The sequence below is a fragment of the Dama dama genome, chromosome 11 (assembly GCF_033118175.1).
Source record: "Dama dama isolate Ldn47 chromosome 11, ASM3311817v1, whole genome shotgun sequence".
Taxonomy (NCBI): Eukaryota; Metazoa; Chordata; class Mammalia; order Artiodactyla; family Cervidae; genus Dama; species Dama dama.
In genome coordinates, this window is record NC_083691.1 from 65806320 (window position 1) to 65950498 (window position 144179).

A 144179-nucleotide genomic window follows, 5' to 3' on the forward strand; every position below is an offset into this window, starting at 1 on the left:
CAACAGAATATTATGGAAAGATTCCAAACTCACAAAAGTGAGAGAGTGATGACCCATTTCAGTAAATTACATATTGAAATAAAATTACTGATTTTCAGAGGACGTTATTTCTAATTTCATGCTCCACAGTACAGCCATCTCAAAATCCCATCAGCTTTGATTAGTTAAATGAAGTTTCCGGAAAAGCTAATTTTGAAAACAGAGAGGGAGGAACTTGTTGCCGAAAACAAAATAAAGCTTCACATCTGTGTCCACATCTGAAGTTGCTTTGTAAGATCTGATAACTTGTTAGAAAGCAACTTTGGTTTTTTTGTTTTTTGTTTTTTTTTTGCCAGGCCATGGATTTACATCATACATTTTTTCTCTCCAAGGAAATTCTAATTACTGGTTCCAATCATTTCTGATTGATTTGCTTTTTATTCATCCAAGGTATTCTCTGCTCTATGATGAAATCAAGCCTTCAATAAAATTCCAAAAATTTCAGAACAATTTACAAGCTCCAGATGACTGAAAGTTTTCTCATGTCCGTTTGGCATTTAGAAGAAGAATTTCACCAAGTATATTCTGAAGAAGAATACATCTGGCATTCACTAAAACAAAGAACTCACCAATGACATAATTGAGGCAAATTAATATCACATAAAAGCAAATTTGCCAATATTCTTTGAGGCCAAAGCTGCAATCCAACTTCCATGTATTTCAACAAGTCTTCTTCTAAAGCACAGGCCACCAATCACATAGGTTAACGTTTGGTGGTGTTTCAGCAATCAATTTCATAAACACACATTATCTTCTGTGGAGTGTGTGTGTGTGTGTGTGTTTGTGTGTGTGTGTGTATGTATTTGAAAAGACTCAGGTGTGTGCTGAAAACCCTCTTAAAATTCATATTTTCTCTTGGCCTGATGCTGACTTCAATTCAGTGACAAAAGATTAAAATAAAAGAAACTTAGCACTAAAAAGACTATTAAAGATTATTTAATAAAGGGAAGTATATCAGAAATTCATACGTGTATTGACCACAAGAAAATTTTCTTGGATAATAATGGTAAACTTAGTTATTAAAAAAATGCTGATTTTTTAAGCATCAATATGAAAGCAGTCCAAGAAAATAAATAAGTGAATCAACATTATTCTTGCAAGATGATGTTACAGGGGCTATCAGTAGCCAGTAATCAAATTTTATCATGATACTAAGAAATCTAGTGTTTAACAAAAAAGCTCTTTTTATGGAAGACAAAGACTTGTACAGGCAAATCTGATCCCAACATTGGCTTCTCTTTCAACAGATTCATAAGGGTATATACTTTCACAAACCAACTGGACCCAAATACAGTCTGATTTGGTTATATGGCCAAAAGTTATAACTATAACTTTTAAAGTTATAACACATTTCTGCTATTCATGTGTTGGTCTCTAGAATACCAGGGGTACCCAAAGCAGGACACAGCGTGCACCTTAATCAGCCACTCCTAGAACTGAGCTACACTCACAGGGCATCTTTGTTTGAGATGTAAATGGAGACTTAAAGCACATTGTGTAGTCATCAACATCTGTGAATTCCTTCTTAACTGTGATTGCTACCCCCGCCAGCCCCAACCAAACAGATCTTCAAATCTTTAACATTTCAGACTCCTAAGGGCTCAGAGCAATTTAACAAGGTGAATTTATTGCAATCTCCAATTACAGTCTGCTCAATCTACATATCGGTTTGAATCTCTGTAGTGGTACCACAATGCTTCTGTTCTATCCCTGAAATCCTAAATTCTGTTGATGGTGGGGAAGGAGTAACAGAGATGAGAATTCAGAACAAGGGTCCTGGCACCAGACAGCCTGCTTTTTTTTTTTTTTTTTTCATCTCTCCCTCCATCCTAGTTTTTTTTCATTTATTTTTATTAGTTAGAGGCTAATTACTTTGCAGTATTGTAGTGGTTTTTGCCGTACATTGACATGAATCAGCCATGGATTTATATATGTTCCCCATCCTGAACCCCCCTCCCACCTCCCTCCCCATCCCATCCCTCTGGGTCATCCCAGTGCACCAGCCCTGAGCACTTGTCTCATGTATCCAACTTGGACTGGCAATCTGTTTCACACTTGATAATATATATGTTTCGATGCTGTTCTCTCAGGTCATCCCACCCTCGCCTTCTCCCATAGAGTCCAAAAGTCTGTTCTATAGATCTGTGTCTCTTTTTCTGTCTTGCCTGCTTTTGAATCCCCACTTTGCTGCTCACTACTGTTTGAGGAGAGCAAGTTACTAAACTGCTTGGTGACTCAATTTCTTTTTTAGTAAAACAGCCACAATAATAGTTCTGTTACACATGGTGTAATGACTATGAAAATGGTAATTACTGCTATTTACTACCAGTAAAAAAGTATAATTTCATAAGCCACTTGAAATCCAAGGAATTAGATATCTCAGAACCATTTATTCAAAAAATACTATTGTCTGAGGACATTGTTCAGAGTGGGGCCACAGATTTCCATGATCCAGTCATCAAACTGCAGCAAACTAAGTGTCCAGACCCTGATTCTTCTAAATATTCCATAAATTAGAGAGAGTTACACACAAAATTATGAAAAGATTTTTCAACCTTAATGACCTTTTTTTCACTCTATCATTCAGTTAATCTGATTACCTGACTTAAGTCACCATGATCAGTAATAACAACTACAGCAATAGCTATGTGCAAAGAACTGTATTAAAGCCTTTATGTGCATTTTCTTATTTAATACTCATAAAAACTCTATGAGCTAGGAATTATAATTATTCCCATCTCACATATGAGGAAACTGAGGTCCCAAAAGAGTTAAGTAACTTTCCCAAGTTCACACAATGAGTGAGTGGCACAGCAGGACTTGAACCCAGGCTCTTTGGACCCAAGCCCTACACTACACTAACTCCTCATTGGGGGTTATCTTAGGGTATGTCCATTATTTCTGAACCAACTACTGTATCTATAGATTTGATATTGATTGACACAGTCTGAGCCACATGATCACCCAAAAAGTCAGAGGAAAAATAAGTTCTCTACAAACTATTTGAAGTGGAAATTCTCAAGACCAGATGGTGGTGTCTGGATTGAAGAACCACAAGAATAAGCAGGCAAAGGATACAGCAGTTCCCAGTTATCCATGGTTTTCCTTCCCATAGTTTCAGTCACCCAAGATCAACTATGGTCTGAAAATATTATATTGAAAATTCCATAAATAAACAACTCAAGTTTTAAATTGCACCATTCTGAGTGTCGTGATGAAATCTGGAGCTGTCCTGCTCCATCTTTCCTGAGATCCTAACCATCAACATCATCTGCCTACATCCAGTCGAAGACATCATCATGGTCCAATGACCCAGGATCACCAGAAGCAGATGATACTCCTTCTGGCTTATTGTCAGAACATCAATAGCAGCCTAAAGTTAAGTTACAATTTCTGTTGTCATTCACCTCATTCATCTCATCACGTGAATATTTTATCACCTCACATCATCACAAGAAGTGTGAGTAGAGTATAATAAGATATTTTGAGAGAGAGACTATATAACTTTTATCACAGTATATTATTATAATTGTTCCATTTTATTATTAGTTATTGTTGTTATCTCTTGTGAAAGTGAAAGTGTTAGTCACTCAGTCATGTCTGACTCTTTGTGACCCTCATGGACTATAGCCTACCAGACTCCTCTGTCCATGGAATTCTCCAGGTAAGAATATTGAAGTGGGTTGCCATTTCCTTCTCCAGGGGATCTTCCTGATCCAGGGATTGAACCCAGGTCTCCTGCATTGCAGGCAGACTCTTTACTGACTGAACCACCAGGGAAGAGCTGTTATCTCTTCCTGTGCCTAATTTATAAATTAAACTTCATAAGTATGTATGCCTAAGAAGAATATAGTATATATAAACTTCAGTACTTTCCATAGTTTCAGCATCCACTGGAGGCCTTGGAATGCACACTCTCTGAATAGAAGGGGATGACAGTGTAAATGAAAATAAAAGTTCAAGGTGAATGCCCCAGGTCCTGGCCTGCCTTGTAGCTCAGAGTTCAGTTCAGTTCAGTCACTCAGTTGTGTCTGACTCTTTGCAACCCCATGGACTGCAGCACACCAGGCTTTCTTGTCCATCACCAACTCCTGAAGCTTGCTCAAACTCAAGTCCATCAAGTCGGTGATACCATCAAACCATCTCATCCTCTGTCATCCCCTTCTCCTCCCGCCTTCAATTTTTTTTCAGCATCAGGGTCTTTTCCAATGAGTCAGTTCTTCACATCAGGTGGCCAAAGGATTGCAGTTTCAGATTCAGTATCAGTCCTTCCAATGAATATTTTTCAGGGCTGATTTCCTTTAGGATTGACTGGTTGGATCTCCTTGCAGTCCAAGAGGCTCTCAAGAGTCTTCTCCAACACCACAGTTCAAAAGGATCAATTCTTCGATGCTCATCTTTCTTTATAGTCCAACTCTCACATCCATACATGACCACTGGAAAAACCATAGCTTTAACTAGATGGACCTTTGTTGGAAAACTGATGTTTCCGCTTTTTAATATGTTGTCTAAGTTGGTCATAGCTTTTCTTTCAAGGAGCAAGCGTCTTTTAATTTCATGGCTGCAGTCACCAACTGCAGTGATTTTGGAGCCCCAAATAATAGTCTCTCACTGTTTCCGTTGTTTCCCCATCTATTTGCCATGAAGTAATAGGACCGGATGCCATGAACTTAGTTTTCTGAATGTTGAGTTTTAAGCCAATTTTTTCACTCTCCTCTTTCACTTTCATCAAGAGGCTCTTTAGTTATTCTTCACTTTCTGCCATAAGCATGGTGCCACCTGCGTATCTGAGGTTATTGATATTTCTCCCGGCAGTCTTCATTCCAGCTTGTGCTTCATCCAGCCCGGTGTTTCTCATGATGTACTCTGTATATAAGTTAAATAAGCAGGGTGACAATATACAGCCTTGACATACTCCTTTCCCAATTTGGAACTAGTCTGTTGTTCCATGTCCAGTTTTAACTGTTGCTTCTTGACCTGCATACAGATTTCTCAGGAGGCAGGTAAGGTGGTCTGGCATTCCCATCTCTTGAAGAATTTTCCACAGTTGGTTGTGATCCACACAGTCAAAGGCTTTGACATAGTCAATAAAGCAGAAGTAGATGTTCTTCTGGAATGATCTTGCTTTTTCAATGATCTAATGATGCTGGCAATTTGATATTTGGTCCTTCTGCCTTTTCTAAAACCAGCTTGAACATCTGGAAGTTCACAGTTCACATACTGTTGAAGCCTGCCTTGGAGAATTTTAACATTGCTTTGCTAGCATGTGAGATGAGTGCAATTGTGTGGTAGTTTGAGCATTCTTTGGCATTGCCTTTCCTTGGGATTGAAATGAAAACTGACTGTTTCCAGTCCTGTGGCCACTGCTTAGTTTTCCAAATTTGCTGACATATTGACTGCAGCACTTTCACAGCATCATCTTTTAGGATTTGAAATAGCTCAGCTGGAATTCTATCCCCTCCACTAGCTTTGTTCGTAGTGAGGCTTCCTAAGGCCCACTTGACTTCACATTCCAGAATGTCTGGCTCTAGGTGAGTGATCACACTATTGTGGTTATCTGAGTCATGAAGATCTTTTTTATATAGTTCTTCTGTGTATTCTTGCCACCTCTTCTTAATATCTTCTGCTTCTGTTAGGTCCATACCATTTCTGTCCTTTATTGTGCCCATCTTTGCATGGAATACTCCCTTGGTACCTCTAATTTTTTTTAAGAGATTTCTAGTCTTTCCTATTCTGTTGTTTTCCTCTATTTCTTTGCATTGATCACTGAGGAAGGCTTTCTTATCTCTCCTTGCTATTCTTTGGAACTCTGCACTCCATGGGTATATCTTTTCTTTTCTCCTTTGCTTTTAGCTTCTCTTCTTTTCTCAGTTATTTGCAAGGCCTCCTCAGATAACCATTTTGCCTTTTCACATTTCTTTTTCTTGGGGATTATCTCGATCACTGCCTCGTGTACAATGTCATGAAGCTCCATCCATAGTTCTTCAGGCACTCTGCCTATCAGATCTAGTCCCTTGAATCTATTTGTCATTTCTACTGTATAATCACAAGGGATTTGATTTAGATCATACCTGCTTGGTCTAGTAGCTTTCCCCGCTTTCTTCAATTTAAGTCTGAATTTGGCAACAAGGAGTTCATGATCTGAGCCACAGTTAGCTTCCAGTCTCGTTTTTGCTGACTGTATAGAGCTTCTCCATCTTTGGCTGCAAAGAATATAATTAATATGATTTTGGTATTGACCATCTGGTGATGTCCATGTGTGGAGTCTTCTCTTGTGTTGTCGGAAGAGAGCATCTGCTATGACTAGTGCATTCTCTTGGCAAAACTCTGTCAGCCTTTGCCCTGCTTCATTTTTTAGTCCAAGGCCAACTTTGCCTGTTACTCAAAGTATCTGTTGACTTCCCACTTTTGCATTCCAGTCCCCTATAATGAAAAGACATCTTTTTTTGGTGTTAGTTCTAGAAGGTCTTGTAGGTCTTCATAGAACCGTTGAAATTCAGCTTCTTCAGCATTACTTGTTGGGGCATAGACTTGGATTGCTGTGATCCTGAATGTGGCTTGCAGAGGCAAACCTAAATCTGGAAGTCCTGACAGCTCATGTAGCGTGAGTTGCCTTCCAGTCAGAGAAACCTGGAGTCATGGGCCCAGTGTTCTTTGTGTCCTAGGCTCACCAGCACACAGAGACAACTTAAACCACTAGAGGAGACAGTACTTCCGCCATCTCACCAGACCTAACAGCCAGGTTCTGGACTTTGACATTCTTTTTTACTGGCACTAGAGAAGACAATACTTCTGCCACAACTTACCAGACCTAACAGCCAGGTTTTAGACTTTGACGTTCTTCTCTTACTGGCACTGAGTCACTTCTCCTTATGTTTTGGACCTAGGAATTTTTCCTTTGTGTACTTAGGGGGCATTCTATGGGCAAGACTGCTCATGGCCTACCACTGTAAAGAAAGAAATGAGGAACAGGCAAAAGCAATGTGAGAAATACAGGTAAGTAGAATGTGACAACAACAGGTAGGTTCAATATAATAATTACAAATAAATGTTGTTACCCAGGTCAGTGTTTGTGTAAAACTGACACAAAGAAATTGAGCAACTGCTATGATTACCCAGCTAAAGTACAGCAAAAGTCCAGGCAAGAACTCCTGGGTCCTTTGATATTTTCTTTCTACCACACCTTTTCTCTACACTTTTTTTTGTTTTGGCCACACCACACAGTTTTTAGGATCTTAGTTCCCATACCAGGGATCAAACCCAGATCTCAGCAGTGAAAGTTCAGAGTCCTAACCACTGGCTGGCCAAGGAATCCCTTTTCTATACCTTTAAGTTTGCTTGGGATTGAAGGCTTTCCAAAGATATAGAACTTCCAGTGCAAAAACTGGAAAAGTCCTAGGAAAACTGGGATGAGTCAATCACCCTGCCATTAATCCCTACATAATTGTTCCATATTCACTGCCTTCTTAACTGAATTCATTTTTTTCACAGATTTCACTTTCCAGTTACCCACACACTAGTGAAAATTATTAATCAGGTTTTAACCACAAGATTTGTGGCTCCATGCCTCAATTAAAGCTTGTGGGTCCTTGAGACTTCTAATTATTTTCAGGGAATTTTTTTTTTTTAAGGGAAAAAAAAAGTGAAGTCAGTCATGTCCAACTCTTTGTGACCCCATGGACTGGGCTCCTCTGGGCTCCTACCAGGCTCCTCTGTCCATGGGATTTTCCAGGAAAGAGTACTGGAGTGGGATGCCATTTCCTTCTCCATTTAAAAACGGAGAAATAGTAAAATTTTCTTTGTGATCCATATAGTATAATAGTCGGCAAACTGGAAAAGAGAGGGCTCCCTTATCACTGGTCATTTTTCAAATCCTATGAAGAGAAGCCAGAATTGTCTTCCAGAGGCAGTGACTATTAAAGGAAGATCTCAATTCTTAAATCTTTGAAAATCACAAACACACACACAAAGGTAAGAGGATGGAGGGGGACCCAGAAGCTGATCCATGCAGAAGTGGTCGGAACACTCAACTTGTCCCAGGACAGAAAGCCTGGGAAGCTCTCCCAATAGACTCTCCTAAGAAACAGCCAAGGCCTGGCATTCTGGAGTGCAGGACACAGGTACAACACTTCACAGGAACCAGAGCTCCCAGAGTGGGATTCTTCCTCATGTTAACAGCAAAACGTTTTTTGTTTCAAGTAACTGAACACCTGACTCAAACTGGCTTGAGCCTTAAGGAAATATATTACCTCACAAAACAGGGGTGCAGAGTCAGGGCAGGGTTCAAGTTTGGCTAATTTGGAAGCTCAACAATCAGGGCCACATTATGACTTTCTGGTCCCTGGGCAGTTTTACCTTCTTGGGCCCCTTTCTCCATAAAAATTATATTTTACAACTGCAATAGTATAGGGACAAATATAATCCAGACTGGATGATATTTATTTATTCCTTCTGACTTTAAAAATTAAAATATTGTGGAGAGGACTTCCCTAGTGATTCAGTGGTTAAGAATCCACCTGCCAGTACAGGACACATGAATTCGATCCCTTCTCTGGGAAGATTCCACATGCCATGGGGCAACTAAGCCCAGGCATCAGAACTACTGAAGCTCACCTAAAGCCTGTGCTGCACAACAAGAGAGGTCACCACAATGAGAAGCCCATGCACCACAACTAGAGAGTAGCCCCTTGCTCACCAACTAGAGACAGCCCTCAAGGAGTAACGAAGACCCACCACAGCCAAACATTAATTAATTAATTAATTTTAAAAAACACTGTGGAGGGCCCCTAAAAGTATCATGAGTTCTAGGGTCAGTTGGCCCTCTGAACAATCCATCAAGATCCAGGTTCTCTCCGTGAGGTTGGCCACACACAGCATGTATGACCTTTTTACGCTCAGGCTGGCTTACCTCTGGGCTGTGTTATGGCTGCCAGTGGCAATGGAGGCAAAGGGCTCCACTGTTCTCCAGTGTGGGCTTAGGACACCTTTCACCTAGGAAAGAAATCGTTCCCCTCAGGTCTGATTGGTTGAGGTGGGACAATGGGCTATCCTGAAACAACAGCCAGAGAATGCCATTGCTGATTTCATTACCTTAAACCCGTCAGGAGATGCCCTATTGTAAGGAATACCTAAAGAATCCTGGGTTAAGTTAAGATGGAGGAACAGTCTACTATAGCCTATCACACTATATATTCTAATATCTCAGAACAATCATTCACATGTATTTGATAGTTACCATGAGTTTCTTACCTAGTCCCCACAACCTTAAGAAAGAAAGTGTGTTATCCTCCCCATTTTATAGAAGCAGGAACTGAGGCTTATAGCGCTTACAAGATTTCCCAAAGGTAAGATTTTGTAAATAGTAAATAAAGAGGTCAAAACATAAAAGAAAAAATTGTTAGACTTCATCAAAACTAAAAATGTTTGCTCTGAAAAAAACAGCATTAAGAGAATGAAAAGGCAAAACAAAGACTGGGAGAACAGATTCAAAAACCTGACAAAGAACTTTCAGGGAGACTATATTTTTTAAAAAGCTCTTACTACTAATAAGACAAAAAAACAAAAATAAATAAATTAAAGATTTGAATGGACACAAAAGAAGACACAATGGTGGATAATGAGCATATAAAAAAGTTCAGTATCATTAGATATCAGAGAAACATAATATACAACCACAATGAGCTACCACTTACACACCTGCCATAAAATGGCTAGCATTATAAATTGCTGACAATATCATAAAGAGTTTCACATACTGCTGGTAGGAATGTAAAGTGGTATGGCTACTTTGGGAAACATTTTGGCACTTTCTTATAAAGTTAAACATACCTATACCATATGACCCAGAAATTTCACTCCTAAGTATTTATCTAAATGAAGGGAAAATATATGTTCACACAAAGATTTCTACATTAAACGTCCATGATGGCTTTATTCACAAACAATCCAAATACCCACCAATACCCATGAACAGATAAACAAACTAGGGTATATCCACACAGTGGAACGATACTCATTAATTTAAAAGGAGTGAACTTCTGATATACCTAACAGCAAGGATGCATCTCAAAAGTATGCTGAGTGAAGGAAGCCAGATGCAAAAATGTACATGTTCTAGGATTCCATTAAATGAACTTCTGTTGAAAAATGACAGCGGGGAGCGAGGGTGTAACTAAGGAGAAAGATGAGGAAGCTAAAATAATTTGTGTGGAAGATGGTGGTGGCAGAGGCGAGCATGGTCATGAAAGAAGTGATGAGAAGTTGTTCAGTTCTGGATACATTTTAAAGATGGAGCCAACAGAGTTTTCTGAAGAACTGAATGCAGGGTGTGTGAGAAAAAAGAGAAACCAAGGATGACTCGGTGATCTTGGATCTAAACAAATGGAAAGATGAAATTGCTGTTCATTAAGATGGTGAAGCAGGTGGGCAGAGAAGGTTGGGAAGGAGGGTGAAAGTCAGCAGACCGTTCAGTTTGAAATGTCCACTAGGTGCACAAATGAAGATGGCAGATCAGGAGTTGAATGTACAGGAACAATTCCTGGCTGGAGATAGAAATTTGGGGGTTTTAACCCTTTTTTTCTGGGGAAAGGGCTAAAGATAGGTAAAAAGAACTCAAAAAGTAGAAGAAAATGTCTAGACAGATCTTCTTACTGTACAAAAGCAAAGATACAATTTACTAAACTTTGGAGGTCACTAATGACTGGGGAAACAAACATTGGAATTCTGGCACCAAAATCTTCAATACTATTACCAAAACCCCATACACTAAAATAACTGTGGTGAGGCATCAGGGTGGTGAAGCTCCTCTGATCGTGTCCACTGTTGTGTGGCTTGCAACCAAACTGGCAAGGCTGGCAACCTACTACATACCCCAGAGATAAGGACAGAGGCTTCCCCCTGGCAGCCTCTCTCTCTCTTGCATTCCCTATCATTTGATGCCCTTTGGTCCTCAGGGAAGGAGAAGGAGCTGTTGGGCAGAGCCTCTGCCCCTGCTGAGGGTGCAAAACTTCAGCTTGCACATTGTCTCATTCACGAAACTGTATTTTCTTCAGAAGTCATAACTGCCTTGGAGGCAAACTATTAATCTGACTTTAGAGTTGGAGCTTTCAAAGATAACCACAATCTGTGTGGTATGACTTGAAGAAGCCAGAAAAAAAATTTTTTTTCTCCCCAAATTCCTGAAATTCCACCATTAGTATGAAAGGTGCGAAATATCCAACTTGGAATGACCGATATTGGGGACCCCCATAAATGAACCAGTGAAGAGAAGAAAAGCAGTAGATGATAAAAGGAATGGGGGGAGTGTGTTTGAGAGACCAAAACCAACGCAACCTCACAATTTTGTGTGAGTTCTACTTGGCCTAGTCCCAACACCTCGCACACAGTAAGTCACAAATATATGTTGAATGAATGCTCTTGTTTCTATATTTGAGGAAGTAGACACTCCCCCATCCCCCCCGCCCCAAAGTATCTTAAAGTAAAGGCGAAAGAACTAGTCCTATAAATGGGGTTAATTCACTCTCCTGGGATTCACTTATTGTTTAAAAAAAAAAAAGTAATTTCTCAGGACGCTCGCAAGCTCTCTGGGAGAGCAGTTTTCCACTCCGCGGGGCAAGAGAAATTTCCCGGGAGGCTGGAGCATCACCAAGGCCTATTCAAATCCCAAACATCACATGCCAAACGTGCCATCTTCTGCCTAGAGCTCCGGCGCGTCTGGGAACTAAGGTTGAGGGGCCGGGAGGGGCGGGCAGGCGGGCGCTCGGAGGAAGGGGCGCAGACCCAGCTGCGCGCCTCGCCCTCCCTCCGGGTTTGCAGCGCTCGGCTCAGCCCTTGCGCCTCCCTCAGCTCTCTCCTCCGCCCCCCTTCGCCCTCCCCTTTCCCTCCTTTTCTCCTCCTCCTCCTGCCGCCGCAGCCGCTGCCAGACCTCGCCAGTTCAGACCCACGGGGCTGCCCTCCCCTGCGCTCTCCCCTCGCTGCCCGGGCCCGGAGCGCAGCGCGGCCGCGCAGGTAGGAGCCCCGGAGCGGGGGTCACACCAGCGCACCCAGTGCCCGCGGGGCCGCGCGCCGAGGAGTAAGTGGGGTGACCTGAGGGGTGCAGTGAACCTGAGAACTGCCCCCATACAGTGCAGGATCTCTCTGGCAGAGCGGGAGGTGGAGGTGTGAGGTCTCGGAATGCGATCTGTCAGGATGTGCGAGCACTAGGTGACATCTGTTTGGATGGGCATGTGTGTGCGTGCCGACAATCAGCCGACAGGGCTTTGCCCGCAAATGAGGTTTTGAAAGTTTCAGGGGGGCCAATGTGTGAGGTTCAAGCCGCACCTGGATTCCACCGGAACTGGTTAGAAGCTGGAGCACTGAGCAGCTCCCTAGAGACAGCCGCCTGTTAACATACTGTTAAGAAAGGAGACCTCGCCTCCCTGGGGACGCCTGGCCGGCCGCCCTGAAACTGGTACTTCGGGCTGCGGCGTGGCTCCCCAGTTCTGGCCCTAGGCAGACCCGATCTGAAGGTAGCATTTCGGGGACCGAGACACCCGTAAGGCGAGAAGGAACTAGACGCTTGGGCTGCTCCTCTACACCACCTGGGGCTTTTAAACAAAGCTGTTCGCAGAGAACGCGTGGAAATGCCACTTTGGGAGAGTTTGCGCTGGGGAATGTGAGAAGTTCTGAAGGGCAGGTATTTTACTATGGGAGGAGATTGCTCCGGAGTTTCGCTGTGGTATTTTGTTTTGTCTTTTTTTTTTTTTTTTTTTTTTTTAAGTTTGAAGCCAAGGTAATTCATATTGGTTCACAAGTTTTTCTGCTGAACTTTGCAAGGAACTTAACTAGCTGGAGGTGAGCTTATAGGGAAAGCCTTAACGTTCAAAGGAATATGAGATTTGCTGCCCCACTTCCACGATCGAAAAAAAAAATGCACCGTCACCTTTGAAATTAATTACCCTGTATTCTTTCTCTTTCACCCCCTTTCTCGAGCCTATTGTAGGTGCAGTGTAAAATGCGTACCTTACAGCTTTTGTGTATATTCATCGTAGCCGGACAGTGTAAACCGAAATGTAATTCTGCAGCCGTCTACAGCCTTTGGTGTCCCGTTTGGCCAAGGGAAAGTTGAGGAGGGGGTGGGGAGATGAGAAGTAGATTAGAAGTTGTGTATAACGGAGCCTCAGCCTTCTCCACCTTCTCTACCTTGCTCGTTACTTTACAGCTGAAGTTTTATTTTCCTCCGCTGCAGATGCTAAGCATCGGTTTGTACTGTGTTTTATTTGAGATTCACGATGTTGAAAGCCCTTTTCCTAACTATGCTGACTCTGGCGTTGGTCAAGTCCCAGGACACTGAGGAAACCATCACGTACACGGTAAGGGGGGATGGAATTTGAGATAAGTGCGGTTCAGTGGGATTCTGTGGCACAAGGGAGACTTTATCCAGTCCTGCCAGTCTATGTGGGCTATTCTCTGCGGAGGGTAATAAATTAAACCAGCGTTAGCAAAGCGTTAACCACGTTTAAGATACGTTGTAAATAGCCAGTCATTTCAAAAGTTCACTTAGATCGCCATTTGAGATAGGGAGCAAAATGTAAGGATTTATGCAAGGCCAAAAAGGGAAACTCCTTTAAAACAAAAATCAAAGTAAGCTACATGTTTGTGAAACATTCAGCATATTAATAAGTAACTGGAAATTATGAATTACTATATACATGCAGATAAAACCAGAACTCAAGGAGTAAGATTCAAATAGGAATGTTAAATATCACAAAAGCCCATCACCTCATGTGTGCATGTGACTTATGTTCTCATGTAAGTGGATTTTCTCGACTTTATAAAGGCTATTATTCACTTACAATCTAACTGATAGCTCATATAAATGCCACTCAGATAGACATGTGTTACCAGGATGCAGTATTTGGTAAAATGCATTGTGTGAAATTTGATTTTGTATTTTCTGATTAGCATATCTGATATTTCCAAGTAATTTTTATTAATTAGCTAATTGCATGAGTACAACCAACATTGAATAAAGTATTGAAAATATCATCATCTATCCCCCCCTCCCCACCACTGCCCAGAATGGATACGGTGAGAACAGAGGGCAGTGCTTACCTCACTTCTGGTGAGTTAGTTTGCCCTCTGTTTTGTGTTTTCTAGTCTTTAATCAGTGTTGTGAGGCAAATGACATTTGTCCTGGATCAGAATATGAAAAACATATTTTTCTACTTGCTCCCAACATAAAATTAAGTAATCTTACTCAAAAGAATGTGGAAAATTTTTGAAAATAAAACTCTTAAAAGTGAGCTAATGTTAATTACTGATAATAAACATTATCTCACTTTTTTGATACCATATTATCCCTAGAATGTTAGTATTCATCTGGCAAATGTTCCTTGTTGTCCAGATCAACTATAAATCAAATGGGGTTTAGTATAAATATTTTGTTAACTTAATGGTAAGTGTAGTTGCTTCCTCTGCTGAAGATAAATAAAGCAAGAGAAATGAATACATGTGTTGTTTATCTTCAGATGAAATTGTTTTGTTCTTCAGGCTAAACTTACTACCTTCCTAGGGAGTTAAAATTAAATTAGCTCGCCCCTTTTATATTCATGTAATAATAGATTTTATTGCTTTTACAACTGCTTATCTTGTACTCCCTTCCCTTTGCTAATCACCTAAACCTTGCTCATCTTTAGCAGAGAAAGTTCCCTGTGGTTTAGACACTGTAGTTTTAAGACCACTAACTAGGGTTCGCCATTAGTATAACAGGTTTCCCAGATATGACACCCTTTCTGTGCCAAGATTAAATCTATTCTCTTTTAAACTGGATATGGCTATTAGTTCATGGTTAAAGGACAAGATGTAACTATTTTTTTAGTAACTCCCTATGGAGACACTATCTCTTTTCATCCTCATAGCAAAGTATGAGCTAAATGGCATGCTCTTACTTCTACTAATAGTAGAACTGAAGATCAGAGAGGTATCTAAATTAAGACTACACAGCCAATAAGTGGTGAAACTAAATTCAATCTAGGCTTGTTTAATAGTGATCCATACTGAATGTCCTAGAACTGAAAACCTAAAACAAACTTCAAGTCTCCTCTATTTAGCATACAAATTTATCAAGTGAACTGCCATTCTGCCTGGCTTGAATGATACTTCTCAGAAGGATGAGATCATATCCACAAGACAGCCTCATATTCTCCTTTCATATTAAAGATAGGATCCAGTCAGTTATGTATTCATCATGTACCTGCCCTGTGCATAAGCAATTCTCATCGCTATCAAAAGAATTCAAGTTTATTTGTTTACTAAAAAATTTCAGACCTTAACCTTGGGGAATTTACCTTGAGAAAAGTACTGTTGAAAAGTATGAAGTATTATGCAGCTTAAAGTTGGTAAAGAAATACAAAAGCAGAGAGGTAATTAATGTTCATACTGGCAACCCACTCCATTATTCTTGCCTGGAGAATCCCATGGACAGAGGAGCCTGGTGGGCTACTGTCCACAGGGTTGCAAAGGTTTGGATACAACTGAAGCGACTTAGCACATGCTGCCTTCAATGAGCGACTGGCTTATTGAAGAAGTTAGAACTTGCTGCTACTTCTTGAAGGAAGTGAGGACTTTGGATTATTCTAGAAAGGCTGAAGAGGCACCTGAATCAGAAAAGGTGGCATAATCAAAGGCTAGAAGGGAACATAGCCAAGTCAAGATCAGGAGGTGACAAGAAGTTGGGTGGTGTGAGGGAAAACCTACAAGATGGTAATAGTGGAAGATGAGGGGTCCATAGGTCCCTGTGAGCTCTTAGATGGAGGAGCAGTGTAACCAAGAGAGCAAAGAAAGGTTATCATAGAGGCCTGTGTGCAGAATGCAGTGATATGGAGACCAGCTAAGGAGATTTGCCTTCTCATGAGGTCGGGAAGGCTTACACCAACATGGGAGATATGAAAATGGACGCAAAGACAGCAGAGCTTGAAGGAAAATAATGGAAAATTTGATGTTAAAATTGTTATCCTGGTTCCTGAGAAATGTGGTAGTGCCTTGGACAGTGTTGGTAAAACTAGAAGCATTAGTTTGGGAGAGAAAATGAGTTTAGTTTTCACCTTATTAAGTCTTGGAAGTCAGTAAAATATCTAAACTCATCTCTGTCTCCATTCAGCTATTTATTTGCCAAGCATCTGTTGTTTGCCAAGCAACTCTTGGCTCTTATGAAAGAATTTAAGTTTATTTGTTTGTTTACTCTGCTTTTGCTTAATCCTTCCTGAAACCTCTTCCTCAAATCTGCATGTGATCAGATGTTTTCTTGAGCTTAAGAATTCTTCAGAGGCCTCATCACTTAGACCAGCATGTCTCAAGAAGTAGCCCATAGATAACTTGTATCAGAATCACCTGAGATGCTTGTTAGGAATTCAGATTCCATGCCCTCTACCTGACCTACAGAGTCAGAGCCTTTGGTTAGTCCCAAGAATCTCATTTTAACAAGCTGATTTAACTGATTCTTAAGCATAATAAAGCTTGAGATTCACTGACCTTCAAGGTCGAATTCAGTTCCCGTTTGGCCTGTCCAGAGAAAGGCTTCCCAGGTTTGGCTCTGCCTACCTCTCTTACCTCACTCCATCTACCCAGGACTACTGGTAGCTCCTTCCAGCTTTGCACCTTTGCTTATGTGGTCCCTCATCCTAGCCTTACCACATCTTCCTGGAAAAAAAGTCCAACTCACTTACAGCTTCACCCGTAAAGCCCTCCCTTCCACCCTGTCTTGCCTACCCACAGTCCTGAGGAGAGTCCATCACTCCTTCCACAGGTGAACTTGTGTCACGACACCTGACATCTTGGTCCAACTAATCTACCTGTCTCCTCTTCAGGCCTGCAAGCTGCCTGAGAATGGGAACAAGGTCTTAATCATCTTTGCTTTCCCAGGGACTAGGATGGTGCCTGGTGTGAAAGGGTACTTGATAGATGGTTCTGTGAGTGAACTAGAGAGGACCTTTAGAAACTGAAGCTGGGAGGCAGGCCATGGTATGAGAGGACGGATCAGGACTTGACTGAATAGGAATGATAAGGAAAGTCAGGTGCTGGAATGTTCTAAGAGGATTTAGAGAGGAAAGGAAATAGTCAAGGGCTGAATAAAAGAACTCAGTTGGATTTCTTTTTTTTTGTAAGATTTATAATGTGGAAGCAGGGTCAAGTAAAGCGATAAAAGCAGTTAGAGAGATTACAGAATCTTAGTATCAAGACTGAATGGAATTCCAAGATGGTTATGGGCAACTGGATCCAATAGAAATGCAACAAAAGAGTTGAGACAGGTGGTGATTGAGAAGAGATCCCTGAAGCAGTCCAGTGCACTGATGTGTCTTTTTTAAAAAGCTACAGAATGTTAAACTACCCATCTCATCATCTATGTGGGACTCTAGTACCAAGACTGTTGCCATAAATATGAAGCTTTTAGAGTGACTTCTTAGAGAGTGGATACTCAATTAACTGTCTCCTGGCCCCTCTTCACAGCAATGCACAGATGGATACGAGTGGGATCCTGTAAGACAGCAGTGCAAAGGTGAGCCAGCTTCAAAGACTTCCCATCTGATCACAGTTCTCTGTCTCCATCTAGTATGTCCTTCATGCCCCACCTGTATTACACCCAAAAGGTATAAGCATGTGATTACATGTTCGGTTCCCCCTGTAAGAAGATTCCTGACTTATTCTATTACTCACCACAGATATTGATGAATGTGACATTGTCCCAGACGCTTGCAAAGGTGGAATGAAATGTGTCAACCACTATGGAGGATACCTCTGCCTTCCTAAAACAGCCCAGATTATTGTCAACAATGAGCAACCTCAGCAAGAAACACCAGCAGCCGAAGGCGTGGGTGCAGCTGCAAATGCAGCCGCGACCTCTAGTACAGGCACTGGGGGTGTAGCAGCCAGTGGCATGGCTGCCAGTGGAGTGGTGCCTGGGGGTGGTTTTGTCGCCAGTGCTGCTGCTGAAGTGCAGACTGGCCGAAATAACTTTGTCATCCGGCGGAACCCAGCTGACCCTCAGCGCATTCCTGCCAACCCTTCTCACCGGATCCAGTGTGCAACAGGCTATGAGCAGAGTGAGCATAACGTGTGCCAAGGTAAGCATGACTTTCTATGCTAATGAGAAAGTTCTTGCCCAAGTGCATCTTGTGGTGGGGAAGACAACAGCTCTCATTACTGGGAGCTTCCCCCTCACCATCCTTTGTGCTGAGTGCTTTGCCACATTATCATATTCAGTCATCACAAAAATCATAAAAGGTAGTTGCTGCCCGTGTCGTCATCATTTTACACTTGAGGAAACTGTGCCTCAGAGAGGTCACCAGTGGTTCTCAACCTTAGCTGCACATATTTAGAGTCACTTGGGAGCCTTTAAAACTTCTCCATGTCCAAACCACACACTAGCCCAATTAAATAACACTCTCTGGGGGTGGGTTCCAGGAATCAGTATTTTTTTAAGCTCCCCAAGTGGTTCCAGTGTGCAGCCAAGTTTAAGAACCAGGGGTCACACAGGTGGTGAGTGCAGAGCCAGCCTTCAAACCCAGACAGATGGGACTAGAGTCAGAGCTGTCAAAAGGAGCAGTCAAATTATTCATTTGGAATTTGAAATTGTGCTGTCAAGCTACTCCACAAATGCCCCCCTTTAAGGTCTCAAGCTTTTTCTTTTTTTTTTTTAATTGAACTTGCCAGTGACTTGTTTTCCTCACTGAGGAATAAAGAAATGGGACTTCTGCTTCTCATTACCTTTGAAGGAGTCTTCCCCCACTCACACTTACATCTATTTTTAAGCTCTCATTTGAGCACATTTCGCTTATATCACTTACACCGTGGCACCATCTGCCTGGGTTTTTCTGTTTATCCTCACAAAGAATACACATCCGGTAGACTCATGCTAGCAAACTGATAAGAATCTTGGGCTTTGAAGACGTGTAGCATATGAACTAACTGGACTGTGCTAAGGGATTTTGTTCCTCTTTGCCTACTTAGCAAACCCTTTTAGATCTGCCTGATGTGGCCATAGAAGCTTCAGACTACTTTTTCACTGCCAGGCACTGGCTGGGTACACCCCATATACACCATAAGTGCCTCATAAACACTGGCCAATAGGAAGGGCCCAGGAGCTCTTACCTTCTACTTACATAAGTGAAGAAGAGAGCACCTTCCTCCCTCAACACAGAAGGGTTCAACTGGGATCACCTAGCTGCTGTATTATGTGAAAGAAGCATCTTTTGGTCTTCTAGGATGCTGCCCCTTATTCATGGGTGTTGAGTTTTATCTTCTGTATAAAAATATAGTAGATTTTAAATGGTTTGTAGATGAAGTAAGGAAACCTATCAGGCTCTGACTTTTATTATTTTATATTTTGCATTCAAATTTTCAGTATCCCACATCAAGAGCTAACCCATGCTGTGATGGTGTCACTTTTCAGAGTGCCTATCTTTTTAACATCTGTTTTGTGTTACTGTCATGAGTCAGAATTCCAATATTGATGATGAATTCTTCAGCATCTGCTTGATATTCAGATATTTAATTTAAGGATTATGTCAAAGAGATAACCTCATGAGGTTATTTATATATATATATATATATATATATATATATTTACAAATAAATATATATTTATATATGTATGGTGTGTGTAGTTAAGTGAATATTGGTTTAAAAATACCTTGAATTTATTTAAGATACCAACTTTTAATTGTGTTATTTAAATATATAGTTATATTGGAAGGTTTGGTGGTATTTTTCCTGAAACTGAAAAGTTTTGGTGAATTTTAAAGTATTGACTTTTACATATTGAATTATTTTTTATACTTTGGACATATGTTTGAGTGGTACTTAGGAGGGAAAAAAAACAGGTAAATGAAAGGATCATTTATCAGAAACTACAAAGTAGTTTATGGTCCATCATTGACAGTTGTCGTGGAAAGCAAGAAGAATGCCTAGAATCGAATGAAGTTCTAGAATAAAACATATTCTGGATTTACAATATGCACTGGTTACAGTAAAAGCTGTACAATAAAAAGTGAACAATAAAAATGAAATCCTATTTAATCTTTCTTAAACAAGATTTAGACTACTTTACAAAGTAAGGTCTTTTCTTCTTTGGGAATTTTTCAGTTATAAGCTAAAACTCTTAAATGCTTATGATAGATGCTAAATACATATTCATTGATTGTGTGCACATGGGGCATTTCCAACCCAAACTGTTTTGCATAATTCAACCAATTTCTACAATTTGAGATTGGGGGTCTGTATCATTAAAAGCAGGGTTAAAAGTTTTTTTGGATGACTTAAGGCTTAAGTTGGATTTCTTCCCATCACACACTTTTTCAAAGTGCCCATAAATGTGGATTTACTTAATTGTTGATAAAAGGGGGTTATTTCATATGATAACAACAGGATAATCTGTCTAGGGAATCTGACTAACATAAGTCGAGTCACACTTGTGCCCGTTTATTATTGAGCTGATCAAACATGCAGTCCAGCTTCTTCTAATTGCCTACAGATGTATGACATTCTCATTCCAGGCCAGCAGCACAAAATAATGTTTTATAACCAATGTGAAAGTATAGGGACTTCTGCTTAAAACAATTATGTGCTCCAAGGACCTATATTACTGACATCATTGTAGAGTTTGAGGAACTTTCTATTTTAATAAAGATCTCCATTCTCCTTTTAAATGTTGCATACTTATGACCAGTAATCCAAACACATTTACCATGATTGCTGGATCAGAATAAATGAATGCCTTAGATGAGTCACATTTTTGTCATAAAATTATTTCTTTTTTCCACATATATTTTTCAGCAGGTACAGTTTGTCATTATATAACTTAAAACTGAGGACATTTTTAATGTAATGACTGAAATCTGAACTGTATTTCAGTGTTAGTCAATTGTGCCTTTGCATGCACTATTATCAATCACAGTTGGCACTTGGTCATTTAAATACCACTAGATATTTTTAAATATTTTCTATTTTAGGGGCTTCCCTGGTGGTCCAGTTAAGACTCTGCATTTCCAATGCAGAGGGACAAGAGTTCAATCCCTGGTCAAGGAACTAAGATACCTCATGCCACGTGTAGTGTGGCCAAAAATAAAAAGTAAATGAATAAATGTATTCTATTTTATAAATATATTTTTAACCAGCTTTCCATGTTTTAACATTTAGTGAAAACATGATTCTTTAACTTTTATTCATCTATTTGTCCAGGTTTTTTTAATTTTATGCAAAACCAAGGGGTTTAAAACATAACATCCAAATATCAATTCACAGTAAGCATTTTTTTCCAGGTAATTTTTACCAAATGAGTGTGATACTGGGGAAGTCATTCACATTGAGAATTTCGAATGACAGGTGGCATCTTTGGCAGCTATCAAATTTCCTGAAGATCATTTCGGTGTCACATACCTGGAGTCATGTAAAAATTAAACTTTAGAAATTAATTATTTTTCCATGAAATATCATCCACCTCAAAGACAATGGATACTCATCTTGTTCCAAAAGGAAGTTGGATCTTTAGTGCATAGTCACTATGTAATCTTCAAGGGATGTGGAGTTAGAAAACACTAGTTCAAGTTGAGAAAGAATTGTTTTTTACCATATATAACGTTCTAAGAGCCCCATTCTTGTAGGGGAAAAAATAAGAGAAATAAGAAAATCAATTGCCCAATTGAAAGGAATTTGTCCACTTAATTGAACTTACAAAAATTAAATGTAGAATATTTTGAATGGCTGGTAATTAAATCATTACTAAACTCAGCCAGGGTTTGCAAGTATCATTACTTACTTGCTAAAGAAACCATGCCATTAGAAAATGAACTTGATACAAATGTCTAATAAAGCTGATTGTGGAGTCACATCCAGAGTGCAATTCCTGGCTTGTATTATATAAGGTATAACTGAAAGATGTGAAAACATATCCTAGATTTTCCAACCATTTCTGTCTACCCAAGACTATCTTGATATGAAAACTAAATGTCCCACTTCCCTGGAAATGCCTCAGTCCTGGAGAAATGGCATTGTTGAGCACCTCAGCAAACCCCCAATAACCAAATGTCCTGCACACCACAGCCAACAGTGTTAACAGGCTTCAGTGTTAAAGCCACTTTTCCAGGTTAAGGCATTGTTTGTCTGGTAAGACTGTTTTTTCACTTTGTTTAAAACTTTGAAAAACTATATTTCATTGATATTTATGTACCTAGACAGAGCCTTTTTTTGCGGTTGTCAGGATTCTGCCCGTTTGTCAATTCCACATTGTTCTAGATTGCATGTGTAGGATACCTAGATATTAGCACCTACATACTTGGATACATGTCATACCATAGTTAGTACATCTTTCCTCATTTCCACTGGGAAAAATTTTACCACTCAGCTAAATTAAAAACCATACTTCAACTACAAACTTTTGTTTGCCAAATTTCTTTTTTCAGTTTTAGCTATATTTTCAATGATTTTATTTGGTTTCTGTTATTATTACCTATGATGCAGGAGCAACTAAAAAGCTGAAAAGAGAAATATACTGCCTTTTTTAAAGCCTAAAGGAATTAAAAAATTATACTTAGGGTTAAAAAGCTCTACACTCTTGGAGACCATATATTATCCTCTGCACATTTCTTTATAAACATAACTAAAGTACTATTTTGAAAAGGAAAAAAGTTATTATCTTTACAACTACTTTAGAAAAGAGAAATTTTGAACTAACACATAGAGATTCTTAGATGTTAGGGACATCTCTTGTTGGCTTCTTTCATTTGAAACTTAAATGATATCATATCCAAAAGAGGATTTATAAATTACAGTGTGATCAAGTAGCTTAGCATACTTGGCATCGTCATTACCAAGCAACTTTCAAATACTAGCCTTTCGTTGATCCTCTCTACTGTCATTAGGGTCTCTGGTTGTTCCGGTTAGTTTTGTGAAGAAGTGCCTAATTTTTGTTATATATAATTATGCAGCCCAGCAAAGAGCTTTGATCTCAGAAAATAGATATCTTGCAAAAAGAAGACTATAATTGAGTAAATTATTATATTAACAGAAAAGAAATATTTCAAGCAGAATGTAAAATGGGTATTTCACCTGCTAATAGTTTATTGTATTTAGCTATTAATTATCTTTGAGTATCTTAAAATTCTCTAAGGCCATGTAAATGCATAGGAGTTGAGTTTATAGGGAAAACTTAATTCCTTTTTAAATAAGCTGATGCCATATAATTGCATTGATTTCCCCCTGAAAAATCTAGCATTGTTTCATGATTTACATCTCCAAACGCTATAGTCATCAAATTTCAGTTAAGATCCATTTTAATACACATTTGTAAATAATATGTAAATCTATGTGATTCTTGCACAGTCAGAAAATTCCTTCATAAAAATTGAATGATAGTTACTTGAGGTAGAAGGAGGGAAGATATTGATATGATCACACTTCTGCCACAAAAGACTAAGTTATATAACTATTTAACTCAATGATTTTCTAAATGTGGTTTCCAGACCAGAAACATTAGCATCATCCAGTAACTTATTAGAAATGAAAAATCATGGGCCCCATCAGATACTGAATTGGAAACTCTAAGGATGGGGCTCAGCAATCTATGTCTTAATAATCCTATGATTTTGATCCCTACTCAAGTATGAGAACCAATGGCTTAACATAAATTTAACCTCAGGAAGTTGTATTCAGATGTAAAAATCAAAGGGCGGGGTCAGAATACTTTATGTGGGATGTGGGAAGTAAGGAAGAGAAAATATCAAAAATACTTTCTGCTTATGGGACAGAATAATATGTCTACTTCTCTCACCATTCTTATTGTCATCACCAGTGCCCTCATCCCCGAATATGATTGGCCATGAGTCCTGGTTAGGACTGTATTCCTGAACCAAGAACATAAGTGTGCAATCTAGAGGAAAAGGGGCCATCTTAACAAGAAAACAAGAGGTCTTTTACCTCTCTATGAAGCCTGCAAGTGTGAAATACCATGCTGTTGTCCTGTGCTCGGTCGCTCAGTTGTGTCTGACTCTTTGTGACCCCATGGATTGTAGCCCACCAGGCTCCTCTGTCCATGGAATTTTCCAGGCAAGAATACTGGAGTGGGTTGCCATGTCCTACTCCAGGGGATCTTCCCAACCTGGGATCAAATCTGCATCTCTTGTGTCTACTTCATTGGCAGGTGGATTCTTTACCACTGCATCTGGGAAGCCCTGTGAAATACTATAAATGCCTTTAAATTGTCAGTAGGTAAAACTCACAGTTATGTTTTGGCTGTGATAATGATTGGTGCTAAGTGATACCCGTACCTTCTAAAGGCATCCCCCTTACACTCAAATCACAAACGTGTGGAGGTTCAGTTCATGTAGAGTTGCAAAAGAGGAAGAGGTTGATTCTGATTTTGGCCTTAAAAATATGCTTTATTTACCAAACTGATGGGAGATCCTTTCAATACCAGATACATGGCTGAATTGACATCCCCTTTAGATTCTGTGAATATCATCAAATATTAGAATACTATTCATATAAGTATCTTCTGTTCAATTAAAACTTTATCAAAGATTTACTTCCCATCAAAGACAAGATTCTTAAAGCTAGTTAACACTTAATCTGCAGAATGAATTTTCCTTGCCCCATAGAAGCAAAAAGAAGCAGATTAGAGTAGAATTGCAAGCCTGGGTAACTTCAGGAATGTGCACTGGGTACTCATTATCTCTTTCTCCAGAAGAAAATTTCAAACTAGAGTCTCTGAAATCAACAAATTGCCCCATTGGTAAAGATTGCCTTTGCACTTGTTGAATTATTGGCACAATTCTGTTCTTTGAAACCAAAGAGTAAACAAAATTTGTCCCAAATGTGTTTGATTTTGCACGAATGTACAAATAAGTAATCCGTGTCACATCTGAAATTCATTAGCATGCTTCTTTTTCCAGGAGGTAACTGCAAATTGCACACTCAAAAATAAAACTGATCAAGAAAACTGCATTCAAATATTGGCAGAAGAAAACAGCTCTCATTGTAAGCGTTTAGCCACAATTGCAGACTTGTAGCTTGAACCTAAATGATTTGTAAACATTTAATAAAGATGAAGTGAAGGAATGACATGAAAGGAAGGCTGAGTGCCAGGATACTGGCAGCAGCATGGATAGCTTATTGCTGTCAATTTTGTATAACCACAGATTAAAAGGAGGGACAGAGTGTGAATTAATGTTATATAAATATATGCTAAATAGACCTAAAAACTTAAGATATTTGGCTAACTCAATTCTAAAACTTTAACTACCTTTAAAATAATTGTATGTTTATACTAGTCAAGGGTAACCAAGCAATATCACGAGTGAAATTGATCAAACAGAATGCAAAACCATTTAGTTAATGTTCAGCATTTCCATCAAATTTTAAGAATCACTTTTTGTTGTTAAGGCACTTTGGTAGAATCAAAGTAGGACATTGTCCTTTGGGAATTTGCCATCATTAACTCATGAATTATCAAATAACAATAAAAGAAACAAAATACAACTCTGGAAAATAACTCATGGGACATCACGAGAAGTACATAATGAATTGTCAGAAGTAGTAGCAAAATCAATATGTGATACAGGTATCCTTACAATTTACTAAAATCCACATTTGGACAGAAAAAAAGAACATGTCCCCAGATACATGGTGAATAACAAAAGCCTGGTTCCTTCCTGGAATGGAACATTTAGAAGAGAATAATGAGGGGAAGTTGAGAGTTCTGAAGCAGAAATTAAGGTCCAAACAGCGAGGGAAGTAAGCATCATGTAGACAAGTCAGAACAAGGGAAAAACAGCTTTGTGTCCATGTCCCTCCTACTCAAGAGTGGTTTCCCAGGAGACTCCCCCAGAAGCAGGGTGCTGCTGATAGGAATGCTAACAAGGTTAGGGGTGGGGGTATTTGGAGGAATACAAAATTAGGCAGTACCCATGATGCTGAAGCACTGCAGAGCAAACATTTATGACTGGCTCCATCCTCAGTAATTCTCCCCAACAAAATACTAATGTGGTCCTCCAGTTCTGTCTCAGTATCTTCCCAAGTTATGTCCCATTTTACTTATTATTGAAATGGCACTAAGCAAATGTTTTGTGTTTGTGTATGTGTGCGTGCATTGTTTGAATAAACGGATGGTTTTTAATCATTAGAGAATTCATGCTTAAAGTTTACTTGAGTTCTAAAACCATCCTTGAAAATGAGGTATTATGTATACTGTATATGTATAAATTATGTTTCCCAACTCTGTATGCATCAAACTTTTTATTAACAATGGAGGTCTTAAGACATCTAGTACCTATCTTAAGCTTAAGACATTTGAAAGAAGAAACTATGAAATCTATTCTTTATATTATGGATTGTTAGGTTTTTAATAAACATTGGCAAATAAATAAGTTGCTGTTATTCCTAAAGCAAGACTAATAATAAGAAACACTATAATTCTTTTAACTTTCTGACAAGCCATTTAACAAGTGATTGCATCTCTGTATCAGATATATCCTTCATCAGAAATATAATGGTGAATAATGAAAATACACTTGGCTCGGGGAAATGTTAATATTTATGATATTTGAAGTGAAATAATCACAAGGCTGGAAAAATGTTTATGTAAGCTATCCAATATTGTGGAGGAAATCAGGGCACTGGGTAAAACTCTGTGAAAATAAGAGCAAAAAAGGAAGAAGGGATCAGAGCAATCTATCTTGGTCCTTTCCCTTGACTGCAAACCACAAACTATCTGTAGTTTTTTGGTTGTTGTTTTTTGGTTATGTAATTTTTTTAAAAAATTGAAATATAATTCACTTACAATATTGTGTTAATTTTAAGAGTACAGCAAACTGATTCAGCTATATTTTTCAGATTTCCATTATCAGTTATCATAAAATATTGAATATAGTTCCCTGTGCATGTATGCCCAGTAGTTTAGTCACGTCCAACCCTTTACAACCCCAAGAACAGCCCGCCAGGCTCCTCTGCCCATGGAACTTTCCAGGCAAGAATACTGGAGTGGCTTGCCATTTCCTTCTCCAGGGAATCTTCCCAACCCAAGAACTGAACCCATGTCTCTTGTGTCTTCTGCATTGACAGTCGGATTCTTTACCACTGAGCCACCTGGGAAGCACATAGTTCCCTATGCTATACAGTAAATCCTTGTTGCTTATCTATTTTATGTATAGTAGTTTGTATATGTTAATCCCATACTCCTAATTTATCCCTTCTCCCCCTCCATAAGTTTGTTTTCTATGTCTGTGAATCTTTTTCTGTTTTGTATATAGATTCATTTGTATTATCTTTTAGATTCCACATGTAAGTGATACCATAAAACATTTGTCTTTTATTGCTTCACTTAGTATGATAATCTCTAGGTCCATCTATGTTGCTGCAAATGACATATTTTATTCTTTTTTATGACATATTCCATTGTATATATGTATATATGTGTGCGTGTGTATGTTTGTTGTTGTTGTTCATTGCTAAGTTGTGTCCAACTCTTAGTGACCTCATGGACGTCAGCGTACTGGCTCCTCTGTCCTTCACTATCACCCGGAGTTTGCTCAAACTCATGTCCATTGGGTTGGTGATGCTATCTAACCATCTCATCCTCTGCCACCCGCTTCTCCTGTTGCCTTCAATCTTTCCCAGCATCGGGATTTTTTCCAATGAGTCAGCTCTTCACATCAGGTACCCAAAGTATTGTAGCTTCAGCTTCAGCAGCAGTCCTTCTAATGGATATTCAGGACTGATTTCCTTTAGGATTGACTGGTTTGATATTCTTGCTGTCCAAGGGACTCTCAAGAATCTTCTCCAGCACCATAGTTCAAAAGCATCAATTCTTTGGCACTCAGCCTTCTTTATGGTCCAACTCTCACATCTGTACCTGACTATTGGAAAAACCATAGCTTTGACTATACAGACTTTTGTTAGCAAAGTGATGTGTCTGCTTTTTAATATGCTGTCTAGGTTTGTCATAGCTTTTCTTCCAAGGACCAAGCATCTTTTAATTTCATGGCTGCAGCCACTGTCTGCAGGGATTTTGGAGCCCAAGAAAATAAAATCTGTTACTGCTTCCACTTTTTCATCTTCTATTTGCCATGAAGTGATGGGACCAGATGCCATGATCTTAGTTTTTTGAATGTCAACTTTCAAGCCAGCTTTTTCACTCTTGTCTTTCACCCTCATCAAGAGGCTCTTTAGTTCCTCTTCACTTTCTGCCATTAGAGTGGTATTATCTGCATATCTGAGGTTGTTGATATTTCCTCTGGCAATCTTAAGTCCAGCTTGTGATTCATCCAGCCCGGCATTTCGCGTGATGTACTTCTGCATAGAAGTTAAATAAGCAGGGTGACAATATATAGCCTTGACATACTCCTTTCCCAATTTGGAACCAGTCCATTGTTTCATGTCTGATTCTAACTTTTGCTTCTTGCCCTGTTTCTCAGGAGACAGGTACAGTGGTCTCATATTCTCATTTCTTTAAGAATTTTCCATAGTGTGTTGTGATTCCATAGTTTGTTGTGATTTCCATTGTGTAGTCAATGAAGCAGAAGTGGATGTTTTTCTGGAATTCCCTTGCTTTCTCTCTGATCCAGTGAATGTTGGCAATTTGATCTCTAGTTCCTCTGCCTTTTCTAAACCCAACTTGTACATCTGGAAGTTCTTGGTTCACATACTCCTGAAGCCTAGCTTGAAGAATTTTGAGCATAATCTTACTAGCATGTGAAATGAGCACAACTGTATGGTAGTTTGAACTTTCTTTGGCATACTACATCTTCTTAAACCAATTGTCTGTTGACATGCACTTCGACTGTTTCCATGTATTGGCTATAGTAAATTGTGCTGCTATAAACATTGGAGTGCATATATCTTTTCAAATTAGTTTTCTTCTTTTCTGGATATATGCCCAGGAGTGGGATTGCTGGATCATGTGGTAGCTCTATTTTTAGTTTTTTAAAGGAACTTCCATGTTGTTTTCCATTGTGACTGTACCAGTTTACATTCCTACCAATAGTGTAAGAGAGTTCACTTTTCTTCACACTCTCTCCAGCATTTTATGATCTGTAAACTTTTTGATGATAGCCATTCTGACTGATATAAGGTGATAACTCATTGTGATTTTGATTTGCATTTCACTAATAATTAGTTGTGTTGAGCATTTTTTCATGTGTTTGTTGGCCATCTGTATGTCTTCTTTGGAGAACTGTCTGTTTAGGTCTTCTACCCACTTTTTGATATATTTTTTTTTTAAATATTGAGCTATATGAGCTGTTTGTATATTTCGGATACTAACCCCTTGTCTGTTGCATCATTTGCAAAAATTTTCTCCCATTCTGTAGGTTATCTTTTCATTTGATAATGGTTTCCTTTGATGTGCAAAAGGTTTTAAGTTTGCTTGGCCCTGTTTGTTTATTTTTTAATTTCTATTGCTTTGGGAACATGATCTAAGAAAATATTGCTGCAATTTATGTCAGAGAATATTTTGCCTATGTTCTAAGAGTTTTATGGTGTAATGTCTTGTGTTTAGGTCTTTAAACCATTTTGAATTTATTTTTGTATATATTGTGAGAGAGTGTTCTAATGTCATTGATTTACATGTAGCTGTACAGCTTTCCCAACACTACTTGTTGAACCATTGTATATTCTTGCCTCCTTTGTCATAGATTAATTGACTGTAGGTATGTGGGTTATTTCTGGGCTCTCTATTCTGTTCCATTGATCCATGTGTCTGTTTTTGTACCAATACCATGCTATTTTGATTATTATAACTTTGCAGTATCACCTGAAGTGTGGAAGGGTTATGCCTCCAGCTTTGTTATTTTTCCCCAGAATTGCTTTGGCAATTATGGATCTTTTGTGGTTCCATATAAATTTTAGGGTTATTTGTTCTAGTTCTGTGAAAACTGTCATGAGTATTTTGATAGGGATCATATTAAATCTGTAGATTGTTTTGGGTAGTATGGCCACTTTAACAATGTTAATTCTTCCAATCCAAGAGCATGGGATATTGTTCCATTTCCTTGAACCACCACCAATTTCCTTTATCAGTATTTTATATAATTTTCAGTGTATAGGTCTTTTACCTCCTTGGTTAAGTTTATTCCTAAGTATTTTTATGTGATTTTAAATGGGATTTTTTTTTTTTAATTTCACTTTCTGGTATTTCATTGTTAGTATAAAGAAATGCAGCAGATTTATGTATATTAATCTTTTGTCCTGCCTGTCTTGCTGAATTCATTAATTTAGTTCTAAAAGTGTTTGCTGGAGTCTTTAAGGTTCTCTGTATAGAGTATCAAGTTATCTGCAAATAGTTTTACCTCTTCCATTCCAATTTAGATACCTTTTATTTATTTTTCTTGTCTGATTGCTGTGGCTAGGAATGAAACCATTCTTTTTTTTTTTTTTTGACATTGATTGAACTGTTTTTATTAGTCTCATTTTTCCACCACTAGCAAGGGATAGCAGTCAAAGGATCAATGATTTCTGAGATGAAGACCCAATACAAAACTTTGTTACATGAAACAGACATAATGAGACTTCATATATGAGTTAACCAAAGCAGATAGCCCAATTTCATAAACAAGGAATTGGAACTGAGGCTCAAAGGGCCTCACCCAAAGTTAGACAGCAGAAGTTCTTTCTACAATAGATTTCTTCCTCAACAACAGAGAAGCCATCTTCCATTTCCTTAGAGGACCTACAAACCAGAAAATAGCAGATAGACCAAAGTACATTTCCACTAACAACTACATAACATTTGAACTTAGAATTAAATCTGCACTAACCAACTACGCTGCTCTAGGAAAATATATATATATTGCCTGTTTCATTAGAAATAAATTATAAATCATGTCCAAAAAAACCTGTTTTTCAACTTTTTTAAGGAAATAATTCTATATATTCAGTAACATAGTATCCAAAATAAACACCAACTTCTAGGTAACTTACATACTGACTTAAATCCTCACCTAGCAAGAATGACAGGACTCCAGGAGGATGAGAGTGGCCTGACTGCCTGCCATCCAGTCTGTGTCCTCCCTCTCCTAAAGGTATTCCAAGTCTGTTTGGCTAGCTCTGGGGAAAGTTTCCTCCACGTTGGCTCAAATGATGAAACGTTTGGTTTAATCTCAACTCTGTACAACCCCAAAACTGTGGCTATTCTACCGTGTGATTTTTCAGGCCGGAATACTGGAGTGGGTTGCCATTTCCTTCTCCAGGGGCTACCATACTGACACTAGCCTAATGACAAAGCCCAGAGGGGCAGGCCCACACGTGGGAGGAGAGCACTGCAGGAGGAAGGCCTGAGCCACCGGGTCCAGTCAGACATCCCACCCTCAGGCTTCAAGCTAGATAGCAGCCAATCTGTGTCCAGCCTGACTTTTATCTTCTGGTCTCTGCAGCCAAAACCTTCTTTTACAGAGAAGTTACACATAAGAAACCAACTTGTCTTCTGTAAAACTTCACAGATAAACAGTAATAGTAATGACTGAGGCTGCTACTTAACGAGACTCTGGGTATTCAATCTTAATCCATACTAAGATGTTTTGAACACTGTCAAAGTAAAAATGAAGTCCCTCAGTCCTGTCAGATTCTTTGCAATCCCATGGACTGTAACCTGGCAGGCTCCTCCATCAATGGGATTTTCCAGGCCAAAATACTGGAGTGGGTTGCCATTTCCTTCTCCAGAAACCATTCTTTTAAAATCTATCCTGTTAAAATGCTAAAGGGTAGAATCCAGGCAAGTTACTTAGTTGGTTGTAGGTAACTTAAAGAAGCACAGCTATGATCTGGTCCCAAGGTAGGAAGAACTGAATTTCTAGAGAAGTAAGAAAGAAATCCATAGATCTGAGAGTCCCAGGAAGAAAGAATGTAGAATACTGAGGGGACCCTGGGAGCTAATAGCTAGCTTGTACTTAACTGTATGTGAATTAGGGGTGTGGAGGAGACAACAGAACTAGAGACAACCATGAAAGCTGTGTGTTTTGCTTTAAGTGTGCCCAGCTAAAGTGAGAATCATGATGGAAACCACAACTTCCTTTGTGCACATAAAATCTCAAAAAGCTCTAGGGACTGTAGTGAAATAAGTTTTGCACTCTAAACAGCTGTGTGTGCTGCAGAGAATCTAATCCTACTCCCTTGAGTGGACAGTGGAACACAATCTAAAATAGGAAAGAATTCAGGGGTTCCCGCTCATTGTCCAACCTGGAGACCAGATCTGTCACAATGTGGGTCAGAGAATTTTTGTTTGGTGGTGATTAATTAGATCTCACTATTTTGCCATAAGGCCCTCCTCTTATACATACATTCACAAAATGTCATTAAATTGTTGTTGTCATATTCACAAAATGTCATTAAATTGTCATTAAATTGTTACTGTTCACTAAAAAAATTAAGTATCTCAATATTTTTAATATGCCAGAATTATGCAGAGCAGTATAAGTCTGCTTTCCAGAGTGTGTTATTCAGTCCTTTGAATTTGTTTATTTGAAGAAGCTTCTTAAAGAATTAGTTCAAAATAAATCATTCTCCTAAAATATGTGAGCAATTTATGTATCTGGCATCATTCAAAACCCACCAGTAAGCTTTTTTCCTAATCACTGTTTTTCATCATTTGAGGCCTAAAGAGATAATGTTGTATAAAATGGTTTTCTCTGCTTATCCTTGTTCTGTCCTGAGAAATTTGTGATATCAGAATGTATCTCATCTAAAAAAGGAAAGAATATCCAAAAGAAGTTGTTAAAAGACACCTTAGAGACCTGCCTACACAGCCTAAATGCCCCTCTTCCTTGCCTGGATTTAGTTTGTTCCAGCTATTTACATTCACACATGTGCACAAACATGTAACACATCATTCTTTTTTACAGGAAAGTAACATGTATGAAAATTAAACTGTTAAAGTGCTTATACTGCAGGTAGAAAAAAAAGAAAATTAAACTGATCAAAGCTGATAATGCTTCTAAAATGATTCTCTCATTATTCTTGTAAAATCAACTCTAGAAACTGCTTTGTAAATTCATATTTTTACCTATCACAAGACAACAGGGCACCTTGGACAGCTACTACATGATTCAAGCAACAAAAAAATGTGTTGGATAGAGTATAGAAAGAGTCAACAAAATAGAAATAAAAATGTTAAGACATAACCTCTAAGATTGTGTTCTCTTATACTTCTGCAGCATCCTGGCCATGTCTTGACTAATCTTTCTTAGAGCTTTAACTGGATTCCATCTTGACCTATCTTTGTGTTAGAAAATAAGAAAATGAGCAACTGAATTTTTAACAAAATAAACTTTTTAGATAGGCCATCATAGAATGAATTAGAAAATAACGTATCTGGGACTATTATTGAATTGCCATGCTCTTTTATTCTTCAGTTCAGTTCAGTCACTCAGTCATGTCCAACTCTTTGCAACCCTATGGTTGCAACCCTATGGTTGCATGCCAGGATTCCCTGTCCATCACAAACTCCCGCAGCCTGCTCAAACTCACATCCATCGAGTTGGTGATGCCATCCAACCATCTCACCCTCTGCTGTACCCTTCTCCTCTTGCCTTCAGGGTCTTTTCCAAGGAGTCAGTTCTTCGCATCAGGTGGCCAAAGTATTGGAGCTTCAGCTTCAGCATCAGTCCTTCCAATGAATATTCAGGACTGATCTCCTTTAGGATGGACTGGTTGGATCTCCTTGCAGTCCAAGGGACTCTCAAGAGTCTTTTCCAACACCACAGTTCAAAAGTATCAATTCTTTGGCACTCAGCTTTCTTTATAGTCCAGCTCTCACATCCATACATGACTACTGGAAAAACCATAGCTTTGACTAGACAGACTCTGGTGAATTGTAGTCAGGATGTAGCCCAGAATAAAAGTTCACTCAACAGGCAAGGCAGAAAATTCCAGTCATTCTCTATTAATTAAACTTCCCAATAAACGCTATGGGCCCTGTTTATTCATGACCTGGCATATAAGAAGAACCCTAATCCAAGGAGGAAGGTAGCCAGAGAAAAAAGTTCTCCCACACAAGCTGGTAAAAATGCTGGACTTTGTTCTAAACTTCAATTGCAAGACCTCCCTTCTTTAGTGATGGGGGTGTAGGGGTGCTAATGATAAAAAAGAACCTAAATGAAAGAAGGAAATTTAATTGTGGTGTAATTTATACAGCTAATGATAATTCTGAAAAGCCAGGAAAAATTATTTGGTGACTAGTTCATTTTGAAGCGAAGTGAAGTGAAAGTTGCTCCGTCGTGTCCAACTCTTTGCAACCCCATGGACTATACAGTCCATGAAATTCTGTAGGCCAGAACACTGAAGTAGGTAGCCTTTTCCTTCTCCTGGGGATCTTCCCAACCCAGGGATCATACCCAAGTTTCCCACATTGCAGGCAGATTCTATACCAGTTGAGCCACAAGGGAAACACAAGAATACTGGGGTAGGTAGCCTATCCCTTCTCCAGCAGATCCTCCCGACCCAGGAATCCAACCAGGGTCTCCTGCATTGCAGCCTGATTGTTTACCAACTAAGCTATCAGGGAAGCCCCTAGTTCATTTAAAAAAAAAAATGTTAAATAGAAAAACCATTGTAAATTGGAGTTCAACTCTAAGTAAACTAAAAAAATCTTTTCATTGATTTTTCAATTTAAGCAGAAAAATAGATTGTGTAAGCATGCCAGAACAAGTTTTCAATAAACAACGCTATCACTAATGGTTAATACCCAAATAGAATATCACTCTTAGAAAAAGAGCTTGGGCTATTTAGTTGTCATTGAAAAACCCAGCCCCAAACAGTATTAGAATTCTAATAGGGTTTTTAAAGAATTATTGGAAAAACTGACTATAATGTCAAAGTCAGGAGTAGACAGAATTACACATTCCCCAAAGCATTATCAATCCATAACAAAATTGTTATAACTGTTTTTCTTGGTAAAATACACTGTTTCTGGTCTCATATTAAAAAGAATAATATATAGGGATAGAGACTAGAGAAGACATCAGTAAGGAAAATTGAATGAGTTATTTGATTAAATATGAAAGATGTTTTGTATTTTCTCAAGAACTTAAAACATCAAGTAGAAGTCCTGAGAAGTGGGTAAAACCAACTGCAAGCAACTGCCTATTCCTCAGTATAAATCTCACATTAGGAAAAGAAGAATCAGTGCAGAGTCAAGTCAGCCTTTGCAGACTTGGAAACATTTTAAAATCAGTTTAATAGATGACACACTCTATGTTATGTCAACTCTATTACTCAGCAAAAAAGAAAACACCACTTTCCCTTAAAGGAGAAGAGATACTTTCTCTTCTCTGTTACTGTTAGGTGAATCTCTTAACGACAAAGATCATAATTGGGTAATTACTGATACTGAAAATTCATGACTTAAGTGTTGCTTGTGCATTGATCGATTTTAAATACAAAAGTCCCCACTTATCTGCAAATACATTTCAAGACCTCCAGTGGATGCCTGAAACCATGGAGAGTACTGAACTCTATATATACTGTTTTTTCCTATATATACATATATATACCTATGATAAAGTTTAATTTATAAATTAGGCACAGTGAGAGATAAGCAACAATAACTAATAATGGTATAAAATAATTATAACAATATACTGTAATTAAAGGTTATGTGAGTGTGATCTCATTCTCAAAATATCTTTTTGTATAAATATAATGCCTTTTCCATTAGAACTCTTAGCACTTATTGCACACTGACCATGGCTTTTACAGTTTGAGTTTTGATAGCGAAACTAGCACAATTTTTTTTCCTACCTCACAATTTCATATTTAGAAGATTCCTTCTTAATGTAGATCTTAGTAGCCTCAGGGTACAAATTTTATTTTCTTTCCTTATTAAGTCAAGAACTTCCACCTTTTCACTTAAAGGAAGCGCTTTATAATTTCTCTGCGGCATACCCTAATTGCCGGGATCACAATTCTTGAATTTTGGGACCAGTATTATGTGAAATATGGGTCACCTGAACACAAGCACTGCAATACCCAAAAGAGTGGATCTGAAAGCAAGATGTTACCGGTTGCTGGGCAGGATATGCTAGATGAAGGGATGATTCATGTCCCGGACAGCATGGAGTGGGATGGCAAGGTATTTCATCATGCTGTTTAGAATGGTGGGCAGTCTAAAACTTATGAATTATTTATGGAATTTTTCATATAATATTTTTAGACCATAGTTGACCATGTGGGTAGCTGAAACTTCCAGAAAGTGAAACCAGAGATAAGAGGGGCAACAATATAAACCACAAATTAAGATGAAACAGTGATGCCAGTTATGAAAATTTCCCTGGCTCCTCTGCTGTGTGACTCAAGGTAACAGTAACGCTGTCCCCCCAACACCCACCTACCATCACCACACACCACTTAGTATGAAAATTAGTCATCTAAGGAAAAAGCAAAAATGCAGTGAACACCAGTGAGGGTAGAGGCCAGTATAATATTCACACTTTCGTGGAGGAAAAAAGCAAAATAAACGGTTGAACCGTATCCTTCTCTTTCAGGAACCTCCCCTTACCCTGGGAGACAAGCAGCGGTAAGAGGAATGAGAGGCAGAAAAGGAGATGTTGAATGAAACTGTGAGAGAGAGAAAAATAAAGCAAGGTAGAAGAGTAGAGGACAATGAGCAAGTGTAAGACTGTTCTCATCAAAAATGTGTTGCACTGAAGTGTCTTATAAAATAGTATTATAAGGACCACTTTTTACCTATGTATATAGTAGGTATAAATGTTTATTCTCCTCAACAGACTGATGAAGGTAAAAAAGAAAAGGTAACAACTAAGTAAGTCAGTTTTGCTGTTTTTATGAAATTGGCTAAGGGATTCTTTAAATTTGGGATTCAATTTTCTAATATGTTTCTGAGAAACTTCTATATGCTATGTGTGATAGGCCAGCACTTCTCAAATTTTAATGTACATATGAATTCCCTGGGATCCTATTAAAATGAAGGTTCTGATTTATTATGTGTGGGATGAGACCCAAGATTCACACTTCTAACAAGCTCCCAGATTTTGTTGATATAGACAGAGCCTATTTTCCAGTAGCTGGCAATTTGTGCTTCCCTCCAAGAAACTGATATGTCTAGTGATTCTTCATTTTCTATTTTCTGCAGTTATCAAAATGGGTATATTTTGGATAAAATTAGATCTGCATGTGGTGGGGTTTTTTTTTTCCCAAAAAGGTATTCTTCTTCCCTGATTAGATACTCAATGTCTCCAATATAAATTTCATTGTAACAGTTACAGCTATAATACATAGATATTTCCTTTGCCTACTAATTAATAGAATTTTCTCCTATAGTGGAATGTTTTTATGCTTGAATGCTCAGGAGGATACAGAAAGTAGTTTGGCAGGAAAAGAGTGGCAGAAATTCCACGAAACTTAGTAAAAGAAAAAGATTGCCATCTGAATCTTCCTCAAGTGCCTCTGACTATATTAAACCAGTTAACCTCTCTGAGACTCAACTTTCTCAACTGTCAAAATTAAGAGTTGTCTCTTCCAGCTCTCATTCAAAATAATTTTAACAGGACAAGAAAGAGAGGTAGAGAAAGTGTACTTTGTCTAGCTACAAGCCTTGGAGGTGTGGTCACTAATATGGTTCTTGAACTATTTCTATTGATAGGAACTCTTTGCCTTTCAGTTCGCATTTTTTTATAAGGAAAAGCATACTAGAGCAAGTTAAAATCTGCCCTGAGAAGAATGCAGGTGTATTCTGTGATTATAATAAAATTAATGACTCAGAAGCAAAAAACCAGACATTTCTAATGATTTGAAGCTTTACTGACAAAACAGTTCACACCTACTACTTGTTGCTTGCTAAAAGTCTGGACCAAATCACTGAAGCTCTAAAAGCTAGATCACTGCAGTCTTCCCCCCAGGCACTGACATGGGTAATTATTGTAGTTCATGCCACAGCCAAGGATTCCATTTCAATCCTAGCTTGGAAAGGAGTTGGGTTGGTTGATATGTGTGTGTGTGTGTGTGTGTGTGTGTGTGTGTATGCGCGTGCGCGCATGCAGGGTAAATATACTTTTTTGCATGTATTATATCAGTTCAGTTCAGTTCAGTCACTCAGTCGTGTCCAACTCTTTGCAACCCCATGGACTGCAGCACGCCAGGCCTCCCTGTCCATCACCAACTCTCGAAATTTACCCAAACTCATGTCCATCGAGTCGGTGATGCCATCCAACCATCTCATCCTCTGTCGTACCCTTCTCCTCCTGCCTTCAATCTTTCCCAGCATCAGGTTCTTTTCCAAGGAGTCAGTTCTTTGCATCAGGTAGCCAAAGTACTGGAGCTTCAGCTTCAGCACCAGTTCTTCCAATGAATATTCAAGACTGATTTCCTTTAGGATTGACTGGTTGGATCTCCTTGCAATCCAAGGGCCTCTCAAGAGTCTTCTCCAATACCACAGTTCAAAAGCATCAATTCTTCAATGCTCAGCCTTCTTTATGGTCCAACTCTCACATCAATACCTGACTACTGGGAAAACCATAGCTTTGACCAGATGGGTCTTTGTCAGCAAAGTAATGTCTCTGCTTTTTAATATGCTGTCTAGGTTGGTCATAGCTTTTCTTCCAAGGAGCAAGCATCCTTTAATTTCATGACTGTAGTCACCATCTGCAGTGAGTTTGGAACCCAAGAGAATAAAGTCTGTCACTGTTTCCATTGTTTCCCCTTCTATTTGCCATGAAGTGATGGGACCAGATGCCATCATCTTAGTTTTGTGAATGTTAAGTTTTAAGTCAACTTTTTCACTGTCCTCTTTCACTTTCATCAAAAGGCTCTTTAGTTCCTCTTCACTTTCTGCCATAAGGGTGGTATTATCTGCATATCTGAGGTTATTGCTGTTTCTCCTCATAGCCTTGATTCCAGCTTGTGCTTCATCCAGTCCAGCATTTCGCTTGATATATTCTGCATATAAGTTAAATAAGCATGGTGACAATATACAGCCTTGATGTACTCCTTTCCCAATTTGAAACCTGTCAGTTGTTCAATGTCTGGTTCTAACTGTTGCTTCTTGACCTGAAGAGATATCCCAAGAGGCAGTATTACTAAATTACTATAGTAATATTAGTATATACTATATAGTATAATATAGTACACTGTATAGTATATAGTGTATATACTATATACACTATATATATACTATATATACATACATATATATACTATATATACACTATATATAGTGTATATATACTATAGTATATAGTACACTATATAGTACTAGTGTACTATATTATACTATATAGTATATATATATGTTTATGTATTTTATGTATTTAAGTAGCTTAGGTATTACTATAAACTCATTTAAAATGTAAACGTGCCAACATTAAATGTTACAGGTTCTTTATTATTTTCTTTTTCTCTTTCTTTTTTCTTGATTTTGAATTAAGATTTTCTGTCTTCACTATGGGACATGAATAGCTTTCAGCAATGAACAACCTGTTAAAAGTCTACAGGTTTGTTCATTTCACATTTCAAGACTTTCTCAGCCTCAGACTCAAACTAGGTTTACAACCAAAGGTCTTTCCTGACTGTGTGCATTATTACCTGTTACACAGGGACCATAATGAAGTCTATGAGTTATCTCTTGCCACATGACAAATTGACCTAAACATAGCAGCTTGAAACAACAAAAATTCATTATCTCACAGTTTCTCCAGGTCAGGAATCAAAGAATGGCTTAGCTGGGTCTTTAGGCTCTGGGTCTTTTACAACCTGCAGTTGTCTCAAGGCCTGACTGGAAAGAATCCCCTTCCCAGCTCACTCAGCTAGAGTTTGCTGGTAGGATTCACTTCCTGCCTCCATTCCTCATGAGTTCTTCTTCCTTCAACTCCTAACCACATATACCTATGTCTCTATGGAGACATAGAGCATCTCACAGCACAGCAGCCTTCTTCATCAGAGTAAGCAAGAGAAAAGGCAAGAGGTGTCAGCAAAAGAAAGAGCACTAATAAGACTAAAGTCACAGCCTTTTATAAGTCAATCGCTGAAGTGATAGTCCAGAACTTTTACCACATTTTGTTCGTTAGAAACAAGCCACTAGATCAGCCCACAGTCAAGGGTGTGAATGCCAGGAGTCTAGGATCATTGAGAGCCATGTCAGAAGCCTACCACAATCTGTAATTAAAATTCCCCCTGAAATGATTCCATCTAAACCTTTAAAGTTAAATCTAGAATTTTAAATGGTTTCAAAAGGCAAAATATGGGTCAAAAAGCAAAATGCACCCACCTCCCCAGGAGTTCAGGAGAGTGGATGACTCATTCAGATACACATCCTGATGGGTGCGGTCCAAAAAGGCGAAGTACTGTTCAAAAGAAGAACCTCATAGCTTCTAACAGCTCCTTTTGAATGAATGTACCCTTCTCTTCTTCATGGACATGGAACTTCTAGAATGCTATCAATTCTCTCCAAAACCACTCCTAAATAATTATGAATATATTCTCTGATTTTCAAGTGTTTTAGTTAAAATCCTGCTTTACTCCACTCTACAAATAAACAATATCCACGAAACAAGAACTTTATGAGCAAACACAAAAACTCCCTTTATTTTTGCAGATCAGCATGTATCCACATGCTTGTTATATAAAAGAAATTTAATAAACACAGTTCTTACTTCAACTTGAACTTTTGTCCTAGACATCTGTGATATTTTTGTGTTTGTTAGAGGATCAGGGAAAATGTTCTCCATCTCTCTAATAGAAATCGCTGTTCTGTTTTTGTCACATTTTTCTTCCTACAACCTATTCAAAAGCCTGCTCCTAGAGTTGTCATTTTTGTGTTTAAATATGTTTACATCTTTTCTTTTGCCTCAAATTTCTACTAGGAGACATGTGATGAATATAACCTAAGGTTACAATAAATAAGTTGTGTAAGACTTAAAAATTCAGCAGCCATAAAATCCAACATGAACTTTCTTAGGATTTAAGGAGCAAGTGTCTTGATAGGAGACAGAATAATGGTTTGTTTTTCAACAAGAAGGCAATAATGAGGTAGAATAGCACTCTAAGGGAAGAGAAAAAGAGAAAGAGTATATGAGCAAAAATAGAAAATCACCATGATGGGAGATACTAAGAATTGAACAACTTATAAAATCAGATGGTGACATGTAGGAAAGGCCATCAGCCACATCCAGTCTCCCTAACAGAATATTCTGGTAGCCAGATTGTAACTTAACCAGAGTGAAAGAACCTAAGAAAGGCTAATGCAGCTATTAAAAGGAGTAACCACAATCCAAAGGAAAGGGTTTTTTTTCCCCTAAAAGAAAATGGAAATGAACCAAATGTTCTTAAATTGCTTTTTAAAGTACATAATACAGCTCTGTATGGAGAGCAGTACATTTTCTCCTTGGTTCACTCTTCCCCAGAATTAGTTTCCAGGTTTTCTCAGGTGTTTCTGATGCCAATAATAAAAGGCTCTATAGACCTGTTGACTGGGTAGTAGGATAATAGGTGCCTCAGCATCCAGGTAGCAGCCAGCCTCTGGCCTTGTGCCTGGAGCATTCCCAGGAAGCTGGACTGGTTCAAGAAGCAGGGCTGAGGCAGCTCTCATAGGGCTCTCAGATCTGGTTCCCTTTACCATGAAATACAGGGCGGGGTGGGGGGGACGCATTATGCTCATAATATCTCTTCATATTCAGCCATCCATTTGCTAATACATTCCCTTGACATAAGTAGCCTCACTGAATTCCTCTTTCCTCATCACTAACTCTAAAATGACAGTGTAAGGATTTTCTGCCACTTAACCGTGAAACAGCTCCAGACCAGTTTGTTGCAGGCTCTTCTGAGCTTAACCACATAGCTCACAACTGAGTGGATAATCAATCATTCTATGACTAAATCCATCTGGAACAAATTTGAAGAAGTGGCCATGTAGGTTTCTTTTGAAAAAAAAAAAAAAATTAAACTGAAACCAGAGTTGATCTTTTCAAAGGTTCAGGAAAAAAATACATATATAACTTAGCAATGACTTTTCCCTCCAGAACTTGTGCATGCTCTCTTAATAAGATCGGTTTTGTCCTGGACCCATTTTGCATTTCATTTAATCTTTGAGAGAAGTGGTCCTCAAATGCTTTTGGAGGAGAGTCCACTTTCCAGAGAATGAGGTCATGATCCCTCCATGGAGAGAAGGAAAAGGGGACATTGTGTGGCCAGGTGGTCACCATAACTTCATGCTGATCTTAAATTTCTAAACACACAGGACTCAACAGAGAGATTATGGAACTAAAAGAGCCCATTTCTGGCTATTCTTTCTGAACTCACTACTTTTTTGCCCTGCAGACATCGAAGGATAATTTAAATATCAAGAGTCTTGGCTTTTAAGAACTCTCCCTTTCTTTTCCTCAGTAGACTCCACATTGTTAGTGTAAATTTAGGGTGTATTTTTTCCATGTGTACTCTGAAATTCATACCATTCATACATTCATTTGTTCAATTTTTAGTCACTTATTCATCAGTTTTTGCATCAGTGCATTCAGTTAATATGTGTTCAAACTATACTAGATGTTTAGACACACCACCTTTCCTGCAAGCACTTTTCAGTCTATCTGAAGAGGTTTGTTGTTGTTCTTCAGTCACTCAGTTGTATCTGACTCATTGTGACCCCATGAACTGCAACACGCCAGGCTTCCCTGTCCTTCACAGTTTCCTGGAATTTGTTCAAACTCTGTATAGTCCATGGGGTGCAAAGAGTCAGACATGACTGAGCAATTTTCACACTTTCCTATGTCCATTGAAATAGGTGATGTCGTCCAACCATCTCATTCTCTGTCTCCCCTTTTCCTCCTGCCCTCAATCTTTCCCAGCATCTTGGTTTTTTCCAATGAGTCAGCTCTTTTCACCAGGTGGTCAAAGTATTGGAGCTTCAGCATCAGTCCTTTCAATGAATATTCAGGGTTGATTTCCCTTGGGATTGACTGGTTGGATCTCCTTGCTGTCCAAGGGACTCTCGAGTCTTCTCCAACACTACAGTTCAAAAGCATCAATTCTTCAGCGCTCAGCCTTCTTTATGGCCCAACTCTCACATTCATACATATCAGATTTTTAAAAATGAAATGAAAGATAGATAGAACACGTTGGTGGTTGCCAGAGGTGGGTGGTGGAGGGTGGGTGAAATGAGTGAAAGGAATCAAAAGGTACAAACTTTCAGCTATAAAATAAATAAGTCATGGGGATATAACATAGAAAGCATGGCAACTATAGTTAATAACACTGTATTGTATATTTGAAAGTTGCTAAGAGAGTACATCTTAAAAGTTCTCATCACAAGAAAAAGGATGTTAACCAGATTTATTGTGGTGATCACAATATACACAAATATCAAATTGTTATATCCCTGAAGCTAATATAATGTTGTATATCAATTATACATAAATAAAAAAGAAAATTAACCAAATAATTCAGCTCAACAATTCAAGTCAACAAAACCCTAGTTAAAGGCCATAGTCCCTATGTAGTAAATGGTAAATGATGGTTACCAAGAAGCATTGGAGGGGGATGAACCTAGAGTCTGTCACACAGAGTGAAGTAAGTCAGGAAAAGGAAAACAAATACTGTATATTAATACATATATATGGAATCTATAAAGAATGATACTGATGAACCTATCTGCAGGCAAGAATAGAGACACAGATGTAGAGAATGGACTTATGGACACAGCAGGGTAAAGAGAGGGTGGGATAAATTGAGAGAGTAGCATTGACATATATAGACTACCATGTGCAAAATAGATAGCTAATGGAAAGCTGCTATATAACACAGGGAGCTCAGCTTGGTGCTCTGGGATGACCTAGAGGGGTGGGGTGGGGAAAGTGGAAGGAAGGGTCAAGATGGAGATAGCGGATTCATGATGTTGTACAACAGAAAGTAACACATTGTAAAGCAATTATTCTCCAATTAAAAATTAATTAACTAATTGATTAATTTAACAAAAAGAACTGGAAGGGTCCAAAGGAGGGATTGGTTGCTGCAACCAAGGGCCAGTTAAGAGTTTTGTGTAGGGAGCAGATGTTTTACAGATGTTAATAAACCTGAGAAGAAAAAGAGCAGGCTCTGCTAGATAGACCTGAGTAATGGTAACAGTACTGTGTTACTGTTCAGGGTGATGGAAAGAGGGCCTACTATAGCGGAAGCAAGAAACACAATACGGAAGTCATTGGAGGAAATTTATATAGAACCTTGAATTCTTGTTAAGCTATTTAGATTTAGTACTGTCAAAACTAGTAAAATGTTTTGAGCAAGGAGTGATCTAATAAAAATGCTTCCTTCAGATAGTTGTAAGGTGAGGGGGAGAAATAAGCATATACATATGGTTAAATGTGTTAAATCACCCCAATAGGACTTGGGTGGGGAACTGAAACCAGAGGACATATTTTAGTCTGATTTGCTTAAAATTGAGTTTTTCAAGAAAGAATTGTACATAAGTTTCAAGTTAGTACATACAGTAATGATGCTAATAACAGGCATAAAAAAGTTTGCTCCATAAGGACTATTTTCAGAATCATAATAATAATTTAATACTTTGTTAAAAATTATTTCCAATAGACACATTCATTATTTTTGCATGCAAGTGCTTCTCCTGAGTCAAATGATGATTCTAAACAAGTTCTAATTCAAGTAGGGTAAATGTTTATAATATTGTTTAGCAATACATTTATTCATAGGTTTTACAAAAGTAAACATGAAATTTGAAATTAATTACATTCTGGTGTAATTCAGCTCCTGTACCTAATGAAATAGGCAATTAGGAGCTAAGTAAGCCCTTAACTGATCTTCTGAACAATCAGCCTTTGGGCTTCGTGCCCACATCCATTAAACTGTAGAATGTTCATTAGTTATACTGTATGACTGAAGGAATATGGAGCAAGTCTCTAACCATAAACTGTCTAAACATAGACTGTTAACAACAGTTTCTCTTATTTAACATATTTAAGTCTGTGACACTGAAATATGCAGTGAATACAACTGAAGTAGAGTCATACCCTAATTAAGTAAGGGTTTTGCAGTTATAGAAAATTATGGCAGGAGGCAATTATCAATAGGCCCAGTCTCCCCTGTGAATCTCCTATCATCCATTTTGTAAATAAGCATAAACTAAAGGAGTAATCTGACTATAAACAGAGGAGAGCAACAAGTTCTCATGATATGTCATGAGAATATGCATGGGAAATGCATTTTCCAGCTAAAAATTATCTTCGCTTAAAAATACAAAACGGGGAACAGAAATTTTAGCATGGGAGTGAGGCTAGATTGCTAAACTAATACAGCAAGAACTTAAAACCATAAGACTATATAGTTTAGCCTATAGAGTAATCCAGAGGAATTTTAACTAGATTTAGAGATCACTAAGTCTTGATACTATTTGGTTGGGGGTGGTTGTTTTGTTTTGGTTTTGGTTTTTTTGAAGATCTACTCACAGCTAGAATTTTGCAAAGACAAAACACCTGGCTTGTCTATTTATTGATCTAAGTGTCCATTCTGGAACACTTCATAAACAACAGTCATGCTTATGCTTTTCAAGAGTGGGTCTCCTAGAGATGAAATGTTAGTTGTCTATATTTGCTTTTTAATTATATTGGATTTTGGAATAATAAGATGGGATGTACAAATAGTTTAACATTTGCTTTGTTACTTACAGTGTGGGAGATGGCACAAGACCACAGAGTTATCCTATAGCTAGATCCCTAAGCATAATTTCAAAGTGTGAGGTTATTCAACAAGCCTGAGTTGAGTAACTACTGTGTGCAAAGTATAGTAGGTGTTGAGAATACAAGGATGAAAGCTTATGGTGCCTGGCCACAAAGAGCTCACAGTCTGAGCAAGAAGACAGTAATAGCAATGTGACATTTTGAGTCCCATTTCAGAAACTTCCCAGAGAATGTACCACCAGACCTCAGTCTTAGGAAGTTGTGGGGATTAGCCTTTAATGAACTAGGGGAAGGGATGGAGGGAAAGAGGAAAAATGTTCTATGCAGAAGGAACAGCAGTTGCTAGTCATTAAGTAGAATACAGAAGAGATAAGTGCTCTGTATAGTTCAATGAGCATTTAAGATGATAAGTAAGTCAAATCAGGAAGGGGCATGGACATCCTGTTAAAAAGTTTGGATTTCATCCTGAAGATAGGTGGGAGGTGACATAATCAGGTTTGTTTACAGAAAAGGCAAACACATCATTTGCTTTTAAAACTTATTTCTAAATTATAAATTTGTTAACCTGGTGAGATAATTTTATTGTAGCTAATTAGAACTGGTTTAATTCTTCATTTCATACCAGTGCTACAAAGGCAAATTAAGTATGAAGTTCATTATAAAAATGGCACAGTCCTGTTTATAAGTTTCAGTCTTTATCAAACATAACACAGTGGGAAAAATACCTTAGCTCAAGGAAAAGCTTATAAAGTCAAATCCAGCCTTAAAATTCCACTCAGCATTTAGTCATTGTTCCAGGCCATTATGATTTTATCCACACAGAATATAACAGTAAACTCTTAAAGGATTTTTACTACTTGAGATCTGTTCCATCTTAAAATTTGTACTAAAACTTACTGGAAAACTAGTTTGAAAATAAAATTGTAACTCAACCTCTCTGTAACTTTGCAGAAGCTACAAGAGTTTCCACACATTCACCTTATTTGGCATAGCATCCCTAGCCTTATAAAAAAAATTGTTGTAGTGACAATATAATTGTATAAATGCCATGGAAGTATCGAGTGTAATTTATCTTAAGTGTTTTGCCACTTTATAATATAATAGTGCTAGAATCTACACATCAAATCTAATGGAGAGCTCAATTGGTACCTTCAATAAATTGAGGCTATAAAATTATATAGGCCACTGATGTGTGCCTACGGTTATTCAGCTGCCAGTTTTTCCTAATGGAGTGTGCCAGAATTCAGTAGTCAGAGAAAAACTTATTTAGGACCCTAAGCCAGACATAGTGCCAGAGGCACTCCTTCATCCTTAAGGTGAGTCTAGTTAAGCAAGAGGGGATAGGGGCAGCTGTCACCAAGAACTCTCCAAGACAGTTGATTTTACAGAGGTAGCAAGTATACTGCTATTCCTGTTTCTTAACAAGGATAATTTGTGGATATAGCAGTCCCAGAGCTCAACTGGACAGGTTACTTTCTGCAATCATCTTACATTGGGCAAAGGAACCTGGGAAAAGAAGCTTCAGGAAGGTGGATATGTACTGGATAGAAGGACAATCTATCCTGTTAAGGTAGAAGGGTTGGGGAGAAGCTCGTGGGCAAAGACAGACAAGTGGTAACATGTGTTTGCACCATGGAAATATGTAGCGTGGCTGATACTGAGGGTCATACAAGATGATATTGATGAAAAGACTAGTTTTTATATGAAATTACCTGTTATATTATATTATACAGTTATACAGACCTTCTGCATTTTATTGACATCTGTGTGCATTTGCATTAGTCACAGGATTGTTGCTGGTGATGGGGTTCTGGGGACCTGAGTAGCAGCAGATCACCTCACTGAAGTGATGGAGATGTCAGGGACAGACTGCTGAGCCCCTGAGGGGTGCACTGGAGAGTCACAGCCCTGGGTCAGGGAAACAGCACTCACAAACCATTGCTAAAGCAACAGTGCCCAAGGCCTGCACTAGTAGGAGATCCTCACGCTACCCTTGGATGTGGCATCAATCAGAATTCTCAAGGTAAAAGAATGGTCTGCCCGACTGAGGTGAAATTAAGAAAGGGCAAATACAAGATCAACTACAAATGCAAGCTGGAATCAAGATCACCGGGGGAAATATCAATAACCTCAGATATGCAGATTATACCACCCTTATGACAGAAAGCAAAGAGGAAAAGAGCCTCTTGATGAAAGTGAAAGAGGAGAATGAAAAAGTGGGCCTAAAACTCAACATCAAAAAATGAAGATCATGGCATCTGGTCCCATCACTTCATAGAAAATAGATGAGGAAATAATAGAAACAGTGAGAGACTTTCTTTTCTTGGGCTCTAAAATCACTGCAGATGGTGACCGCAGTCATGAAATTAAACGATGCTTGCTCCTTGGAAGAAAAGCTATGACAAACCTAGACGGAATATTAAAAAGGAGAAACATTACTTTGCCGGCAAAGGTCTATGTAGTCAAAGCTATGGTTTTTCCATATGACAGTTGGGCCATAAAGAAAGCTGAGTGCCGAAAAATTGATGTTTTTGAACTGTGGTATTGGAGAAGACTCTTGAGAGTCCCTTGGACTGCAAGGAGTTCCAACCAGTCAATCCTAAAGGAAATCAGTCCTGAATATTCATTGGAAGGACTGATGCTGAAGCTGAAGTTCCAATACTTTGGCCACCTGATGGGAAGAACTGACTCATTGGAAAAGACCTTGATGCTGGGAAAGATTGAAGGCAGGAGGAGAAGGGTACAACAGAGGATGAGAGGGTTGTATGGCATCACCGACTCAATGGCCATGAGTTTGAGCAGGCTCTGGGAGTTGGTGATGAACCAGGAAGCCTGGTGTGCTGCAGTACGTGGGTTCGCAAAGAGTCGGACACGACAGAGCAGCTGAACTGAACTGAAATGCAAGATTGAACACTGAAATAGGAAGAGTCAGAAATGCAGGATGGGAAAAGGTGGGATAATAAGACAACAGAGAAGGAAGTCAGCCTTGTCACTTGCTGATTTGTCACACTGTCACCATAAGCATAGTGTTTTCCCTCAGGCTTTAAATTCTTTAATTTTTCCTGTTAATTTTCTATGTTTTACTTTTAATTGAGAACAAGAATTTATCATATGCACCTATATAATTTATATATGGATATAGTGAAAGCATTTGGAGGTCATTTGGTATCCAAAGGAACCAAAATTAATTTTCCCAAGTTTATTTTTCTCATATACCATGTATTTTTGCTTTATTAATAGCATAACTTTTAACCAATAAAAATTGGCTCCAGATCAAACATTCCTGTATGATATGATTGAATAGATGTTTCACTAACTACAAATGATATAGATCACCATTACATCTTGTGGAGATTCCTCAAATCTCCTTATTTGAGAAGTTAAGCACCTGATGCTTTCATCTTAGAATGTAATGCTGAGCCTTGTCCCTAATGAACAAACACCCAGAAATATTTGTCATGACTTTACATGTAGCTTTTCCCACATGTTTGAAAAAATTCCCCATCTGTTCTCTAGTTCTGATTTATAATTTCATCAGCACCTTGAGAAATGATGACCATATCCTTGACATGTGCTGTGCTTAGTCATTCAGTTATGCCTGAATCTTTGCGACCCATGGACTGTAGCCCTCCAGGCTCCTCTATCCATGGGGATTCTCCAGGCAAGGACACTGGAGTAGGTTGCCATGCCCTCCTCCAGGGAATCTTCCTAACCCAGGGATCAAACCCAGGTCTCCCACAAATATAATAAAAATTGCTTCTAAAATTTGTATTTTTCACAGTTTTTTCAAATCTCTCATAATTACACATAGGTTCTAATTAGAGTGCCAATTAAAGCTATGTTTGCTAAACATTAATAGACATTAATACTTCATAAACATTAATACTCCATTTCTGTGGATGGGTCCTATTGCCACCAACTGTCCTTTCATATCTCAAAATATGAAATGCAAATGATGTAGACTCTTTCTGTTTTGCCAGATCACATTTGTGTGAATGTTTTCAATTTCCCTAATGAGAAATAACTTTGAGAAAGAAAGGGTGATTTTGCCTATTCTTGCATCCATGTATCTGGAATATGCCAAAGGAAGGGAAGTCATGCGATGCTATGGTTGTTCCTCCTAACTGAATTTCAGTCATGACCACCACATTCAAAATATGACACTGAGCAAGGAAACCAAGATAGGATGTATAATTATATACCAGGACATCTGCAGTTTTCTTGCTTCCTTCCACTTGTCTATAACAGAAGTACCACCCTGATGTACAACAACATATAAAAACCTCACAGTGTTAAATACAATTTATTGAGCCCTTAGTGTCAATGAGGTGCCATTTGAGATGTGTATTACTTCAGTGCATCCTCACAAGAACCTAATGAAATGCATATTATCCTTACTTGACAGGCATGGCAGTGAGACTTGGAAAAGTTAAATGACTCTCCCCTGACACATACCAAAAACATGGTGTTGCTTGGATTTGAATTGAGACTTGTTTGACTCCAAATCCCATGATCTTACCCACTCTTCTATCTCAATCATATTTCATATCTTTCTGTCAGGGAGGTGCACAGGGAAAAAATGTATTTTGTGGTTCTCAGACTTTCTAAAAAGATTGAGTCCTCCCAGAAACTCTTAATTCTTGGTATAATAAGGCTAGGAAAAAATCTAGCACAAGCAACTAAAGAAAGAAACAATCTCAAGTAAAACAATTTAAAACTTAAAAATACTATGTAGTGAGAAAATAGTATGGCTATTCAAATTCAAAAAGCCATGGAAAGAGATCAGTAGTTGAAGGTCACTGATAGGGGACCATCCTTACAGCTATCTGGCAGCTTCACAGTCATCCACATTGACCACATATGTGCCTGAAGTCGAAGGTTTTCATTTAAAGGTTTCCACAAACAAATTGTTATAGTTCTAGGGAGAAATAATTCTAGGCTAATTTTAAAATTAACAATATGAATTACTCAATTTTTCCATTTTTCTTCTAAAATGAAAACTTGGAATATGATAGACTCTATGGATGTGCTCCATGCGGTAACTATTTTAAGTGTATATAACAGATCTAAGAACATAGACTTTTTTTTTTATCTGTGTTTATTCATGCCAAGAAATTCTCTTAAAGACTAAGTTTGGCACCTACCTTTAACACATAACTGGCACAGGTTCACCTTCCTTTGTAGTCTACAGACAGAAACTGTGTACAGGGCATGTTTCCCCACAAGATATTTTTTCAGAGTTTTAAGCTGGCAATCAAGCATTAAGCTTCTCTAAATTCTGGGCAGGTATGTAACTTTACAGGTATACAGTACTGCCTAAACATTGAAGAGAACTTTCTATGCATCCCCCTCTGTTAACAGAGCCATTTAATCCTATTCAGAAAGATGAGTCCATTTTAATCCTCCTTTGATTCTACAGATTAGGAGGAGGGGAAAATGAAAAATAAGGGATGAAGAAACAGGCATGGCTCTCAAGAAGCAAGACCATGTTTTTCAGGTTTTCCAGGATCAAATATTGTGTGTTAGAAAGGGTAGAAGCGATAAGAGCTGGAAAATGAATCCGTTTTACAACAGCATTCAGGAATTCAGCAAAGTGAGCTTTAATTTCAGATTTTTAAAACTGAGAGAGATTTCAGAGAATATATAGTATTTTTGCTTCTAATGGAAATGGAGGGCAAAATGCCCCAAACTCATTTAAAAAGTCCAAAGACTATTTATATGCTAGCTTGAGAAATCTTTAGCATCAAAACTCACCAGGTCATAGCTTTAGGGAACAGTATTCCAATCCCTAAGAAAGGCAATACCAAAGAATGCTCAAACTACCGCACAATTGCACTCATCTCACACACTAGTAAAGTAATGCTCAACATTCTCCAAGCCAGGCTTCAGCAATATGTGAACCGAGAACTTCCAGATGTTCAAGCTGGTTTTAGAAAACGCAGAGGAACCAGAGATCAAATTGCCAACATCTGCTGGATCATCGACAAAGCAAGAGAATTCCAGAAAAACATTTATTTCTGGTTTATTGATGATGCCAAAGCCTTTGACTGTGTGGATCACAATAAACTGTGGAAAATTCTGAAAGAGATAGGAATGTCAGACCACCTGACCTGCCTCTTGAGAAACCTATATGCAGGTCAGGAAGCAACAGTTAAAACTGGACATGGAACAACAGACTGGTTCCAAATAGGAAAAGGAGTACGTCAAGGCTGTATATTGTCACCCTGCTTATTTAACTTATATGCAGAGTGCATCATGAGAAACACTGGGCTGGATGAAGCACAAGCTGGAATCAAGATTGCCGGAAGAAATATCACTAACCTCAGATATGCAGATGACACCACCCTTATGGCAGGAGGTGAAGAGGAATTAAAAAGCCTCTTGATGAAAGTGAAAGAGGAGAGCAAAAATGTTCGCTTAAAGCTCAACATTCAGAAAACTAAGATCATGGCATCTGGTCCCATCGCCTCATGGCAAATAGATGGGGAGACAGTGGAAACAGTGTCAGACTTTATATTTTGGGGCTCCAAAATCACTGCAGATGGTGACTGCAGCCATGAAATTAAAAGACGCTTATTCCTTGGAAGGAAAGTTATGAGCAACCTAGATAGCATATTAAAAAACAGAGACATTACTTTGCCAACAAAGGTCCGTCTAGTCAAGGCTATGGTTGTTCCAGTGGTCATGTATGGATGTGAGAGTTGTACTGTGAAGAAAGCTGAGCACCAAAAAATTGATGCTTTTGAACTGTGGTGTTGGAGAAGACTCTTGGGAGTCCCTTGGACTGCAAGGAGATCCAACCAGTCCATCCTGAAGGAGATCAGTCCTGGGTGTTCATTGGAAGGACTGATGCTGAAGCTGAAACTCCAATACTTTGGCCATCTCATGAGAAGAGTTGACTCATTGGAAAAGACCCTGATGCTGGGAGGGGTTGGGGGCAGGAGGAGAAGGGGACGACAGAGGATGAGATGGCTGGATGGCATCACCGACTCGATGGGCATGAGTTTGAGTAAACTCCGGGAGTTTGTGATGGACAGGGAGGCCTGGCGTGCTGTGATTCATGGGGTCGCAAAGAGTCTGACACCACTGAGCGACTGAACTGAACTGAACTGATCTTCTTTTGTCCCCTATTGCCTTTAGGTACTCTTTGAACTAATAATCAGGAGTTATTTGAATGCTATTGCTTCACATCACTAAAAGTGTTTTAACACTGCGTAAGGGGATATCCCATAGTTTATGTACGTCAAACACAATTTATCAGCAAATTAAATTCAAGTATGCATGATAATTCATGAATAATTTGGAAGAAATGGTAACTACAGTATCAGTTTGGAACAAAACAAAAAAGTCAAATCTTACTTGGTATGATGGCACATGAAACACTTGGGCGCAAGCTGATAGTTGCTTGCATTTAACATTTTGAACACTGAATAATCTTCTGCCTTAATATGATAAAGCCTGCAGAGTCTTCCTTCCTGAAAAATTCTTAAAACTAACAAGGAATTTGTTAGTATACTGTATATATTTTGTTAGTATTTGTTAGTAAACTACATATACTATATATATAGTATATTATATAATATAGTACAGTATAGCATATAGTATATATTAGTATAATAACAAGTCTAGGATTTCTTTTTTTTTTTTTTATTTAGTCTAGGATTTCTTAACTACTTCTTTGCTCAAGGAAGAAAGAATGAAAAATAAAACACTTAAGATGAGATCTTTACTTGTTATATTTTGTCATAGAGCAAGTTTTTCAGATGGTAGAAGAAAAATTATAAAAGTATAAAAGTAAACATCACAATATATATTGTGTATATACAAAGATATATGTATGTACACCGTATGTCAAAGAGAGAAAGTATAGATATTCAATCTTATTGAATTCCTCACAACTTTCTACACTGGGGTATGCAGCACCTATTTTTCAGTGTTTTTTATCAAAATTTTCAAATTTAAAGTTGAATGTATGATACAATGAACATTGATCACCCACCATCCAGATTCAGAAACTGTTACTATTTGCATGCAGTACCTTAACACCATCTTTAAACATGGATAACTGGTCAAATCCCACCCCTGCCCCTGCCACACATATACACACACACTACTGGGATTAAAGTTACACCAGTTCCATATTTCCAGTGATAGGAACCTCGTTATCTCTTAATACCTTAAAATGTTCAATGACCACAATATTTTTTTCTTTCACTGAACTAAAATCTGCCTTCCTCAGATTTCTGCCTGTTTATTCTAGTTCTGTTCTTTGGAAAGACATGATCAAGATCTTTTCCTTCTTCTTTAAGCAGCCCTTCAAAATCCTCAAGTCACTCTCACAGCAGACTAACTCAGATACAAATCTGATCTTATAAACTGGGTACAGTGTGGGGGGAAGATAAGGATGATGTAAGGAGAGGAGGGGCTATAGTCCTTTTTAAAGGCTGGCATTTCCCCCCCCTCAGGCTTTGATAAGTAACATTTTCATTTTCACTTAGTTTGAAACAGTCTTAAATTTCAATTTTGTTATTGTCTTTAAATCATGAGCTCTTTTGAAGTGTATGTCTTCTTTTCCAAAAGAGAGTGATTTTTCTGGTGTTGTCATTATTATTGCTGCTGTTTCTATCTTACTTGCCTTGCAGTTAGAGAATATATTGCAATTTTTGTAGTTTATTTAGACGTAAGACCAGCATATAGTTATTTTCCATTAATGCTTTCTCAATATTTGAAAAGGCTATATATTCTGTACAGTGTTCTATATATGTCAGTTCAAAGTTTTTATCCATGTTATTCATATTTTCTATTCATTTTTGCAAATGTGTGTTTATTCTTTTAGTTACTGGGAAAGATTGTTAAAATCTTTTACTGTATATAGACATTTGCCCTTTAGTTTGATTCATGTTTGCTTTATCTATATTGAGGCTATGTGATTAAATGCAGTTACATTTAGAATTTCTACATTTTTCTGGTGAACTAAACTTTTATCATGCAGTTCAGTTCAGTTCAGTCGCTCAGTGGTGTCAGACTCTTTGCGACCCCATGAATCACAGCACGCCAGGCCTCCCTGTCCATCACAAACTCCCGGAGTTTACTCAAACTCATGCCCATCGAGTCGGTGATGCCATCCAGCCATCTCATCCTCTGTCGTCCCCTTCTCCTCCTGCCCCCAACCCCTCCCAGCATCAGGGTCTTTTCCAATGAGTCAACTCTTCTCATGAGATGGCCAAAGTATTGGAGTTTCAGCTTCAGCATCAGTCCTTCCAATGAACACCCAGGACTGATCTCCTTCAGGATGGACTGGTTGGATCTCCTTGCAGTCCAAGGGACTCCCAAGAGTCTTCTCCAACACCACAGTTCAAAAGCATCAATTTTTTGGTGCTCAGCTTTCTTCACAGTACAACTCTCACATCCATACATGACCACTGGAACAACCATAGCCTTGACTAGACGGACCTTTGTTGGCAAAGTAATGTCTCTGTTTTTTAATATGCTATCTAGGTTGCTCATAACTTTCCTTCCAAGGAATAAGCGTCTTTTAATTTCATGGCTGCAGTCACCATCTGCAGTGATTTTGGAGCCCCAAAAAATAAAGTCTGACACTGTTTCCACTGTCTCCCCATCTATTTGCCATGAGGCGATGGGACCAGATGCCATGATCTTAGTTTTCTGAATGTTGAGCTTTAAGCGAACATTTTTGCTCTCCTCTTTCACTTTCATCAAGAGGTTTTTTAGTTCCTCTTCACCTCCTGCCATAAGGGTGGTGTCATCTGCATATCTGAGGTTAGTGATATTTCTTCCGGCAATCTTGATTCCAGCTTGTGCTTCATCCAGCCCAGTGTTTCTCATGATGCACTCTGCATATAAGTTAAATAAGCAGGGTGACAATATACAGCCTTGACGTACTCCTTTTCCTATTTGGAACCAGTCTGTTGTTCCATGTCCAGTTTTAACTGTTGCTTCCTGACCTGCATATAGGTTTCTCAAGAGGCAGGTCAGGTGGTCTGACATTCCTATCTCTTTCAGAATTTTCCACAGTTTATTGTGATCCACACAGTCAAAGGCTTTGGCATCATCAATAAACCAGAAATAAATGTTTTTCTGGAATTCTCTTGCTTTGTCGATGATCCAGCAGATGTTGGCAATTTGATCTCTGGTTCCTCTGCGTTTTCTAAAACCAGCTTGAACATCTGGAAGTTCTCGGTTCACATATTGCTGAAGCCTGGCTTGGAGAATGTTGAGCATTACTTTACTAGTGTGTGAGATGAGTGCAATATTTTTTTTTATCCTTTCTAATCTTTTTTTCCTTAAAGTCAACTTTGTCTGATATTAATATTGCAAAGCCAACTTTTTTTGGTTAGTGTTTACATAGTATATTTTCCATCTTTTTCTTTAATCTACCTGTGTCCTTATATTTAAATCACTTCTCTTGAAATAGCATATTTGGGTTTTGTTTTAAGAACTTTTTGTTTTCATAAGAGCATTTAATTCACTTACCTCTAATGTAATTATTGATAAATTTAGGTTTAAGCTACCATTTTACTATTTGCCCTTTTTTTCATTCTGCATATTATTGTTTGTTTCTCTTTCCTTTCTTTTTTGCTTTCTAACTACAATGATGGACTATTTTGTATTATTCCATTCTCCCCTGTATTAGATTTGAGTTTTATACTCTTTTACTATTCCTTTAGTGCTTTCCCTAAGGAATACTTTAACATATACCCTTGACTTATCAAAGTCCAGAACAAATTGGTTTTATTTATTGGTTTTACCTCTTCCCAGACTATAGCAGGACTTTAAAATACTTAAACTCCATTTATATTCCTGCCAGCATATGCCCTTTATTCCCATGTATTTTAATTCTAATTTTTTATAAATCATGAAAGACTTTACTATTTTTATTTTATAAAGTCAGTATTCATTAAGATTTACACACATATTTATCCTTTCATTGCTTTTCATTGTGCTGAAATTTTGAATGAAAAACAAAAGGAAATTTAGTACAAATTTGGTGTCACACCCCTCATTCACTTCATCCTACCTATCCATTTGGAATTCAGAAAACTGTAAGGGCATTCAGGCATATGGGGAAACATTGTGCAGAAGCATCATAAGTACAGTGTAATGAAATGGGTAGGAAAGTACACACAAGAACGGAACATGCTCTGAAGGCAAGAGGCACAAAGATATACTTTATTTTCAAAGTCTTAGGCAGTTAATGATTTGGAGAAGTATTGCCAAGTTACATTCAGCAAATTTAGTAGTATGCCTCAATTTAGTGGGCCCAAAAGCTGTTTATTGTTAAATGAACAACAAGTATAATGTAATTGGCCTCATACAACTAGGAGGTCTTCAAGCCATGCTTGTTATAATTGGCATTGCCATAGCCAGCGGCTTATGTGACCTCAAGTGATGACTGGGCTGAAGGAGTAAGCCAGGAATGTGTGTGCCTTGGGTAGAGAGGCTGACTAATCTGGCCGTTAAGGCCTCAAGGACTGGGGCCAGGAGTCAAATCACAGTGGTCAGGGAAGGCATGGTGGACTCCTTTGAATGTACTCAGTCTCCAATCAGTTCATCACTCTCCAGTGGTGTGATCTGGAGCTGGAAATAGGAGGGAGGTGGGAGGGGCGAGATGAAGTAGTGGTGCACCAGAAAACACAATTGAAATATTAGTGCAAGTGTGGGAAAATCTTTCAGTCATGTCCAACTCTTTGTGACCCCATGGACATTGCCCACCAAACTCCTCTGTCCATGGAATTCTCCAGGCAAGAATACTGAAGTGGGTTGCCATTCCCTTCTCAGTCAAGGCAAAGGCATCCCCTAATAAGATGGGATCACAACTCCTCTGAAGGCCATTCAGTGTGAAGTAGGTCCTTGACATGTATGGGACGGGCTTGAACTTTCACACAGAATCCTTTATTCCTGGTACTGAGCCACCCTAGAACAAAGACTGACGGTGCTGCTTGTTTCAAAATAGTTTTACCTCCACTGTATTAATGACTGATTATAGATTAATGATTGATTGTAATACCATTCAAATACCAGGGTCATCTTTTCTCAAATATTTTTAATGGATTATTAAGTTTAAGAAGAAAAAAGAGAGTTTACCTGGATGTGACATATTCACAGAGATTCCAGAGAACACTCCTGACAATTAACAACCATTTATCAGTAGAAAATATATTTCCCTTAAGATTCTAAAAGCAATAAGCTTCACTTTGAAAGTGTGCAAAAAGAGCTAAAGAATGAGGATTAAGGTCTTTGAGTCCTTGCTTGCTGCCTTGTTTTGGCCTGATTGGTTCATTTAGTTTGTTTGTAGCAGAGATGAGTCACAAGTTGATCATTTATGTTTACCAGTTGATTTTCTCCCCCGCATATCATGAATGTTAGATATGAATTCATGAGGTTAGGCATGAACCTCATGTCTAATCTCATCCAACATCTTGCAAATGAACACCTCTAGACAGAGGAAGCTAGGTGAGAGAAGGTCATCTGTAGTGCAAATCCGCTATCGGGGCTGACAAGGCAACTCCAAGTACACGTACCATGACTTTTCCACATGGTAATAGCACATTTCAAGGTTCTGTTAGAACACAGTGCAGTACCAAGGACTTCCAGTACAGTTGATTCACTACTCTTCTAAAACGAACAAATGAACTATCTGGGAAGCTGATAATTCTTGATTTTGGTGATATTTTTGTTTATCATTTAAAGCACACCAAACTATTAACAATCTGTCTTGCCAGAACAGATAAGAATCTAGAACTATAAATCTACTGCTGGCCATCAACAAAGACAGTCCTCTTTTGTTACTCAATGTCAGTATTTATTTTCCCCACTAGAACTGCTTAGCTTGGGTGAATTCTAGCTGATAATTTCAGAAGGGTGAAAAGCTAACTAGAACTGGGCATCTGTCCCAGATAAATCTGATTCCAGTACTATTAAAGAAGCAGCAAGGGAAATAGAAAGTCTTTGACAAAAATTGTTGATAATTGGCTAAGAACTGGGGAGGGAAACGGAAGACTTGGAGAGCTATGAATGTTACTCCGATGGAGCAGAAAAATGCAAAGGAGGAATCAATGCCCTAATGATTAACAACCCTCTCTTTAATTCTAAGAAAAATTATATATTTATATTATATATAAGAAATATATATATATTTTTATATATGTATATATATACAATAGAACTTCTACTATCCAGAACTCTTAAGAAATAAGTTTTTCTAGAGACCTAAATTACAGAAGCAAAAGAGAAATCTTTCTTGACTCTGAGACTTCTCTGTTCTGTGTTACCTTGAGCAGGTCACTTACCAACCTACATTTCAGTGGCATCCTCCTGCCTCATCCAAAAATTGTGGATAATGAGACCATTATTCCACAGGATTGTTATTAGGATGAAATCAGAGGCTTGTAGGTCTGTTTCCTAAACAAATAATAGATGTTTAAATACTATTAAATATTTACCTATTTTTACACCAGTTAATTTTAGAATTTTAACAAATTTGTATATGAAGTCATATAAAATATTACACATCTTATCTTTAATCAGATTTCAGGCAACATAATATAATGCCTTTATTACTCAGGCTATCACTATCAATAGCCATTAATGGATAAAACAGCAATAAAATAGCAATGCCTCAGCACTTGCTGAAATAGATGCTACCTTCCAGGATTGTATTGAAAATAAGATTAATATCCAAAATAACTATAAGATCTTCACCCAATGAATCTCTTTTCTTCAAACAGTTTCATAGATTAAGTAGAAAGAGTACTTTGCTGGGAACTAATTTATTATCCTGTCACTATAGAAAAAAAAGAAAGAAAAAAGTAGAAAAGAAAGAAAGGGGGAGGGAGGGAGGGAGGGACAAAAGCAGCCAGGAGTAAAGTAACTCCTCCTTACAGCAAATATGAATCTTGACCTTTTTCTCCTACTTCACTCCATTTATGAGGTTAATTAGTATTGTCAGGGAAGACATAATAAGGTTTTAGATCCACAAAGATCATGAAATAGCAGCAACTTGAATTTAACCATTACCTTTTCTTTGCTATCAAATAATATTTATAGTGGCCCACTCAGAACTAGTAAAGATCTGGTTATTTTACTCTAAGGATTTATGGTCTGGAATTAAAAAGATGTATTTTGAAAATTCTGAACTTTTAAAAATCTTTGCATATCATTAAGGACAGACAGTCCATTTTACAGACAGAAACAGAAAAGAAATTGATGTCATGGCCCTAGATCACAGAGGCAGTGACAGAATAATAATTTCAGTCCCCTTATTCCTATTTCAGTGTATTCTCATCAAATACAACATCTGGTGAATGGTGGTTTATTACAAAGTAGTTCTAAATTATTCCCTTAATGTAAAGCAGCACAAGAAAAGTATAAGTGGTAATATAGAACATTTAAGGTACACAAAGTCTTTGCCCATGAAAACACACTGAAGTAACTCCATGTCGTGGTAAGTTATCAAATTATGGAAAGAACATTGCAAAGATTAAAATGTTGCATAAGAGAGAGAAAGCAGCATGAGTCAGGGGTTTGGGAAATATGAGTCATACTGAAGGGCAGGAGCCAAAAACATAGAGAATGAGGGCCTAAGCAGGGACTTAATGGACACCACAGAGATGTGGACACAGTTGCCTCTACTAACTCTGACAGAAAACCAAATATGCAATTCCATAGACTGGGGATCAGTGCGATAAAGAGGCTAGGAGTGAGAGCTGAGCGAAGATCAGCTGGATTATTTAACGCAGTGATGATGCCAAAGTCAGCAAGAGAGGGACCTACAATGGTATAAATCACTGGAAGGGAGAGTGTGGGCACATTTTTGAAAAATGAGGGAATCACCAAATATTGCCATTAGCTATTCTTAATACATTAGAATGATGAAATGTGAGTTGATTTATGTGTCGTGATATTTTAGGAAGCACATTCTATTATTTTGTACTTTGGTAATGTTTACATTAGGCTGTGTCTACATAGTTCAGAGCTGCTTCCTGTGGTGTTCAGTCTAAACTCTGATCACACCTTTGCTCTGTGCTCTGTGCCGTGCTCAGTCGTGTCCAGCTCTTTGCTGTCTAGCCCCATGGAATGTAGGCCGCCAGGCTCCTCTGTCCATGGGATTTTCCAGGCAAGAATACTGGAGTGGGTTGCCATTTCCTCCTCCAGGATATCTTCCCAAACCAGGGATGGAACCCACATCTCTTGCATCTCCTGCATTGGCAGATGGATTCTTTACCACTGTACCACCTGGGGAGCCCAATCACACCTTTAAAGCCTTGAATTTTGCTCATGAGTTGAGTTACCATTTTATGAGTGCCTTTAACCAGGCGCTGCACCAAACTCCTCATACACAGTACCTCCAGCCATGCTGACTCCAGCTGTTTGCCATTCTCATGCAAACTACTTCTATCTTATCAGCATTTTCTAATGTGATCTCCGTTCTGCTTAGAAATAGCCTCCTATTTCTTTTTCTTTTTAAATTTTTTTCACATGTGTTGTTTTATTTATTTTTGGCTGTGCTGGGTCTTCATTGCAGCACAGGCTTCTCTTTAGTTGCAGTGTGTGGGCTTCTCATTGCAGTGGCTCCTTTTGTTGTGGAGCACAGGCTTCAGGGTGTGTGAGCTTCAGTAGTCTGCAGCTTCTGGGCTCTAGAGCACAGGCTCAGTAGTTGTGGCACATGGGCTTATTTGCTTCATGGCATGTGAGATCTTCCCCTGACCAGGGACCAAAACCATATGTCTCCTGAATTGGCAGGCAGATTCTTTACCACTGAGCCACCAAGAAAACCCCTAGCCTCCTATTTCTGCCAGTCCACATACCTTACCTGTTTCAAAATGCAGCTCAAAATTCACCTCCTTGGGCCAGCCTTCCACCTCTGATGCTGCCTTTTTCTTTTCTAGCTTCTGTATTTCTCTACTCCGTTGCTTTATAGCCATTTCCATTTGCTGACATTTTGGTGTGTTTCTTACATTTTGCCTGTTACTCTGTCTTGTAAATGTTTAGTTCTGTGAGATAAAACACTGACCCTACTTTCTTTAAACTATAGGCATCCATTCTTAGCAAACAACCTTGATTCATTCTTCCATTTATTGTACAATTATGTCTTGAAAACCCATCATGTTTCATGGACTCTGTAAGGTTCTAGGAATACATAAAAAAAAGTAATACAAAGACCTTGTCCTCAAAGAACTTGGTTTCAAGGCCCAAGAAACGTGATAACTGTCTACCTAAAGAACCTAGTGAGCTGAACTGTCAAAGATAACTTACAAATCGTTTAAAAACAACACAAAAACTCCTCTCCCCGGAGTACTGTTTCCTAGATTATCAGGGAAACTGTGGCTGACCTGAGTAGTTTCCCTTATGAATAAAGAATTGCTTTTGTGAGTAAGGTATTCCCACCACAGAGGACTTTTATAAACATACCTGGGAAAGCCAGGTCTGCTGGTGCATCTGCACAGAGACGGATATTCTGCTTTGAGTTTCTAGCATAGTAGTATATTTTAGATGCATACAAGTAGAAAAGATAAGCATAAAAGAGTTTAACAATGTAAAATGATTTTTGCATGATTTTGTATACATGTGTGAATAAACAATAACAAGATCTCAAAGAACAACTTTCAAATTAATAAAACCATGTTATTTAAATAAACCAACAAATTTACAGTCTTATTGAAGATAGTTCAGGAAAATCTGGTTTATCTACACATCCTTCAGCATTACATAACTTGCAAAGAGAAAAGGAGATAAATATTCTAAACCCTAGTCAGAAAAGCCATAAAGGAAAATTTAGTCTGTTCATTTACTAGCAGATGCAGCTCAAGGTGTAAGATGAAGCATCCATTCAACTCCTTTGGAATAATTTCTTAAAGGGGATTTCATGCAATTGTGTTTTATTGAATTTCAGGGAGTTTTCCCATCTGAAAGAATTAAAACTAAAAGTGAATCCAGGTAAGTGGAAAGTATATTAAAAATATCACCAGTCAATCCTAGGTGAGGGAAATCCTGTTTCAGTTTTGTTTGTTATTGACAGAGAAAAGAATATAGTGGCAGTAGAGATGGTGGCATTTTATTTGCTTTTTGGGTTTTTTTTAATTGAATTACTTTAACTCACCTAATACTTTTATTAAATTATCCTTCTTAGAAGGTAAACAAACCTGGCTCTTAAAAAGGAACTGGTCCAGGGAGCACGACTTTTATGTATGAAACCTATTTAATGATATATTAATTCCACTGGAAATGTTAGCCTATTTATCAAAGAGAACTGAAGGGGACAAAAAAAAAAAAAAAAAAGAATAGGAAGGAAATCACATCAGGAATGCGATGGGGTGGAGGCAGTTTGCAAAGGGATGTCTCAGAAAGAAAAGCCACAGTCACTGGTGAGGCCTCCTTTAGAAAATGCAGCAGCCAACCCAAGCCCTTGATCTTCTGCCAGCATGTACTGAGGAAACTTGCCACATCTGAATCTCACATTGCTGTATCTCTCAGGGCTGTTATCACTGCAAATGCTGGCAAATGTTCTTGACATAAAACAATAGGAATTCTGCTGTCATTTCTGTATTAGCGAGTCATAAAGCTCTGAAGAAACCCCAGTAGACATGTTTTCATCAAGTGCATATGAGAAAATAATAAAAGACACACCAAAAAAAGCAGATAATTTCAAAGAAAGATTGCCGTACCTTTGCATAGTACTTAGAAAGGACAGAGTTGTAATCACTGATTTGAAAATAGTAATAAAAATTTTCAAAACAGACATAAAAATAATAACAAAAGTTTTGCCAGAACTTTAAACCCGGATAATAAGAATTATGTAAGTAGATGCTTTTATAGGTTATTATCCAATAAACAGCCAGGCACCCCTCGGGGATTCTTTATCTCCCCTCCCTCTTTCTCTTGGAAAGAATCCCTCTTGTCTTTTCCACACCCAGCTAACCAAAGCCGATATCTGAGGACAACTCTCTTATAACCTGAGCTTCCTACATTAATATACTGAGTAGTGTAAGTGCAGCAATTATGCTTGAAAATAAAGGAAGATGAAAGGCAATACACCTGGGGCAACTCTCTGAGCCTCTTAAAAGGAAGGCAGGATTTTGGAATAAATTCTAATTATTGATGGTTCATTTTCAGTACTGATTTTTGGCCCACTATTTCCTCCAAAGCACCTCCATGGGTCTACCACAGTGATGATTCAGACACCCCAAAACCTCTCTCAGTTTTTATGCAAAATCTGTCATCTAGGAATTACAAATTTTAGATATTTTTAAATGAAGCTTAGAGTCTTCAGTTGTTGAAGAATGCCAAAATTTCATAATCTTTTCATCTGTGCTATTTAACCTCATAAATATGAGAGATTCAAATGAATGCAAAGGTGACGTGGAGAAGGCAGAACTAAATTTCACTTATAAATTATTCCAATACGAGTGCACACACACAAATCCACATCATGTTTTTCCCCAGACTTTAAGCTTTTTATTTTGTATTGGGGTAGAGCCGATTAACAATGTTGTGGTAGTTTCAGGTAAACAGTGAAGGGACTATGCCATGCATATTCATGTTGATCTCAAACTGAACATTTTTTTACTTTTCTAGAACTAAATCTACCTACTCCTTAAGGTATATTTAGTAAATTATTTCAAGACATGAAATGCTTTGGTAAAATATGTATTTTAAACTACACCAGCCTATCTCTCCTAGAGGAATATGATTAAATTTAATCCCTTTTATTTTGAAATCTGCAATGAAAAGTTTATTCATCCATGTTATGCTAAAGTTTACACACACACACACAAAAAAAAACAGCAACAAGCAATGCATAATATTAAAGCTTGATTTTTACCTAGGTGTTAGGCAGATTTTTAGAGATTGGTCTAATAATTTTTAGAAATAATTAGAATATTTTATTATTTTATATTATTATATATTATATTATATATGTTGCATTATATTATATATTAATATATACAATATATATTATTATATATTATATATTTTATTATTTTTTAGAATAATTTTTAGAAATTATTTCAAATGTGATATATTAGGTGAAAAAGCAAGTATCATACAATTTAACATTTTAAAACACCCAAAACAATACCATATATGCTAATGGGTGCATATATGTTCAATGAATTATAAGAAAAAAATCTCAAGGAAGGATTCATACTTACCAGGATGGTAGTAGGTGGGTGGATAAAGGGATGAGAATAGAGTAAAGCTTTGGTTACACCTCCAGTGTTTCATTTCTTAACAAAACAAAGTGAACTGAAGCATGCATGGCAGAATGTAGTATTTGTTAAATCTATTAATAAGTGATATACAGTGGCATCTATGAAATTACTTTCTGAACATTTGAAATAATTTATCATTTTAAGCATTTCCAATAAAAGTATTACAGAGTAATGTTTTAAGAATAGAGTGAAAACTTGGTTTCTTTAAGAAAAATATGTCAAAAAAGATGGAGGAAATACCAACATCTCCACAGTCAACTCAAACTCTTTCTGTGCTCTTGTCTTTATCAGACATAGATGAATGCACTGCAGGGACACACAACTGTAGGGCCGATCAAGTGTGCATCAATTTACGAGGTTCCTTCACCTGTCAATGCCCTCCTGGGTATCAGAAGCGAGGAGAGCAGTGTGTAGGTAAGTACATCAGTGCAGTGAGCCAAGTCCTGTCTGGAGCGTCTTAATTGTTTAACCCTCAGGCCTTCAAGTCAAAGCACTCATCTTTATTTGCAGAATGATAATGCTTATCCTTTCATTGACTACCAACCCATTTTCCATATTAACGAGAACAAAACAACTTTATAGGTTAAGCATATTCTGGATATCAAAGTGTCAGTTACATCTTAGACTAAGCCAAAGCAGAAACTTAGGGTATGAGTGAGACCACAAAAGCAAAGAGGAAAATCATTTAAACTAGTTATTTGGTGTCCTCGCTCTAAAACACTGATGCCATGGGCTTCGTTCACTAGGTTTTAGTGTAACATAGCTCACAGAGCAAATGTGTGCTGTGTGTGTGCCCTGTCACTCAGTCATGTCCAACTCTTTGTGGCCCCACAAACTGTAGCCCACCAGGCTCCTCTGTCCATGGCATTTTCCAAGCAGGAATACTGGAGTGGGTTGCCATTTCCTACTCCAGGGGATCTTCCTGACCCAGGGATAGAAACTGCATCTCTTGCATCTCCTTTATTGGCAGGTGGATTCTTCACCACTGAGTCACCTGGGAAGCTCTATAGAGCAAATAGTAAGGTTCAAATCCCAGCTCCATCCCTAACTCACTTTGAGTCACTTAAATCCTCTGTGTCTCACTTCTTTCCTTTGTACTGTGGAAATAAAACCAGCCCCTATCTCAAGAGCTCATGTGCAGGAATGCTTAGAATGGTGCCTGGTCCTGGGTTGAATAGTTGTGTGCCATCATTATGTAATGAGTTAACAGACTTGTACTAAACACTCTTTATGTTAGAAGTGGCTCCAATACTAGAACCGCAACACGTGAGTCCTTCTTGAGAGCTCCAGTTGAGTTCTCTGAGGGCAGGGGCCAGGTCTGGTTTGTGTCATTGTTGTCTCCCCAGTCCTTGAAGTCTGCCAGCCAACTAGATGCTCAATGCATGCATATTGAATGACTGGGAGAACACAATATGGGGAGGCTGGCAAATAAGAAGTCAACTAAAGTGTTCTGGGTGCAATCTTGAGGCCCAGCACTAGGATGAAACTCTGTAATTGACTCCCTTTGTCCACTGACTTACGTACTTCCTCATGCCATTAGATCAGTGAAGAGTCCTTATTTTCTCTTAGGAACAGAGGATAAAAATCTCTGGGGACAGGCACCGCCACATTCAATTTTCACCAGTGAATGTGAGCTGTTGGTGTCAGGGTGTCCACTCTGCGCTCTCATAGGCCCTGGCCCTGCTCTGTCTGCCATGGGGCTCTGCTAGGTGCTGGGGCTAGTGTTCAGTCTCTGATGAAGGACCAGGAATTTGCAGTGACTGAAGCTGTGATTTAGGAGAAAATTGTTTGGAAAAATTCATAGGCACCAAAGTTTTGCCCATTGTATTAGTCAGGAAAATAAACAACTGAGGATATAAGTATAGAAGAAGAACAAACCCAGCCTACTATGGGAAGATTCAAAGCAAATGGAACATATAGTTAGAGCTCTTTATGATACAGTAGGAGACGTCCTTAAATTCAGATCTAATCATGTGACTTCCCTGCTGTTCCCCTCACCCCCAGAATTAACACTGCATTCCTCAACAGCATATAAGGTCTTCCCCCATCTGATCCTTGCCCAACTCTGTTGTAACAACACCCTTCTCCTGCCAAAACAATTACACTTTAGCTTTGTCCCACGAGTTATAGTTCCCCAATACATCATACAGTGCACACTTTGCTACCTCTGTATAAGCTTTCAGTACCAGAGACATGCACTCCTGACAAACTCCTATTCAAGTCTTAAATTCCAGGTCAAGGTCACTTCCTCTGGGAAGTGTTCCATGATCTCCCCAAATATAGTCACTCCCTCCTCTATGCCAGTAATTCTCAAACTTTGGTGGATTCTTTTTGTAAATTTCTAGCCTGTTATAGATCAATACTTCTGTAGATTACAATAAGAATGTTGCAGTAACACCAAATTGCTATTCCTAAACACATGCTCCCAATTTCTATACTTATTCATTGTGGACTGGTCCAAATAGACCAGCAGTGGTCAGCAAGTCACACTTTGAGTGAAATGGTGCTCCCTTTATCTCTTCTACACTTTTCTATTCTTGATCTTATAATTCCATGCAATAATTTGTTTTCATGCCTGTTTTCCATACAAGATGGAGTAGAATATACATATGATTATCATCACATGTTTAGCAGTGTAAACCTACATTGCCAACCACAATGCTAACAAATAACAAAGGTTCAGTGAATGTTTACTTGTTGAAAAGACATACACCATTTATTCATCAAATATTTATTGATGGCTTACTGTGGTAAACAAACAGATTTTACAGAATCACGGCCCTCATGGAGCTATTAGAAAATACCAATTACATAACTTAGCTATTGATATTGTCACCTGGCTATGATACTAGGTACCAGAAGGACTGTGCCACAACTGCTCTTAATTAATATGAACTTTCCATTCATTCAACTAATGTTTATTGAGCACCTACCATGCCAAACCCTATTCTAGGTATTAAGCACACAACAGACAAAAAATACTTTATCTCCACTTCAAGGGGAGAAAATGGATCTTATTTGCCATGCATTAGAGTGAGGAGAACAGACAAGAAGCAAATAAAAACATAACACAATGGCAGGGAATGTCACTGGCTACAAAGAAATATAAAGCAGGATTAGGGGTAGATGGAGCAGAAGTTATTTTATATGGATGGACAGAAATGGCCTCCCTGACATAACATCTGATCAGACAGCTAAATAAGTTAGGAGGGAAGCTATGTGAACACTGTTATTGTTTATTTAATATTCAAGTTAAATCACATATATTTGCAGCTTATTCATAATAGCTTCCATTTGTTTTTACCTATTTTGTGCAAGGAAGTTCGCCTACATCATCTCATGTTATCCCCCCAACAACCCTACCACATTGTTGTATTATTACTCACAAAAGAGGAAATGAAAACTCTGAGAGGTTAAGACCAAGCTAGTAAATGCCAGAACAAAGACTTAAACTCAGGTTACCTCGTGGTACACTACCTACTTGAGCACACTGCCTCCCACACTTATAGTTATTAAAATACCAGAAGAGTTCAGCATAAAGTTATGTTTTATCTTCATTTTTCCCAGAAGATAGTATCATTGCATTGATAGTATATAATTATTATTTTAAATTACACATGCCATGCAAGTTCTCAACTGAGCATTTTATAGTTGGAAATATTTATATGAGATGGACACAGGCTGGAACACTTGATCAGTGTATCAGAAAGGCACTCCCAAAAATTAACTTGTTTAGTATCCCATTCCTTCCACAGCATTCTTTCACTTGATTTTCACAGAAACTTCATGAGATACACATAGCAAACATTACTGTCTACATTTTACGGAAGAAAAAACGAACTACTGAACATTTGAGTGACTTCACCAAGGTCACCAGCTGAGCAGCAGCCTCCTTTCTTAGTTTTATACTATATCTCAATTCTTCCATAGTTCTTTTCTACTTCTATAATTATAAATAAGCTTTTATATTCCCAGCCTGACATTCTTACTTATATGTGAAATAGTTTTAATTACTTTTCCCTCTTTAAATCTCAACCCATCCAGCCAGGTTTATGAAGTCTTTGTTCTTAACATCTCATTTAGCTACAGAGGGCATACAAAAGTTATATTTAAAGCACAGATACCCTAATTTTTTTTAAAAGAAAAATAATTACTTTTAAAATGAGGTCTCCAGGTTTTCTAGATAATGCTCTGCTGAGAACTTGAGATTAAACAGATCAATAATAGTAATTTGGATAGTCGGTAATTTGGTTCTCTTTGCGTGTGTGCTTAATAACCTAGATATAGACGAATGCGCCATCCCTCCATATTGCCACCAAAGATGTGTGAACACGCCAGGATCATTTTATTGCCAGTGCAGTCCTGGGTTTCAGTTGGCAGCAAACAACTATACCTGTGTAGGTAAGTCTTCTGGAAACAGCCAACCAATTTCTGTCTTCCCAGCAGTATCTCCAGTTTTCTATATTCATGGTTTCCATCAACTTCCCCACATAAAGCTGAAAAGACAATAACCAGTCTGGTTTCTAAAAACATATCAAGATGTAAGTGGTAAAAATTTTTAACTTTGGTTTTAGTTCTCCTCTGTGACAGTATCAAAAAAAGGTTTTAACTATAGATCAATTGATATACACACACTAGTTAGTCAACAGTGTGTGATACAAACACTGAAGGTGCCAAAGTGTTTGCTACAAGTTCAGATACATAAACTTTCTGCTGAGAGTGCATCTGATTTTCACATGCTGCTTCTACCCTTTCAGAATGCAATGTCACAGCACACAATTTTAAGATTGGCATGACATGGAAAAAATCTAGTGCAGGAAAAATGCCTTTTCACAATATTTTCAGTGCCTTAGAGCATTGCAAAACTCTGTATGGGTCTCAAAGGCTTATGTTATAATTGCAATGGAATTTAACAGGACCCATTTAAAAAGTAATAAATAGCACAGATAAATCTTCACTACAGCATGCTGAGAGACCGTATCAGTATGTGTCTTATATCAATTATTTATAGACTTGGCATTTTGCATTTGAACAATAAAAGAAAATAGATATTGGAATGTATATTTATTAGAATCATTAAATTCTTTTGGAAAGATTCATCAAACACCAAACTAACCATCATTCCCAGGGAAAAAAATATTCTGGTATTTCTAAAAGAAGTACATGACAGATGTTTGAAGTTGTTCCAATAAATATGAGACCTGAATGGATGTTCTCCAGTGAGCTTCTGCAAGGCAAAGAATCCAGCTAGGGAATTACTCACTTATCATCTGATGACATAGGTACAAAAGAGCAAGGCTATGTTTAAAGTCATAAATATATAAGTGTGTATGACCTTGCCTTTCAGATATAAATGAATGTGATGCCAGCAATCAATGTGCTCAGCAGTGCTACAACATTCTTGGTTCATTCATCTGTCAATGTAATCAAGGATATGAGCTAAGCAGTGACAGGCTCAACTGTGAAGGTAAAATATCATCCAAATAATTGGTAGTAATAGCACAGTTCCTGTCTTTGCTGTTGCTTTATCTGAGTATATACCTATTTAAGAAAGCAAATTTTTATTATGTTCTAAAATCCAGTTAACTTAGTTCACTTATAACACTGTCTTTTTAGTATGTTATCAAAAGAAAGGAGAAAAAATAATTGAAATACTAGATGTAGGCTGGGTCTTATAATTAGCAAGGGTACTCTAGTGTCTTGCTTCTCAAGTGTGATGGGCCAGAAGAATAGGCACCTCCTAGGGGCCTGTGAAATTGTAGACTCTCACACCCCAGCCCAGACCTACTGAATCAAATTCTGTGTCTAATGAGAATTCCAGGGGACTAGTGGCATATTTAAGTTCAAAAGTAACTGATTGCATGTCAGGAACATTAGAATAGAAACCAAAAGATCTGGCCCCTAGGCATCCCTGCCACTGTGTGCTCAGGGCACATTTCTTAAGGTGCCTTCATTTCACTCTCCACATGATCAAGAAGAGGGCCATTTAACCAGAGGGATCACCATCAGAGTCCATGCTTGCTCCACTATGTACTTCAAATGGCCTAAGACATCCTGAGGGGGATGCCATTGACACTTCACACTCTTGACTTCCTCACAAACTGTCCCAGCTTTACTTGGGTACACAAAGGTCACACTCTACACAGAGAGGCCTCCCATCATGCCTCTGCGCTCAAAACCAAAAGGGGCTGGCTCTGGACGGCTGCCTCTGCCCTTCTGAGCAAACTGTAAGAACAGCACCATTGAGAAATGCAAAGCCTTCTGCCAGGGCTTCAACCTCTAGAAGCTTGCACAGGGATGGAACTTGGGAGTTCAAAACTCAGATGAACTTGGAAGCAGAGCCACCTAATTTCTGAGAAGGCAAATATGAATCTGCATCAAGGGTGGGTCTGCCAAGCACAACACGAGGATCATCAACCACAAACCACTTCTTTCAGTCTGCTCAGCTAGGATGGTTAGTTCCAGGATTTGCCAAAGTGTCAGCAGTAATTGAGTAAAACTGATGGTAAGAAAATTTTCTGCTCTGTGAAGTTCCATGAGAAATAAGCTGATATTGTTAGAACTTGCATTTGAGCCTCTTATAAAGTATTGCATTTCTGTTTTAGAGATTGCAATGTTTTTTTAAAAAAATTACCAAAATAATGACATGTAAGTGTTCAGCTCTATGTTGTTGCTTTTGTCTGGTTCAACAGACATTGATGAATGCAGAACTTCAAGCTACCTGTGTCAGTATCAGTGTGTAAACGAACCTGGGAAATTCTCATGTATGTGCCCCCAAGGATACCAGGTGGTGAGAGGTAGAACATGTCAGGGTAAGTTTATCGTTTTCAGATCTGTTAAGTTTTAACCAAGAAAAGCAGGGAGGAATTGTTGGAATCTCCACCACAGACTCTCATTTTTTACAATTTGAGCTCTTTTCTCCCCTGCTGGTCATGAGACATGCACACCTCATAAAGAGGATATTCAGTGTTATCTTTCTTTGAAATTTAAAGTAATAATTTTTTTCTTAAAATAGAAATAATTTTAATAAAATATGAATGTGCCTTCTAAATAGCCTACATAATTCCTATGATATACATCCTCTAATCATCCACCAAAAATGATTCAATTATTAAAATATTTCACCATGAATTTCAGTGTAGAACATAAGCTTAATGTGTGGTTAGGTGTACCTCAAAAAGATCTCAGTTCTCTAAAACATCAGGATTATAAACTGGATAGTAACATGTGTTAACAAAATCAGCATCATGTGTATTAAAATGTGCCTGAATTCTTCAGTCAAAAAAAGAAACTATTAATCTAAAAATAGCTAGTGTCTTTCGATCCAGTTTTAAAATAAATATTCAGGTGATCTTCATAGTGACATATAGGTAGAAGATGCAGCTCCCTACATAGGATAATTTCAGAATTTCTCTGAAAGATTTGAAAATCCTGGAAAATTTGGTACAAACACATGTTTATATAAATAAGTGAAAAAAAATGACTGAATTTGAAGACACAAAATCTGTTGAAGACCCAACTATATGACATTCTATCTATACAATTTTAACAAATTATCAGACTTCTCTGAGTCTGAACTTTCTCATTTGGAAAAGGGAGTTGAGGGAATAAAATGGAATAATACACAGAAAGACTATAAGCTATAAAGCCTGGAAAATTCAAGATAGTTTTATGAAATTTACCTAGCAATATAAATGACCTAGCAAATTTTTTTCTAGAAGGACAGTAAAATTCTGCTAAGAAAAGAAAATATCTAAGGAAAGGAGATAAGATTCTTAGTCTGCATCATGATTTTGCAGGGAAATATTAACTCACAGGAACATCTATTACCTGATTCTTTATAGCATGCATGTGATTATTCAACTAGAATCTAACCACAAAACATGAGTATAATCAGAATGTAGTTCATTACACAAGTAACATCTTTCTACCCCTTTCAAGGTTACTAGAGACTCTGTAATGTTAATTGTGGAAAAACATTGCATTCCAAAGGTTTTATTTTCTGAACTCTAATTGAGACTTTTAACATGAATATTACATGCAGGAAAATGTTAGCCAGAGGGTTATCTTAACCAATTTCCCTGGAGTCCTTCAAACAAATATCTATGTGTTTTTTAAATCAAAAAGTGGACTTGATACCCAGCAAAAGACAGAAACAAGTTAACACTCAGTTACCTGCCTACTTTATTTATATGGAAACATTTGTATCTGTTATGATGAAGGTGAAATGCAGTGGAATTGCAAATAAGGGATTCATCAGTGTTATATCTTGAAGAATATTTGTTAAACTAAAACATTTTTTGTGACAGAGACCATTCTTTTAAGATATAAAACAACTGGTTTACCCCACTGAAAGCATCCCTTCCCAACAGTTCACAGGTTAAATTAATACCAAAAGAGTTTCGATTCTCACCTTCCCCTAAAAAGTTTATTTGGGGGATGAAATAACTGTTCTCATTTCCACAGTCTTGCAAAAATGAAAACTGTCTGTGTATGTGCTGGTTGGTGTCGGGAGGGAAAGGGACAGTGGTGAGGAAGAGAAACAGAAAGAGAGAATACTCAGATACACAGACACACTCATGAAATATTTTAATACTATTAATCATTTCTGAAAAACCTTCCAAAATGATTAAGGAGCTGATTATGCTAGGCTGTAAATTACTGGAAGTAATAAATAAAATTACTACATAAAGTTTCCTTTTGCCACTTTTGAACTCCATATAACAAACCAGTCCTGTAGTTAAGCAGCATCTTTATTTTTCAAAAAAGTGAAAAATATTCAAAGGACAAGTCAGCTATGATTTCTTCTGAGGAATCTAAGTTCTTTCTTTAGCCATAGCCAGTCCAAAAGAAGATACTTTTTGTAACTGGCTCTTGGAAACTGCATGGCTTTTCCAGTCTCCTCTTGGGTTCCAGATAGCTCTTGCCAGTTTGGAAGCTGAAAGAAAATTTTTTTTTCTCCAAAGACAAAGAATGGAATTATTCTCATTTAGAAGATGCAGTGCCTGTGGTGGAAAGATGCCTGTCACTATCTGTATACACTTGTGTCAGCCACTTAACCCTTATTTGTTTTTCCTTCATGCCAAATAGAGATATCTTTCTCACAATCTCCACATGTTGTGTGAAGAACAACTTAGTTCAGTTTCAGTCAGTCAGTCAGTTCAGTCGCTCAGTCGTGTCCAACTCTTTGTGACCCCATGAACCACAGCACTCCAGGCCTCCCTGTCCATCACCAACTCCCTGAGTTTACCCAAACTCATGTCCATTGAGTCAGTGATGCCATCCAACCATCTCATCCTCTGTCATCCCCTTCTCCTCCTACCCTCAATCTTTCCCAGCATCAGGATCTTTTCAAATGAGTCAGCTCTTCACATCAGGTGGCCAAAATATTGGAGTTTCAGCTTCAACATCAGTCCTTCCAATGAACACCCAGGACTGATCTTTAGGATGGACTGGTTGGATCTCCTTGCAATCCAAGGGACTCTCAAGAGTCTTCTCCAACACCACAGTTCAAAAGCATCAATTCTTTGGTGCTCAGCTTTCTTTATAGTCCAACTCTCGCATTCAGTTTAATATTTGCTAAAATCCAGGTGCCTCCAGTGCAGTCATGCTATGTGAAAAGGGATAAAAAGATGTGCACGATGGTGCTTACTCTCCAGGAATTTACAAGCTAATAGAAGGATTGAAACAAACATGCAGATTTCAATAATGCAAAGCAGAAACCAATAAAGGCCCCAAAAGAGGAAAAATGAGATATAAGAATTCAGAGAGAAGAAAGAGATCACATCCCAGCAACTAGGCTATGACTGCCTTGTTAATAAGAATTCAGTAAATTATTTATGGAATATATAAATTAATAAATGAAAATATCTGATTGTGTGGAAGGAATGATTCAGAAAAGACTTATATTGGATAAAATCTTATCATTATTTAAGTGTAAAGAGAGGCACACATAAGGGTGTGCATATTAATGTAACTTTTGTCATTGTTGTAAATGTAATGGTTCTCTGGAGAAACTGTTCTCTCAGATGTCATCTGGGAACTCTTGATTCCCAAATCTAAACTCAGTCTTTGTCCATTCTGACCTTTCCACAACCCTCCTTCTTGAGACTCTCTCTGTTCTGACCTCCTTGAACAGCATTTTCCTGGGTTGCTTCTCACTGCTGACAACCCCTTCCTTAATTCCTCTTCTTCCCCATGATCTTTAAATAGCCACATTCAATGGGCTTCCCTGGTAGCTCAGCTGATAAAGAATCTGCCTGCAATGCAGGAGACCCTGGTTTGATTTCTTGTTCTGGAAGGTCTGCTGGAGAAGGGATAGGCCACCCACTCTAGTATTCTTGGGCTTCCCTTGTGGCTCAGCTGGTAAAGAATCTTCCCACAGTGTGGGAGACCTGGGTTCAATCCCTGAGTTGGGGAGATCCCCTGGTGGAGGGAACAGCTACCCACTCCAGTACTCTGGCCTGGAGAATTCCATGGATTGTATAGTCCATTGGGTTGCAAAGTCAGACACAACCGAGCAACTTTCACTTTCGCATGCTGGAATGCTTCATAGCTTCATTTCTGTTCCTGTAAACAGCTTCTTAAGAACAGTGTAACCCACTCCCAGAGCACCAACTATCCAGCAGCATGCTACAACTTATCGAAACCACATTCTAGCTTTTCCCTCTCTTCAAGCTCCTGAGCCTGACAACAAACTTCCATCTCCAGTTTTTGTTTGCTGCTTTCTCACACTGGAAGGCCCTCCCCACCTCCATGATAAAAATCCTATCTAACCACCACCTTTTCTAGGCCAAGTTGAGAGGGCTCCTCCTTCCTTCAGCCTTCCCTAATCCCCCAAGAAGTGGTGTCTCACTTTTATTTAAGCAATGGCCTAGAATTTGGCTTTGAATTCAACAGATGAATAATAGATGCTTGATAAAATACGATGAAATGACACATATTAATCTGTCGAGAATGGTTTCACTACGTCTGTTCTGATTTAAATGCAATGAATTCAGGTCCCACCAAGTTTTAGGTGTAAAATCAAATTAAACAGTCCAGATTCTCATATACCTCCTTCTGGTGGCAAACTGGCATCTGCCACTTAGGCAATTTACTTATATCAGTAAACTCTTTGACTCTGCATCTCTACAGATATAAATGAGTGTGAGACCACAAATGAATGTCGGGAAGATGAAATGTGTTGGAATTATCATGGCGGCTTCCGTTGTTACCCACGAAATCCTTGTCAAGATCCCTATGTTCTAACATCAGAGAAGTAAGAAAAACCAGAACTTTTGAAACTGAGAATCTTCTGATTTTACCAAGCCTAACAGTGAATACTTTTGTCTCTGCAGCCGATGTGTTTGCCCAGTTTCAAACGCAATGTGCAGAGAACTTCCTCAATCCATCGTCTACAAATACATGAGCATTCGATCTGATAGGTCTGTACCATCAGACATCTTCCAAATACAGGCCACAACCATTTATGCCAACACTATCAACACTTTTCGGATTAAATCTGGAAATGAAAATGGAGAGTTCTACCTAAGAGTAAGTATCCTGAGGGCAACCTTAGCTGAGAATGGTTCAAGTTTGTTGTTGTTTGATAGTAATTCACTTGGAAAGAAAGCCAACATTTAAAGAGTTTTTATGTGCAGGCATTGTGTAAGGCCTTCCTGTATGCATTATCTCATAATCCTCTTGGTAATATTGGTACTTGGTAAGATTAATATTTATCTCCATATTTTACAGAAAAGTGAGACCCAGGGAGATGAAATAGCTTCTCTAAATTCACTCAGATAAAAATTATAGACTCTAACAGAGTTATATGTGACCACCAAAATACAAGCCCGCCTGCGTGCGCGCGCGCGTGCACACACACACACACACACACACACACACTAAATAGATACTACAAATCAGTGATAGCTATTTAATTGGACATAGAAAAACTAATTCCTACAGAACTTTTCAAAAACCCTGAATTCCTTATTGTTACATCCACAAGATTATTTACATTTGCACCAAAACTAAGACCCAGAAGTATCTGAGAAGTGACCTCAACCTCCCACCCTTGTACCATGTATACAACCAATAAGTTGTACCATTCTTGCAAATTTCCAGGAAGGCAATGTGAGGTCATCTTTATGTTTTCCTTTTCTTTCATTGCCTATATGAAATCTTTCTCTGAATTCTTCTATTTCTTTCTTCACAGTGTCTTCCTCATGTCCCTGACTCTCTTCCTTTAAACTGGCTCTTAGCTCCTCTCTAATCCCTCCAGGGGTTTCCCAGCAGATCTTCCTGACTCCAATGTCTCAGCAGTCCAGTCCCCCTGCAAAATCTTAGCAAGTTCATTTTAGGTTAAAATTTTGACATTTTAAATATGGCTCACCACTTCATGTGAAAATGATGGCACCCCACCAACCAGTTTGCAGGGTTACGGTAACTGTTTCATGTTAAGGATGTTATTCATCCAGTTACAATTTTCTCAAAACTCCTTTGGGCACTCTTCATTTTTAATCGAATTTTAAGGTCAATATTTCATTTTGAGAATATGAAAAGTAAATTGGGAAATTCATCCTTGTGGTAGAGTTTACAGATTTTTAATGTTTACACGTTTATCCTGTTCTTTGATATATTAAGTTCCCTTCCAGCTCCAGAATTATGTGATTCTGTTTCTTTGCCAGTAAATTAGAAATGATTAATTTCTCATGACCAACTTCTGAAGAGAAAAACCCAACCCAAATACAATCTGTTACTATTCTTTTTTCTAATAACTAAAAATAAACTTATTTAACATTTGATGCTTTAAATTTGAGATACACTAGATATTTATAAGAAATTTACTTTAAAGGAACTTCACACAGTTCAAATAATAACAATTTAATAATTTTATCCCAAAGAAATCACATTATTTGTAACCCATAGCAACAAAATAGGTTCATCTTAAAATCTGCTTTAAAAATAATTTTCCATTTGGAACTCTTAGGTATAATTTAAGAAAAAAAATTTCCTAGGAGTATCAACAAATAGTTATGCAAAGTTCCTGCATGTTTTTTCAATAAACATGGCACTATTAAAGTTTTATGATTCATATCAGTGCACTTATCAACTTGATATTGTCAAATATAAACACAGTATTTTTCTCAAGTAAAATCCCTTTTAACGAATGATATAAAATAGTCAACTTTTATAATCCCAGGTTAAATACTATTTGAAAACCAAAAAGAAGCACTTAAAATAAAAAGATATTTCAAGACTACTTATCACATAATTCAAAAAGTCATTGTATCAAATCCTACAAGATGTCTTCACTGAAATTCCATTGTGCTGAGGCCATTTACAATCAGCAGGCATTAATTAAACACTTATTATATGCTCAGTTCCACTCTAGGTGTATGTAATACACAGTTCCTTATATCAAAGAGCTTTAAATATTACTTTGTGGCATAGTTAACACCTATGAAAACAGCAGCAGTGTTTAATTGTGTTTAATTCCATGGTATAAGACATCAAAGAACTAGGAGTCTTCTTGATAAGGATGAGACTGGACCTTATCCTTGAAAGAATCTGAGGGATATAGGATTTTATTTATATTCCTTTTGGGAGAATACTGAGAAAATCTTCCTTAGAAAAGTGAACACATTAGAAAGAAGTAATACATGAAATTGAAGGTAGAATACCATCCTTCACCCACACCAACCAATATCTGTCCTCCCTCACTGAGACTTATTTTTGTTGATAACCCCTAGCACCACCTTCCATAATAGTTATTTGTCTGTGTCACTTACTACAGTGTGAGGACAATGAGCAGAGACATTATCTGTTCACTTTTCCATGTACAGCACATAGAATGAATGGTACCTGGCATTTTGCAGGTGCTCAAAAATATTTTTAAATGAATGAATTAATTCAATCAACACCTTCAAGGTATCACTGTTACCTATAAGAGGCAAGTACCATGCTAAGTTCTAGAGATAGAGCGGTGATATAACCAAACCAGTTTTGGCCCCAGTAGGGCTTATGGTCAAGACATTGAACAAGTGTTCACAAGTGTGCTGAATGTTTCAACTAAACGTGACAAATTCCTCATGAATACACTACATGTCCACCCCAACCAAGATAGCAGTGGTCTGGGAGCTTCCTGGAAATAGATTTAAACTAAAGACTAGCAGTTAGAGACTAGCAAATGGACGGAATAAAAAGCAGACAAGTTGATCTGCAACTCCAGGTGCTATAGTCAGAGTGATTTGAGAGAAGCCTGGAGAGATGAGCAGGGCCTATATCACATAATGCATGACAGACCATACTAAGGGTTTCAAGAAGAGGAGTTGCTATCAGATTTTCATTAAAAAAAGAAAGAAAGAAACCGTGGCTACACTGTAGAGCCTGGATTGAAGTGGAGCAAAAATGAAATGGAGAGACCAGTAATTCAAAAGATGGGGGTCTAGGGTGGTAGCAGTGTGTCCAAAAGAAGTGGACAGATTTATGATAATATACGAAGAACTACATGACTTGGTAAGCCGTTTTTTATGGGGAGGTGAAGGGGGGTGAAACATCATGGATAATCTCCAAGTTTCTGTCTTGAGCAACAGTAGATGGTGGGACCATTTACTGAGATAAGGAAGGAGTTAGTGTGGAGAGGAAGCCAAGGAGTTCAGTTTGGACACATGGAGTACTGGTTGCCTTGAGACTTCCAAGTAAATCTGAGTAACGTATTGGATATGTGGGCTTGGAATTCATAGTATAGACTTTAAAGTCACTGGCAGATTTGTCATACTTGAAGCCATGGCTATGGATGAGCTCACTCAGGGAGTGTGTAGGGAGTGGGTAAGATTCAATTCACTCAGACTTGGGCACTATTATAGTTATCCGGACCTTAGCCTACAAATGACACGGGAGCCATGTCATCTCCCATGAACTTCAGCTTCATGTCACCCTGCCACCACCCCATAGCCACATGATGGACACTTTTATCATTCAGAACAGTTCCACACTGGAAGCTTCGTCTCCAGTGATCCCCTCAGGGACTGATTCTCTTCTTTCATGCCCTCACTTTACCCTCAAAGTGATGTTAGTCCTCTGACCCCTCATCCCCCATTTTCTCACAGCCTACAACTTCTTGGTGGACCCTTGAACTGCTGTCACCAGCACCTCCACTCCTTGTCCAGCAACCCTAGATCAATCACATAATCCATATCTATTTTCATACCCACCTCGTCAGCACAGATTGGTAATATTTTAAATCTTCAGATGTGTCCTCAGTATGCTCAACAATCCTCCTACTTCCTTTGTTCCTTTGTGTTCCTTCTCTTCAGTGGCTGATTGCAAATGTCCCCATACTCTTTAAGCACTTCAGTTCAGTTGCTCAGTCATGTCCGACTCTTTGCAACCCCATGGACTGCAGCACGCCAGGTCTCCCGGTCCATCAACAACTCCTGGAGCTTGCTCAAATTCATGTCCATGGAGTCACCCTTCATTTTCAGTAGGTGAACTCACCTCCTACTCTTCTGAAACCACTGAAACCAACAGTCATGAATTATTTGAACTTATCATCCTATCCCTTGCAAATTTAACTCCATGTGTCCCCCTTCTATCCTTCTTGGCCAACTCACCCCTGTATTCTTCATTCCATTTCCTTTGGGAACTTACCCTATTAAATTCCAATATACCTCCTACATATCCAACTTGTTTTCCCTCTAGATGTTGCCTCCTCTCTCTGTTCTCCCTTCCTAGCCAAGGTTCTTAAAGCATAGTCTGTAATCACAGTCTCTACTTTCTCACTTCCTAGTTATTCTTCCGCCTTCTATTCCTACTATCTTACTGAAATTTGCTCTGGAAAAAAAGCCACCAACAGCATCCATACTGCTATATTCAGAGGCATTTTTCAGTTCTAGTCATCCTCATCCTCCCCTGCTCTATTGGGCACTTCTTGCTGTTCATCTGTTTTCTACTTAATTATCTATTTCTTCTCAGCTTCCTTCGATGGTTTTTCTTCTGCCCATCCTTAAATGTTGGCCTCTCCTGGACCCATTATTATCATGTGTACATTTTCTCCCTTGGTTTAATGTCTATCTGTTGAAGTGACTGGGTTCCCCAGGTAGTGCTAGTATTAAAGAACCCGCCTGCCAATTCAAGAGACATGAGAGACTCAGGTTCCATCCCTGGGTCGGGAAGATACCCTGGAGGAAGGCATGGCAACCCACTCTGGTGTGCTTGCCTGGAGAATCCCATGGACAGAAGAGCCTGGCAGGCTACAGTCCATAGGGTCACAAAGGGTCGGACACAACTGAAGCAACTTAGCACACACACAATTGAAGTGACAGCGAAAGTCCTAACCCATTGTTTCTATCCCTGCCCTCCTCTTGGCATCCAGATCCACACATCTGCCTGCCTGCCTGTCCAAACTGATCTCTCTGGAGTCTCCAGTACCCATCATATTGTCCATCAAAATGAAACTGCATCCATTTCTCTAGAACATTCTTCTTTACAAAACTCCCAATTATTCTCAGTGACTGTCCTCTAGCAATCAAAGGCCTTCCCTTAATGCTTCAGAGTCCCTCTCTTTTTCCCTGTGTGTATACACCTCAATATGGACTTCCCTGGTGGCTCAAGTGGTACAGAATCTGCCTGCAATGCAAGAGACCCAAGTTTAATCCCTGGGTCTGAAAGATCCCCTAGAGAAGGGAATAGCAACCCACTGCAGTATTCTTGCCTGCAAAATTCTGTGGACAGAGGAGCCTATCAGACTGCAGCCCATGGGGTCAGATACGATTGAGCAACTAACACATACACATACATATGCCTCTATGTATCTTCATGTAACCCTGCATATCCCCACATATCTTAGCATTTGCCACATTCTATTGAAACTAACTATATATATATCTCTTCACCTATTAGAATATAAACAGATCCACAATGGTGAGAAGTGAAAGGTGACAACTTTTTTTATCAGTCCAAAAAATATCAGATTCTCACATAAACTGCAGTCTCTATAATGAGTCATTCTCACTTGAACTGCAGTCTCTTATTGATATAAAGTTAAGTCACTCAGTCATGTCTGACTCTTTGAGACCCCATGGACTGTAGCCTTCTCCGTCCATAGGATTTTCCAGGCAAGAGTACTGGAGTAGGTTGCCATTTCCTTCTCCAAAATATTTCTTTGAGCCCCTTTTTTTGGGGGGGTGGCAAGAATACTGGAGTGGGTTGCCATTCCATTTTCCAGGAGATCTTCTTGACCCAGGGATTGAACCCAGGTCTCCCACATTGTAGGCAGATGCTTTACCCCATCTGAGCCACCAGGGAAGTTTTATTGATATAACTACTCAATAAAAGTGAAGAGAAAAATTAACACAGAGAGATGAAAGAAAACAAAGAACTGTCAAAAAAACATGTCCCTATATCTGAAACTAATGACTGTGTGGACAAGAGACAAGATTCAAGAAGGATTATAACCAAGAATGGACTAAGTAGTGACTTTAATCCTACCTCAGAATTCTTCCCCTAATTCTTATAAGGAAGTGTATTCACAAATAATGGAAACTCCAATAGAGGAAAAATTATTCTCTCACTCCCTCATTTTTCTTTCATTTTAGCAAACAAGTCCTGTAAGTGCAATGCTTGTGCTGGTGAAGTCGCTATCAGGACCAAGAGAATATATAGTGGACCTGGAGATGCTGACAGTCAACAGTATAGGAACCTTCCGCACTAGTTCAGTGTTAAGATTGACAATAATAGTGGGGCCATTTTCATTTTAGTGTTTTTAAAGAGTCGACTGTAGGCATTTAAACCAGCCAAAGAATATTGTTATCTTAAAGCACTATTTTATTTATAGACATATCTAGTCCATCTACATCTATATACTGTACACTCATGAATAATTCAAACAACTACACCATGGTATAAAGTGGGCATTTAATCTGTAAAGATTCAAAGGTTGTCTTTCTTACTGTATGTAAATTAGACATTAATCCACTAAACTGGTCTTCTTCAAGAGAGCTAAGCATACTCTTTCTACTGAAACTTGGATTCTTTTCTGGAAAAGTGGGACCACGCAATGATTGTCTTCGGTGGTGCTTAGGGAAACTGACCACAGCGCCACTGACAGTCTCATAAGGAGACAGCCACATTGAACAGCATGCAAGTTCAAGAATGAGATTTTAACTGCTTTGTAAGAAAATGGAAAAAGTCAATAAAGATATATTTCTTTAGAAAATGAGGATATTTGTGTTGGTTTTTACTTTTATGATCAGTCTAAATGTAGTTGTTTATTACAGAGTAATAAATCACTATCACATAGTATAGTAGTTTCTATATTTTACATTTTTTCAGAAATTTTTGTTATGATTATAAACAAAAACAGCAAGCAAAATTCCCACAATGAATAAGATATCCCCTAGAAAATTATTATATTGAGAAATCTATGGGGAAGAGATGAGAAAACAAATTCATTTCTAAACCACTTTGGAGTTGACCAGAAGAAGCACACTTGGTGTACTAGTCAGTTTAAGTTGCTATGACAAAATACTATAGACTAACCGAGTGGCTTATAAACAACATAAATTTATTTCTCACAGTCTGGAGGCTGGAAGTCCAAGATCAGGGTGCCAGCATGGTCAGGTTCTGGTGACATGCATAAGTCCTGACCTTCTACCCCCACCTCTAAAATATATATAATTATAGAAGTACATATAATCTATGTGTTAAAATGTGTCTGTGTGCTCAGTTGCTCAGTTGTATCTAATTCTTTGTGACCCCATGGAATGTAAGCCACCAGGCTTCTCTGTCCATGGAATTTTTCAGGCAAGAATACTGGAGCGGGTTGCCATTTCCTACCCCAGGGGATCTTCCCGGCCCAAGGATTGAACTCACATCTCTTGCACCTCTTGCATTGTGCCACCTGGGAAGCCCCTGAATAGGTTATATATACTTCTGGCTTCCCTGGTAGCTCAGCTGGTAAAGAATCCACCTGCAAGGCAGGAGACCCCAGTTCCAATTTCTGGGTGAGGAAGATTCTCTGGAGAATGGATAGGCTACCCACCCCAGTATTCCCTGGTGGCTCAGTCAGTAAAAGAATCCCCCTGCAATGTGGGAGGCCTGGGTTCGATCCCTGGGTTGGGAAGACCCCCTGGAGGAGGGCATGGCAACCCAATCTAGTATTCTTGCCTGGATAATCCCCATGGACAAAAGCCTGGCAGACTGCAATCCACGGGGTTGCAGAGTCGGACACAACTGAGTGACTAAGCACACACAATAATATATTCTACAAATATTTTATACATTATAATTTATATACTTATATAATTTAAATATAATCTATGATAAAATAATAATGTGTTTTGTGTATATATTTTTTTGGACCTACAGAAGCCATTAACTGCAAACAAGATGGTTTCCCTTTCATCCCAACACCTAGTCCTATTCACAAATCATAAACACATAAAAAGGGTTGATAAAGTGTCACTGATGCAATCCCTTTTCTTCTTTTTAATAGTAAAATATGTATAAAACACACCATTTTACAGTGTGCAATTCAGTGGCTTTTAGTATATTACAATATTATGCAAATATGACTACTACCTAGTTTTGTAACATGTCCATCACTCAAAAATAAAGTCCATACCCATTAGCAGTCACTCATTATTCCCCCTTCCCACAAGCTTTGGTGGGAGTTACCACTTGTCTACTTTCTGTCTCTCCAAATTTGCCTATTCTAGATGTTTCATCCAACTAGAATCATACAATAGATTTCTGTTTGTGTCTGGCTTCTTTCACTTAGCATAATGTCCTCAAAGTTCAGCCATGTTGTAACATATGTAAGTATTTTACTCCTTTTTATGACTGAGTGATATTCCATTGTATAAATATACCCCATTTGTTTATCCATTCATCAGTTGATAGGCTATAGTTGATAGGTTGTTTCCACCTGCAATTTCTTTGTATCTGGAGTACAAAAGGAAACTGATTACAGTCTAAATCACCCATTTTTAGTTTCATTTTTAACTAAAAGGAAGAGCAAGTGAAAAATAAATTTTATTCACAGAAGCAAAATCCTGAAAGAAACTAACACATGAGTCATTTTACAGGTACAATTGTCCTCAGTAAACATAAAAATCTTGTGCTCTCTTCAAACATAATTTGAAATTCAAAATAAAGTAAATATCATCACTGAAAACAAACCAAAGCAGTAAAGCAAAGCTTTGTTTTCAAACTACACATGACTCCCACCTTCCCTCCTCCATGAGAATCACTGATTAAACCAGCTCCCATGGATAAGAATTATGAAAATAATTCATCATCAGAGTCATTATTATTCAGCAGCAAACATTAATTGAGCAGCTTCTATGGTGGTCTCTTCCAACATCTAACAGTGTGATGGAACATAGACGAACCAGGGTTTGAGTCTCAATTCGAACATTAACGAGTTATGAGACTTAGCTTCTTGGCACCTTGGTTTCTTTATACATAAAACTAGGATATTGAAACAAGGTGTTTTTTTTTCATCTTTAAAAACTATAACTATTCCTTATACCTGAGCTGCATTGAGAGAAAAGGTGGCTTTATTTGCCAAACTTTTTACAACATTTGAGTCTTCTTTGTATGCAGTGGCTGTTGGGAAGCACTGCTGCTGCTGCTACTGCTAAATCGCTTCAGTCGTGTCCGACTCTGTGTGACCCCAGAGACGGCAGCCCACCAGGCTACCCCGTCTCTGGGATTCTCCAGGCAAGAACACTGGAGTAGGTTGCCATTTCCTTCTCCAGTGCATGAAAGTGAAAAGTGAAAGTGAAGTCGCTCAGTTGTGTCTGACTCTTAGCAACCCCATGGACTGCAGCCTACCAGGCTCCTCTGTCCATGGGAGTTTCCAGGCAAGAGTACTGGGAGTGGGTTGCCATTGCCTTCTCCCTTGGGAAGCACTGGACATTGGTTAAAAAAAAAACTAATAGTTCCTACCCCAAAACATGTCTTCAAAATGAGAGTTCGTTGCCAGGGACAAGGACATGAGAAATAATCGTTTAGCTATAAATTTTTAAATTACAATTCAAAATAACTTTTTTTTGGTTTTCACTCTTAAATTATGCATGTTTTGCTCCTTTCTACTGATTCTAACTGAAATATTATTTCTCATGTTAAACTGAAAATGATTTTACTTTGTTTTGCCAGCAAAAAATTCAAGTCATAGGTTCCCACACTTCCAAACATGTTTCCAGAAAAACCACATGTTCTTACTCAGTAAGCCTCAATAATGAAAACTGAACTAGTAATTTCCATCACCAGTCCAATGCCCATACCTGGGTTCTGAAACTTCCATGCTCTATGACTGGACAGAGGTATTTTCTGATAGCAGTTAGAAAAGACCTCTTGGTTGCTAAGACATCTCAAAAGGAGAATAACTTCCCCTCAAGCTGCCAAATTTCCCTCTTAAAGAGGTTTTTTGACAATATGCAGACTTCATCTCTTCTAAACATAAAATCTCCCATTACCTACACTTCTTTTTAATAATAATAGGATTCTATCCCTCTCGCTAGCATTCATCTTGGCTGAGCTAAGCGTGCGCCACCAGGAAAGACTCTGAATTAGAATGATTGGCCAGGGACCACCCGGAAACTAATCCCATCACCATAAAACCCAAGACTGCTAGCCACGTGGCAGAGCAGTTCTCCTGGGTTCCCTTACCCTCCTGCTCTCCACCCGGGTGCCCTTTCCCAATAAAATCTCTTGCTTTGTCAAAAATAATAATAATAATAATAGGATTCTAAACTTAGATGCCACCTGGTGAAACCAAGTTATTAACACTTGCTCAACCTACTCTGTGCTTTATGGTGACCTAAATGTGATTCACTTTGCTGTACAATAGAGGCTAATACAACACTGTAAAGCAACTATACTCCAATCATAAATAAACAAAACTTTTTTAAAAAGACTTTCAAGGTCACAGTTTATTGAGCAAGAGCACTGTGCCTTGAATGAATGTCTTATGACTTAGATTAGGGCTCTTTTTGTTGGCTCTACTCCAAGTTTCAACACCAACAAGCAATCACTTTCCTTCCAAGCTTCTTCCTGCAGTATCCACCCCAAACTGTGGACTAGCTTTGCTGATTACCACAAGCAGTTGTCACCACTGCTGTTAACTGCAAAAAGATTGAAATAGCACAGGTACTAACCTGATTCTGATTTACTCTGTTAAACTATGCTCATTTGTTCTCTAAAAAAACTCCAGCGAGGCGAAAAGAATTGTTACACAAAATACTTCTGAACTCTAGAAACTGAAACTCAAGGACCAATCATGTAGACCTTACTATATTTGAGAGCTTAGAAATTTCTAAAAGGAAAAAAGAAAGCCTATTCCTAAAGGTACAAACATAACTCTCTGCATGGGGGAGCTTTGAGAGTGACAGTAAGGGTGGAAAGGGGTTAGCATTCTCCTCATTCAGAAACTAGACCAAAAGACAATGAGTCCTTCCTCCCATAAGATCAGTGGAAGGTAAGGGGTTAATGAAAGATTACTGCCAGTCCTGATATCAGTTAACATTCATTGGGTGTTTATTGAAGGAGCAAACAATGAACATCATCACCTCATCACCTAAAGCATTCTTGCTTTAGAGGCTTGAAATAACATAAGAGATACCATATTTTATTAACAACTCAGCCGACTGTGGGACTTTTGGTTCTTTCACAATGTTTAAGTTAAAATGATCTCCCTGGAGCTTCCTTGGTGGTCCAGTGGTTAAGAATCCACCTTCCAGTGCAAGGGACATGAGTTTGATCCCTTGTTCAAGAACTAAGATCCCACATGCTGTGGGGCAACTAAGTCTGTGCACCACAACTGTTAAAGCCCACACACCCTAGAGCCCGTGCTCCACCAGAGAAGCCATCACTGTGATGCAGTGCAAAAGCCTCTGCACTGCAACTAGAGAATAAACCCCTACTCACTGCAACTAGAGAAAGCCCAAGTGTACCAACAAAGAGCCCATATGCTGCATTGAGGACCCAGTGCAGCCAAAATAAATACTATGATGACATCACTTACTTACTTAATTCACCTCATCCTCAATTTGAAAAATGACCCCCCCCAAAAAAAAGTTAGGACTTTTTACTGTGATTTAAAATATATAGACGGTGGAAATAAGCTAGAAATCAATCCCCATTTTTATCTAAAGAATATAGTTATCTCTACCACTCTGCCTCTACAAGGAAGTTGTTTTACTAAATGCAAAGGATGGAAATAGAAAGATTGTTCAATACCCTAAGACCATCTGAACACCACCCAATGGGATTATTATTTGGGGGGAAGCTTCACAAATATGAGTTTATTGTTGAACCTTGTTTCCATGATTGCAAGCAGTTGCTTATGTTTTGAATGGCCATGTATGCCTCTAACTTTCTAGTTCTTCTTTTAAATATAGAACAGCTGCTGGCCTACTCATATGTTACACATAAGAAGCCCACAAGGGACAAAGCCTTCCATTAATATGTTGAATTATTTTTAACACATTTGTATTTCTATCCTGACTCATCATCTCAGAGAGAGGGCAAGTTTCCATCTTCCCAGCTGGGGGGAGCACCTGCAAAATACAAATGCAAACTGTGACACATCTGGTACCAAAAAACCAATCTTGTTTCATCTGGCCAGCAGACTAAAATATCAGGATTGTTGAACAGAAACAAGGCAAAAAGTTAACTGCCATTTATATGTAGTCAACACAGATGTCTATTTAAGCTGTTTATATTATAAACACATGTGTATGTTAACAGAGCACAGACTCCTTTAATAAGCCAGAGTTGGATTATAAACGCAAGAGAATTTTAAAGCCCTGAATGCAATAATTTGGTTCTTTTTTATCTTCCCACAGAAACTAAATTAATTTCATCAGAATCTCAGCATTTTTTTAAACAGACACATTTAACACAAATAAGTAATTTTGTTGAATACCAAATTATTTATTTCCTTTAAAAACTGTATTCCATGTTTTTTATTTTAGTGTTTATATTATGTTTCTTAAAGTGACTTAAACCAGGTGTCTTGGTTTCTGTGCCCCAGAAGAAGACCCTATCACAGAACTGAGTGTGGGAAGTTTGACAGGTTAACTTAGGAAGCACAGGTGAGAAACTGGGAAAGTGAGTCAGGGAAGGGAGAGATGCTAATAACTGAGTGAGTAAATGAGTGGGTCTCTTCTGCGAGCAAATAGTACTTAGTTTCTCTGGGGATCCTCTGAGATACAGTGTGGAACTCTCCTCAAAAGCCTCCCACCAGAAGCTGGCTAGACAGACTCCCATCCCTGTGGGAGGGTTGCCCCCAGGGCACTAATTCCACACACACCCAGTTACAACTACCTGTAGTGGGGTGAGCTTTCTGGCACTGGAGAAAGCCCTCAGGCAGAGGAGAAGAGAGACTAAGGCTTAATACGGGATGTTGTCAGGGAGCTAGAAACTTCTACTTCAAACCTCAGTAAGCTCTTGCTGCTGAAGGACTGTCTGCCAGGCAGCAATACCCACACTGCTTGGATTCTGACCACAGAAGCACATGGCCTGATGGTTTCATACCACATAAGCCTTTCCCGAACCTTTTTCTGTTGGGTCTTCATCTTTTTTCCCCCTCTCTTCCTTTCTCTGGCAAAAACTCAAGTTTTCTTCTCCTCTGTGTATCACTCATTTAGCAAATCAGGCCCCAAACATGTTCATTCGATGCAAAGACATGCAAGATATTATGTACAGTGGTATTATACACTTAACACCATGAGCCTGATTGCAGAGTACAAGTCCAACTATAGAGTTTTAGATAAAATTAGTTGCCATTCAAAGATGAATTTTCATGGAAGCTAGTAAAGCTAAAGCTTCTAGGCCTTTCCCTTGCACCATCCTTTCCAAGGCTCTGAGGCTAGAATGTGTCCATGTTATCATATTATTTTTGTAAAATTTTAAAAGTAATACATTTTAGCCAAATGGGTTAGGACTGATCATTCCTCTTAGGTGCCACCTTTCACACTTCTTGTGTTAGGTAGCACTGGGATGGTCATAAGGATTTTGGGGAATCCAGCTCAGGAAATTGAGTTAGGAAAGTACAGTTAACGTCACCGTAGAGAAATATACCTATATAGTTCACAATCGCTTCTATGTATGTTTAAGTCCAGTTCTTGTCTGGCATAGGAATATCTTCTAAAAATATTCCTACCACCCACCCTCCATGTTGATTTTACCTAACAGCATGCACAGAGATTCAAGGCTAGGGGTCTTATCACAGGTTAATGTGTCCTATGAGAGTCGAACGCAACTGAGCAACCAACACTTTCACACAGTATCCAGCACCAGAGTAAGTAGTAGAAGAAAAACAAGTTTTGAAAGAGCCAGAAGCTAATCTATGAAAAATTAGCCCAATCATCAGAGATGTAAAATGAAAACCAAAAGATTTGGTTTTTATGCGATACCTTTTCAGGAATATATTTAATTATGTAACATGTTGTTGTTCAGTTTCCCAGTCATGTCCAACTCTTCCCAACCCCATGAAGTGCAGCATGCCAGGCCTCTCTGTCCCTCACCATCTCCCCAAGTTTGCCCAAGTTCATATCCATTGCATTGGTGATGCCATCCAGCCATCTCATCCTCTGACACCCTCTTCTCCTTCTGCCCTCAATCTTTCCCAGCCTCAGGGACTTTTCCAGTGAGTCAGCTGTTCATATCAGATGACCAAAATACTGGAGTTTCAGTTTCAGTTTCAGCATCAGTCCTTCCAACCAGGATTCAGGGTTGATTTCCCTTAAGATTGACTGGTTTGATCTTCTTGCTGTCTAAGGGACTTTCAAGAGTCTTCTCCAGCACCACAGTTTGAAGGAGTCAGTTCTTCGGTGCTTTGCCTTCTTTACCGTTAAGCTCTCACAACCATACGCGACCACTGGTAAGGCCGTAGCCTTGACTATATGGACCTTTGTTGTTAGCGTAATGTCTCTGTTTTTCAACACATTGTCTAGGTTTGTCATAGCCTTCCTGCCAAGAAACAAACATCTGATTTCATGGCTCTAGTCACCATCCACAGTGATTTTAGAGCCCAAGAAGAGAAAATCTGTAACTACTTGCGCCTTTTCCCTTCTATTTGCCATGAAGTAATGGGGCTGGATGCCATGATCTTAGTTTTTTTAATATTTAGTCTTAAGCCGGCTCTTTCACTCTCCTCCTTCACCCTTATCAAGATGCTCTTTAGTTCCTCTTCACTTTCTGCCATTAGAGTGGTATCATCTGCATATCTGAGGTTGTTGATGTTTCTCCCGCCTATCTTGATTCCAGCTTGTAACTCATCCAGCCTGGCATTTCTCATGATGTGTTCAGCATATAGATTAAAAACAGGGTGACAGCAGACAACCCTATCATACTCCTTTCTCAATCTTGAACCAATCAGTTGTTTAATATAGGGTTTTAACTATTGCTTCTTGACCCACATACAAACTTTCTCAGGAGACAGGTAAGATGGTCTGGTATCCCCATCTCTTTAAGAGCTTTCCATTTATTATGATCCAAACAGTCAAAGGCTTTGATGTAGTCGATGAAACAGAGGTAGATGTTTTTATGGAATTCCCTAGCTCTCTCTATCATCCAGCAAATGTTGGTGATTTGATCTCTGGTTCCTCTTCCTTTTCTAAATCAAGCTTGGACATCTGGAAATTCTTAGTTCACATAATGCTGAAGTCTTAGCATGCAAGATTTTAAGCATGACCTTACTAGCATAGGAGATGAGTGCAATTGTCCAATGATTAGCATATTCTTTAGTACTATGCTTCTTGGGAATTGGGATGAGGATTGACCTTTTCCAATCCTGTAGTCAGGTCTTCCAGATTTGCTGACAAATTGAATGCAACACTTTGATGGCATCATCCTTTAGGGTTTTGAATACACTGTTCTTCAATGAACCGTGTATGTAGCATATGCAATTATAAATGCACCATATCATGAAAATATTTTTCATATATTTCTATAAGAACTCACTAGAAATTATTCTGACAATGAGAATTGAATTATAATCCCCCCAAACCTATACTCCCCCCCCACACTGTAATTCACTGAAATGAAGAAATAAATTTCAAGTAGAAATAATGAATAGACACTTACATTGATCAAATTAATAAAAAGGAATGAGTCAGATGAACATGCTGGGATGGAATTTAAGGGTCCTGCTACTTTGATATGGAACACTAACATCAGTAAAGAAAACATAAAATTGATCATTTTACCACCACAACAAGGTCATTGACAACTCATTAGTAAGTGAATGTGGCCATTTCAAAGGGTGTTTAACATTAGTTCTTCCACAAGAAAACTAGGAGTGATTTACAGTTGTATATATCTTATATAATAAAGGCTTGCTAGAGGTTTCCAAATTTGACAACAATTTCAAAAATTTGTATGACATTGACAAGATGGCTCCTGAAACCAAAGAAATCTTTTTGTAAACTGTCAATTTAAAATTGTTCTCAACCATTCTAGAAGAAAGATTGGGTTATCTTTCTATTCTCTCTATAAGAAAGGACCTACCTGTAGAGCACAGGGAATTCTACTCGGTAGCCTGTAATAACCTAAACTGGAAAGAAATTTTAAAAAGAATAAATACAAGTATATTTATAACTGAGTCACTTTGCTGCACACCTAAAACTAACACAACACTGTTAATCAATATATAATAATAACTCCAATATAAAATAATAATATATATATAATAATAACTCCAATATAAAATAAAAATTTCAAGAAAAAGAAATGAAGTTACAAAGTTGTGGCCATAGGCAATCAAAAGGTACGTATCCAAAATGCAGGAGGAAAAGTATTACCAAGGAGTTTCTGGTAGCTAATTAATAAAAAATATTATTTCCCTAGACTTTGTGATGTTTACTGTCAGCTTTTAAATCTCGTGATTTGTTTTGTTATTTTAAATAAGAATTCCCTTTTGTGTCTAATTTTGTATTTATAATTTGTATTCTTTCCCTTAACGTGAGCCTCTAAATAAGTAGGCTTTGCTCAAAGCCTGGATTCATCCCTCATCACATGAAGTAGTCCTGCACCTAGCAATTATGGGGCTTTTGTGAAAATAGAAAAGAGCATTTAATCTGAGCTTTAGAATATTTGCATAAGCAGGGAAAAAAGGTATAGGAAATAACCCTTTATTTCAAATTTAGCAGCACAATGCATAGGCATCAATTAATCTTGTTAATAGCAATTGTGTATTTAAAGTTGCTAATTTCTGATTCAAGCTCAAAAGTTGAAAGTCTCTTTCAACCTCTGGCCTCTGTTATGTGTGTTCTTACAGTGATTAAACGTGCTGTTCCTCCACTTCGTCTCTTACCGGTGATTATCTGCTTTTACTTCCTCCTAAGATCTGTTGATTAGCCATTAATAAGAGTTTTCCTTGTGGCTCAGCTGGTAAAGAATCCACCTGCAATGCAGGAGACCTCGGTTCGATCCCTGGGTTGGGAAGATCCCCTGGAAAAGGGAAAGGCTACCCACTCCAGTATTCTGGCCTGGAGAATTCCATGGACTGTAAAGTCTATGGGGTCGCAAAGAGTTGAACATGACTGAGCAACTTTCACTTCAACTTTCACAAAGACCTCAAAGAGATAAACTTCCAAGCCCCTAGTTATATCCCAGCTCCAGGCCTTATATAATAATTCCAGTGTAATTCACTTCAGTAAACTTTCACTGGACATCCACTATACACAGGGCACTGTGCTAAGTACTAAGGGAGCAAAGGTAAATATGACATAGTCCTTGGCCTCAAAGAACTTACAACATGATTAGAAAATTAAACACAATAATATTAGTTCAATTTTTTAAAAATAGTCACTATTTATTGAGCTTTCAGTCCATTACCTCATTCCTCATATTCATCCAATGAAGAAGGAGTACCATTTTAAACAATGAAGTTTAGTTCCATTTTACTGATGAAGAAGCAGATTTAATGACTTGTTTAGGGCCAGATGTCAAGCAGGAGCAGGACCAAGACTGGAAACAAGACCTATCTTTCTCTAGAGCCTTAATATGATCTACTGGGAACAAAACTGAGAGCATTTAACTCTGACTGGGCGACATCAGAGAAAGCAGAGCTGGTCTGAAAGGTGGAATGAGTTTGTCCCAGTAAAGAAAGGTTATTCCTGCAGAGGGGAATTTACACACAAAGGCAAGGAAGTAAAACACAACAAGGGACATGTCAAGAAACCTCATAAGCCTTGTACCTCCTAAGTTAACCAAGATCCTGACTCCTAATACTGAATAATGTGGTGACAAATCTCACTCCATCCACCAGTTTTTTCATTTTCCCAACCTTTCTTTACATCTCTCCTTATTTTAATCTTTCCACAAGCATGGATACAAAGGCTTTTTAAATACTCTTCCTATTTTTTAGTAAATTTACTAAGTGAAGGAAACAAATAATCAAATAATCCCACAAACAAATGTAAAATTGCAACTATGACAGATTCTACCAAAAAGGCAGGTGATGCTCCAAGAGTCTATAATGGGGGAAATCAAATGACCTACCCAGGCATCCCTTGAAAAATGTTTCTAGAGCTGAGCTATCGGAAATGAGAAGGAGATAACCGAATAAAAAGGGAGGGAAGGGTGTTCAGAAAAGGACCTACATACACAAGGGCCCTGGGGAGGGAAGAAGTATTTTGTGGTACAGAGTCCAAGGGACTGGAATACCAGTGTAGGTGAAGCTGAAAGCATAAGAGGATAGGAGATAAAGCTAGACAGGGTACCACTGAAGAATTTGTGCCTTTATTCTTAGGGCAATGGAAAGCTACTTAAATATTTTAAGCAGGTAAGTAATGTCATCATATTTGCACTTTGGAAAAACTCCCTTTGATCTTCAGTTAAACTGGAAAGGAGTCAGAATGGATTTTTTTACACACTACCATGGGCTTGCTCCTTGGAAGTAAAGCTATAACAAACTGAGACAGCATATTAAAAAGCAGAGACATCACTTTACTAACAAAGGTCCGCATAGTCGAAGCCATGGTTTTTCCAGCAGTCATGTGAGAGTTGGACCATAAAAAAGTTTGAGCGCCAAAGAGCTGATGCTTTTAAACTGTGGTCCTGGAGAAGACTCTTGAGAGTCCCATGGACTGCAAGGAGATCAAACTAGTCAATCCTACAGGAAATCAACCCTGAATATTCATTGGAAGGACTGATGCTGAAGTGGAAGCTCCAATACTTTGGCCACCTGATGGGAAGAGCTGACTCATTGGAAAAGACCCAGAGGCTGGGAAAGATTGAGGGCATGAGGAGAAGGGGGCGACAGAGGATGAGATGGTTGGATGGTATCACCGATTCAATGGACATGAGTTTGAGCAAACTCAAGGAGATAGTGAAGGGCAGCAAAGCCTGCTGTGCTGCAGGGCATGCATGGGGTGGCAAAGAGTCAGACACAACTGAGTGACTGAACAACAACAACGATGTGAAAAATAGATAGCTAGTGGGAACTTGCTGCATAGTACAAGGAGCTCAGCTTGGTGCTCTGTGACAACCTAGATGGGTGGGAAGGGGTGGGAGATGGGAGGGAGGCCTACAAGGGAGGGTAGATATATACACACACATATATATATGTATATATATATATACACATACAGCTGATACCCTTCATTGTACAGCAGAAAGTAACAACATTATGAAGCAATTATACTCAAACTTTTTAAAAAAAGAACTAAAAAAAAAAAAAAGAAGAAGAAGAAGACTATACAAGCAGCCCAGAAAAAAATGATGTGCTAACATTTATCATGGACAAAATAATTGGTGGAGAGCATGAAGAGAAATGAACAGATTGTACATGGGAGACAAAATAAAGGACTTAATGATAGGTTGGATGTGGAGACTAAGGGAGAAGGACTTGTTGGAAATAAGCCTAGGTTTCTGGTAGCCCAATAGGCAGATAATTGTTTCTAAGAAGGGTTTCAGGAATCAAGCTTCTTCCATTTGGGGGCTCTACTGCCTGCAACTGATGGCTTCCAAGGTCCCAGTGGTTATCTACATCAAGAGGTAGATCAATAGCAGATTGAAAATGCGAACTTTTTATGGAGCAGGACTGGAAATGGCTTACATCACTCTGCTATATTCCTTTGGCCACACTTGTGAGGAAAGTTGGGAAATAGTCTATCTAGCTATGCATACAGAAAGAAGAGCAAAGGGGTTTTGTCACTAGCTAGCAGTCTCTGCCTCAGTGCAGAAGCTAGAAAATGAGTACAGTTGACCATTGAACAAATAGATTAGGGGTACGAGCCCTTTGACCAGTCAAAAACCCATTTGACCCTCCTTCTACTCTGGTTTGGGTGGACTCCAGGAGTTGGTGATGGACAGGGAGGCCTGGCATGCTGAAGTTCATGGGGTCGCAAAGAGTCAGACATGACTGAGCAACTGAACTGAACTGAACTGATACTCTGTATCTGAGGTTCCACATCCATGGATTCAAGCAACTGTGAACTGTGTAGTACTGTTTAATTCACTACCAAAAAATGTGCATATAAAAGGACCCATTAAGTAAAAACTCTTATTGTTCAAAGGCCAACTATATATTCTTTAAGGCAATGGAAGTGTTCCATTGGGGCAGAGTACAGTTTTCTAACTCCTGGAATCTTTTTCAGTTTCATTTGTTTTTCTCTATATCCCTTATCTTTACCATACTGTTTGTGTTCAAGAATAAGTAGGAACATTACTTAATTCTACATCCATATGTATTCATTTTTAATGAAAGCAAATCACCTTTTCAATACCTATCCATTCCGTGGATATTTAAGGGTCTACAATTGTCTCAGTCTAGTCGTTTACTTCTTATCCAGGGAAGGCAAAAAGAAAGAAAACTATTCTTTTACTGTTAAAAAAAAAAGGTTATCAGTACTTTAAATTTATAAGGAAAACGTTTATGTGCAAATATGATTACTTTGGGCTTCCCTCATGGCTCAAACAGTAAAGAATCTGCCTACAATGCAGGAGACCTAAGTTCCATCCCTGGATCAGGAAGATTCGCTGGAGAAGGGAATGGCCACCCACTCCAGTATTCTTGACTGGAGAATTCCATAGATAGAGGAGTCTGATGGGCTTGAGTCCATGAGGTCAAAGAGTCAGACATGACTGAGCGACAAACACACACACATGATTACTTTAATGTTATTTTTAGTAACCAAACAAATGAAAACAATTTAAACAGTACAATAATGGGGGCATTTAAATTATGGCACACCTATACAATGGAATATTATGCACTGATTAAAATGTTTAGTGAAAGATTTTTATGGAGTGGAGAATATTTGTGACATAGTATTAAGTGGGCAATGCATAAAGGACTATCTCAATTACATAAATATATGTATGGAGAGAAGAAGTACATCAAATATTAATTACAGTTATTTCTGAGATAGGCTCTAAAGAACATTGTAGTCTCCTCTCTGTGGTTCCTTATATCTGTAATTTATTTTTTATAATTATATTCATATCAAATTAAAAGTTTTCTTTTTAAAAATTAAAGCAAATTCAAAGAAGCCACAGAAAATTTGAAAATATGATAGGTAATCACAGATGGAAAACTCAGCAGTGGCCACAGAACTGGAAAAAGTCAGTTTTCATTCCAATCCCAAAGAAAGGCAATGCCAAAGAATGCTCAAACTACTGCACAATTGCACTCATCTCACACGCTAATAAAGTAATGCTCAAAATTCTCCAAGCCAGGCTTCAGCAATACATGAACCATGAACTTCCAGATGTTCAAGCTGGTTTTAGAAAAGGCAGAGGAACCAGAGATCAAATTGCCAACATACGCTGGATCATTGAAAAAGCAAGAGAGTTCCAGAAAAACATCTATTTCTGCTTTATTGACTATGCCAAAGCCTTTGACTGTGTGGATCACAATAAACTGTGGAAAATTCTGAAAGAGATGGGAGTACCAGACCACCTGACCTGCCTCTTGAGAAACCTGTATGCAGGTCAGGAAGCAACAGTTAGAACTGGACATGGAACAACAGACTAGTTCCAAATAGGAAAAGGAGTACGTCAAGGCTGTATACTGTCACCCTGCTTATTTAACTTATATACAGAGTACATCATGAGAAACGCTGGGCTGGATGAAGCACAAGCTGGAATCCAGATTGCTGGGAGAAATATCAATAACCTCAGATATGCAGATGACACCACCCTTATGGCAGAAAGTGAAGAAGAACTAAAGAGCCTCTTGATGAAAGTGAAAGAGGAGAGTGAAAAAGTTGGCTTAAAGCTCAAAATTCAAAAAACAAAGATTATGGTATCTGGTCCCATCATCTCATGGCAAATAGATGGGGAAGCAGTGGGAACAGTGGCTGACTTTATTTTGGGGGGCTCCAAAACCACTGCAGATGGTGATTGCAGACATGAAATTAAAAGACCCTTACTCCTTGGAAGGAAAGTTATGACCAACCTAGACAGCATATTAAAAAGCAGAGACATTACTTTGCCAACAAAGGTCCATCTAGTCAAGGTTATGGTTTTTCCAGTAGTCATGTATGGATGTGAGAGTTGGACTATAAAGAAAGCTGAGTGCCAAAGAATTGATGCTTTTGAACTGTGGTGTTGGAGAAGACTCTTGAGAGTCTCTTGGACTGCAAGGAGATCCAACGAGTCCATCCTAAAGGAAATCAATCCAGAATATTCATTGGAAGGACTGATGCTGAAGTTGAAACTCCAATACTCTGGCCACCTGATGTGAAGAACCGACTCATTAGAAAAGACTCTGATGCTGGGAAAGATTGAAGGCGGGAGGAGAAGGGGACAACAGAGGATGAGATGGTTGGATGGCATCACTGACTCGATGGACATGAGTTTGTGTAGGCTCTGGGAGTTGGTGATGGACAGGGAAACCTGGCGTGCTGCAGTCCATGGGGTCGCAAAGAGTCAGACACAACTGAGAGACTGAACTGACTGAACTGATAACATCTTGGTGACCTACATGCTTCAAACATTACTTTCACCACCAGACACATCCACAACTGAGCATCACTGTGGATGTGTCAGGTCCATCAGTGCTGGTAAGGCAAAGCCAAAAGGCAGTCCTGAGGCCAGAAAATCAGACCTCAGTAGATGTTTGGCATAACAAAGCCAAACCTCCTAGTAAAAGAGAATTTGGGGAAAGGCTGGACTTTGGCTACACAAAAGCAAAGCAAGAGGTCCAGGCTTTGAACAAGTTGATATAAAAGGCAAAGTTGCAGGAGCAGTTTGGATTTAAAAGTGTTAAGTGAGGGTCAGGAGCAAGGATTCAGGTGCCAGGAGTTCACATTAATCTCCTAGGATGGAATTTCATGCCTCAGGTGAAAATCTAAGGCATGCCTGCAAACATCTTAACAAACAAACATCATAGGTTAGTGTTACCAAATTGATGTTACCTTTTTCCAAGAAAGTTACTTTTTAATGCCTCGATATTTCAATAGTAATGATGATAACATTTCCTGAGCACCTTATTGTATACTTTTGACTGTGGCCTTACTGCACTAAATGCTTTATATGCTTGCAGATATTATCTCATTTTATGACATGAGCATTGCTATCCCATTTGAAAGATGAAGAGACTGAGTCTTGGAGAGGGAAACTGTCCAAGTCACAAAGGTAGAAAGTGGTGGTACCAGGTCTGCAACCCAAGTCAGTCTGACACCAATGCTCACAGGCCTAACCACTTCATTACAGGTCAGTGGTTAGTTCCCTGTGGCCATGGATATTTTCTGTGCTTCTTTTTTTAAACATATCAGTAAACCAAAAATCCTATCTACCGGGGATGAGGCTAATAGAAACCATAGGTGAGTAAAGAACATTAAGATCTTCAGTGTCTGTTAAAAGAGTATTACTATTAAATATATATATATGTGTGTGTGTATATATATATATGAGAGTTAATTCGGAAAATAAGGAAGTCTCCTCAGCATTCCTAACATTACATCATAAGCTCTGAAGTTGACTCTTCTTTATCTCTAGCCAAGGTAAATAAGGAAGAAATGAAAAGTTTATACTAGAGATGGCTAAGAAACCATGAAAACTAGCCCAGATTCAGTAAGGATCTAAATGGAATAAGTAAGGTATTAAGCAATTAAGATTTCTGTTTGAAAACACAATGTACAGCTCTTATGTAATTCTTCTTTGGATCACTGAATTGTACCTTCTTTAGACCAAACATCCAAAGAACAGTAAAATATGAATATAAAAAAGCCTTCACAGTACAGCAAACATTTCTGTGGACTGAAGCATAAAATCAATTGGGCAAAGCTGAACAATGAATAAAAGAGTAAATACGCTCTTCTTTGCTTCTCAGAGATTTATGTAGCGCTGTTGAATATCAGTTGCAACTTAATAACATGCTTAGTGTTTTCATTTTTTTTAATGTGTCAAGATTTGACATGTTTTCTTCTGTTAAGTGAAAGTTCATGCAATTAGCTGTGCAGAAAGCTACAAACATGGGCAGGCCACTTTACCTTAGCAGAGGTAATTGTTTGCAAATCATCAGAGTGTATACACTCCAAGTGTTGGTCAAATCTAGCAGACCATTCCAAAAATAACCATGGGCTTCAGTAAGTATCATTTACTTCCTCCTGTTCAAAAAAAAAGAAAGAAAGCTTAACCCTTTAGCAGCAATTCTCATCCTTTTCCCAAGAGATGCTTTAAATACTCTGGGATGAAACTGAAGTAAAATGAAGTCAAGTAAAGTGAAGTGAAGTGAAAGTCGCTCAGTAGTGTCTGACTCTTTGCGACCCCACGGACTGTAGCCTGCCAGGCTCCTCTGGTGGGAATTCTCTAGGCAAGAATGGAATTCTCTCCATGGAACTCTCCAGGCAAGAATACCGGAGTGGCTTGCAATTTCCTTCTCCAGGGGATCTTCCCAACCCAGGGATTGAACCTGGGTCTCCTGCATTGCAGGCAGACTCTTTACCATCTGAACTACCAGGGAAGCCCATGATCACCTTGGAGGAGGGTCAAAATCAAGCATCTACTCAACAACAGCAAAGAAATTTTGGATTTGTTTTGTTTTTTTAATGATTTGAGTGCCAATCTGAAGATTTCATTTTGAATTCACTGCACTGATATCGATACACTTTATATTCTATGAGTGTGCTTAAAGGAGGGTGGGTTAAGTTTTGATGTCAAATAAACTGAACTAGAGGATAAATAAAAAACAACAAATGCAAAATTATGTAACACAAAGTTTTTCAGCTCTGCCAGATGCTTCTGGTATCTGGCAGAAGGTATCCCAGCAAGTCAAATGCATGCCCTGTTATCTTCACAATAGCTTCAATAATGAGCTATTTGGTGTGGAAGCAAGCTTGGGCCCTGGCTCTTGACAGTTTTATAGCCCTTGGTCGAAGTTTTCAACAGCATTTGGGCAGGCGTGACTAGGCAGCTAGATTACACATACTGACTTTCCACTTGCAGATACACAGTATTTACTTTACAGGGTGAGCCAGTAAATCAGCTGACCAATTAGGCCACAGATTCTTTGTGCCTCATGAAAGCTAAGCAAAGAATGAATATAAAAATCTCAGAAACGCATGCAGACTGGACTTTCCTTTAACGTGTCTTCATATCATCTCCATGAAAAAGAATGTCAATGACCAATAATCTTCAGAACCACTTCAGTGTAAAAAACAGAGTGTCTCTCAAGTGAAGAACTCTAGCTCTTTGGGTTTATGGAGACCCACATTCAGACAGTAGATAGGATCAAACTTCAGAAAAGAAGGCAATTTTATAAGAAATCTCCAGAACTCCTCTAAACCCCACTGCTATTTGGCCTGTCATTCAAGTACCTCCACAATCAATTTTCCAACTTTTTTACCAATATTTCTATCAATCAATTCTCTCTTCTAGCCAAATTGATCTTCCCATGGTCCCCTGAACATGTGATATGCACTGCTACCTTGCTGCCCCATCCTGAACCATTGAACACCACTTAAAACATCATCATCCTTGCCCAGCTACCTGTAGGTCACTTCTACTTGAGTGGCTGCCATACTGCAAATTCAACAAATCTAGTCTACCATCAAGACTATATTCTTATTGAACTTCCATCACCAACACCAGCATTCTTACATATCAATGAGGCTCAAAACCTTGGACTCACTTTTGAGTCTCCTTCTTCTTCCATATATCCCATATTTACTCTTCCAAGAGCCCCACAGCCTGTGGATTCTAGCATTGTTATATTTATTGCAAATAACCACCTGCCTTTTTCAATTCCACTGCCAACACCCTTGTTCAGGCCTATTTGCTCACCTGGGCCATTTAAAAACTTTCCCATTGTCCTCCCTGTCTCCAGCTTCTCTACCTTTAATCTAATCTAGTTACCTCAGCCAAATTAATCTTCCTAATCTCAGCTCCAGGTCACATCACTTCTCTGTTAAATACCTTCAATGGTAGCTCATGGCCTAATAAAGTTTAATTTAGGAGTTGACCCCGAGAGCATTCCCCAATAAACTTTCTAAACTGAAATCTTTATCTCAGAATTTATGTTCAGGGAACCCAACCTAAGATACCCCGAAGTGAAAGAGTGAAGTCGCTCAGTTGTGTCTGACTCTTTGTGACCCTGTGGACTGTAGCCTACCAGGCTCCTCCATCCATGGGGCTCTCTAGGCAAGAATACTGGAGTGGGTTACCATTTCCTTCTCCAGGGGATCTTCCCGACCCAGGGATCTAACCCAGGTCTCCCGCATTGGAGGCAGACGCTTTAACCTCTGAGCCACCAGGGAAGCCCTCAAACACCTTTCATATCTTTCACTTCTGTCCTTCATATAATGCCTACATTCCAGTCAAACCAGGGCATCTGCCATCCTTAAAGACATCCCATGCATTATCACTAACCAATTCATTCACAAAGTATCTACTGAATATCTAAAATATTCCATGCTCTAGAAGAGGTTTTGACAAATCTAAATGGACACAGACAAGTGAACAGGCCATAAGAATTCAGTATGAACACCAATTTTCCAGCTGAGACCAGAGGAAGAGCAAGGGAGAAGAGTGTGCTATCTCAGGAACAGTGTGCACAAATTTCAGGACTGGGACTTTGTTCTCCACTGGGAGAACTCGTGGGAGAGAACTTTGGGAGAACTCATCTGGGGAGCCCACAGACTGCAAGAGCACTTCAAAATGGCTGAAGATTAGGGCGCTTAAGGGGTGGTAGCAAGACATGAGGCAGGAAAGGCCGGCAGGACCAGAACAAGAAAGAACAGTAGCCTTATTTGGGGATCTTGACACTGTCCTTAGGGCAGAAGAGAGCTATTAGAGAGTTTTAAAGTAAGAAAAAAATGACCACATTTGTGCTTTAGAAAGATTTCTCTGCCTACATTGTAAAGGAAAAATTAGCTGGAAGAAATATTGAAGGCAGGTGGTTACTGTAGTCATTCAAGTAGAAGATAATGGAGAGCTGGCCCAAGGAGGTAACGGTGGAGACCAACAGACATAGAAAAATTCAGGAGATATTGAGAAACTAATATAAAAGGCATGATGATTTATCATATGGAGGGTATTAGGGAAGGAGGAGTCAAAGATTAAATCATGTTTCAGACTTAAATAACTAGATGTATATTATTCACTGAAAAAGGAAACACTAAGGAAGATACATAACTAGGGAGAAAAATAAGGAGTTCAGTTTTGGCCATGCTAGATTTAAGGTACTTAAGTAACAGTTGGATATGTGGGTGTGTACAAAAGACAGTTAGCTATATAGGTCTGAGTTGAGAACGCAGTCTGTCTAGAGGCACAGGTGAGGCATCATCAGCCTACATTTGGTCATAGAACCTGGGGGTGAGACTGAAAAGAGCTGTCAGAAAAGCAGAGAGAAACTCAGCGGAGTGTGGTGTCATGAAACCAAGAGAATATTTCAAGATAAAGCCAAGGGTCAACAGTATCAAATAGGCCAAATAAAGTCAGGAACAAAAAGATTGTCCCCTGACTATAAACACCTCTGTACCTTTGCTCAAACTGTTCTACAACTAGAAACCATATTTATTTCAAGGATAGTCGCAAATTGCCTCACATTTGCGTGGTGATTTACTGAACATCATCACACGTTACCTCATTTACTGACTAAGATTTCGAGGGTTAAAACCACCTCTTATGTATCTTGGCATCCCTCTAAGCTCATTAAAATGTGAATGCAGTAGGTTCAGAAAAGGAATCAAATTTGCAGTGAAAGCTCCAAGAAAAGAGGAGAATCTATGGATGGGAAGAGCTGGTCCACAGGCCAGAACTATTGCTTGTCCCTGTCAGCAAGACGGCACAGCTAAGACAAGTCTGTGTCCACACAGACAAGTCATGAAGCATTGCCCTTGATTGTTTAGAAAAATATATAGTCATTAATCCTTATATGCAAACTTACTGAATGAAATGATGGTGACAAGCTCATCCTGCCTTTTCACCATGACAATAACCTCATGGACCAGGTTAGTGAAAGATCTGGAGCAAAATATGCACAACCTCCAGAACCTGACTGACCTCACTCACCCCAAAAGGGAGGCCATGTGTAGACAAGGATAGGGAGGCATTTGTCTTTGTCAAACAGAATTTGACTGTTCTTTTTCCTGGAGGGCAAATATCTACAAAGGAAAACCTATTTGAATAGGTGCAACTGCCAGCTTCACTTACCCCTTCCTTCATAGTTAATGAGCCTATTTTGTTTTATAGGTGCTTCAAAAGAGCTGACAGAGAGGAGACAGCTCTGAATGGAAAACACGAAGCAACTTGCTGAGCTCTCATTGTGAGGTCAACTGCCTGCCTTCTCGTGCCCTCGCAGACCTACATTTAAATGATTCCCTTTTCAAACACAGAGCAAAACCCAAAGGAGAAAAGAATTCTCACGTTTCAGGTGTCAACAAGGCAGCTTGAGGGAGATGCAGCCACCAACACAGTAACAGTTAAAGCAATAGTGATGTGGTACATGTTTTTAAGACATTCAGCCTAAACCTCCAAAACTTGCGGCTCAGCAAGTTGCCCTCCCCCATCCCTGCCTACGCAACATTCCTCTTAAGTTCTCAAGAGGCCCTGGCATTTAGAACACTGGCAAATATTTACTCAATACCCAGAAAAGTACTTTAAAAAACAGTGGGTCCTTGATAGTGGTAACATTCTACACTGGTAACAAATAACCCTTTACGCAGTACCTTTTTATAAATGGAGAAGACAAGAGTAGTGAAGATGAAAGTTAAAGGTAAAAATTCCCAGCAGTATCTGTCTGGAATATGTTGCCTAAAGAAAGTTCAGTTCAGTAAGACGTTAGTCAATGCCTGTTAGTATTCAGCACCACAGGAGTTTGGGTGGTCCCTTTTTTTCATCAAGTCATGTTGTCATTCAGCACTGCCTCTATATTAATATTGCACATAATATTGCAAACTTCACTTCTGAATGTCTTTACCCCTTATCCTGTGGTTTCCACTGACGTCCCTGAGTGGCTTAAAAATAGACGATCCACCCAGCCTACAGGTGTCCAAGCAGGCATGGCATCATTAACGTGGGACCAGCCATGTGAGGAGAGAATTTCAGACAGAAGAAAGAGTACTATGAATCTGAAGCTTAAGAAGGAAACTAAGGATTTAATCCAATGCCAGCATTTTACACGACTTGAAACATTTTTAAACAAGCCAAGACATGAGAGAAAGTATTTCACCAAGGTCACATAGTTACAAGTATCTTCTCAGAATTAGTTATTCTCTTGTGCTGCCACTGTTTTAATACCTGTAATACTAGATTCCTATCACAACATAGTGGCTTCCCTGGTGGCTCAGCGGTAAAGAATCTGCCTGCCAATGCAGGAGACACGGGTTCAATCCCAGGGACGGGAAGAGCCCCTAGAGAAGAAAATGGCAACCCACTGCAGTATTCTTGCCTGAGAAATCCCATGAGCAGAGGAGTCTGGTGGGCTCTAGTCCATTGGGTCGCAAAAGAGTTAGACACGACTTAGCAACTAGACAATAACCACATAATACTATGAGTAGCTACCTTTATAATCTTAATAACAACACAGAGCCAACAGGTGACTAACAGGCCTTCCGGAGTAACACGCATAGAGGGATTAAGAATAATTTAGGCAGAAAAGAATATTCTCCAAAGACAACTAAATGTTAAGTTGTAAAGAAGGTTATTTGTAATAGGCCAGAAATGTTTCACCTGTAGCTAGTAAAATAATAACAAAAACAGGTGGAATTTTTTAGGTATATTAACACATCTAATTCTGACAACAATCCTATGGAGCAAAATTATTATTACCCCCATTTTAGAAGTGAGGAAACCAGGGCTCAAAAAGGTTAAGTAATTTTCCCAATTGTTTACAGGTTCTATAGCTAATCAATGAGAAATCAAAGAGTTAGATCTAAGCTGTCAAGCTTCAGAGATTGTCCTCTTAACCATTATGCTGTACTGACTAGACTTAATATCATTCACTTCAGTCGCTCAGTCGTGTCCGACTCTTTGCAACCCCATGAACTGCAGCATGCCAGGCTTCCTTGTCCATCACCAACTCCCAGAGCTTGCTCAAACTCATGTCCATCGAGTATGTGATGCCATCTGACCACCTTATCCTCTGTTGTCCCCTTCTCCTCCTGCCTTCAGTCTTTCCCAACATCTGGGTCTTTTCCAAGGAGTCAGTTCTTCACATCAGGTGGCCAAAGTATTGCAGTTGCAGTTTCAGCATCAGTCCTTCCAATGAATATTCCGGACTGATTTCCTTTAGGATTGACTCGTTGGATCTCCTTGCAGTCCAAGAGACTCTCAAGAGTCTTCTCCAACACCACAGTTCAAAAGCATCAATTCTTCAGTGCTCAGCTTTCTTTATAGTCCAACTCTCACATCCATACATGAACACTGGGAAAACCATAGCTTTGACTAGACAGACCTTTGTCAGCAAAGTAATGTCTCTGCTTTTTAATATGCTATCTAGGTTAGTCACAGCTTTTCTTCCAAAGAGCAAGCATCTCTTAATTTCATGACTGCAGTCACCATCAGTCAGACTTAATATACACAACCATAAACAACATGCATAAGATTGATTTAATTTCTTAGTTTTATTCTATATACAAAATTTAAGATTTTTCTATTTTTATATAGATCTTGGAACTGTTGATCTAAGACAGTAGAATAATACAATATCCCACAGTTTTCAAGCTGTCCTCTCCACTGATGTGTTGCATTTCATTTCACTAGCTAATGTTTATAACTAAGTAATATAAGACTGCATTCAGTTTAAGAACTAAAGGTATGGACTTATTTTAAGATTTCTCAAGAATGCAGACTTTTTTCTCTAAAAGATTGCCTTTTTTTAAACTAGAGATTTAGCGCCTCTATCTTTTGGTCATCATTCCTAAGTTGTTCCAGTCCTCATAATTTATTAGTGGAAATTATGCTTGGTTTTGGAATAACCCATTGCAGATTGCAAATGGTATTACTTTTCACTAAGGGTAAATAAAAGATGCCAATTGTTACTACGTATTTTATCAATAAGAAATTAACTGTAACTACTAGTGAGCCCACTTTTTGAAACAAAAAGCCTTAATTTTTTTAATGGTCAAAACAGGAGATGGCTTCTCTGTCAAATACTTATCACATACATTTAAGCTGATCAGAATTCTCCAAAGTGTCAAATTATAAATCACTGTCAAAAAACAACAAATTAATTTTCAATTTACTAAATAATCTGAGTAATTACAATTCAATAGAATTTGTTGACTATAATGTGACTAGTCAGTACCAGTAACAAACAAGCATCCACGTTATTTATAGGCAGAAATAAAAGGGTTACTTATTGATTAAATGTGGAAGATCAACTTCTTTTTAGCTCTTCTTCTCTAAGTAGCCCATGGGTCTCAACAGTTCATTTTTTCTCATTTTTCATTTTCAAATAAGATAAAGTAAAAATCTGATTTCAAAAAAAAATTATAAATTAAGCATACCAACCATGGCATCTTACTTTAGTAAGATAAACATGATGAACAAGACAACATAATAGATGCTCATGAGCTGTACCTAAAAATTAAAAAAATAGGTCTAAAATAATTTTGCACCACTAGTTTAACTACATGTTTAATGGAGAAAGACACAATGTAGTAAATTTCACTAAATCATTATAATTCTTTGACCAAGTTTCTACACACACTTGTAGTATTTCTAATTTTTCTATTTTATTTTTACTTTCTATACTATTTTCATTGTGATTACTTCTTTTGGGGGTAAGTTTTGCAATGAAGCTTTTATCATTTATGAGATTTTTATATACGTCAAATGTTACTGATTATACCTTCAGTCATTCCAAATTTTCTTTTCAAGACCATTTTTTTCACACCAAGTAAAAATTTTACCATCTAAATTTTGTCAGTATTTTATTCTTCTGTAAAATTTTGTAAATAACACATTTTATAATGTGAAGTTTTAGTAACTGTCATTGTTATTTATTATTGATTCTTTACATACATAATATTCATTATGATTTTGATTAAAACATAACTGATTGTTTTGTTGGTTCATGATAATGAGCAATTTCTCTCAGATAATCCAGTATTGACCTAATTATTAACAGTCAGCCAGCTGTATGGTTTGTATACTTCTAATCACCTTTGTATTCCAAGAGCTAACTGTCTACATCCTACATCACTGACTGAATTATCTTGATCAATTTGTTTAACCTGATGACCTGGCTGTCTCTATTTTCTAATTTATAAAGTCAAAGTTATAATAGTGCATACCTTATAAATTGCTATGAGAAAATACATGCAAACCACCTACAACAGAGTCTGACACCTAGAAATCAATAAACACAGCTATCATACTTTTCACTTTTGTTATTAGTGTTAAGTAAAAAGCAGAAGGGTCAAAATGCTGTTGATATCAATGTCATGGAGTCAAAATGGTAAGATCAAACAGGAAAATCAAAACATGGGATCAAAATATTCTGTTTTATTTACACCTAGTACCTAACTCTCTTTGAAAGAAAGAAGAAACTTTCATTATTACATTCTCTATCATAATTTAGCAACCATTTTACTGTCTCGGGAATGACTATATTTAGTTCATTTAAGTAAAAAATAAAATACAACACTATGTAATTCATAGCAAAGACTGCTACCTCCTAGTGACTTCTTTTTGGCTATAACAACTGCTCACATTTCCTAAAAATTGCAATATGTGTGTTAATTCACTTCCCTGATGTATACAGAGGCAAACATCCTCAGTGAAATACTAACAAAACAGAATCCAATAACACATTAAAAGAATGATACGATATGACCAGGTGGGATTTATCCCTGGGATGCCAGAGTGGTTCAGTATGCTGTTGTTATTGTCGTTGTTGTTCAGTCGCTAAGTTGTGCCTGACTCTTTGCAACCCCATGGACTGCAGCACACCAGGCTTCCCTGTCCTCCACTATCTCCTGGAGTTCAGTATAAGAAAATCAATTATATTGATTTTCATCAACAGATGAAAGAATTTCAGAATTCTTTCAACAGAACAAAGAATTTAAGTCACGAGATTGTCTCAGTAGATGCAGAAAAAAAGTGTTTGACAACATTCAACATTCTTACATGATAAAAACTCTCAACAAACTAGGAATAAAGGGAAATACCTTTACATAATAAAGACTATATATGAAAATTCCATAGCTAACCTCATACTCAATGGTGAAGAAATAAAAATTCTTCCTCTAAAATCAAGAATAAGACAAGGATGCTCACTCTTACTACTTCTATTTAACATGGTACTGGAAGTTCCAGAGCAACTAGATAAGAAAAAAATTACATGCAAATTGCAAAGGAAGAATTAAGATTACCCCAGTTTTCAGATATCATGATCTCATATATAGAAAACTCCAGACATTTAAAAAAAAAATGTTAGAACTGATAAAGGAGTTCAGTAAAACTGCAGGATACAAAATAAATGTACAAAAACCAATGGCATTTTTATACACTAACAGTGAACTACCCAGAAAGGAAATTAGGAAAGCAATCACATTTTCATTTATACCAAAAAGAATAAAATATTTAAGGATAAATTTACCTAAAGAAGTCAAAGATTTATATACTAAAAACTGTAACACATTGATGAAGAAAATTAAGAAAGGCAAAAACAATGGAAAGACACCCCATATTCGTGTATTGGAACCTTAACACTGCTAAAATATCTGTACCCAAAGTGATCTACAGATTCAATGCAAACCTTATCAAAAATCCCAAAGACAATTTTTATAGAAATATAAGATACAATGCTACAATTTATATGGAACCACCAAAGGTCACAAAGAGCCAAGTCAATTCTGACTAAGAACAAAGGTTGAGGCATCACTTTTCTGATTTCAAAATAGATTATGAAGCTATAGCAATCAAAAAAGTATGGTATGAATATGAAGACATATAGACCAATGGAACAGAATAGGGCCCAGAAATAAACTCACACAGATATAGTCAACTGATCTTCAAAAAAGATTTCAAGAACACACAATGTGGAAAGGATAGTCTTTTCAACGAATGACTTTGGGAAACTGAATGTTCACCTTCAAAAAGAATGAAACTGGACATTTCTCTTATACCATCTAAAAAAAAAAAAACTGAAATAGAAACCCCAGAACCATAAAACTCTTAGAAGAAACATAGGGGAAAATCTTCATGACATTGGTTTTGGCAATGATTTCATGAATATGACATCAAATGCACAGGCAACAAAAACAAAATTAAAAAGTGGGGCCTCATCAAATTAAAAGACTTCTGTTCAGCAAAGGCAACAATCAACAGAGTGAAAGGCAATCTATGGATTGGGAGAAAATATTTGCAAATCAAATATCTGATAAAGAGTTCATCTTCAATAGACACAAGAAAATCCTACAATTCAATAACAACAACAAACAAACTAATAATTTGATTTCAAAAATGGGCTTAGCCCATTTTTAAAACATCGTAAAAAAAATTATGTTTTATAGTAAACGTCACCTGTCCAACGGAGGCCTGGCATGCTGCAGTTCATGGGGTCGCAGAGAGTCAGACACGACTGAGCGACTGAACTGAAATGAACTGAACACCTGTCCAAAAAAAAAAAAATATGGGCTAAGGACTTGAGTAGACATTTCTTCAAAGACATAAAAAAGGTCAATAGGTATACAGAAAAAGTGAGTGTTCATCATCACTGATCACCCGGGAAATGTAAATCAAAACCACGAGATATTATCTGATACCTGTCAGAATGACTATTATGATAAAAGGCAATAAGAATTGGTGAGGATATAGAGAAACTGGAACAGTTGAACATTGTTGGTGGGAACGTAAAATGGTGTAGTCACTGTGGAAAATATTATGAAAGTTTCTCAAAACCTTAAAAGTAGAATTACTGTTATGATTCAGGAATCCCATTTCTGGGTATACGTCCAAAAGAACTGAAATTAGGATCTCAAAAAGGTATTAGAACTTCCATATTCATTGCAACACTATTCACAATAGCAGAAGTAGAAATAACCTAAATGCCCATTGACAAAGAATGGATTTTTTAAATGTGGTATACACTTACAATGGAATACTCTTCAGCCTTTTAAAAAAAGGAAATTCTGCAATATTTTACAACATTGTGGGCCCTTAGGACATTATGCTTAAATAATCCAGGTACAGAAAGACTAAAGGGAGTAGGAAATGGCAGCCCACTCCAGCATTCTTGCCTAGAAAATCCCATGGACAGAGCCTAGAGGACCACACTCCATAGGGTCACAAAGAGTTGGACACAGCTGAGCAACTGAGCATAGAAAGACAAAGTTTGCATGATTCTATTTATATGAGATATTTAAAATAGTAAAATTCATGAAACCAGAGACTAGAATGGTGGTTACCAGGGGTTAAGAGAAGAAGAAAATGAGGAGTTTTTAATCAACAGCCATAAAATGTTAGTTAAGATGAATACGTTCTAGAGATCTGCTGTACAATATTTGTGTCTATAGCCAACAATGATGTATTGTAAACTGAAAATGTGTTAAGATGGTAGATCTCATGTTAAGTGTTCTTCCATTAATAAAATAAAACAGAAAACATATCTCAGTTTTAAATGCTTGAGGGCCTCCAATAATTCACAGGGTGGTTATTATAGTAACAAAATAAGTATTTTTGACATGGAAGTCTGATCACCCTTCCAACCCTCTCCCCAAAGCATTTTGATGGCTCCCCATTGTGGCTCAGATGGAAAAAAAATCCGCCTGCAATGCAGGAGACCTGGGTTTGATCCCTGGGTTGGGAAGATCCCCTGGAGGAGGGCATGGCAACCCACTCCAGTATTCTTGCCTGGAGAATCCTCATGAACAGAGAAGCCTGGCAGGCTGCAGTCCACGGTGTTGCAAAGAGTCGGACAAGACTGAGCGACTAAGCAGAGCCACAGCCCCATTGTTCTTAGAATTAAAGAACATGGCCTTTGAGCCTCTGGATGATCTGGGCTCGGCTGCCCATCTTCATATTAGCCCCTCCTGCTGCCTCATCCTCACTCTATTCCAGATTCCCTGTCCCTCTCTTTCCCTGTCCCCTGTCACAGAACTTTGGTACTTGGCCACAACCTCTAGAGAATGGCTCACCCAACTCTTCAACCAAGTAACTCACTTCTTCAGATCTCCTCCCACCTCACAACTATGTCAAACCCACCTACTTTATGCTCTAATAGCTCCATGTACTTCCACTTTTTAACTCTTACTACTGATATCATTTTGAATATATTTGTGTGATTATGTGATTACCATCTGTCTTTCCCACTGGATTCTAAACTCCATACCTGGTTTTACTCACCATTGTTCACCACTGTTTAACAGTGTGCCTGGAACAGAGTAGGTGCACTGTGAAACAAATACACAAATGAACGGCCTCAACAAAATAAGCAGGTTTGAATTGATATTTATCATTTGTGATAAATAAATGTGTAGTCTCCCAATATGTAGTTCCCATTTGGGGCACATTCCCATAGAGGAAGCAGGTTTTTCACCCTGAATAAAGCCCTCACCACAGGAATCCAAGGGGAGAGCATGAAGAACTTCAGAGATCAATGACCTCTAGTTACCCTGGGAGGGATTAAAGTTACCATACAGGTGGGGAAAGCCAGGAGGTGCTAGAGCAAGACATGTTAACTGCATTAGGAGTTATTCTTGCCACAGCTACTCTCCTTTCTGATAGTTCCTCTCTTCTCAGGTATTATAAGGATTTCTGACCATCTGACAATATTGATCTTTTGACCTCTCTGAAAAGAGCCAAAATTTTTTATGGCTTGGAAATTGTTTCATCTGTTTTTCAGCTCACCATAACCTAATTTCAAACTATAATATTTGAAGGAGAATCTAAACATGCAAAAAAAAAAAAAGTTTACATGATACACAAATCTCAAGAGTTTCTTTTCATGGAATCATCGTGTCCCAAGAGTGGAATGGACCCATCACCTTTCACACCTGTAACCATGAGTCACTCCAAGCTTCTCTCCTGAGTGTTCCCTTAAGCTAGGGCAATCTGTCCCACATAGTTTAAGGAGACTTGGCATAGAACTTCATGAAAGTTCTGTGATAAAAGAGCAAAGAAGGTTATATCTCTCCACAAAGATGTAGAGAAATAGGAAGAGATGGAGCAGGAAAGGGAGGATATGTGGAAACAGGAGCTGGGAAATGAATAACACGGAAAAAAAAAAAGAATTGGGGGAAAACTGAAAATTAAAAAAAATTCTAAAAAAAAATTCTGGAAACATGCACAAATTGAGATAGCCCAGGATATGAGTCAGAGAGACTTGATTTTTAAAAAAGACCAAAGAAAAATAAGGAAAATAAAGATGGCTTTGCTGTTTTTGTTGTTGTTGTTCTTTTAACATAAGTTTACAGTTACTAAATAAGGCAAAATTAGAATTGTAATAATGTGCTATATGTGAGGGAACTCAATTTTTTGAGGTAAAAAATGCAATCAGCCAAGGCTATGTGCAAATCAGAAAAAAAGATTCAAGATGTAAGATGCAAAATAAAGCATACGTTACATCTGTTTGTTTTTTTTTTTAAAGAAATCACATTGAACAGCTAAGATTCCTTTCAAAATGTTTAATATTCCTTCTCTTTACCAGCTTCCTAACAGTGTGTTCAGCCACATATCCCAATGTTAGTAGCACATAAACCTTTCATAAAAATCAGAAATAAAAATATATATATGAACATAGGAGGTTCCTGATATTGGCAAGACTCCAATTCACATATACTCTTAGGCTAGACCCACTAACGTTAAGAAGCCAATTTGCTCTTAGTTCAGTAATGGAGAAAGTTCTACCAGCCTTGGTTTCCATGTACTAGGGTACTCTCTATAAGGAGCAAGATGTCTCCGACAGATCTTCAGAATTCTTTTATGCGATATTGCTACAAGGTGTGTAAACTCTTCCTGACTACCAGTCTACAGCAAGGCAGTAACTGAAGTATCAGAAGATGGTGAAAATTTGGTTCACTGTATTTTTGACCAATAGCAGTGTAAGAGCTTAAGAAAGAATATACTATTCATGAGTGTGAAATCTACAGCAGGGAAGCCATCTCTTAGGACAAGGCACTTGCATGCAGTCAAGGACATTCAGCTCCTCAGGAAGATCTAGTGCTGATCAACAATAAAGCAAATAAGGGCTCTGTCAAAACAAACAAACAAACACTCTTTGAAAGGGACAAGGTGCAGATCATATAGAATAATCTTAGCTGAAAAATGTCAAGAAGGAGGCACAGTAACTCCCTTTCTGCCAAAGGCTGACTCCCAGGGAGGGACTCCCAGAGCAGTCTTCAAGTCTGTTGACTTGTTTTTTCAAGCTATTAATGCAACTCGCAGCTACATTGGTTTGTTTTGTTGTTGTGACATGGTCTCCATAGATGTGCATTGAAATTGTGCCCAGCTGCACTGAAGCCAAGAACCATGCAATCTGGAGGTTGTGCAAGCAAGATTACAAGGCTCCAAGGTATCCAGTGCCTGCGCTGCTCATCTCTTCCACTTACCTCCAAGCTTGGCTTGTCCAGCCTGGGCAAGGGAATGCTGCACTGGGACCAGATCCAAGTGCTTTAGGAAAGTGGCTACACTTCCAGGGAAGGAAGAGAGTTTTATCTTCACATCAGGGCTTTATTTGCATGCCTAAGGAATGGTCAGTTTAACCAGGATCAGTTTAGTGCCTGTTTGTTTTTTTGTTTTTTTTTTTTTACCTTCGCCTGTTTGTTTTTAGTTGTCCTTCTTCCTTTTTGTACAGAGCCCAACGTTCTCATCTTTAGTCCTCTCAGGAGTCCATTACCCTTATGTTTTCTTCATCCTCTGGCCATCTCAGGAAATGTATTTGCAAGAAATAACTTGATCAATTCATTTATACCAAACTCAGAAAATAAAAACACAGGGGGAAAAATACAGGGCATCCAGGTAAATTTGAATTTCACATAAACAATAATTATTTTTTAGTGCAACCATGTCTCATCCAACATTTGGGACATATTTATATTAAGATTATTTACCGTTTATTTGAATTTCAAACTTAACGTTTGTCCTATACACTAAATAAGTAAATGACCACATGAAAGACTAAATGGCTTATGATGTTTTTACCTCTCCCATGGCTATTGTCTGAATTTTAACTTAGGGTTAAAGTCCTCATAGCTCTAACTAAATTAATAGTTAGGAGACCTTAGCAACAAACTAGAAGAAAAACATATTGTACCAGGTAAGTAATCACTTATTATGCCCAGCCATAAGGAGTCACATTTTCTAAAATTAAAAGATTACAACCTAGAGGCAGAAAGCATCACTTGATTTTTTACCTGCTTGTACTTAAGGCTACTTATCAATGTTTATTTCAAATCAGACAATGTGATTGTTCACATTAATTGGTGTTTTAGTCTTCTAGATGGAGAGAACACAATTTAAAGATGCAAATCTCTGCACCAAAATATCTGTTCTCACACTGTCTTCCATGAACTGGAGACACACATGGTATTAACTGAACATCCTAGGCCTTAGCTCATATCTCATCAACAAAGACGTTACATGCCATGCTGCTGCTGCTAAGTCGCTTCAGTCAGGTCCGACTCTGTGCGACCCCATCAGGGGTCTGGCAGCCCACCAGGCTCCTCCGTCCCTGGGATTCTCCAGGCAAGAACACTGGAGTGGGTTGCCATTTCCTTCTCCAATGCATGAAAGTGAAAAGTGAAAGTGAAGTCTCTCAGTCCTGTCCGACTCTTCACGACCCCAGGGACTATAGCCCACCAGGCTCCTCCATCCATGGGATTTTCCAGGCAAGAGTACTGGAGTGGGGTGCCATTGCCTTCTCCAGTTACATGTCATATCTATCAACAAAGTCAAGCATGAATACACACTCTTCAAGTTCTCAGAAAACCTATAGTTAGGGTCAGAGAAAAGGAAGATATATGAAATTGATGGTAATCAAAGAGAAAATAGGAAGGAGAATTGATAAAAGAAAGGAAATTATAAATACAAATACCAAAAATATAAAGGGAGTGAAGAAGACCCTTGGACCAACCCCAATTATCTAGAATAGCTGGCTACCTCCTGGTGTGAGTTAAGTTCTGGGAAGAACCCTGTGGAAAATACTAAAAATAAGCTCATTTAACATCTGTTCCAACCTCCTTCTGCAATGCCTTCCTATGTATTACAGAGGCTAATAAACAAAACTGCCTTTTTCCACACTTTCTTGTAACTAGGGTTCTAGATATGATATAGACTCCATTATTAGATTCACTTTCGGAATGGGAATTCAGACCCTGTAAAGCAAGGAGAGACTGGACATGAGGTATCGTTCTGCTGCTGCAGATGGAGTATCAACTCCCCAGTTTAGCAGAAGTGGTTTCCTGACCACAGCTTCTCCCTTTGACAGGCAGCATCCGGATCAGGACAAGTATAGCAGTTTCTATGATGATTCAGTTGTGATGTGGCCTCAGGATTTGTTTCTGGAAGCTCACCAGCCTAGATTCTATTTCTTCTACCCACACACCAGTTCTGTAGACCATTGAATACCCTGTCATTAATACATTTCAGCTTAAGCCAGCTAAAGTGGGGTCTGTTCTCTGCAACTGTGCACTAACTGAGACAAGCTGCTACTACCAAAATAGCTACCTCACTAGCCTAATGGTTCTCAACTTGGCAACGTCTGGAGACATTTTGGGGTCACATATAAAAGGAAGATTACTCTTGGCATCTAGTGAATAGAGACCAGATACTACTAAACATTCTACAATGCACAGAACAACCCCCACAACAAAGAACTGTCCAGTCTAAAATGTCAATAGTGCCAAGATTGAAAAACCCTTCCCTAGCCTAGAATTGAATTTGAAAGTTTATCATTTAAAATATAGTATTTGCCTCTTTCTTCCATCTTTCCATGCTGCCATAATGGTGTGCATGAATGTGCTGGGTGATACTCTCAAGAGTATCAGCAATGCTGAAAAAGAGGTAAACATCAGGTGCTTATAAGGCTGTGCTCCAAAATCATCATCAGGTTTCTAATTGTGAGGATGAAGCATGGTTACATTGGCGAATTTTAAATCATCGGTGATCACAGGGTTGGGAAAATTGTTGTGAACATACAGGCAGAATAAATAAGTGTGGAGTGATCAGCCTCAGATTTGATGTGAGACTCAAAGATCTAGAAAAATGGCAGAATAACCTGCTCCCACCCCATCAATTTGGCTTCATTGTACTGAAAACCTGAGCTGGCATATGGACCATAAAGAAGCAAGACAAAACACAATAGGGAAAACACTTGGATTCTTTTTCTAGTGATGTAATACAAATAAAATGCCTCAGAGGACAAAAAAAAAAAAAAATACAGTATTTGCAATATGTTGGTTTAACAAGAACTCTTTCACAATGCAAATGGTCCTCAAAAAATTACAGGTAAAGTTTTTGTTTTCTGCCAATGTAGTACTGAAAACCACATTCTCTTTCACACTGTGATATTTCTGCAATCATGTCATGACCTAAAAGGTATGCTTTTAATGTAGTGATTTTTTTTGTCCTATTGACAGAGTTGGCTATTTGTAGTCTCAACCCTAGCTCCTCAACACAATCAATACAGTGCTTTTCATTGGTTTAAGCATGAGGTCCAGACATCAATATTTCTTCAATGCTCCTTGCAGTCAGGGTCAAGAACCACTAATTCAGAGCATTTTAAAGAATTTGGACCCCTGAAGATAGAGAAAAGGAAATAAAAGGGATGCCACTAGGAAAAATAAGCAAAAGTGATGGCAGACAGCCAGACAGACTTCAGAACCTCACTCTTCCACCCAGGACCAAACCTTGTTACAATCACCAGAAAATGTGCCAACACTCCAGCCTGATAGTTCTTGAGTAACTTTCACAAGCTCTCTGGGACCCAAAGAAAATAACAAGTGGAGAACTGAACTAATAATTGATCCTGACAAAAAGAAATGGAAGATGCTTTCATCTACTTCAAACTCAGTATGTATTTTTTTCAGCACATATGTCGAAGCAAGCTGTATCCTGCAAATATATTTCCTATAATTTGTAAACATCTCATTCCCCTGTAAAGTCTAGCTCCTCCCTTGAATGAAGAGGTGCTCTATAAACATTGACTAAATTGAATTAAATATACTCCCTAAACATGCTTCTGACTTAAAATATATAGGGAAGAGATATTAGCCCTCTTTAAAGGAGAGAGCAAAAATTTAAGAGAAAATAGTAAAAGGAGACAAAGGAACTAGCCCACTCCAATTATCACTTTCTCCAGCAGTGGAAGAGATCTACACAGGTCCAAATAAATGTTGCCTCAAAAATTTGCTACTACTCCAACTTAATAACCCTACTACTTCATTGTTAATTTTTTTTAAGTCAAAATTGACACAGTAAATTCTACAGTGTCCCCACCTGCCTTAAAACCCAGATAGTAGACTTCTAAAGCCAGATCTTGGATAAGATTTTGAAATGATGCTCTGCTATACACAAAAGGTCTGTTTAGGTGACAGTCCGTAATTTTGCAAAGGACTGAGTCTCAAGCAGTAAGTAGAGTCTGAAGCCTAAATCCATCTTTTTAGAAACAATCACTTTCATCATTTCAGCGTAGTCAGTTTTCCTTTGTTTTACATTTATTTATTCAGAGACTTCTAAATATAAGCTGCTCTGTTGAAACAGCCTCTGGACCCAAGTACAATAAAAACATTAATTAAAATATATGATTAAAAACACCCAGCAGCAAGGCTGGAACAGTATCAAATTAGCTCTCCCATGTAAGTGTCAGTCGTAGAGGATAAATCCACCTGCCGGTGACCAGTACCATGCTCCCCCACCCCCACCCCACCCCTGGCTTTGCCATGGATTTCGACCAGCTGATGCTGCAGTGGGTGCTCTCTGCAGATGGAAGGGCACACTCAAATATTCCATTTCTTTCCCCACCCTTGATTTGGCTTCCCTGGTGGCTCAGATGGTAAAGAATCTGCCTGCAAAGCAGGAGACATGGGTTTGTATTCCTGGGTCGATAAGATCTCCTAGAGAAGGGAATGGCAACCCACTCCAGTATTCTTGCCTGGAGAATTCCAAGAACAGAGGAGATTGGTGGGCTACAGTCCATGGTGTCGCAAAGAATCGGGCACAACTGAGCAACTAACAGCTTCATTTTTTTCCCATGTTCCTCTCCTTTCATTCAGCAATAGGCTAAAGAGAAATTCACAGAACCCCCAAATCTGGGAGACACCCGGACACCGGAATTTTACATAATATTTTGGCTTTGGCAGGTCAGGAATGAAGAGTTGGAAGCCCTCGACTGAAAAGGACCCTGTACTCGGTGGGCAGCATTATTCTTCCTGAGGTGTTCTACCCTTGGTTCTGGCTCCAAACACTTCTGAATGCAGAGGTAGCAGCATAAGTAATGTGGAATACAGAATGCAGAGTCAAATGGAACACCACGGGGAATAGCATGGATTTCAGACAATGTAGACATTTCACATTTAGGGGGTGGGGGTTCCCATCTATAAAATAGAAACTTCTACAAAATTACCATCTACATAATAGGTTATAAACTTTCACTCCCTTGTGACACAGAAAATTCCTTAAATTCCAAATGTGTATACACAGCTAATTAGGCATGAAAATTTTAAATCTAGCACAGGCCTGTTAAGAAGGTCTTGTTATATGCAGACATGTTCTGTCAAGGGTGTGTATCTAGTGAGAGATGCCATCAATGGCTAATATGATTTTGTTCTAAGTTCTATCCTTTTCTTAAAAGTTCACAAGTGAAAAAAAAAAAGCAAAAGATCTTGGCTTTCTTCTTTTATGTATGATTTTCCCACAAATCTCCCACCATAGGAAAACAAGAAAAGAAATTTGAAAGAAAAGAACAGTAGATCAATACCAGGTAGGAATAGTATTTCAAAAGTGGTGAAAGTGAAAAGTGAAAGTGAAGTCATTCAGTTGTGTCTGACTCTATGCGACACTGTGGACTGTAACCTACCAGGCTCCTCCGTCCATGGGCTTTTCCAGGCAAGAGTACTGGAGTGGGTTGCCATTTCCTTCTCTGGTGGATCTTCCCGACCCAGAGACTGAGTGGGAACATGTTATTTTATGTTCCTCTGTATTCTGTATTATTCATTCCTCTTTCTTTTTTCTTTAATGACAAGTGCGCCCATATCTTATTACAAAGAGGCTACCACCAAAGAAGATAAAAATGCCTTTTATCATGCATCTGGCCCAAATTATATTTCTAGAACTCCTTTTCAATCGGCCATGGTGTTTTTCATAATTTTGTGATTTTGTCAAATTGGCTGAATCTCACGAGCTGCCTGCTACTACATTCTGAAGTGCCAGACTGGTATCTAAGAAAAAAAATAACATTTTCCTTCACTCTTAACCCACAGTCTGACTTCTTATGCTGAATTCAATCCCCAGCTAATTAGTTCAAGAGTAAGCAACTTTAACCAAGATTTGGTATTACTTTCCTGTTTCTGAGAGCTGGACTTTCCCCAGATGTAGCTCTCTTATTACCCTTTGCATTTTAAATAAGCCATTTTGGAACACGGCTCTTGCTTTTTCTTTAATATATGCGCCCCTTGGGTCTGTACTGAAGCTTGTGATGGCTCTTCGCCAGCAGTCAGGGCAACAGAATATCTACAAGATCCAGCTTTGTCCTACAGTTGGCATTCATTGTGTAGCCCCAGTTGAACAGAGAGATTGCAAGTCAATTTTCTCAGAAATTCAGGGTTCCTAATATTCTAGCATAGAATCTCCCTTCACTTCCTCCATCTTGTTTGTTTTAAACATGCAGTAACATTTCCCTTATTGATAGTTTCTGGAATAAAGTATTCCTTAGAAGGCTACCTTACAGATAACTGAAGACTTGCTAAAGTAAGAGTTTGATTTAAAAAAAAAAAAAACTTTCTAAAATGTTAAATAGTTCTGGTGGGTCTCAAACAAGGTATGCCCAAAGTATTTTGACTCTTTCTTGATGAGTTAGGGTCATCTTTAAACCATCAGTTATTTTACAATGGAGTATACCCTGGCAGCTCAGATGGTAAAGAATCCACCTGCCATTCAGGAGACCCGGGTTCAATCCCTGGGTCAGGAAGATCCCCTGGAGAAGGGAATGGCAACCCACTCCAGTATTCTTACCTGGAGAATTCCATGGACAGAGGAGCCTGGCAGGCTATAGTTCATGAGGTCGCAAAGAGTCAGGCACGACTAAGCAACTCACACTTTCACTTTCATAAAAAAAAATAATAACCAGTGCATAAAATTATTTGCCCCTACATTCAGTAGTTACCAAATTTTCTTGGTTACTTCAGCAAATTTTTATATTTTTATTTCTGTCCCTTTCCATACTATCAAACTATTTCAAACTGTGTTCACTTTGCATTGATGTTTGTATGTCAGTTTGTAGAAGCAAACTTTGGGTTCATTGCTTTCAGTTTGCAGATGGCTGAAAACCCAAATAAATTTGCTGTAACAATATCTACATGAAAATTAAATCAGTTTTGGATGGTATTCTGAAGCTCAGCCTTCTGATCTAAATGCATAAGCATCCGGATATGAATGTGTAGCTGCTATTCTGGTTACTCAAAGCCATTTGAGCTCTTCATCTGTATCACACAGAAGAACAGGACCAGGTACTTGTCCTTTGGTAGTATTGCATACTCAAGTTCAGCAATTTGTTCACTCTCAGTGTTCTCCTCTTTCCTTCTTGTTCTTGTCTTCTCTTCATCCCTCTGGTTCTTTCTTTGAGCAGTTTCCATAAGCATTAAATCATCTATTGTGATAAGGAAAGAAATCATAAAGGAAAGAGTAAAACATTTTAATCAATGCAAACTGAATCTTGATTTTTGGGAGGCAGTGGGCAGTGGTTAAATGATTGGCAGGAGAAGGATAAAAGTACATCAAAATGGAAGATTTACTTTTTAAAATTGCCTCTCATCAAAATGGAAGCATTAAGTTTGGCTATGCTCACAAAAGCCTCTGACACTCATATGTGGCCATCTCCCCAGGTTATAAAATCTCAGCCTTTTTGACTAAAATCCCAACAGCTATTGCAAATGCCTGTCCTAGGAAAAGATGACCCAGGCAAAGTTGACTTGGAGTGTCAAAAAAATCTCATCAAAAAAAGATAAAAGTTCTTACTCAACCCTACACTTTATTATGTCGGCACTGATTGGGGATAGGGTGACCAACTCATGCTGACTTGCCAAGGACCGTCCTAATTTTGAAACCAAAACTCCCATGCCTAGGGAACCTACTTAGTCGCAAGCAAATTGGGACATTTGGTCATCCTGATGGGAGATGATGCATCAAAGTTCTCTCATGTTTCCCCCAGATGATCATTTTCACCTTCAAAGCAGAACTTTTCATTTTTACAGTTAAAATCTCTAAGAATTCAAAGAGTCCTCCTTTTTTCCTTTTGCTCAGTCAGTCTCGAGAATTATTTCTTAGTAACATCACTAGCATCAATTTCCTCTTTATTATTGCCACCAACTTGGACTTTATCCCCTGATCCTGGGCTATTGTAAAACTTCCATGAAGTCTTCCTGTCTTTACTACTTTGTGTATGCCCTTCTCAGATTAATCTTTTCAAAATCCTGTTTTGCACAAGGTTCAGCTGAAGTCCCACCTCTTCCATGAAGCCTTATATCTTCCCTAGCAGGAGGGGAAACAGGGTGGGAGAAAGAAGTGGCAGAAGGTAGGCTTAGGAAAGGTAAGGGTGCTATGAGGCCAATGCAGGCTGCCACCTCACAGAAGCTGCTAAAGAACAAAATCAAGACAGGCTGCAGAAGGGAGAGACAGGCAAGGCACAGAGTCAGTAATCCAGAAAAGGTGGCCTGAATCAACCACCAAACCAAGGAGGTCAAGCCACAGACACAAATCTGCAGGGTCCATGTGGATATCCAAGAGCCAGGATGCACTGTTCTCAGCACACTAGATGCAAGAGGGTCACATCAAGCAAATCCCTCTGAGAGCAGACTACCCAAAAGCTAGTTCAAGGCAGGGCTGGTCACATGAGAAGGGAAAGGAAACTGCAGTAGGAAGAACTGCCTGTCCAACCCTTTCCACAGCCAGCAGGTTCTAATTTGGAAAGTTGTTAATATATTAATGTATGCATCCCTTAAATGCAAAGACAGTATCTTATAACTCTCTAAAATTCCCCACACCTAGCACAATATGTAGTCAATAAACATTTGATTTATATAGTATAAAGTGTGCTCCCATGTTCTAAAGTTCATGTGCATGGGAAACCATGAGAAGCACACAGCAACTCCACTTCTTTTCAGCAAGTGTGGAAGTCATCTGCCTGGTTGGGGTTTCAGATGCACTAACCAGCAAATAGAGTGAACACAAATTCTCCCTTTCCTTTTTTTTAAAACTTCAGAGTAAACCAGTAACTCTCCTATTTCTTTTCGTATCCTAGTTCAAATCCTAAGTGCAAGAAAAATAATAACAAAACAAACTATCTTTCACCAAGACTCAGATCCAAATCAGCCTTATGTTTTCAAGCTACAGTGTTTATTAGTACTTGAAGTTCAACCAGAGAGAAAGAAAAATTGATCTAGTTCAGTTTCTCAACTTCAGAATTTTCAACACACATGCTAAATCACTTCTTGAGCAAATGTTGTGGTGTGTCCATGCTGAGAATCCCTTTAAAATGATGAAGTCTTAAAAAGACTTTGCTAAGAATGTATTTTTCATTCAATAACACTTAGGGGGGAAAGATCCAAGTTAAAATGAAGGACTATTATGTTAGCTTTATAAATGTAATCACCTTTCTTTATTCATTGATCTATGAATTCCCTTGAGTACACAGCGGGGGTGGGCGGGGGGGAGCAAATAGTTAAGATTTACAAATAATATGCTATTGGAAATGCCTCAAATGAGGGTCTTGTTTTAAGTGCCAAAGTAAACACCTGCAACTACTAATATAAAAGAAGACCACTTTGTTTTCTATAAAAAACAAATGTCAGATGTAATTTTGGAATCTCTGAAGAAAAAAAGGAAGGTTTCAAATGAATCTCTGATAAGAAACAGCACGGTATGCATAACGCTAGAAGTATTATTAATCTAAAGAAAGTGACTACCTTAAACTTTGTAAATGGTCTAAATCAGGATTTTGAATACTGTCATGAAGAGTCAAGCACTGTGAACATTTTGTACCAAATAATTGTTTTCAGTGGGCTGACCTGTTTATGGTAGTATACAGATGCAGTGGCCTTGCCTAGTGGTTCAGTGGTAAAGAGTCCACCTGCCAATGCAGAAGATGTGGGTTTGATCTCTGGGTCGGGAAGATCCTCTGGAGAAGGAAATGGCAACCCACTCAGTATTTTGTCTGGGAAATCCCATGGACAGAGGAGCCTGGCGGGCTACAGTCCATGGGGTGGCAAAGAGTCTGACACAACTTAGCTAACAAACAACAACAACAAATGCCAGGCGCAGCCCCCAACCCCCACCAGTTGTGAAAAACAAAAATGTCTCCAGACATTGCCAAATGTTCCCTGGAAGGCAAAACCACCCCCCAGTTGAGCACCACTGATTAAACGAGAGAAACTTTTTTAAAAGTGAAGGCTCTTAAGACAGCAGACTTAGGACACAGCAAAGAATCAGTGGTGTCAAGAAGACAAAGGAATGCTACACTAAGGCAATCAGCTTGGACAAGCAGCAGAAACAATGCACAAGACTAAACATAACTGGAAAATGGAACCATAAACCTAACCAGCGAGAACAAAGGTATGCTGAAGACAGTGAGAATGGCCAGCATCACTTGAAAACCATTTCTTAAATTTTTATCTGTAAAAACATCAGTCTGAATAAGAAAGTCAAAGAAAGTCAAACAGTTTCACTCAGATACATACTACAAAGAGTGACAGTTCCCTTCCCTGCCCCCTCAAAACACAAACCTCTGCTTGCCAAGTATTGGTAAGTTTATATGTGAATCTGTGAATGTGAAGGGTGGCTTACAACTCTCTGTATCTCCCACACCTAGCAGTATAGGTACTCAATAAATATTTGATTTAAATGATAATAAAAACGTGCTTTCATGTTCTAAAAAGTTTCAAAGAAGACATACCAAAGTGTGGTGAAATGAGTGATTTTGTACGTGTCACTTGGAAATAAGAAGCTAAAGGAAAAACCCTGACAAAGCTCAGCAGAAATACTGGAATGGGAAAAGCAAAGGTCAAAGAGTTGAAAAGAAGAGGGTGTGGAGAAAAGGGAACCCTCTTACACTGTTGGTGGGAATGCAAACTAGTACAGCCACTTTGGAGAACAGTGTGGAGATTCCTTAAAAAACTGGAAATAGAACTGCCATATGACCCAGCAATCCCACTCCTGGGCATACACACCAAGGAAGCCAGATCTGAAAGAGACACGTGCACCCCAATGTTCATCGCAGCACTGTTTATAATAGCCAGGACATGGAAGCAACCTACGTGCGCATCAGCAGATGAATGGATAAGGAAGCTGTGGTACATATACACTATGGAATATTACTCAGCCATTAAAAAGAATTCATTTGAATCAGTTCTAATGAGATGGATAAAACTGGAGCCCATTATACAGAGTGAAGTAAGCCAGAAAGATAAACACCAATACAGTATACTAATGCATATATATGGAATTTAAAAAGATGGTAATGATAACCCTATATGCAAGACAGAAAAAGAGACACAGATATACAGAACAGACTTTTGGACTCTGTGGGAGAAGGCGACGGTGGGATGTTCTTAGAGAACAGCATTGAAACAAGTATACTATCAAGGGTGAAACAGATCACCAGCCCAGGTTGGATGCATGAGACAAGTGCTCAGGGCTGGTGCACTGGGAAGACCCAGAGGGATGGGATGGGGAGGGAGGTGGGAGGGGGGATGGGGAGGGAGGTGGGAGGGGGGATTGGGATGGGGAACACATGTAAATCCATAAATGAAAAAAAAAAAAAGAAAAGACTTGAGTTAAATCCCAGCTGCATTGGTCCTAGATATGTGAATTTGGTTCCATTTACTCTATTGTACCCTATAGAATGAGTACAATAATCCTACCTCAAGAGACAGTTAGGATAACGACTAAGATGAAGTACACATAGTTAGGGGAAAAAAAATCAGCTCTCTTGAACTCCCTGTCCAAGATTAATGGATTTCTAACCATAAGTGCAATATCTACCCAAGTTAATTTTCTCTTTGAAGTCAGAAAGAGAAAAATCTCAAATCATTGTGGACCTAAAACTAAGTGTTAACAAAGTCCCACACCAACAATAATAATGCAAAAGTCATCAAGGAATACAAAAAAAGAAGACAGACCCTTGAGAATAAGTGGATACAATATTAGTAGAATACTATCAATACAAAGTCAACTTGGTAATCTTTTGAGGAAGCTCTAAGGCATGAAGAGAAAATTAGAGCCAAACAACAAATAATGTCTTCTCTCTTCTATAAAGTATTTAAAAGTTCACTTAGTTAATTGCAGCATTTTTATTAATTAAAAAACTTTTTTATATCTATGCTAATTTTTTTTTTAAAAAAGAAGATAGATTAAGCTGAATATGATTAGAATCTTCTTTCAACATCTAAAAGCTTTTAAATTGAAGGTTATTTTTGGGGTCATGGATATATACTATTATTTCACAATCGGGTTGTGATTAAACAGATATATCCATTTGTCAGAACTCACTAATTGTTCATTTAAGATACTGCATTTCAGTGTATGTGAAAAATGTTACATAAATATATACATATGCACAGATATATATGTGTGTATATATATATGTATGTGTACATATACATTTGTATATATTTGTATATATGTACTTGTGTATATATTTGCATATACAAATATATGTATGTATATACATTTATTAAAAAAACTTTAAGAATTTTAAAAATATAGCTGTATAATTTATGTGATCTAGATCTTTTTCCTCCCCCTCAAACTGGTCCATTTTTATAAATCAATTTTAATTGTCAAAGAAAAAATAAATAATTTTTAAAAGAAAGAAAATTAGTTCACACAAACTGTATAAAGAAAAAAGGAAAGTAAAAAATGAGCTCAAAAACTTTAACTCCAAATACCATACTAAGACATAAGATATCTCTTTTGCTGGGTTTTTTTTTTTTTTTGTCATTTTTGCTATTTTATTTTTAATTGTCTTCTACAAGAGACACATATCCAAATTACATTAGCAGTGGTTCTTGCATACTTGGGAGTTAGACTAGGGATACTTTGAATCAGAGTAGGAAATATAGATAGGCATACAGAAAGAAGAAATTTGGAATATAATTCCAGATACCTTATAGGTCAAGTTAGAAACCTTTCAACTAAAAGTTACCAAATAGTCAAAGGCCTGTCATATCTGTATGATTATAATAGAAATATAGGTTATTATCCTAGCAGTCAATAAAGGTGATTTCTTAGTACATATTAAATAAATAATCAAGGGAATGAGTGAATTAAGAGATTTTAGTCATATTTTAAAATTCAATTTAAGCTGATGCTGGTATATTTTCCTTTCAAGAGCTTTAGAAAAGAAACAAACTTACACAAATTTTCAAAGGGAAATATTAAAATCTCAAGGATAAAAATAAACAAAATGGAAAAAGGACAGAATAGAAAAGACCAATAATTGGTCTTGGAAACAACCTTTTGTGATGCTTCTCAGGTTATAACAACCTCAGTGCCTCCTTCCCCAGTCAAACCAAGGTACCAGAAACACTGAACTCTAAGGCTCACTCTTAATGATGAATGAATAGCCAAGGTTGCCAGATATTTAAAGAAAAATTATAACAAATAAAGTCCCAGACAAACTCTGAGGAAAAATAATTTTCAACATCAAACTGTGTGAGGTAAAATAAAGTCCTTTCCAGACATAGATATCCTCCACAAACTCCTAGGCACTCTTTTTCTGAAAGCTACTGGGGAATGTGCTCCTCTAAAGTGATGGCATAAATCAAGAGAAAGGCAGATTCAGCACAATAGAGAAAAAATTCTCAAGATGGTGTCAAAATGAATACTTCATAAACAGATGTGTCACAAATTTAAAAAGAAATCAACCCTGGTTGAAAAGGGAAGATAAAAGATAACAGGATGGATTTCCCTAGGAAGGAAAGAAAACAGAAGTTGCAGATTATCCTACAGATTTTATCATGTAGAAAGCTGTATTGAGAGTCACTTTATAGAAAAGAATCAGCCATAGATTCAAAAAGTTAAAAAGCTAAGCAAATGAAATTAAAAAAACTTATTAACTCCAAGATAACTTAGAAGTTGTGTAAGATGCAATTTTCATATAAACTATATATATGCTGTATACATATATAAACATATATAAAACATGTTTTAGTGTGTTTAATCTTAACATAATATATATTATACTATTTACAGTGTAATCTATATATTATAAAAACTATATACACATTTGACTAAATACTATAAGTATATATAATATAAACTATATGTGCAATATATAGTATAAACTATATATATGTATATATATATGTGTGTACAAACTATATAAAGTATACATAGTATGCGTGTGTCCATGCTAAGTCACATCAGTCGTGTCCAACTCTTTGCAACCCTATGGACTGTAACCCACCAGGCTCCTCTGTCCATGGGATTCTCCAGGCAAGAATACTGGAGTGAGTTGCCATGCCCTCCTCCAGGGCATCTTCCCGACCCAGGGATTGAACCTACCTATCTTACCTCTCCTGCACTGGTAGGCAGGTTCTTTACCACTAGCGCTACCTGGGAAGCCCATACATAGTATAACTATTGATAATATACACAGTATAAACTACATATATCTCATATATATACACAAATTATATAAATACACAACTATATAACAGCTATAATAAATCACTGAATATGAATTCAACCAAAAATTGTGACTCTGCTATCTTGGAAGGAATGGAATGAGGAAAGGAAGTATAAGAGAGCCAAAATAAATAATGTCTAAAAATGTTTAATCAAATAATAGCAGTATATGCATAGTATTTTGATATGAAAAGCAAACATTGAATTAAATAGCTGAAGAATTTGAAAATGGTTACCTAGGGGAGTTGGGGACAGCCAGAAGGACGAGAGGCAATGTAGTAAATAGGAATTAAAAGAATATTGGATTTTGCCTAAACCTGTTAGCATTATTTGACTTTAAGACTAAGTGCCCATATTACTTTGAAGAAAAGAAGATATAATTATAATTTATGATTAATACATATATTTATAATTAAAATAAATTATAATAATAATTTTTTATAAAAAGAAAGAAAGGAAAGGAGCCAAGTGAAGCTTTCCCCTTTAAAATAGATTTATATGCATGTGCGTGCTAAGTCGTTTCAGTTGTGTCTGACTCTTTTGCGACTGCCTGTAGCCCGCCAGGCTCCTCTGTCCATGGGATTCTACAGACAAGATTAGAGTGAGTTACCATGCCCTCCTCTAGGGAATCTTCCTGACCCAGGGATTGAACCCACATCTCTTATGTCTCCTGCATTGGCAGGGGTTCTTTACCACTACAGCCACCTAGACCAAAATAAATAATGTCTAAAAATGTTAAATCAAATAATAGTATGCTGTTATTTGCATGCTATTATAAACATGTATAATAAACATATTATACAACCACAGTTCTACGATAAGAAAGCAACTGCTTGCAACTTTTCAGTTTGTAAAAAATTCACCCTTAGAGTTCAGGTATTCAAGTTCAAGCTCAATCTAAGTAATCATATTAGGTCCAAAAACAATGGGTGAGGAATTAATAGGAACTCCAGCCTTTGAGGTTTCATTTACAATCACTTCCTCAAACCCAGCTTGTGTGCTTCATGAGGGTTTGGATTACCACTTCCACAAGGATTGAGGACCTAGAACACAGCTCCTTCTCCTTTGGCAGTTCTCACATTACAGTAGATAATATATAGTAAATAGTTCAAAACTTTAATTATTGGAACAGGAGGTACAGGAGGATAAATTTACCTAATTTATGGGGAGAGGAAAATGGAAATTAGTATCTTATTCATAGTAACATGAATACAATGGATGAAAAGCTATCATTCATAAAATAACATCACTGTAAGCATTCCCAAGACTAAGTATGCCATTGTAAGCATTCCCAAGACTCATACTCACTTGGTATGCATGCTCCCTACCAAGTAATTCAGGAGCAAAACAAACCCTCCATTATATAACTCTTATTTTACTTTTCTTAATCTTTGAGTAATTAACATTGAATAAAGTTGTTTTCTGGGCCACTCCACAAATAGTTTCCCAGAAGAGAAAAGCAAATAGGCCTAAGCATGTGATAGGCTTGGAAAGCAATGAATCTTAACAAATTTGCAGTTGAATTACTGAACTGTTAAGATTGTGGAGTTAAAGAGAAATGACTTAGATTAATAAGTGAGGTTTTGTTACCTTTGTTTCTTTGCTAATTTTGTTTGGTGCAGCTGCTTGTTGCCATGAGTGCCAAAAGTTAAGATGCTGCAATTCACACCGAATATTTTTATTTGGAAAATAAGGTCTCACTTACATAATTGAGGTTTATCAACCACATGAACTGCGAGTGGGAGATTTACATGTACCATAAATTTATTTGCTAAACTATTGATCTTGTTTATTTTTAGATGAACTACAAAATGGTGCTTCTTCCATTTAGAGAACAAGAACCTTTTCACTTATTCATTCAACAAATACTTGCTGAGTACCTACTATGAACTACTATATACTGTGTGCTCTAGGATCTGTGCTAGGTGCTAAAAAAATACAGCAGTGCAGAGAATTTACAATCTAGTGGGGTAGCTAGATAATTAAGCAATTAAACAAGCAATTATAATAGGATGATTTAAGTTCTTGGAACACATATAATAAAACATTCAACATACCCTAGGGCTCACAGGTGAGGAGGGCTTAGTCAGCTAAGTTTCCTAAAGGAAGTGACATTGAGTGGAACTGCAAGGAGATCAAACCAGTCAATCCTAAAGGAAATCAGTCCTAAATATTCATTGGAAGGACTGATGCTGAAGCTGAAACTCCAATACTTTGGCCACCTGATGCAAAGAACTGATTCATTGGAAAAGACCCTGATGCTGGGAAAGATTGAAGGCAGGAGGAGAAGGGAACAACAGAGAATGAGATGGTTGGATGGCATCACCGACTTGATGGACATGAGTTTGAACAAGTTCTGGGAGTCGGTGATGGACAGGGAAGCTTGGCATGCTGCATTCCATGGGGTCACGAAGAGTTGGACACAACTGAGTGACTGAACTGAACTGAACTGAACTAAGAGATGATTGGAAGTTATCTACACCGAGTAGGATGAAGATGAGACAAAGAGCCTAAGGAAGGCCAGGGGTCAAAGAAAGCAATGAGGAAGCCACTGCAATAACAGAGGGAGAGGTAACATTGTCCTGAACCTGGGAAATAGCAATGTTAGAGAAAAGGAGATGGATCTGAAAGCTAATAGGAAGATAGAATTGGTGGGATTTCATAACTTATGAGATGTGAGAGATGAGGAAGAATGAGGAATGAAACATAGCTGGTTTCTGGCTTGAACAACTGGGTACATTGTGGGTGCTTCACTGCGCTAAGGGCATGTAGGAAAGGCAGGTTGAGGAGGGAGATAAAGAATTCAATTCTGAAAATGTTGAGTTTGATGTACACAGCAGATAGTCAGCGGGAGATTTCTAGCAGGCAGTTAGAATATACGGTCTGGGCTACAGATACAAAGTCATTGTCTCAGAGCAGACAGTTGAAGCCTCTGGTTGAGGTTATATCATCCAGAGGAAGTCTACAGAGTGGGAAAAGCAGGCCTTTAGGGAACTAGTCAAGGAAGGGAAGCAAGAAAGTAGCCAAAGAAAGAACAGAAAAGAGAGAATGATAAAGTATCAGATGCCACAGAAAAGTCAATTCAATAAATATTTATTAAGCTCAAATATCTGTGTGCCAGGGACATGCTACTGGGTAATGAGGATAGAGCAGTGAAAAGCATACACCCAGTCACTATCATCAAAAGGAGAAAAAGCAGCCACAGGATTTGGGATTATAAAACTATATGGCTTTGTCAATAGCCGTTTTATTGGAGAGAGAAGTTGAATTAGAGTAGATTGAGGAAAGACTGAGAGCTGAGTAAGCTTTAATGGCAAATGGAGACAACTCTTTAAAGTGGGATGACCATGAAGAGAGGCAAGAATGAAGAACAGTAATCAAAGCAGACAGAGGGTTAAGGATAGGGGTTAATTTTCTGGTTTCATTTTTTTGGTTTTTAATTATATGAGAGGTCTGAACATGCTTACATGCAAAAGAAAAATGTGCCATGGAAAACAAGAAGTTAAACTATCCCATCATTGTTAATCAGTTATTTTCCAATATATAATTTAAAGTTTTTCAAAAAAGAAAAGAAAAGGTTAGTAGTACAAAAAAAAAAAAGGTGGAGGTTTCAGGGGTGGATGAAGATGGTCCCTGAGGGAAAAACAGGAAATGGGAGGACTCTGTAGTTCATCTTGCAGTCTTATGTGTATCATCTCCTGCTGTGTCCAAGGCACATGTCAGCTCTGAAGGGAGCATCCAGCTATGTAATGACTGCCCCACTTTACTTCCAGAATCATTAACCAAGAGCCTTAAATATCCAAACCAGTGGGATTTGGAAACAGGTGGTAGAACTCTTATGCCTCAAATCCAAAGATTCAGGCACTTCAATGGTGCTATCAGTAGCAAAACTTCTTTGCCACCCTCACCAATCCCTAAACTATAAGGAGACCAGATCATCTATGTACCTGCTTCAGCCTAGCTTTGTCCACATCCCCAGGGCCCTAGTACGCAGAGCAATTGGGTCAAGAAGGTGAGGAGACAATCCTGCCTTCTATCTCAGGTACCAGTTAGGTGCATACACACACACATGTAAACCTGTGCCTGGGGTCTGGAACTTCTCCTACTCCCTGCCTATTTTTAAACAAGCTTTCAAACACAACCCAGCTTTGCCTATTTCCCTTACCATTGCTATTCTGTAATTTAAAATCATCCTCTATGGCAGTCCCCACAAAAGAAACTCCTTTTGAGCCTACAGTGTCTGCTGAGAACTAGACTAAAATTTCTTGACTCATATCTGACCTTCATTCAGCTTTCCTCTAACTTCTCCATCCTCGGCTCTCACTCCCCTGGGTTCCCAACATGCCTGAAGGTCAGGGCTGTGTCACACCTCCAGTGGGATTCCAGAGCTGATAAAGAAGTTTGCAAGGACTTGACTCTGAAGTTAAAACATAGAATAAGGCTCAAGTGAAATCATTTCCTTTTACTAGCCTAAAATCTGGATTATTAAATACTGTCTATGTTGGTAGTGAGGTGGGACTTGACTAATTCTTGACTGGTATAAAAGAACACTGAGTCAACCACAGCTCAGGTTTCCACTTGCATTTTATTAGTTCTGTGAGTTTTGGCAAATTGCTCAAGTTCTCTGAGTCTTACTTGTCTAATCTACAAAATGGGGATGATTAATGCCAGCATTTGTATATTTATGGCATTCTAAACACTGTGAGTGACCTCATGTAATTCTCACAACAACCTCATAAGGCAAGTTCTATTTTTAACCGTTAGTACTTGATGAGCAAAGTTCAAACCAGAGCCTTATTTCAGAGCCTGCCCCGTTAACCACTGCACTCTGGCGGAGCACAGACGCTAGTGAGTGGCGTTCCCTCATGCTTCCAGGGCTGTAGAGAAGAGCCTGAGATATGAAACAATATGTGAGAAAACACGTGGTAGATTATCATTTAAAGGATACAGAGTTTCAATGTCACAAGGTGAGAAGAGTTATAGAGCTAGATGGTGGTGATAGTTGGACAGCAATGTGAACGGACTTAACACTACCAAATTATACACCTGAAAATGATTAAAATGGTAAGTGTTACGTAATGTGCTTTTACCACATATTTTTTAATTTTTAAAGAAGAAAACAGTAGCTTATAAAGTTCCACACATATGAAAACTATTAATGATGTTTTTTATTCTTTTTAATTTCTAAATCAGCAAGTTCCAGAAGAGGATTTTTTTTTCCATTTATTTTTATTAGTTGGAGGCTAATTACTTTACAATCTTGTAGTGGTTTTTGCCATACATTGACATGAATCAGCCATGGATTTACATGTGTTCCCCATCCTGAACCCCCCTCCCGCCTCCCTCCCCATCCCATCCCTCTGGGTCATCCCAGTGCACCAGCCCTGAGCACTTGTCTCATGCATCCAACCTGGACTGGCGATCTGTTTCACACTTGATAATATACATGTTTTGATGCTGTTCTCTCAGATCATCCCACCCTCGCCTTCTCCCACAGAGTCAAAAAGTCTGTTCTATACATGTGTCTCTTTTTCTGTCTTGCATATAGGGTTATCATTACCATCTTTTAAAATTCCTTTTGTATGCGTTAGTATACAGTATTGGTGTTTATCTTTCTGGCTTACTTCACTCTGTATAATGGGCTCCAGTTTTATCCATCTCATTAGAACTGATTCAAATGAATTCTTTTTAATGGCTGAGTAATATTCCATAGTGTATATGTACCACAGCTTTCTTATCCATTCGTCTGCTGATGGGCATCTAGGTTGCTTCCATGTCCTGGCTATTATAAACAGTGCTGCAATGAACATTGGGGTGCACGTGTCTCTTTCCGATCTGGTTTCCTTGGTGTGTATGCCCAGGAGTGGGATTGCTGGGTCATATGGCAGTTCTATTTCCAGTTTTTTTAAGGAATCTCCACACTGTTCTCCAAAGTGGCTGTACTAGTTTGCATTCCCACCAACAGTGTAAGAGGGTTCCCTTTTCTCCATACCCTCTCCAGCATTTATTGCTTGTAGACTTTTGGATAGCAGCCATTCTGACTGGCGTGTAATGGTACCTCACTGAGGTTTTGATTTGCATTTCTCTGATAATGAGTGATGTTGAGCATCTTTTCATATGTTTGTTAGCCATCTGTATGTCTTCTTTGGAGAAATGTCTGTTTAGTTCTTTGGCCCATTTTTTGATTGGGTCATTTATTTTTCTGGCATTGAGCTGCAGGAGTTGCTTGTATATCTTTGAGATTAATCCTTTGTCTGTTTCTTCATTTGCTATTATTTTCTCCCATTCTGAAGGCTGTCTTTTCACCTTGCTTATAGTTTCCTTTGTTGTGCAAAAGCTTTTAAGTTTAATTAGGACCTAATTAAACAGAAGACGATTTTATATGACTCACTTTTAGTTCTCTCTGAATATCTAGAATAAATGATGAAAATAGGGGAGGCCTAGTGTAAAATGGGAGTATCTTTACTCCAGCAGTCCTAACCGTGGAATAGAAATGAGGAGGGGAAAAAGTGGGTCCAGGTTGGTTTTCACAGAATAATCAGAAGGTTCAAAGCCTGACTGCATACACCTTCTCTGGCCACTTTACGCATTGTCCAATGGAGGCTAGAATATGTTTTCAAGAGTTAGAGCCATCTTCCAAAGCCTCTCTCCAAAATAAGTCTCAGGAGATCACATCAGTGTAAGGGGTGGGGTTCAAATCTGCTCTTTCACATCCACTGTTCTTCAGGCTGAGGCTGAGAGCCCCCCAAAGATTGCCAGCAGCAAAGGTGCATGATTCCCAGCAGGGTGCACATTTCCTACCCTCGCCTTGACCAGGATGGGTCCTTCTGTCATTTATTATACTTATGCCATTCTAATACCTTCCTTTTCTTCTAAAAATACTTTTTTTCTTTCTAAAAAGGACATGTTCATTATTTTAAAATTTAGAAAATACAAAGATGTTCTTGGCTAAGTAAGAAATTGGCCCAGTAGCTCCAAAATTGTTTTCTGATTCTCTCCAGAGAATAAAAAAGCAAAGTCCAATCTTATTTTGTAGGTGAATTAAGTTCTGAAATTTTCCTTGCAAGTTTATTATCTGGCACTCTGGTTGCACTCCTCCTTTCAAATAATATAATGAAAGGCCAATAGATTTCTAGATAAGCCCACGAAAACCTACCTAAAAACAAAACTGAACTGCAGCATTGCTCTGACACCAAGCCACTAGATTCCAAGCTCCTTCCAGGAGGCAGGGACTTTGCCATCCATTTCTGAACCCCCAGCACTGGCACACATTGGGCATGAAGCAATGGTGATTTCTAACTTTGACTTTACAAAGAGAGGGCAACCAGTTTTGTAGGCATCTCCTCCCCCAAGCAGCATTAAGAGTGTCCAAAGTTTCCATAGCTGGAAGGAAGATGAAACCATCTGGTTAAAGAAAAGGTCTTTAGTGTGTAAAGGTCACTGGTAGATTGAATGTTCACAAACTGGGAGCCTGCTTACTTGAATGGTCTCATCATATCCCATTTTATTGGTGACACATACAATCAACAGCCAGTCATATTTATCAGATAGCGTCCTTTTATTTGTTAACTAACATGTTGGTTCTTGGAAGGAACACAAAAGTATTTCTGAAGGCAACACATCACCTGACTACATAAATTTTCTCCTTTCTGGACCTACAACATTAGGCACAAAAGAACTGAGAATAATAAATGTAAAAAGCAGTACTATTTAATATAAAAATAATTTAAGTAACTCACTGTTTGTAATGTGTTGATTTCTTGCAAGTTTGTCTCTCATTCATAGTACATTTCCTTTTTTTAAAAATTTACCCAATAAATATTTGTCTGCAGTTTCTGTGCACCAAGTGCTGGACAAGATTCTTTGAAGACACCTGTCATCCCAGCCCCTCACAAACTGTCAGACTGGTAAAGTCAGGAGATTTAGTAAATATTGGCAGGGAGTGAGTATCAAACAAATAAATATATATTTCCAATCTGTAACACATGCTGTGATAGGGAATAATAGGAGGGACCTACTGAAAGGAGGTAGGAGTAAAAAGCATTGCAGGTAAAGGAATCTACCTGTATGGATACTCAATGAACTGAGAGAAAAACAATGTGGCTGAACAAGTAAGCAAAGGGGCAAGTAGCATTAAACAAGGTTACAAGACCTCACAGGAGTCTGGATTCCTCTCTAAGTCCAGGAGAAGCCACTGAAGGCCAAAGCCAGGGGAACATGAGCCAGTTTATGTTTTAGAAAAATCACTTTGATTTCTGGGTGAAGCGCAGATTTATAGAGGTTTAAGAGTAGAATCCAGGAAACCAAATGGAAGCTGTTACCTTTAGAGGAACCAAGTTTCCTTGAAAAACAGAGTCATAAATGATAAACACATCCTGTCAAACTATGTCTAGACACTGGGGAAAAGAGGGATTCTTCATATTACTTATTATGGTTTGACATTATACATTTATTAATTTATATAATCGTGTATCTCTTCAGTGTCTGTCTCTCCCATTAGAAAGTAAGCTTGGACTTCCCTGGCGGGCCAGCGGTTAAGAATCTGCCTGCCAATGCAGGGGACATGGATTCAAACCCTGGTCAGGGGAAAATTCTACATGCCACAGAGCAACTAATCCTATGGGGCACAACTACTGAGCCCCTGCTCTAAAGCCTGCAAACTGCAACTACTGAGCTCCCACACCCTACAGTCCCTGCTCCACAAGAGAAGCCACTGCAATGAGAAGCCCTCAGAATGCAACAAAGAGTGACCCCTGCTCACCACAACTAGAGAAAGTCCTCAGGCAGCAACCAAGATGCAATACAGCCAAAATAAATAAACAAATAAAAAGAATCTGCCTGCCAATGCAGGGGACATGGATTCGACCTCTGGCCCAGGGAAGATCCCACTTGCCTGGGGGCAACTAAATCCATGTGCCACAACTACTGAGCCTGAACTCTAGAGCCTGTGGTTTGCAACAAGAGAAGCCACTGTAATGACAAGACCGCACAACAAAGAGTAACCCTCACTTACAACAACTAGAGAGTGCCCATGTACAGCAGTGAAGAAACAACACAGTCAAAAATAAACATATTAAAAAAAAAGGAAAGTAAGCTTGGTGAGGGTAGGAAGGTTGCCTTGTTAACTCCTGTAGTCCCAGTGCAAAGAACATTGTCTGCCATAGAGATTCTCAATAACCACTCACTAAATGAATGAATGAACTGTGTATTTAATCATTTTATGAAGCAAAGGGCCCTTTGGTAAAGCAAACCATCATCCTCTTTCTTATCCATTTTAAAAGTCTGGATCTTTGTATATCAACTGAGAAGAACTTGAAGGAAGAGTAAACCTAGTCAAATAAAGTTTATTGTACAGAATGGAATGACCTCATAAAATGTAGATTTCAGGAAAATGGAGACCTGGAATATGCCTATTATATATTTTAGTGAATAAATTAATAAAACCAGAACTCAGAGCACTTGTCTGTGGTTTCCGGAATTGTGCTCTTCTAACAAATAAGAAACAACTTTGCATTTTAAGATGGTATTTTAGCTATTTAAGGTCATCTGATTTGACAGTTCTCATAGCCAACTGATTAACATTAGTCAAAGAATAAAAGGTTTCCATCTATATCAAGAGAAATAAAAAAAAAAACAGTAACATAACATGGTCTGCAATGAAACTGACAGAATGATCCATCCATTCATCCACGTCAAAGCTCTCTGCTACCTTGGTACCAGAAACCCAGACTTCAGGAGTGAATTGTCATCATTGAACATCAACAGACTTCAGGAGGTCATCACTGGATACTAAGGTCAGCAAGAGAGTCAGCTTCTGCACCCCTTCAATTCAAAATTGCTTCTTGAGGCAAGTTCTATAAGGCTGCATTCGTTTTTATTGCTGTTGTACAAACTACTACAAACTTGGTGGCTTAAAACAACAGAAATTTATTCTCTCACAGTTCTAGAGGTCAGAAGCCAAAAGTCAAGGTGTGGCAAGATTTGGTTCCTTCTGGAGGTTCTAAGAGAGAATTCCACTCCATACCTCTCTCCCAGCTTCTGGTGGCCTCTTACAAACTTGGCATGTAGACCTAGCCCTCCAATCTCTGCCTCCTTCTTTATATTGCCTTCCTATTTGTGTCCTCTTCTCTGTGTATCTTCTCTTCTAAGAACACATGGCATTAGATTTAGTGCTCATACTATTCCAAGATGATCTCATCCCAAGATCCTCAACTTAACTGCATCTATGAAGACTTCTTTTCTAATAAGGTTCTAGACAGACATATGTTTTGGGAGGCCACCATTCAACCCACTATAAGGAATAAAGCAGGGTTAAAGTTTAAAAATTTGTGCAATTCCAATGAGGTAGCTATCTGAATCAAAACAACCAGAATAGACGTTTGCAGCAGCATAACTCTTTTTTTTTCCTTTTTGGCTGTACTGGGTCCTCATTGCTGCACATGGGCTTTCTCTATTTGCAGCAAGTGAGGGCATTTCTCTAACTGAAATGTGAAGGCCTCTTGTTGCAGTGGCTTCTTTTTGTTTTGGAACACAGACTCTAGGGGGCTTCCCAGGTGGCGCAGTGGTCAAGACCACCTGCCAATGCAGGAGACACAGGAGACACTGGCTGATCCCTGGGTCAGGAAGATGCCCTGGAGGAGGAAATGGCAACCCATTCCAGTACTCTTTCCTGGGAAATCCCATGGACAGAGGAGCCTAGTAGGCTACAGTCCATAGAGTTGCAAATAGTCAGACACAACTGAATGATTGAGCACAGACGCACCCAGTTCTAGTGCTCAGGGGCTTCACTAGTTGCAGCACTCAGGCTCAGTCGTTGAGGTGCACAGGCTTAGTTGCCCCATGCATGTGGAATCGTCCCAGACCAGGGATCGAACTCATGTGCCTGAAACCACCAGGGAAGTCTCCCCTTTTTTAATAAATAGAAAAAGAGGAAAAGTAGGTGCATAATTATTTAATTAATTTTGATGAATTGATATCAGAGTCCCTTAAAGGAGCACTCAAGGGTAGGGGCCTAACCATGAACGTGGGTAGGTGGGGGAGGGCATTACTAGGTATTCTAGGGGATCTTTGGGCCTGTCAGGTGCATCAGCTCTGTACTACATTGCTTTCTCTGTCCTCATCTCTCTAAACTACTTTGGAAAGACTTCTCCAAACCTTGAGCATTCCTCTAGATCCTAAGACACCAAACTAGCAACCCAAATCTGACTCTGGATGTTAACCTCTTGTCTAACCACTTGATTTTCATGGCTTGATGTTGAACTGCACCCCTACTGGGATGAACCCACTCTAGCAGCTCAAGGTGAAAGACCTGACCCCTTTTCCCTTATCACAACACTCAAGCTCCATCGTTTCTCTTTGATGTGTAGAAATGATAGATCGTCCCAAATTCAACAAATGCTTGTGCATTGTCCAGGACCCCTTCCTTTACACACTCCCTGGTGATCTGGTTTGAAAGAAATGGCCAGCCTTGGCTGACACATTGGGCAACATTACAAGGCACATGAGGCAGGAAGAAGCACAGCCAAGATTTCATTTCTGTGTTTGCTGATCTCTACTGTGGTTTCCAATGAAGAGAACACCTTTAAGAAGGTAAAGTTGGCAGGGCCACACTGTGTCAATGGGCTACTTTCAGCTTTGAAGAGCATAGCTTTTTTTCTTTTTCTTGGGATACAGTCCTCTGGAAGATTGGAATTCATTTCTGGCATAGTACTTCACTAGAATCAATTGTGCATGCTTAAAATTGTACTTTTAATGTTATTTTAAGTACCTATTTTATAATTTCAATAAAATACTCTCAAGCATGATGTAATTCTGATTAATGACACTTCTCTGGTAGACCAAGAGCTCTCAGTTCTGCCTTGTGCCTCAGTGCTCACCTGAGGCATCCCATTAATCATTGTTATGCTACAGTCTGTCCTATCATATTGCTTAATTACCTTTTCTGTTACTCATTCATCTACTCTATTAATCCCCACAGAACAAATTCATCAAACCCTGAAGCCCTGAAGCAATGGTGTTCCTGATCTTGCCAGAACCTAGCCCTTATCCATAAAAGATGGAAGGATCCCAAAACTCTCAATACTCAAGAAAAACAACCCTAACACATATTGTCTACACAAGGGAATCTTGTCTCTCTTTATTCATTGCAAATCCAAACCTTACCCACCTTTCAAGGCTCAGCTAAATCCTAGTAACCCACATGAATTCCTCTCTAGTTAAGGTTCTTATTGCCAATATCACAATCTATGTCATTCAATTTTAGTATTTTGTTCCACTCTTTGTGGTCTTGTATATGAATATTAATTCAATTGAGTCATGAATTTCCTTAGGACAGCCTTCATGTTTAATACTCTTTAATAATAATGAAGAAGAATTATAAATAATAATAATAACATCTACTGACTACTATGTACCAAGCACGGGGGTCAATGGTTTACAAAGGTTAGCTCAATTAATTATATCAGCAATATTGGGTGGAAGTACTTTTATTGTCATCTTTGCAACACAGAGGTGAAAGTGCCCATGTTCACACAACCAGTAAAACAAGCATATAAAGCCAGGCAGCTTGAATCAAAAATCTAAGCGCTAGACCACTAAGTAGCACTACCTCTTCTCATAACCTTCACAGAGCCTGGCAGTATACTTACACACACTCATAACTAGCTTAATTGCTTAATTAATTAACTGTTTAGCTGGATTAAAATCCCCATTTTTCAGAATGAAAAGAAGAAAAATTGGTCCAGATTAGAATAAAGATAAGAGAGAGGAAAAATCTAAAACTGAAAGAAAAAAAATGATAGGTAGGTATTTGAAATGGGAGAAAAGTACTTGAAAAATCAGATGCATAGAATTTTATGTTCCATGAAAGGTATTTCTATATAAAAGCTTAAATAAAGTTTAAAATTTAATAGGGGTACGGTGAAGCCATAATGTAGTTTCATGACATCAAACTGGGTTCTAAGAGACACAATAGTGACTGGACCAATAGACTAGTTAGGTGTTTCTAGTCACTTTTTCACTGACTCATACCCAACATTTTCTAAACTTTTCCCCTCATACAGTTAACAGGAACTGTACTCACAATCTCTCCTAATAGAATTGTTGTTCATGTCTGTTCTCTCTTACCAAAAACTGTGCAGTAAGATGTACCAAAATAGGAATAGACTTTCTAATTGTGATAAATTATTTTCCAATATGAGAATAATCAGAAATAATCCTTTGCATTTCAAAATATTTAAAAGACAGATATATCATTAAATCACAGAGGATAATTGGATACAGTGGATTTTAAGTTACTGAACCCATTACATAAGGTGTCTTACCAGTAGGCAAAGCAAATTACATAGTTGTTGGAATAGGCTACCTGCTGAAGAGCTTCAGTTTCACCGCAATACTTCATATCCCATTTTTGTGCATGTGTATGCATGTATATATGATAGGGAAGAATTTTCACCAAAGAGTCTGTAGTGGTTATCTTTGGATTGTAGAATTTGGGATATGCTTATTTACACCATTTGAATTTTTATAGTGACCATGTGTACATTTTTACAAAAATAGTATTTCTAATTAACTTCCTATCTTTGGCTTGGAAGGTGGTTGATAATGGTTAAAATGGAAAACTCTGTGGATATCAGAAATAATTGAGGCTAGTATCAGTCACATACACCTTATTTTGAAGGTTGAGAGAGTAAATTTTGTCAGAATTACAGAAAGAGCATAAGAAGATTTTCGCTGCTTGGGAGTAAGGTGAGGTTAGAGATATCACCCAAATGAGAAATGACCCACCATTTTGAGTCTGAAATCACCAACAATTAGCTTTGCCTGTTTCATATTATTACATAACCTGGAAACTGACATTGTTGGAGAAAATGAATTTAACAAATTCAAACTCTGATTAAGATTCCAATACTCATGTAAAATCAAAAAATTTTGAAAGTTACAGACAGTGAAGCCAAAGAGCACACACTAAGGAGCTTCCCTGGTGGTCCGGTGGTTAAGACTCTGTGCCCCTACCACAGGGGGCATGGGTTTGATCCCTGGTTGGGGAACTAAGATCCCACATGACACACAGCAAGGCAAACACATAAAAACAAATAGCACACTCTAGATGAATACTAGAGGAATATTCTATCATCTCTTTCCTCAGTTCAACACATTTTCATCTATTTGGTGTATAAAATGGCTATTTGCATATGCTCACAGCAGAAGAACTAATTGCTCACATATCACAGTGTTTTGGTTTATAGTACCTCTTCTGTTTTGTTTTGTTTTGTTTTCCTTAGCTGAATATTATCTTCAGCTGAATTAGATTTCAAGCGAGAGCAGATTTTCCTAGGATTCCTCACACTGGCTACAAGAGTGTTGGTCAACATAAGATGCAATAGGTAAATAGCACTTTTCCTTGCTTTCTTAGCAAAGATGATTATAATCCCTCCAGGGATAAAAATGAGAAGAAAATCAAGTGGGAAAATCCAACTCCACAAATAATTGCTGTATCCCTAACAAGGGCAAAGCATTGTGCTGCAGCACCATCCTATAGTTGTACATAAAATACCAGATTTCCAGACATAATCATAAAGGTCTTCAGAAAACCATGGTGAGGTTAGCAAATGCCATGAGGATCCACAATAAGTAGTATAATTCTAATAGAAAACTTTTCCTGAATATTTGAGAGCTCATGGAAAACTGAGACTTCTTATCTCCCAGAGTTCTATTCTATCCACTTCAGAAAGTCTTCTCCAGTTCTAATTCTTATCCCAAAATCTGTCACAAAACAACCCTTGTTACCAGTGACTCCCAACATTAGCAGAATTAGAGAACTCCTGGAAAAACTCCTAACCATTAGCTTTCTATACATGAAGACTAATTCAGAAGATGGACTCTTAATGCAGGGAAACTTTGCTGGTAACGTTTACTTTGTTTAAATTATTATTCAATGCTGCCATTTTTCATAATCTTTCTTGAACTTCTGCAATTATTGGAGCTACAAAACAGCTTTGGATTAGCTAACTTGTGCCATCTAAAGGCTATA

The 144179-nt window shown here is 38.4% G+C and overlaps 1 protein-coding gene across 2 annotated transcripts; it reads left to right on the plus strand.

Annotated features, from left to right (window-relative positions):
* Nucleotides 1-11913: 11913 nt before the first annotated feature.
* Nucleotides 11914-83123, plus strand: EFEMP1 (EGF containing fibulin extracellular matrix protein 1). Of its 2 annotated transcripts, none has more exons than XM_061155408.1 (11): nucleotides 11914-12045; nucleotides 13301-13388; nucleotides 17524-17572; nucleotides 17736-18137; nucleotides 65210-65332; nucleotides 69200-69319; nucleotides 70266-70385; nucleotides 71611-71730; nucleotides 76055-76178; nucleotides 76258-76453; nucleotides 82501-83123. In XM_061155408.1, exons 2-11 carry the CDS (start codon nucleotides 13308-13310, stop codon nucleotides 82660-82662), a joined length of 1497 nt encoding a protein of 498 aa, XP_061011391.1. In that variant the 5' UTR covers nucleotides 11914-12045; nucleotides 13301-13307; the 3' UTR covers nucleotides 82663-83123. The 2 variants fall into 2 exon arrangements, with proteins under 2 accessions (XP_061011391.1, XP_061011392.1); XM_061155409.1 differs by lacking the exon at nucleotides 11914-12045 and adding an exon at nucleotides 12091-12109.
* The last annotated feature ends 61056 nt before the right edge of the window (nucleotides 83124-144179 follow it).

Bases quoted from the DNA above. Each gene is read 5' to 3' on its own strand.
- EFEMP1 (XM_061155408.1), top strand. From the start codon at position 13,308: ATGTTGAAAGCCCTTTTCCTAACTATGCTGACTCTGGCGTTGGTCAAG. The intron at 18,138-65,209 runs GTAAGCATGACT...TGTCTTTATCAG, and splicing joins TGAGCATAACGTGTGCCAAG to ACATAGATGAATGCACTGCA. The intron at 76,454-82,500 runs GTAAGTATCCTG...CTTTCATTTTAG, and splicing joins ATGGAGAGTTCTACCTAAGA to CAAACAAGTCCTGTAAGTGC.